Source organism: Nyctibius grandis, chromosome 17, assembly GCF_013368605.1.
Source record: "Nyctibius grandis isolate bNycGra1 chromosome 17, bNycGra1.pri, whole genome shotgun sequence".
NCBI lineage: Eukaryota > Metazoa > Chordata > Aves > Nyctibiiformes > Nyctibiidae > Nyctibius > Nyctibius grandis.
Window position 1 is genome coordinate 1,016,349 of NC_090674.1, and position 141,196 is coordinate 1,157,544.

General features: G+C 50.9%; 4 protein-coding genes across 4 annotated transcripts; all 4 read right to left on the reverse strand.

The window, feature by feature from the left end:
* Positions 1–35,913: 35,913 nt before the first annotated feature.
* LOC137671190 (coiled-coil domain-containing protein 30-like) lies at positions 35,914–38,661 on the reverse strand. Its single transcript, XM_068414605.1, has 4 exons — positions 38,549–38,661; positions 38,138–38,252; positions 37,075–37,142; positions 35,914–36,361 (listed from the first exon to the last, which is right to left on the reverse strand). The coding sequence occupies exons 1-4, from the start codon at positions 38,569–38,571 to the stop codon at positions 36,148–36,150; spliced, it is 420 nt and encodes a 139-aa protein (XP_068270706.1). The 5' UTR covers positions 38,572–38,661; the 3' UTR covers positions 35,914–36,147.
* A 90-nt stretch (positions 38,662–38,751) lies between these two features.
* Positions 38,752–78,651, reverse strand: LOC137671477 (coiled-coil domain-containing protein 30-like). The gene is made up of 22 exons (XM_068415076.1): positions 78,628–78,651; positions 78,341–78,486; positions 78,115–78,230; positions 71,416–71,606; positions 66,606–66,671; positions 65,684–65,789; positions 63,886–63,957; positions 62,752–62,867; positions 58,436–58,543; positions 57,883–57,989; positions 56,831–57,023; positions 52,313–52,411; positions 51,516–51,656; positions 48,472–48,629; positions 47,179–47,425; positions 44,549–44,722; positions 44,026–44,235; positions 43,200–43,357; positions 41,682–41,832; positions 40,966–41,087; positions 39,182–39,323; positions 38,752–38,850 (listed from the first exon to the last, which is right to left on the reverse strand). Exons 1-22 carry the CDS (start codon positions 78,649–78,651, stop codon positions 38,752–38,754), a joined length of 2,946 nt encoding a protein of 981 aa, XP_068271177.1.
* A 1,632-nt stretch (positions 78,652–80,283) lies between these two features.
* Positions 80,284–86,026, reverse strand: PPCS (phosphopantothenoylcysteine synthetase). The gene is given in 6 exon segments (XM_068415078.1): positions 80,284–81,406; positions 82,864–82,967; positions 83,640–84,219; positions 84,222–84,326; positions 85,610–85,679; positions 85,959–86,026. Coding segments are annotated over 6 exon segments (1,251 nt in total). The 3' UTR covers positions 80,284–81,082.
* A 15,405-nt stretch (positions 86,027–101,431) lies between these two features.
* Positions 101,432–114,343, reverse strand: LOC137671174 (solute carrier family 2, facilitated glucose transporter member 1). The gene is made up of 10 exons (XM_068414578.1): positions 114,240–114,343; positions 109,477–109,569; positions 105,520–105,680; positions 105,124–105,364; positions 104,640–104,802; positions 104,371–104,558; positions 104,152–104,256; positions 103,949–104,050; positions 103,447–103,650; positions 101,432–103,085 (listed from the first exon to the last, which is right to left on the reverse strand). The coding sequence occupies exons 1-10, from the start codon at positions 114,255–114,257 to the stop codon at positions 102,888–102,890; spliced, it is 1,473 nt and encodes a 490-aa protein (XP_068270679.1). The 5' UTR covers positions 114,258–114,343; the 3' UTR covers positions 101,432–102,887.
* Between the last annotated feature and the right edge of the window lie 26,853 nt (positions 114,344–141,196).

Sequence of the window (141,196 nt, forward strand, 5' to 3'; positions counted from 1 at the left end):
AACCACGATCGACATCCCCTGGCATTAATTATGCAGTGGGTGTCCGGAAAGGATCCCCTACATGTGCTGGAATGGATATTCTTACCGATGCAACCAAAACGTACCATTACTACGAAAGCAGAGGCCATAGCTCAACTTGTAATGAAAGGGAGACAGAGGGCTGAAGAGATGGCAGGCATCGAACCCGCTTTTTTAGTTGTACCACTGGTTGCGGAATATTTACAATGGGCTTTGCAAAATTCAATACAGTTACAGATTGCATTGTTGGACTATAAGGGTGAATTGAAGGTACACTTACCCCCTCATAAATACCTCTCTGCGGTGCAAATGGGACAATGGGAAGAAGTGCCAAAAAGATCAGAACGTCCAGTTAGTGGTGTTACTGTATTTATGGATGCAGGAGGAAAAGCTCAAAAGGCAGCATTAACATGGTTAGACAATGGACAATGGAAAGATGTCATTTTAACTGATACTCATGTTGTAGACACAACAATTGGAATTGAGAGCAGTGGTAGAGGTCTTCCGGCGATGGAAGACAGCGCCTGTCAATGTCGTTTGTGATTCCTTATATGTCGTTGGAATTATCCAGAGGATGGAACGTGTCTTGCTTAAAGAGATAGCTAACGAGCAGTTATATCAACTTTTTTTACAAACTATGGCTTTTGCTAGCAGAGCAACAGCATCCGTACTTCATCACACATATCCATAGTCACACGGGAATGCTGGAAGGCTTGGCAGAAGGAAACGATAGAGTAGACAAGCTCGTCGCACCTGCCTGGGCTGCACCGTCAGTTGATCGCCCCTTCTCCTGGCCCTTATGTTTCTCATCAGCTCGGCCCACCGCCGCTCCAGGTCACCGAGCTGGGCCTTGGTGCGGTGCAGCAGCTGCCAGGCCAGGCCCAGCTGCCCCTCGGCCGGGGCGGCGGGGTCGGCGCCCTTGGCCCGCAGCCAGCGGCGGATGGGCTCCACTGGTACCGGGGCCTCCGCCTGCGGGGGGAACCGAGAGGAGCCGTGAGGAGCCGTGAGCTGCTCTCCAACAGGTCTGTCCCCAGCTTGTACTCATACATGGGGTTGTTCTTGCCCAGGTGCAGGACTCTACACTTGCCCTTGTTATAGTTCATTACATTTCTCCCCGCCCAACTCTCCATATCCATACAGATATGCTTAGACACTATGCTAAGGAAGAACCAGTAACTTCTTAAACGCAAGGAACAGAACCACATACTAAAATTTTTAAATCCTCAAATGTGAATAAATTACATCCAAGAAAGTAAGTCTTCGATATTATTGTAAAGAAATATGCATGCTCTTCTCAGAGATACCTATATTAATTTAAAAATACTCATTTTAATCCAAGATACCTGCAAGACAGCTGCTGAGCTATCTGTGCTGGGATGGCATAGGTAATTATAGGCTGCTGGCAACTAATTATAGCCTGCTGAAGGACTGATATAAAGCATTTAAGAGTTAAGAACAGAAACAGAATTTGTGCCAAATAACACATTTTAATGGGAAACAGACTGTTACTTTCATTCACTACTGGGAATGTCAGTGAGGAACTATCTTGTTGATAAAGATTACTGCATTTAGAGAATCCTAAATTTACCGTGTCAAGCATTTGACTAATAGTAATCTAATACTAAGTAATTCACTTAGGAAAGCCCACACAAAATGCAAAGGATTAAGTTTATCTTCTACTGACAAGTCACATTAAAAAGCCAAAGGGGCTGAGAGGTATCAGAACATGAGCAAAAATTTAAATTGTTTTGAAAACAGCTAGTATTGGGTTTTAGACTAAACTTACTAAATAACACTCCCCAAGAAAAGGCAGAAATGTTGCTTATTCTATTTACCCACTTGATTTTGTGCAAACATTGGCTAGTAACAGAAAGTATCAAGCTGATCCTGTACTCTGGGCACAGGAAAACATGTATTTCAGGGCCCTACACTGCAAGCCCTAAAGCACATACTCAGTTTGAGCATGCACAGCCCCCTCTGTGTTCAGTGAAGCATCAAACCCTTCCTGCACCGAAGAATGCTACGCAGGGTGAATTTTTTCAGGGCTGCAGTAACAGCAGCTGCTTTAAAACACGCTTTGGATATTCTGCCCGTTTCCCAAATTTTGTTACTCCATGAGCCATGAAACAGCAGAACCGCAGCTCTGGAAAGACTCGCTATAGCACAGAGAGGGGAAAGAGAGAGGCAGGGCAGGTTAAGGAGTAGGGCTGAGTGTCAGGAGCCAGCCCAGGACTGTCACAGAATCACAGACTGGTTGGGGTTGGAAGGCACCTCTGGAGATCATTCAGTCCAAGCCTCTGCCAAAGCAGGGTCACCCAGAGCACGTTGCACAGGGTTGTATCCAGGTGGGTTTTGAATATCTCCAGAGAAGGAGACTCCACACCCTCCCTGGGAAGCCTGTGCCCAGGCTCTGGCACCCTCACAGTAAAGAAGTTTTTCCTCATATTCAGATGGAACTTCCCATGGTTCAGTTTGTGCCCGTTGACCCTTGTCCTGTCACTGGGCACCACTGAGAAGGGTCTGGCCCCATCCTCTTGACATCCGCCCCAAAGGTATTTGCAAGTATTGATAAGATCCCCCCTCAGTCTGCTCTTCTCCTGGCTGAACAGCCCCAGCTCCCTCAGCCTCTCCTCGTAGGAGAGATGCTCCAGCCCTCTGACCATCTCCGTACCCCTCCGCTGGACTCTCTCCAGTAGTTCCTTGTCTTTCTTGAACTGGGGGGCCCAGAACTGCACACAGTTACTCCAGGTGTGGCCTCACCAGGGCAGTGTAGAGGGGGAGGAGAACCTCCCTCGACCTGCTGGCCACACTCTTCCTCATGCACCCCAGGACACCATTGGCCTTCCTGGCCCCAAGGGCACATTGTTGGCTCATGGGAAACTTGGTGTCCACCAGAACTCCCAGATCCTTCTCCGCAGAGCTGCTTTCCAGCAGGTCAACCCCCAACTTGTACTGGTGCATGGGGTTATTCCTCCCAAGGTGCAGGACCCTACGCTTGCCTGTCGGCCGTGCAGAGGCTCGTTGGTGCCACAGCAGACCACGAGATCCAGCAGCAGGAGATGGATACTCACCCAATCAATTAATGCTTTTCTTTCCAAGTCGCGCGTTTGGACCCGTGCTCGCAGTGTCACGATTTCCTTATCCAGTCTGCTGTTTTGCTCCATGGCCTTCTGCAGCTCAGTCCTGTCTGTTCAGAACAGAAAAAAAAAATGGTCACCAACACCAGTTTGGACGTTGACCTCCACTAAGTTGTGAGTGGGGCTATCACATGAATAAGGTTTCTGAAATTGCATTGCCCTTAGGCACAGGTGTATGTGTGCAACAGCACAGAGGGGAATTCCCCAGATATCTGGGAACACGTTCTCTTACTCACATAGTAAAGGTCTATGTTTCTGGAGATGCCGGTTCAACAGCGGTGCTATGTTTATTACAGGAGCACGGCAGTCTCTCTGTAGTTATTCCAGGGACTCAGTTTACCTCTAGATCATGGAAAATGCCTCACCTCAGCTATTTAAGTGTGGCTCTTTCAAACAAGGACGTTGATACTGGATTTTCGGTTTTGTAATTTAAAATAAAAGGCAAGGAACACCTTCTACCAAAGTGTCCATTTCACCGAAAAGCCCCTTTACCACTACAGAAAGCCTTGATAAAATTCTGGATCTTCTCTGCTTGTAATTAGCATAACTTACCACTCTCTCTCCACTCGTTCACCCCTTCCTCCTGGCTTTCAGGCACTTGCAGGGCTGACCACGAGGCCGATTCTACAAGGATCACAAAGAGACAGTTTTCCTCTGACAGTCCATTTGCATGCTCCTGAACACAAAACTCAACAACATTTTTAATGCACTTTGTTAAATAGAGAGTTGAAGGAAAACTAAAGGAAAAAATTAAAGCAGCAGACAGCTAGGCACACAATTAAAATCTCTAACCACCATCACCAAAGACCCAATAACTGGGCTACAAACTGGCCAGGAGCAATCTTGTTGAACCAAAAATACACTGTTTAAGTGGAGTTCTACTAAAGATCAGAGATTTCATTTTAGGTTTTGATTAGAAAATCAATTTATTTATAGAACAGTTGGCTCTGAAGCTCGTCAGGAGGAGAAGGCATGCAGATATACATCATCAGGGAAGTCACTAAGATGTTGTAACACTAATTTTGCACACTAATGCTCACAGCATAATAAACCACACAGACATAACAAGCATTAAACCCTTACTCACAGTTTGGAAAGCTTTATGTTCATTTGATACGTAAGAAGATTATAAACCACCGATTTCCCCATGCAGGCTACTGAGAGGAGTCGCACGCTGCAGCCCGTCCGTGATCTGGAGAAGCAGTACTGTTCGGAGGCTGCAACACCCGCTCGCTCCATCCCCAGGGACGTGTGTGTAGCAATCGATACACAAAGCAGACACCGGCAGAGTGCTCATTCCCCTGCCTTTGATTAAAAGGCTGTAAACAATGGGTTTGGGGGCTGGCGAGAAGGTTTAGCTAGGTCTGAGTGTGGAGCGTGAGCTGCAAGGTCAGCATCAGGACCTGCGATTCAGACATAAACTCTACCCAGGTGGTACCAGTCTCCTTAAGGGAGTCAGTCTCTGCAAAGGCACATGGGGCAGGAACGTGTTACCTCATCACGTTTTGCTGTTCTCCATAAAAAATCTGTATATCGTATTTTAGCTACTCTGTTTCTGGACCAAGCTGTCATTTCCTCTCCATCCCCTCTTTGGGCATGAATTTCTCCCTGTATACGAGCCAGGGAGAGGAAGTCAGTCACGGCACTGCTGCTGTAATCACAGGTCACAGAACCCCATGTCTCAGCTTTCCCCACTCAGTATTAATTGATTTGTGACTGTTAATGACTGCATTCAGACCTCCTAGGTACCAGGCTAATATCTGACACCGATTTTTCCCCACAACAAGCAGAGAGGACACAGCACAGCCTGCCTGCAGCTCCTCTGGCTGACAAGTCCAAGGCTTACACTAAGCAGGGGTGGGCTAAGTGCAGGCCAGTAATTAGCAGTGGCCACAAAAGAAGTGCTTCCCTATTTCGCTCTGCTCCTTTCTTTGTGCATCCAGCTCACCTGTCAGCCTCCGGATCTCCTCCTGGGCCATCAGCGGCCTCTGTGCGGCCTCATCCAGACCTCGTTCAGCTCTTGCTTGTTCCCTCTCCAGCTCCTCCCTGTAGGACTGAAACACAAGGGCTAATGCTCCAACAGAAATGAGATAATCCTCACGGTGCTGTGACCAAGGCAGGTCCCCCCTCTGCACTACTCCTGACCTGCCAGAACAGGGGTGGCAACACAAACAGAAAGCAGGTGAGCTCAGGGAAGCCAATGCAGGGGCAGGAGACAGACACGCAGTGGATAACCCTCTTCACCACGGACACATGCAAAAACACAGGTGTTGAACAGCGTCGTGTGGCTGTTTCCCTACACAAGGCTCTGCTTTTCCCTCCTGGAGACAACATCGTTAATTACGATGCATTTTCAAACACGTAATATAAGAGGTTTTGCAAGCAGAGGGCTCCACCACACCCCATGAGAGTTTGCTGGAAGGACAAGTCAATTCTGCATGTTTGTGGTCCCACGGCCGTTGTGAGAGCCAGCCCCAGGCCAGCCTGGCACCACCAACCTCCTTGCACCACCAACCTCCTCTTGCAGTCTGCACTTGCTCCTAGAGTGCAGGAGCCAGAGGCTGCTCCCACTGACCTGTGATTCTGCAGAAAAGTCATTTCAGCTGATACAACAAGAGCTATTTCTCACTCCCTTGCCTTTGCTCCACTCATCTCCCATGACATTTCTTTGTGGCTACCATTATAGGTAGGTGAGTGCTTACAAGCCAGCCCTGACCCAAAGCTGCTGAGATGTTAACCCTGGCTCTCAGCAGAAGCAATTAACTCATGCATAGCTACCCCATCAGCTAAAAACAATAAAAAACCCTCACCGCATGCTTCAGAACAGACCCACTGCTTGAAGTCTCAACTATATGCCACGTCATCAGCAAGAAAATGTCCAAATTACCTTATTCATTGTCTCTCCAGTAAGCTGCACGGATTGGTGCCGTTGTTGGAGTTCATCTTCTAACGTCTGATGAACAAGGTCAAACTCATCCTTGCACAAAAAGAGGTTTTAATAAATCAACACCACCAGAACGCATGCTGCCATGTATCCCTTGACACCAGTGCGTAGGAGTTTCACTTTCAATATATCTTGATTAGAAGGGGTTTTGGAATCGTACCTTATATTTGAAGAGAACATTTCAACCAGAGTTACCCCAAATCCTTGTGAAAATCCCTCAGTTGTCTCAGCCAGTACTGGGAACTCCGTGGGTTCACTACTTTTTTAGTTTAAAAACCTGTGATCTCCTTGGCATCTTCCTTTTAGAGCCTGTGGGCTCAGCTTTGCCCAAAGAAATGTATTGGGGCTGAGCACGCTTGACTCATCAGAGTCACGCTGGGTTACTTCCCCATGTCCCCCCTCTCTTTTGAACCACTTCCCGAGTTAACAGATTCCTGCTACCCTGCAGCCTGAACACAGGAACCGGCATCGAGGATTTCCTAGCGCTCAGGAGGTTGGTTGTCATTAATATTTTGCACCTTGGCTCTAGAGAGGTGAGCATGCTTGTACACACCGTGCTTCTACCAGAGCTCCGACAGCACTCCCCACGTATAAGCGTGGCCAGCAGGTCGAGGGAGGGCATTCTGCAATGATGTTACTGGGCGCCCTGGGTTTACTGGGCGCCCTGGTGTTACTGGGAGATCAGGTGTTACTGGGAGCACTGGGGTTACTGGGCAGACTGGGAGAACTGGTGTTACTGGGCACGCTGGTGTTACTGGGCGCGCTGGAGTTGGCACCTGATGTTACTAGGAGATCTGTTGTTACCGGACGCAATGATGTTACTGGGCATCCTGGGTTTACTGGGCACCCTGGTGTTACTGGGAGCCCTGGGGTGACAGGGAGCACAGGTGTTAATGAGCAGACTGGGAGAACTGGTGTTACTGGGCGCGCTGGTTTTACTGTGTGCCTTGGTGTTACTGGGAGATCTGTTCTTACCGGACACAGTGAAGTCACTGGGCGCCCTGGTGTTACTTGGAGCCCTGGCATTACTGGGAGCACTGGGGTTACTGGGCAGAATGGGAGAAATCACGTTACTGGTCGCGCTGGAGTTACTGGGCGTCTGATGTTACTGGAAGATCATTTGTCAGTGGATGCAATAATGATATTTGGTGCCCTGGGGTTGCTGGGAGCACTGGGGTTACTGGGCAGACTGGGAGAACTGGTGTTACTGTGCGCGCTGGGTTTACTGGGTGCCCTGGTGTTACTGGGAGCGCTGTATTTACTGGGCGCCTGATGTTACTGGGAGGTCTGTTGTTACCAGACACAATGATGTTACTGGGCAAGCTGGAGTTACTGGGCACATAATGGAAGGATGGATCTGTGCTGTGCTGGGAGATTTCCTTGGCCTGGCTTTGACAGAGAAGCTTTGCCTGTTCAAAGGCAGACGATCCGGTGTTTTGGTCAGCAGGAATGCAGAAGCTGGTGGAAAACCTTGTGCTCCATAGAAGCCCTCTTTTGAACCTCCTAGGAAAATGGGGCCCTTGAAGGCAAAGAGCTCTCGGGGCTCTCAAGAGTAAGCAGGTGCCATTTGTGGGTTTAGCGTGAGTTTATTTGTTGTGCGCGGCCTCTGGAATTTCCTTCACGGCTTTAGAAAGCTCGTTGCCTGATCACAGAATCACAGAATCAACTAGCCTGGAAGAGACCTCTGGGATCATCCAGTCCAACCTTTGACCTAACACCACTGTGTCAACTAGACCATGGCACTAAGTGCCACATCTAGCCTTTTCTTAAATACCTCCAGAGATGGTGACTCCACAACCTCCCTGGGTAGCCCATTCCAATGCCTAATAACCCCTTCTGTGAAGAAATTTTTCCTGATGTCTAACCTGAACCTCCCCTGGTGCAGCTTGAGGCTATGCCCTCTAGTCCTGTTGCTAGTTGCCTGGGAGAAGAGGCCAACCCCCACCTCACTATGACCTCTTTCCGGGTAGTTGTAGAGAGCAATAAGGTCTCCCCTCAGCCTCCTTTTCTCCAGGCCAAACAATCCCAGTTCCCCCAGACGCTCCTCATAGGACATACCCTCCAGACCCTTCACCAGCTTTGTTGCCCTCCTCTGGACTCGCTCTAGCACCTCAGTGTCTTTCTTGAAGTGAGGGGCCCAGAACTGGACACAATACTCAAGGTGCAGCCTCACCAGTGCCGAGTACAGGGGGACAATTACTTCCCTAGTCCTGCTGCTCACACTGTTCCTGATACAAGCCAGGATGCTGTTGGCCTTCTTGGCTACCTGGGGACACTGCTGGCTCATGTTCAGCTGACTGTCCACCAATACCCCCAGGTCCTTTTCCACTGGGCTGCTTTCCAACCACTCTTCCCCCAGCCTGTAGCACTGTATGGGATTGTTGTGGCCAACACAGCACTTGGCCTTATTGAACTTCATGCCATTGGTCTCAGCCCATCTATCTAACCGGTTCAGATCCCTCTGCAGAGCCTTCCTACCCACAGGCAGAAAGAGCAAAGAGAGCGAAGGCAGCCATGGAGGCCTGTAGATAAAAGGGTTCTGCCAGAGGCGGAGATGAGAGAAGCCACCTCTCCAGGCATCGCTTTTGCACCTCAGCCACCCAGAGACCCCTTGCGGGTGAGCGGTCAGGAGGAACCCTGGAGCGCAGCCCTGTTGACCTTGCTCCCGCCACCCATTGGTGGAGTGGTCTCAAGTTCTGCACCCTTGAGGGAGCCTGACTACCACCCGTGGGTCTGCCCTGCTTGGTCCTTGTGGGCTGGGCCCTGAACCGTGAGGCCACCGGCTCTGCTGGCCATGTTATCGCGCTCCTCTCCCAGGCCAGAGGGAGACGCCGGTCCTCGCTGCTCCCCGACACTGGGTGGGAAACAGGGTGTAGCGTGCCCAGCTCCAAGGGTGGTCGATAGTATTACAAGGCTCAACTGGCAAAGGTCACATCTTTTGAGCGTCGATAGTGGCGCCAATACTGTTTAACATCTTTGTTAACCACTGGGATAATGGGGAGGAAACCACTCTTAGAGAGTTTTCTGATGACCCCAAATCGAGAGGGAGCTGCTGATCTGCTGCAGGGCAGGACTTGTGTACAGGGTCCTGTGGCTGCTGAAGGTGCTCAGGGAGTACGTGCAGCATGATGCAGACCACGACATGACCCCCTCTGCAGTCTCCCTTCCCCGTGTTCCCCGCTGGGTCCCCACTGCATCTCCCGGCAGGGAAGAGCCCTTGCGTGCATGCGTATGGCATTTAACGCTTTACCCCAGGGTGACTCCATCCGGGACCGTCTTTCATTTCCTGACTCCCAGCTCCCAGCCCATCCCCATCCTCTGTCTCCACCGGACCCTGACAACGGGGCCCCAAATCCACTCTTCAGACACTCCCTGAGGAGAGTCCTGAAAAATAACGAATGAGCCTGGAGGGCACCTGAGCGTGCCTGGAGGGGGACAGAGGGGACCTGAACTGGCACAGAGGGCCACGGTGGCGATACGAGCAGTCCCCAGTGGGAAGAGAGCAGATCTCCCAAGGGAGGGGACAGAGGGTCTCTGAGGAGAATTAAGAGGATCTGAGCACACAGTCTGAGTTGAGGTTTGTTCAAAACCTACTTGGCTCCAACCACAATGCCAAAAAAATTCCTTTTCCAATCTGCCGTGCTCTTTTGTATCCGTGATGAGATCCAGCATTAAAGATATTTGTGTGGAATTTGTCGTCTTGCTCTCCACTCAGGCGACTTTTTATACCCATCTCAAAACAATTTCAACCAACCTTTTCCCAAGGCATGTGGTCCCCTGAATCTAGAGGTTCTCCAATTGTGCGTCTTTTGAGCAAGGACTCCTGAAAGTGAAGTGATCTTTGAGTTTTTATTTTCAAGTTGTGTGAGTCCAGATTCACCAGAAGGGCACATCGAGGGTTTGGAGATGCCCTGAAACACGCACAGCGAGGGCTCTGAGGACGCACTCAAACGCACAACACGAAGCTTGGGGAGTGGGGAGAAGTCAAAAGGCGCATCGGGGGGTCTGTGACAGAAAATCTCATCGAGAGATGCCGTGTCCCCCAAAAGGCACATTGAGGCATGTAGGGAGACCCAACAGCCACACCAGGGCCCCAGAGTGTGCCGAAAAGCCCACTCAGGGGGGACTAGGCACACCAGATAGCAGGCCAAGGCATAAGGGCATCCTGAAAAGGGCAGCGGGGGCTTGATGTGCCCTCCAAGGGACACCCAGGGGTGCAGAGAGGGGCACACCGAGGGCTCCAGGGTGTCCCAAAATGCACACTGAGAGCCCAGGAAGCACAACAAGGCACACGGGGGTGTCCAGCCGCCATCCCTCATGCTCCCGTGTGTGCGCAGGGAGGTACTGAGCACGTGGGGATCCCCAGCCCCTCCGGCCTCTGCCCCCGGCCCCGTCCAGCCCCCAGCACTTTATGATGTCACCAAGACATTCTTGACGTCAGTACGTGCGTTCACTAGACCTGGGGCGCTGGCACAGGCCCTGCACACACAGTACCTGGTGGTGCTGCTGCTGGTGGTGCTGGTGCTGTGCAGTGGTGCTGGTGGTTCTGGTGCTCTGCCAGTGGTGCTGTGCTGGTGGTGCTGGTGGCGGCTCAGCCCGTCGGCAGATGCCTGGGCCCCACCGCTCCTCCGGGCTCGGCTCCTCAGCTCGACACAGCAACGCGGCAGTACCCGCCAAGTCCTGCCGGCCCCCACTCCCTGGGAAGAGGCGAGGTGGGGCAGAGCCCGTTCCTGCGGGGCCATGAAGAGGATCTGGAGATTCCTGCAGTGCAGGGGGGCGCAGGATGGGCCCGTGGCTTCCGGGAGCAACGGTGGCCATGTGCTCCAGCCAGAGGGCAGGGGTGAGCTGCGTCTAGAAGGCATCGGGGTGATCAAAAACTCTGGGGGAGAGGTATGTCAAAAGAAAGATTTTCATTTAGAGTCTTCGTTCTAGAATGATATCGCGCGCTAATGCGAAATAAGACTTTTCCACGAATAACGCCAAACGCAGAGTTGTTGAAAACTCTTTTATAATCTGCTGTCAAGTTGCTGTCAGTCCTCTTCTGGTTCTATGAAATGCTGCCGCTATCTCCTGTTTCGAGCTGATTTCCCAAGTTCTGTCAATTTTTATTCTTTAACTTTGAACAGGCAGGAAACATCAGAGCCCAAATACCAATGGCGGGGTCGGATTCATCCCCTTCCCACCTGGGCGCTGGCAGTCGTCAGCCATCAGAAAGCATCAATTTGGAGAGCGAAGCTGAGCAATGGCTTCGAGCGCCAGTAATGCTCAATGAGGACATGATTGCAATGCGAGAAACCAACGAGCGCTTCTCTCAGCAGATGAGCAAAGGCAAAAAACAAGCTGGCAGGCTGGGAAGGAAAGCGGAGCAACTGAAAAAGGCCCTCAGGAAAAAGTCATGGGATTTATCCATGGCAGAAAGAGAATTGTGTCAGACCCAGGGGGAGGCAGAGGAGCGGCATGCTCTACACCTCGAGAAAGATCAAGAGAGAGAAGATGCCATCGAGAAGGCAAAAGAGCTGCAGGAACAACTGGCCCAGCTCCAAAGGGAAAACCTTTCACTCCACCAGCAGCTGGAAGACGCGCAGAAGAAAAACGCCCAAGCACAAACGGTGAGTGACGCCTTTATGTGAGAGGGTGACAAGGTGGAAAAAAGGAGGTGAGGTGAGCACCGACCAGTTTTATGCTGGTTTTGTTGGAAGTGCAGAAGGTTCTGGCAAGCCTTGAGACATGCTTATACATCTATATGTGCCTGTATGTATCTACTGTCATCTACCTGGACTTGTGCAAAGCATTTCACAGAATCACAGAATGTCAGGGGTTGGAAGGGACCTCGAAAGATCATCTAGTCCAATCCCCCTGCCAGAGCAGGACCACCTAGATCATATCACACAGGAACATGTCCAGGCGGGTTTTGAATGTCTCCAGAGAAGGAGACTGTGTGAGCCGACACAGGCAGGACGCAGGAACAGCCACAAGATCACGGATAAAATGCAAAGAGCAAATTTATTCCCATTACCTCGCAAACCAGGGGACCTCCGAAGCAGCACCCGGGGCAAAGGCACACAAGCGGGGACGCAGGCACCGCGGAGCTCGGTTCCTGCTAGAGAGAGAGAGCGAGAGATTCCGGGCCTGCTGCTTTCGCCTGTAGATTAGGGGTTTCTTGCAGGTAGCAGTTTTCCACTGCGCTTTGATCTTTCTCACAGCAGGGCAGGAATCTCAGGCATGAACAATTAGGTGCCCCTGAGTCTTATCACAGGCCTATGTTGTCTGAATGCAGATGTTCTACTTGTCCAGCACACAAGACTAAACAACAGTTACTAGTATGATATATGTGTTTTTTGACACCCCAGGTGGAAGTCACTTGAGCGTGTTTACAATCGTCCTCGCCAATCTTCCGTTATATTCCCACAGAGGCTCCACAACCTCTCTGGGCAGCCTGTGCCAGTGTTCAGTTACCCTCACTGTAAAGAAGTTCCTCCTCATATTTATGTGGAACCTCCTGTGTTCCAACTTGCCCCCTTTGCCCCTTGTCCTGTCAATGGATGTCACTGAGAAGAGCCTGGCTCCATCCTCATGACACTTGCCCTTTACATATTTATAAACATTAATGAGGTCACCCCTCAGTCTCCTCCAAGATAAAGAGACCCAGCTCCCTCAGCCTCTCCTCAGAAGGGAGATGTTCCACTCCCTTAATCATCTTCGTGGCTCTGCGCTGGACTCTCTCTAGTAGTTCCCTGTCCTTCTTGAACTGAGGGGCCCAGAACTGGACACAATATTCCAGATGCGGCCTCACCAGGGCAGAGTAGAGGGGGAGCACAACCTCTCTTGACCTACTAACCACACCCCTTCTCATACACCCCAGGATGCCATTGGCCTTCTTGGCCATGAGGGCACATTGCTGGCTCATGGTCATCCTGCTGTCCACTAGGACCCCCAGGTCCCTTTCCCCTACACTGCTCTCCAACAGGTCTGTCCCCACCTTGTACTCATACATGGCGTTGTTCTTGCCCAGATGCAGGACTCTACACTTGCCCTTCTTATAGTTCATTACATTTCTCCCCGCCCAACTCTCCAGCCTGTCCAGGTCTCTCTGAATGGCAGCACAGCCTTCTGGGGTGTCAGTCACTCCTCCCAGTTTTGTGTCATTTGGTACCGTCCCGCACAACATCCTATTCTCTAAAATGGAGAGACATGGATTGGACGGGTGGACCACTGGGTGGATAAGGAATTGATTGGGTGGGCGCACTCAAAGAGCTGCGGTCAATGGCTCACAGAATCACAGAATGTCAGGAATTGGAAGGGACCTCGAAAGATCATCTAGTCCAATCCCCCTGCCGGAGCAGGATTGCCTAAACCATATCACACAGGAACGCGTTCAGGCGGGATTTGAATGTCTCCAGAGAAGGAGACTCCACAACCTCTCTTGGCAGCCTGTGCCAGTGTTCATTCACCCTCACCGTAAAGAAGTTTTTCCTCATATTTATGTGGAAACTCCTGTGTTCCAGCTTGCACCCATTGCCCCTTGTCCTGTCAAGGGAAGTCACTGAGAAGAGCCTGGCTCCATCTTCATGACACTTGCCCTTTACATAATTATAAACATTAATGAGGTCACCACTCAGTCTCCTCTTCTCCAAGATAAAGAGACCCAGTTCCCTCAGCCTCTCCTCATAAGGGAGATGTTCCACTCCCTTAATCATCTTCGTGGCTCTGCGCTGGACTCTCTCTAGCAGTTCCCTGTCCTTCTTGAACTGAGGGGCCCAGAACTGGACACAATACTCCAGATGCGGCCTCACCAGGGCAGAGTAGAGGGGGAGGAGAACCTCTCTCGACCTGCTAACCACACCCCTTCTCATACACCCCAGGATGCCATTGGCCTTCTTGGCCACGAGGGCACACTGCTGGCTCATGGTCATCCTGCTGTCCACTAGGACCCCCAGGTCCCTTTCCCCTATGCTGCTCTCCAACAGGTCTGTCCCCAACTTGTACTGGTACATGGGGTTGTTCTTGCCCAGATGCAGGACTCTACACTTGCCCTTGTTATATTTCATTACATTTCTCCCCGCCCAACTCTCCAGCCTGTCCAGGTCTCTCTGAATGGCTGTGCAGCCTTCTGGTGTGTCAGCCACTCCTCCCAGTTTTGTGTCATCAGCAAACTTGCTGACAGTGCACTCTATTCCCTCATCCAAGTCATTAATGAATATATTGAATAGTGCTGGTCCCAGTACCGACCCTTGAGGGACTCCGCTAGACACAGGCCTCCAACTGGACTCTGTCCCATTGACCATCACTCTCTGGCTTCTTTCCTTCAGCCAGTTCACAATCCACCTCACTACCCGATCATCCAGACCACACTTCCTCAGTTTAGCTGCGAGGATGCTGTGGGCGACCGTGTCAAACACTTTACTGAAGTCAAGATAGACCACATCCACAGCTTTACCATCATCTATCCACCGGGTTACGTCCTCATAAAAGGCTATCAAGTTGGTTAAGCATGACTTCCCCTTGGTGAAGCCATGCTGAGTGCCCCTAATGATCACCCTATCCTTGATGTGCCTAGAGACAGCACCAAGGACAAGTTGTTCCATCACCTTTCCAGGGATGGAGGTGAGGCTGACCGGTCTATAGTTACCCGGGTCCTCCTTCTTGCCCTTTTTGAAGACTGGAGTGACATTCGCTTTCCTCCAGTCCTCAGGCACCTCTCCCGTTGCCCACGACTTAGCAAAGATGATGGAGAGTGGCCTAGCAATGACTTCCGCCAGCTCCCTCAGCACCCGCGGATGCATCCCATCAGGGCCCATGGATTTATGGATGTCCAGATTGCTTAATTGGTCCCTGACCCAGCCCTCATCTACCAAGACAGATTCGTCCTCTATCCTGACTTCTTCTGGGGCCTCAGGGGTCCGGGGCTCCTCAGAACAGCCTCCAGCAGTATAGACAGAGGCAAAGAAGGCATTCAGTAACTCTGCCTTCTTTTTATCCTCTGTCTCCAGGGCCCCCACCTCATTCATCAGTGGGCCTACACTGCCTCTAGTGTTGGCTTTACCTGCAATGTATTTGAAGAAGCCCTTTCTGTTGTCCTTGACCTCTCTTGCAAGGTTTAATTCCAAGGAGGTCTTAGCTTTCCTAGTTGCCTCCCTACATCCTCTGACAACAGACTTATATTCCTCCCAAGTGGCCAGCCCCTCCTTCCATGATCTGTACACCCTCTTCTTCCACTTGAGTTTGCCCAGCAGTTCCCTGTTTAACCATGCAGGTCTCCTGGTACCCTTCCTTGACTACCTACCTGCTGGGATGCTCTGATCTTGAGCTCGGAAGAAGCAGTCCTTGAATGCAAACCAACTATCTTGGGCCCCCTTACCTTCTAGTACCCTGTCCCATGGGATTTCCCCTAGCAATTGCTTGAAAAGGCCAAAGTTGGCCCTCCTGAAGTCCAGGGTTGTGATTCTGCTAGCTATTCTGTTCCTGCCACATGAGATCCTGAACTCTACCATCTCATGGTCACTACAACCAAGGCTGCCCTCAACCTTCACCTCTTCAACCAGACCCTCCTTGTTAGTGAGGATAAGATCCAGCAGCGCTCCTCTCCTAGTTGGCTCATCCACCATTTGCATCAGAAAGTTATCATCAATGCACTGGAGGAACCTCCTGGACTGAGGATGGCTGGCTGAGTAGGCCTCCCAGCAAATATCAGGGTAGTTGAAATCCCCCATGACAACCAGGCCCTGTAATTGTGAGACTGCTCTCAGCTGCCTGTAGAAGGCCTCATCACCCTCCTCATCCTGATCCGGTGGCCTGTAACAGACACCCACAAGAGTATCACCCCTGCCAGCCTGCCCCTTAATTCGCACCCACAAACTCTCAACTCGCTCCTGATCCGCCCCTGGACAGAACTCAATACATTCTAGCTGCTCACTCACATAAAGAGCAACTCCACCACCTCTCCTTAGTGGCCTGTCTTTCCTGAACAAGACATGGCCATCCATGACAACATTCCAGTCATGCGAGGCGTCCCACCAAGTCTCTGTAATTGCCACTAGATCATAGCCCCCCGACCGAACACGGATTTCCAACTCCTCCTGTTTATTCCCCATGCTGCGGGCTCGATGTCTGGGTGAAGACCAGTGACGGGTGGTGTCCCACAGGGGTCCGTATTGGGACCGGTATTATTGAACATCTTTGTAGGGGACACGGACAGTAGGATTGAGGGCACCTGCAGCAAGTCAGCGGATGACACCAAGCTGACCGGTGCGGTTGGTGGTCTAGAGGGCAGGGATGCCATCCAGGGGGACCCTGACAGGCTAGAGAGGTGGGCCTGTGAGAACCCCGTGAGGTTCAACAAGGCCAAGTGCAAGGTCTTGCACGTGGGTCGTGGCAACCCCTGGTATCAATATAGGCTGGGGGATGAAGGGATAGAGAGCAGCCCTGCCGAGAAGGACTTGGGGGTGATGGGTGACGAGAAGCTCACCGTGAGCCGGCAATGTGTGCTCGCAGACCAGAGTCCCTCAAGCAAGAAAACTCCCGCTTCCAAGAGGAGTTGGACAAGGCTAAGGCCAAGGTATACAAAGTCCGTAAACATATGAATATATCTGAAGCCCTTCTTTTCCTTCAATGACCAGAGGGAAGAAAATATTCTGGGAACAGATACAGGAGAGATTTGTCTGAGGACATTGTGAGCTTCAACATCACTAACATTTGTTTTCCAGACTAGAGGGTGCTTTTAGCTCCTTTCTCCTCCTTGCCTCCTCCCCTCTCGCCTTGAAAAACTCAGCCGGCTCTTCAGGGAGCTCGTTTCCAGGCTGAGGGGCAAAGCAGTGCGTTGGGGCCAGCATGTGGGTGGGGAAGAACGAAGCAGCTGTGCTCTGTTGAGACTCGCTTCTGTTCCGACACCGTCCGAAAGGTGTGGCCGTGATATGGTACCGCAAGCCACGCGCTCCCAAATGTCTCTGGCCTTGGTTGCTTTCTCTGCAAGGTTTTTTTTCGCTCGGTCTCTGCACAAACACAGTGTCCGGTTCCCTGGTAGTGGTGTTTTTGGGGAAGGAAAGTACCCTTTTTTTTGCCCTCGTCCCGTAAGCCAGGCTTCACCCTCCCTCTAAGGAAAGCCTTGAACCTCTTATCTCTTCCCCCCACACTGTCCGCCCCAGGCATCAGCACAGGGGTGTGCATATGAGAAGGAACGGGGCAGAAAAGGAGTGCGGTGGAAGCAAAATGAAATGCAAAAGAGCATCTTCACAGGCACGGACGCTGTATGATGCTGTAGAAGGAGTCGAGTGTCCTTGCCATGGAAAGGCGGGGCGGATGGAAGCTGGAGCAGTCTTTTTGGCAAGGGCTTGAAAGGCAAATTTACTGTCAGAAATCCAAGCGGCTTTTCCCTGAGCTGAAATACAAACTCGGTGGATTAGAGCTATGATCTCGATCCGAGCATTTGACTGAGCTTCACAGAGCTGTTAGACCCCTCTGCTGGAGGCAGGTTGTTTTTTCCCCGCGTACAGGTGTGTGAACTCTCCACGCAGCTGCAGTTGGTGTCCCCAAACTCTCTGTGGCTCGAGGCTGTAAATCAAGAGCTTCAAGGGCTGGTGGCTCTTGGGCCACATCACCTGACGACTCCTGGCGTGGGTCATACCACCACAGCTGCAAAAGGCTGCACCAAAGTGCTTCTGTGTGTGTGCTGGGACCTGTGTGTGTGAAAAACATGCAGCCTTTTCCTCCTCCTCCTCCGTATAGCGGTGTAGGCTGTTTAATACTAGCTTTCGTATAAAAATGGCAGAAAGAGCAGGTTTTTTGAGAGGGGTGGGCATTGTCTTTTTTTCTTCCCATTTCTTGAAGTTGCATCTTCTGCTTTAGACACAGGCAGCTGCTCAAGCTGGAACAGAAGAATTCAACAGCACTGATGTCTCTGGGAGAACAGAGCTGGAGGAGAGAATTAGAGCTCTGGAATTGGAGCTGAAGAGAGAACGGTGCAAGGAGGAGGAGCACAGGTCTCGGCAACTGGCAATTGAGCAGGCAGAAATGAAAGACTTCATGGACCTTCAAAGGCTGGGCATGGAAATTAGTAGCAGCCTCACAGAGAGAACTGAAGCTCTGGAATTGGAGCTGAAGAGCGCACGGTGCAAGGAGAAGGAGCACAGGTCTCGGCAACTGGCATGTGAGCAGGAACATATGGAACACTGTGAGGAGCTTCATAGGATTGGCATGGAAATTAGAAGATGCCATACAGAGAGAATTGGAGCTCTGGAACTGGAGCTGAAGAGAGTACGGAGCATGCAGGAGAACCCATCTGTCACGACTTAAAGCTGGGCTGGCTATTAAACCTGTGGCAGATGCTCTCTGTTAACCCCCGGCAGAAAATAAATGCTCCCAAAAGCCTAGATGCCTCACAAAATCAGAAGAGTATGTCCAAACGTTTTCTTTTTTCCCCCACGTAACACATTATGACCCTTTTCATGGTGCCTTTTCCATCCCACTTCCCTTCCTTGGATCTGGTCCGCAGTGTGCGTGCACCTTCAAGGCAGCAAACTTCTCAAAAGACTACACCTGGGGCTCTCCCATGACGGAGGCCTCTTTTCCTTTCTCTTTACTGACCCTGGAGTAACACAACTAATCAATCAGGCCTGTCTGGAGGACGTTTTAGTTTGTTTCCTTTGAACAGTTTTCTGTAGCCAGCTCCTCCTGCTGCATGTGCAGTGGAAAAGAGGAGCTTCCTTTCTGCTGCTCTTCTCCTCCAGCTCAGGACACACTTGAAAAGGCAGAAAGGACAGAACAGGAGCCTGTGAGGCAAAAAGAATCGATTCAGCTGCCATTATGATGGCGCATCTTCAGCTTGAGTTTAGGGCCTTTAGGAAAGGCCCTACAAAGCCGTAACGCAGATTGCTTGGAAGCCTGAGGAGCAGGCTTGGGCGTCTGTATGCATGAGTCCAACAGTGTGGTGTCACACTTGGGGAACATCTTTGTGCCAATCTGAGCAACGGTCGTTCTTGCACACTCCTGCCTTTTTCACAGGGCTAATGAGATGCCAGCAGAAGGCAGTGCTAAGAGCCCTCAGGAGCGACGCAGACAGACCAGGGGACAGAGCGGAAACCCGTCAGGCTCAGGGAAGCAGCTCCAGGCTGGATTCTTCAGTGGTCACATGGGTTAGGATTACGGTTGGGTTTTGCCTGTGATACTGAAATAGCAGCAGTCTTTTCTGTAGAATTCCTGGTCACGTGCAACTAGGGGAAAGAAGTTACTTGCTTATCCTGGACAGCATAAAGCAGGTCCTCTGTGAGGTGGAAGCCCAAAACCCATAGCCAGTTCTCCAGAGAAGAATCGAACCTATACCGTGACAGTCGTTCCTCTGGAGTTCCGAGGTGCAATATCGCTGATTTGCTTTGGAGGCTTTGTCTGCATATGGCAGGTGTAGAAAGAGAGTGTTTGGGCAGGACAAGTTCTGACTGTGTCCAGCTGGGAAGGATGGATCTGTGCTGTGCTGGGAGATTTCCTTGGCCTGGCTTTGACAGAGAAGCTTTGCCTGTTCAAAGGCAGACGATCCGGTGTTTTGGTCAGCAGGAATGCAGAAGCTGGTGGAAAACCTTGTGCTTCATAGAAGCCCTCTTTTGAACCTCCTAGGAAAATGGGGCCCTTGAAGGCAAAGAGCTCTCGGGGCTCTCAAGAGTAAGCAGGTGCCATTTGTGGGTTTAGCGTGAGTTTATTTGTTGTGCGCGGCCTCTGGAATTTCCTTCACGGCTTTAGAAAGCTCGTTGCCTGATCACAGAATCACAGAATCAGCTAGCCTGGAAGAGACCTCTGGGATCATCCAGTCCAACCTTTGACCTAACACCACTGTGTCAACTAGGCCATGGCACTAAGTGCCACATCCAGCCTTTTCTTAAACACCTCCAGGGATGGTGACTCCACCACCTCCCTGGGTAGCCCATTCCAATGCCTAATAACCCTTTCTGTGAAGAAATTTTTCCTGATGTCTAACCTGAACCTCCCCTGGTGCAGCTTGAGGCTATGCCCTCTAGTCCTGTTGCTAGTTGCCTGGGAGAAGAGGCCAACCCCCACCTCATTACGACCTCCTTCCGGGTAGATGTAGAGAGCAATAAGGTCTCCCCTCAGCCTCCTTTTCTCCAGGCCAAACAATCCCAGTTCCCCCAGACGCTCCTCATAGGACATACCCTCCAGACCCTTCACCAGCTTTGTTGCCCTCCTCTGGACTCGCTCCAGCACCTCAATGTCTTTCTTGAAGTGAGGGGCCCAGAACTGGACACAATACTCGAGGTGCGGCCTCACCAGTGCCGAGTACAGGGGGACAATTACTTCCCTAGTCCTGCTGCTCACACTGTTCCTGATACAAGCCAGGATGCTGTTGGCCTTCTTGGCTACCTGGGGACACTGCTGGCTCATGTTCAGCCGACTGTCCACCAATACCCCCAGGTCCTTTTCCACTGGGCCGCTTTCCAACCACTCTTCCCCCAGCCTGTAGCACTGTATGGGCTTGTTGTGGCCAACACAGCACTTGGCCTTATTGAACTTCATGCCATTGGTCTCAGCCCATCTATCTAACCGGTTCAGATCCCTCTGCAGAGCCTTCCTACCCACAGGCAGAAAGAGCAAAGAGAGCGAAGGCAGCCATGGAGGCCTGTAGATAAAAGGGTTCTGCCAGAGGCGGAGATGAGAGAAGCCACCTCTCCAGGCATCGCTTTTGCACCTCAGCCGCCCAGAGACCCCTTGTGGGTGAGCGGTCAGGAGGAACCCCAGAGCGCAGCCCTGTTGACCTTGCTCCCGCCACCCATTGGTGGAGTGGTCTCAAGTTCTGCACCCTTGAGGGAGCCTGACTACCACCCGTGGGTCTGCCCTGCTTGCCCTGCTTGGTCCTTGTGGGCTGGGCCCTGAACCGTGAGGCCACCGGCTCTGCTGGCCATGTTATCGCGCTCCTCTCCCAGGCCAGAGGGAGATGCCGGTCCTCGCTGCCCCCCGACACTGGGTGGGAAACAGGGTGTAGCGTGCCCAGCTCCAAGGGTGGTCGATAGTATTACAAGGCTCAACTGGCAAAGGTCACATCTTTTGAGCGTCGATAGTGGCGCCAATACTGTTTAACATCTTTATTAACCACTGGGATAATGGGGAGGAAACCACTCTTAGAGAGTTTTCTGATGACCCCAAATCGAGGGGGAGCTGCTGATCTGCTGCAGGGCAGGACTTGTGTACAGGGTCCTGTGGCTGCTGAAGGTGCTCAGGGAGTACGTGCAGCATGATGCAGACCACGACATGACCCCCTCTGCAGTCTCCCTTCCCCGTGTGCCCCGCTGGGTCCCCACTGCATCTCCCGGCAGGGAAGAGCCTTTGCGTGCATGCGTATGGCATTTAACGCTTTACCCCAGGGTGACTCCATCCGGGACCGTCTTTCATTTCCTGAGTCCCGGCTCCCAGCCCATCCCCATCCTCTGTCTCCACCGGACCCTGACAACGGGGCCCCAAATACACACTTCAGCCTCTGACACTCCCTGAGGAGAGTCCTGAAAAATAACGAATGAGCCTGGAGGGCACCTGAGCGTGCCTGGAGGGGGACAGAGGGGACCTGAACTGGCACAGAGGGCCACGGTGGCGATACGAGCAGTCCCCAGTGGGAAGAGAGCAGATCTCCCAAGGGAGGGGACAGAGGGTCTCTGAGGAGAATTAAGAGGATCTGAGCACGCAGTCTGAGTTGAGGTTTGTTCAAAACCTACTTGGCTCCAACCACAATGCCAAAAAAATTCCTTTTCCAATCTGCCGTGCTCTTTTGTATCCGTGATGAGATCCAGCATTAAAGATATTTGCATGGAATTTGTCGTCTTGCTCTCCACTCAGGCGACTTTTTATACCCATCTCAAAACAATGTCAACCAACCTTTTCCCAAGGCATGTGGTCCCCTGCATCTAGAGGTTCTCCAATTGTGCGTCTTTTGAGCAAGGACTCCTGAAAGTGAAATGATCTTTGAGGTTTTTTATTTTCAAGTTGTGTGAGTCCAGATTCACCAGAAGGGCACATCGAGGGTTTGGAGATGCCCTGAAACACGCGCAGCGAGGGCTCTGAGGACGCACTCAAATGCACAACGTGAAGCTCGGGCAATGCTGATGTGCACCCTGTGGGGTGTGGGGAGGAGCCAAAAGGCACATCCATGGGTCTGTGACACACAGAAGATCACATCGAGAGATGCCGTGTCCCCCGAAAGGCACATTGAGGCGTGTAGGGAGACCCAACAGCCACACCAGGGGCCCAGGGTGCGCCGAAAGGCCCACTCAGGGGGACTGGGCACACCAGAAAGCAGGCCAAGGCGTAGGGGCATCCTGAAAAGGGCAGTGGGGGCTTGAGGTGCCCTCCAAGGGACACCCAGGGGTGCAGAGAGGGGCACACCGAGGGCTCCAGGGTGTCCCAAAATGCACACCGAGAGCCCAGGAAGCACAACAAGGCACATGGGGGTATCCAGCCGCCATCCCTTGTGCTCCCGTGTGTGCGCAGGGAGGTGCTGAGCAGCTGGGGACCCCCAGCCCCTCCGGCCTCTGCCCCCGGCCCCGTCCAACCCCCAGCACTTTATGATGTCACCGAGCCATTTATGACATCAGTACTCGCGTTCGCTAGACCTGGGGTGCTGGCACAGGCCCTGCACACACAGTACCTGGTGGGGCTGGTGCTACTGGTGCTGTGCCAGTGTTGCTGGTGCTGTGCCAGTAGTGCTGGTGCTGGTGGTTCTGGTGCTCTGCCGGTGGTGCTGTGCTGGTGGTGCCGGTGGTGGCTCAGCCCGTCGGCAGCTGCCCAGGCCCCGCTGCTCCTCTGGGCTCGGCTCCTCAGCTCGACACAGCAACCCGGCAGCGCCCGCCAAGTCCTGCCGGCCTCCACTCCCTGGGAAGAGGCGAGGTGGGGCAGAGCCCGTTCCTGCGGGGCCATGAAGAAGATCTGGCGGTTCCTGCGGGGCAGTGGGGCGCAGTATATGCCCCTGATGATGGAGGAGCTCCAGCCAGAGGGCAGGGGTGAGCTGCGTCTAGAAGGCATCAGGGTGATCAAAAACTTTGGGGGAGAGGTATGTAAAAAGATTTTCATTTAGAGTCTTCGTTCTAGAATGATATTGCGCGCTAATGCGAAATAAGACTTTTCCACGAATAACGCCAAACGCAGAGGTGTTGAAAACTCTTTTATAATCTGCCGTCAAGTTGCTGTCAGTCCTCTTCTGGTTCTATGAAATGCTGCTGCTATCTCCTGTTTCGAGCTGATTTCCCAATTCTGTCAATTTTTATTCTTTAACTTAACTTTGAACAGGCAGGAAACATCAGAGCCCAAATACCAATGGCGGGGTTGGATTCATCCCCTTCCCACCTGGGCGCTGGCAGTCGTCAGCCATCGGAAAGCATCAATTTGGAGAGCGAAGCTGAGCAATGGCTTCGAGTGAGAGTAATGCTCAATGAGGACATGATTGCAATGCAAGAAACCAACGAGCGCTTCTCTCAGTGGATGAGCAAAGGCAAAAAACAAGCTGGCAGGCTGAGAAGGAAAGTGGAGCAACTGAAAAAAGCCCTCAGGAAAAAGACACGGGCTTTAGCCATGGCAGAAAGAGAATTGCGTCAGACGCAGAGGGAGGCAAAGGAGCGGCATGCTCTACACCTCGAGAAAGATCAAGAGAGAAAAGATGCCATCGAGAAGGCAAAAGAGCTGCAGGAACAACTGGCCCAGCTCCAAATGGAAAACCTTTCACTCCACCAGCAGCTGGAAGACGCGCAGAAGAAAAACGCCCAAGCACAAACGGTGAGTGACGCCTTTATGTGAGAGGGTGACAAGGTGGAAAAAAGGAGGTGAGGTGAGCACCGACCAGTTTTATGCTGGTTTTGTTGGAAGTGCAGAAGGTTCTGGCAAGCCTTGAGACATGCTTATACATCTATATGTGCCTGTATGTATCTACTGTCATCTACCTGGACTTGTGCAAAGCACTTCACAGAATCACAGAATGTCAGGGGTTGGAAGGGACCTCGAAATATCATCTAGCCCAATCCCCCTGCCAGAGCAGGACCACCTAGATCATATCACACAGGAACACGTCCAGGCGGGTTTTGAATGTCTCCAGAGAAGGAGACTGTGTGAGCCGACACAGGCAGGACGCAGGAACAGCCACAAGACCACGGATAAAATGCAAAGAGCAAATTTATTCCCATTACCTCGCAAACCAGGGGACCTCCGAAGCAGCACCCGGGGCAAAGGCACACAAGCGGGGACGCAGGCACCGCGGAGCTCGGTTCCTGCTAGAGAGAGAGCGAGAGATTCCGGGCCTGCTGCTTTCGCCTGTAGATTAGGGGTTACTTGCAGGCAGCAGTTTTCCACTGCGCTTTGATCTTTCTCACAGCAGGGCAGGAACCTCAGGTATGAACAATTAGGTGCCCCTGAGTCTTATCACAGGCCTATGTTATCTGAATGCAGATGTTCTACTTGTCCAGCACACAAGACTAAACAACAGTTACTAGTATGATATATGTGGTTTTTGACACCCCAGGTGCAAGTCACTTGAGCATGTTTACAATCCTCCTCGCCAATCTTCCGTTATATTCCCACAGAGGCTCCACAACCTCTCTGGGCAGCCTGTGCCAGTGTTCAGTTACCCTCACTGTAAAGAAGTTCCTCCTCATATTTATGTGGAACCTCCTGTGTTCCAGCTTGCACCCGTTGCCCCTTGTCCTGTCAAGGGAAGTCACTGAGAAGAGCCTGGCTCCATCCTCATGACACTTGCCCTTTACATATTTATAAACATTAATGAGGTCACCCCTCAGCCTCTTCTCCAAGCTAAAGAGACCCAGCTCCCTCAGCCTCTCCTCAGAAGGGAGATGTTCCACTCCCTTAAACATCTTCGTGGCTCTGCGCTGGACTCTCTCTAGCAGTTCCCTGTCCTTCTTGAACTGAGAGGCCCAGAACTGGACACAATATTCCAGATGCGGCCTCACCAGGGCAGAGTAGAGGGGGAGCACAACCTCTCTTGACCTACTAAGCACACCCCTTCTCATACACCCCAGGATGCCATTGGCCTTCTTGGCCACGAGGGCACACTGCTGGCTCATGGTCATCCTGCTGTCCACTAGGACCCCCAGGTTCCTTTCCCCTACGCTGCTCTCCAACAGGTCTGTCCCCAGCTTGTACTCATACATGGCGTTGTTCTTGCCCAGGTGCAGGACTCTACACTTGCCCTTCTTATAGTTCATTACATTTCTCCCCGCCCAACTCTCCAGCCTGTCCAGGTCTCTCTGAATGGCAGCACAGCCTTCTGGGGTGTCAGTCACTCCTCCCAGATTTGTGTCATTTGGTACCGACCCGCACAACACCCTAGTCTCTAAGATGGAGAGACATAGATTGGATGGGTGGACCACCATGTGGATAAGGAATTGGCTGTGTGGGCTCACTCAAAGAGCTACAGTCAATGGCTCGATGTCTGGGTGGAGACCAGTGACGGGTGGTGTCCCACAGGGGTCCGTATTGGGACCGGTATTATTGAACATCTTTGTAGAGGACACGGACAGTAGGATTGAGGGCACCTGCAGCAAGTCGGCGGATGACACCAAGCTGAGCGGTGCGGTTGGTGGTCTAGAGGGCAGGGATGCCATCCAGGGGGACCCTGACAGGCTAGAGAGGTGGGCCTGTGAGAACCCCATGAAGTTCAACAAGGCCAAGTGCAAGGTCTTGCACGTGGGTCTCGGCAACCCCTGGTATCAATATAGGCTGGGGGATGAAGGGATAGAGAGCAGCCCTGCCGAGAAGGACTTGGGGGTGATGGGTGACGAGAAGCTCACCATGAGCCGACAATGTGTGCTTGCAGAGCAGAGTCCCTCAAGCAAGAAAACTCCCGCTTCCTAGAGGACTTGGACAAGGCTAAGGCCAAGGTATACAAAGTCCGTAAACATGTGAATATATCTGAAGCCCTTCTTTTCCTTCAATGACCAGAGAGAAGAAAATACTCTGGGAACAGATACAGGAGAGATTTGTCTGAGGACATTGCGAGCTTCAACATCATTAACATTTGTTTTCCAGACTAGAGGGTGCTTTTAGCTTCTTTCTCCTCCTTGCCTCCTCCCCTCTCGCCTTGAAAAACTCAGCCGGCTCTTCAGGGAGCTCGTTTCCAGGCTGAGGGGCAAAGCAGTGCGTTGGGGCCAGCATGTGGGTGGGGAAGAACGAAGCAGCTGTGCTCTGTTGAGACTCGCTTCTGTTCCGACACCGTCCGAAAGGTGTGGCCGTGATATGGTACCGCAAGCCACGCGCTCCCAAATGTCTCTGGCCTTGGTTGCTTTCTCTGCAAGGTTTTTTTTCGCTCGGTCTCTGCACAAACACAGTGTCCGGTTCCCTGGTAGTGGTGTTTTTGGGGAAGGAAAGTACCCTTTTTTTTGCCCTCGTCCCGTAAGCCAGGCTTCACCCTCCCTCTAAGGAAAGCCTTGAACCTCTTATCTCTTCCCCCCACACTGTCCGCCCCAGGCATCAGCACAGGGGTGTGCATATGAGAAGGAACGGGGCAGAAAAGGAGTGCGGTGGAAGCAAAATGAAATGCAAAAGAGCATCTTCACAGGCACGGACGCTGTATGATGCTGTAGAAGGAGTCGAGTGTCCTTGCCATGGAAAGGCGGGGCGGATGGAAGCTGGAGCAGTCTTTTTGGCAAGGGCTTGAAAGGCAAATTTACTGTCAGAAATCCAAGTGGCTTTTCCCTGGGCTGAAATACAAACTCGGTGGATTAGAGCTATGATCTCGATCCGAGCATTTGACTGAGCTTCACAGAGCTGTTAGACCCCTCTGCTGGAGGCAGGTTGTTTTTTCCCCGCATACAGGTGTGCGAACTCTCCGCGCAGCTGCAGTTGGTGTCCCCAAACTCTCTGTGGCTCGAGGCTGTAAATCAAGAGCTTCAAGGGCTGGTGGCTCTTGGGCCACATCACCTGACGACTCCTGGCGTGGGTCATACCACCACAGCTGCAAAAGGCTGCACCAAAGTGCTTCTGTGTGTGTGTGTGCAGGGACCTGTATGTGTGAAAAACATGAGCCTTTTCCTCCTCCTCCTCTGTATAGCGGTGTAGGCTGTTTAATACTAGCTTTCATATAAAAATGGCAGAAAGAGCAGGTTTTTTGAGAGGGGTGGGCATTGTCTTTTTTTCTTCCCATTTCTTGAAGTTGCATCTTCTGCTTTAGACACAGGCAGCTGCTCAAGCTGGAACAGAAGAATTCAACAGCACTGATGCCTCTGGGAGAACAGAGCTGGAGGAGAGAATTAGAGCTCTGGAATTGGAGCTGAAGAGAGAATGGTGCAAGGAGGAGGAGCACAGGTCTCATCAACTGGCATTTGAGCAGGCAGAAATGAAAGGCTTCATGGAGCTTCAAAAGCTGGGCATGGAAATTAGTAGCAGCCTCACAGAGAGAACTGAAGCTCTGGAACTGGAGCTGAAGAGAGCACGGAGCAAGGAGGAGGAGCACAGGTCTCAGCAGCTGGCAATTGAGCAGGAAAATATGGAACACTGTGAGGAGCTTCATAGGATGGGCATGAAAATTAGAGGAAGCCTCACAGAGTCAACTAAAGCTCTGGAATTGGAGCTGAAGAGCGCACGGTGCAAGGAGGAGGAGCACAGGTCTCGGCAACTGGCATGTGAGCAGGAACATATGGAACGCTGGGAGGAGCTTCATAGGATGGGCATGGAAATTAGAAGACGCCACACAGAGAGAATTGTAACTCTGGAACTGGAGCTTATGAGAGCACAGAGCATGCAGGAGAACCCATCTGTCATGGTTTAAAGCTGGGTGGGATATGAAACCTGTGGCAGATGCTCTCTGTTAACCCCCGGCAGAAATAAAAAGCTCCCAAAAGCCTAGATGCCTCACAAAGAAATCAGAAGAGTATGTCCAAACGTTTTCTTTTTTCCCCCACGTAACACATTATGACCCTTTTCATGGTGCCTTTTCCATCCCACTTCCCTTCCTTGGATCTGGTCCGCAGTGTGCGTGCACCTTCAAGGCAGCAAACTTCTCAAAAGACTACACCTGGGGCTCTCCCATGACGGAGGCCTTTTTTCCTTTCTCTTTACTGACCCTGGAGTAACACAACTAATCAATCAGGCCTGTCTGGAGGATGTTTTAGTTTGTTTCCTTTGAACAGTTTTCTGTAGCCAGCTTCTCTTTCTGCATGTGTGGTGGAAAAGAGGAGCTTCCTTTCTGCTGCTCTTCTCCTCCAGCTCAGGACACACTTGAAAAGGCAGAAAGGACAGAACAGGAGCCTGTGAGGCAAAAAGAATCGATTCAGCTGCCATTATGATAGTGCATCTTCAGCTTGAGTTTAGGGCCTTTAGGAAAGGCCCTACAAAGCCGTAACGCAGATTGCTCGGAAGCCTGAGGAGCAGGCTTGGGCGTCTGTATGCATGAGTCCAACAGTGTGGTGTCACACTTGGGGAACACCTTTGTGCCAATCTGAGCAACGGTCGTTCTTGCACACTCCTGCCTTTTTCACAGGGCTAATGAGATGCCAGCAGAAGGCAGTGCTAAGAGCCCTCAGGAGCGACGCAGACAGACCAGGGGACAGAGCGGAAACCCGTCAGGCTCAGGGAAGCAGCTCCAGGCTGGATTCTTCAATGGTCACATGGGTTAGGATTACGGTTGGGTTTTGCCTGTGATACTGAAATAGCAGCAGTCTCTTCTGTAGAATTCCTGGTCACGTGCAACTAGGGGAAAGAAGTTACTTGCTTATCCTGCACAGCATAAAGCAGGTCCTCTGTGAGGTGGAAGCCCAAAACCCGTAGCCAGTTCTCCAGAGAAGAATCGAACCTATACCGTGACAGTCGTTCCTCTGGAGTTCCAAGGTGCAATATCGCTGATTTGCTTTGGAGGCTTTGTCTGCATATGGCAGGTGTAGAAAGAGAGTGTTTGGGCAGGACAAGTTCTGACTGTGTCCAGCTGGGAAGGATGGATCTGTGCTGTGCTGGGAGATTTCCTTGGCCTGGCTTTGACAGAGAAGCTTTGCCTGTTCAAAGGCAGACGATCCGGTGTTTTGGTCAGCAGGAATGCAGAAGCTGGTGGAAAACCTTGTGCTCCATAGAAGCCCTCTTTTGAACTTCCTAGGAAAATGGGGCCCTTGAAGGCAAAGAGCTCTCGGGGCTCTCAAGAGTAAGCAGGTGCCATTTGTGGGTTTAGCGTGAGTTTATTTGTTGTGCGCGGCCTCTGGAATTTCCTTCACGGCTTTAGAAAGCTCGTTGCCTGATCACAGAATCACAGAATCAGCTAGCCTGGAAGAGACCTCTGGGATCATCCAGTCCAACCTTTGACCTAACACCACTGTGTCAACTAGACCATGGCACTAAGTGCCACATCCAGCCTTTTCTTAAACACCTCCAGGGATGGTGACTCCACCACCTCCCTGGGTAGCCCATTCCAATGCCTAATAACCCTTTCTGTGAAGAAATTTTTCCTGATGTCTAACCTGAACCTCCCCTGGTACAGCTTGAGGCTATGCCCTCTAGTCCTGTTGCTAGTTGCCTGGGAGAAGAGGCCAACCCCCACCTCATTACGACTTCCTTCCGGGTAGATGTAGAGAGCAATAAGGTCTCCCCTCAGCCTCCTTTTCTCCAGGCCAAACAATCCCAGTTCCCCCAGACGCTCCTCATAGGACATACCCTCCAGACCCTTCACCAGCTTTGTTGCCCTCCTCTGGACTCGCTCCAGCACCTCAATGTCTTTCTTGAAGTGAGGGGCCCAGAACTGGACACAATACTCAAGGTGCGGCCTCACCAGTGCCAAGTACAGGGGGACAATTACTTCCCTAGTCCTGCTGCTCACACTGTTCCTGATACAAGCCAGGATGCTGTTGGCCTTCTTGGCTACCTGGGGACACTGCTGGCTCATGTTCAGCCGGCTGTCCAACAATACCCCCAGGTCCTTTTCTACTGGGCTGCTTTCCAACCACTCAGGTAAGGCCAGGTAAGATCAGGTAAGGTCAGGCAGGACCTGCCTTTCCTAAACCCATGCTGACTAGGCCTCATCCCCTGGTTGTCCTCTAGGTGCTGTGTAATAGCACTCAAGATGATCTGTTCCATGACCTTGCCAGGCACCGAGGTCAGGCTGACAGGCCTGGAGTTCCTGGGATCCTCCTTCCAGCCCTTCTTCTGGATGGGCGTTACATTGGCCAGCCTCCAGTCATCTGGGACCTCCCCGGTTAGCCAGGACTGATAATAAATAACGGAGAGCGGCTTAGCAAGCTCTTCCGCCAGCTCCCTCAGTGCCCTTAGGTGGACACCATCCAGTCCCATAGACTTGTGAGCGTCCAAGTGGCACAGCAAGTCGCTAACTACTTCCTCCTGAATTACAGGGGGTCTATTCTGCTCCCCATCCCTGTCTACTGGCTCAGGGGGGCAGTTGCCCTGAGGATAACTGGTCTTACTGTGAAAGACTGAGGCAAAAAAGGTATTAAGCACCTCAGCCTCTTCCTCATCCCTGGTCACAATGTTCCCCCCCCGCATTCAATAAGGAATGGAGACGTTCCCTTGATCTCCTTTTGTTGTTTACGCATTTATAAAAACACTTGGTATTATCTCTTACTGCAGTGGCTACATTGAGTTCTAGTTGAGCTTTCGCCTTACTAATTTTCCTTCTACGCGACCTAACAACATCCTTGTACTCTTCCTGAGTTGCCTGCCCCTTTTTCCAAAGAACATACACCTTTTTTTCCCTAAGCTCCTGTGAAAGCTCCCTGTTCAATCAAGCAGGAATTCTTCCCCCACGGCTCGTCTTTCGGCTCATGGGGATGGCCTGATCCTGTGCCTGTCAGATTTCTTTCTTAAAATATGTCCAGCTTTCCTGGACCCCTTTGTTATCAGGAACTATTGCCCATGGGACTCTCCGAACCAGTGTCCTAAATAGGCCAAAGTGCGCCCTCCGGAAGTCCAAGGTAGAGGTTTTGTTGGACCCCTTCCTTCTTACCCCAAGAATCAAAAACTCTTATCATTTTGTGGTCGCTGTGCCCAAGACAGCCTCCAACCACCACATCTCCCACCAGACCTTCTCTGTTTGTAAACAGCAGGTCTAGCGGGGCACCTCCCCTTGTGGGCTCACTAACCAGGTGTGCTAGGAAGTTATCTTCCACACGCTCCAAGAACCTCCTAGACTGCCTCCTTTTCGCTGAGTTGAGTTTCCAGCAGACATCCGGCAAATTAAAGTCTCCTACTAGAACAAGGGCTAGCCAGCTTGAAACATCAGCCAGCTGCTTGTAGAAGAGCTCATCTGCCTCTTCATCCTGGTTGGGTGGTCTATAACAGACTTCCACCAGGATATCTGCCTTGCTGGCCTTCCCCCTGATTCTTACCCATAGGCACTCAACCTTATCATCACTATCCTTAAGCTCTACACAATCGAAACACTCTCTAATGTAAAGAGCCACCCCACCGCCTCTCCTTCCTCTCCTGTCCCTTCTGAAAAGCTTGTAGCTGCCCATTACAGCACTCCAGTCATGCAAGTCATGCCACCACGTTTCCGTGATGGCGACTACGTCCTATCTTTCCTGCTGCACAATGACCTCCGCTCCTCCTGTTTGTTTCCCATGCTGCGTGCGCTGCTGTAGATGCACTTCAGCTGGGCTATTGGTTTCTCCCCCAACTCTGGCATTCCACCCCTAGGCTCATTTCCAGCAAGCCTGGTCTTATCCCCCTCCCCCTTCAAGCCTAGTTTAAAGCCCTCTCAATCAGCCCTGCCAACTTACAGCCTAGAATCCCTTTGCCCCTATTAGACAGGTGAACCCCATTCGTCTCAAGCAGGCCTGGTGCCGTACAACCCACCCCCATGATCGAAAAAGCCAAAATTCCACTGATGGCATCAGTCTTTAAGCCACGTGCTGATCAGGTGGGTTCTCCTGTCCCTTTCGCCATTCTTGCCTGCTACAAGAGGAATTGAGGAAAACACTACCTGTGCTCCTGACCCTTCAACCAGTCACCCCAGTGCTTTGAAATCCTTCTTGATTGCCCTAAGGGCTTCTCTCATCAACCTCATCACTGCCAACCTGAACAACCAGCAATGGGTAATAATCAGATGGTTGAATTAGTCAAGGGATCCTCCTGCCACCCGGGCCCCAGGGAGGCAGCAGACCTCCCTGTGAGATGGGTCTGGTCGGCATACGGGGCCCTCAGTTCCCCTCAGAATAGAGTCCCCCACTACAATCACCCTTCTTTCTTTTTTAACACCCGTAGTTCTGATCCGTCTGGTTGACTGACTTATTCTAGGCAAGCCCCCAGGTGCTTCTTCTTCTTCACTAACATCTGCCTGACCTTCAAGTTCCAGAGCCTTATACCTATTCTGTAAGGGCACTTGGGAAGGTGAGGGGGTCCAGGGGGGGATTTTCCTATCCCCCGAGAAGGGACCTGTTTCCACTCACCCTCACCCTTTGGGTCCCCTCCTTCCTGATGACGAGAGGATCGGGGCTCCTCTGACTCTTGCTGAGTTTCCATCTGCTGCATTTCTCTCAGGGATGGAAGGGTGTGACTGCACCAGTCAATTTCTCTTTCGTACTCCCCGATACGCCCCAGCCTCTCTACTTCTTCTTTAAGCTCTGCCACCATCTGTTCACACCGCACACAGGTGTCATCTCTGCTGTCTCTTGATACTAATGCCAGGTTCGAGCACTCCCTGCAGCTGCAGACCTGGACAGCTGTATGCTGTTTAGGGAGTTCCGTCTGGGTTGCCACAATCCTGCTAGCCACGGCTTTCAGCCTTGTAGAGACCATCACTGGATCTCTTCCAAATCGGACAGGCGAAGCCACCAAGTGTGCTCACCCCAGGAGTCAGGAGGGTGGCTGCGCCCTGCCTGCTTGCCCTGTCCACACTAACTGCCACGCCCGTCCTGTTTGCCAGTCCTGGTCACTGCGCTCTTGGTCGCTCGCGCTCCCTCAGTCGTCGCTGCCGCTGCCACCTGACTGTTTGTTTTGATCTTTCCGCGTTTAAATCTCCTGCGGTTGCTCCTGGCAGTGCCCCCTCCTCGCCTGACTGGCTGGCGAGGGCTTGCGGGTCATGGTCAGACACAGAAAATCTGATTTCTCCCTTTGCGCGTGTCCCTTTCATCCTTTGTTTCCTCTGGTGGGCTTCAGTCTCTCCAGGTCTTTACAGTCTCCTGTCACAGTTGAGAGCTGTCCACGGACTTCCTGGGTGTGCCTTTCTGCGATCCCCAGACTGCTGGATGTGCCTTTTGGGGCACCCCAGGCCCACAGTGTGTCTTTCAGTGCCCCCCAGTGCAATCTGCGTGCTCCCCACGAGTGCCCGGATCCTTCGTCTTCCTCCGCCGGCACTCAGACACCCTCGGTTCCCCTCCGAGGGCGCTGCCGTGCACTTTGTTCCCCTCTGCGAGCACTCGGCGCCCCTCCATTCCCCATGGTGTCCCTTCACATCTCCTCCATGACCCTGGCTGCAGGCTCTGAGCCTCCTCTTTCCCCTCAGTCCACGCGCACTTCCCCTTCAGCCCCATCCCCGGCATTCAGGTGCCCTCCCTTCCCCTCCTGGGAGGCTCAGGGTCCCTTCTTTCCCTCCAGGCACAGTTCCATCTCCTGCTCAATTCCCATCCCCGGGCGCTCAGATGCCCCTCGTCCACCTTGCTGGGCGCTGCCCTCCCCTCCTCTCCTGTTCCTGCACACCCCCATCTCCTCTCCTCCCCTCCATGCTCCAACTTTGGGCAAGTCTGAGCTGAGCTGTGTGTGCACAGTCACTCCGAGGGGTGCCGGGGACCGGAGGCACTGTGCACGCAGGCTGCTTTTGTGTGAGGATGGGCCAGCGCACGGGATCGTTCACTGCCCGTCCTTTCCAAAGCCATGCCGGTGAATGTCCTGCCAGGCACAGGCTGGTGACCACACCTGGGAGCAGGCCCCCAGCATCCTTATTTGGCATCTCCGGGAGGAGCACAGCATTTGGAAAGGTCCCGCTCTGCTAAGGGCTCTGCTGCTGCAGAGGAGGCAGCGCTGCAGCAAGGGTGGGAGCTCCTGCACCAACACGCCTGCGCTCGGCCCTGACGCGTCCAACCTTGGGGCTTCACTGGGACCCTCAGGCTTTGCTCCTCAGTGCCGGGGTGCAGGTCTGCATAGTGGAAGTTGGCTATGCTGTGCACACGTCCCACGCGCTGCCGGACTGGCCTCGTGTTTTTCTCTGGGGTCGTGGAACTCTGTTGTCTTTGCAACGCTAGAAGGTGTTCAGTTAGAGGTACAGGGAGGAGGGCAGAGACCTCCTGCCCACCAGGTCTGGTCCTGGAGGCCTTCTGTGGTCTCTGAGACACCCCCGCTCCCCAGGGCCAGGCCCATCGACTCAGGGCTGAGACCTGGGAGAGGACAGGTACGGCACTGCGGGCAAGGTGTCTGGGTGCAGATGCCCTGGCAGAGGAGGGACAGTCTCTGTGGGGTGGAAAGGCAGAGCCAAACCCCAGAGCAACCCACCCCGTCCCCATCTGCCCCCGTTCTGCCTGCAGACATCTCCCTGGGGCTGGGGCAGGTCTGACTGAGGGGCACAGCCTCAGGAGCCCACTGCTCTCCTGCCACCCGGCTGTCAGTGCAGACAGTCTCGCCCAGGCACTGCTGCCAAGCAAGGGAGGAAGGTGCCACAGTGGGAAAATGCCGCCCGTGCTTGGAGATACTTACCAGAGCAACTGCTTGGGGACTGTTGCCCACAGCCTGTTGAGCTCCACAGTCCTCCTCCACTTCTCCTGGTGGGATCTGTACAGCTCCAGGTCTGTCAGGACCTGCCTTGCTTGTGGTGACCAGACGCTGCAACGACAGGGACAAATTCCCTCTCACATCCTGCGCTGGCGCCTGTGCCCAGGCTGGGGCTGCCCAGAGACACCGGCCATCGGGGCTAACCCCGGGCATGCTCGTGGTGGGGGAAATTGGGCCCCTGACCCCACAGATCGGCAGTCTCTACCACTTGACTCTCCCCGGCCGTGCCGGGAGCTGCCTCACACTTACTCCGGCCGTGGTGTCCCCAGCTGAGGGGACGGTGTTTTCACGGATACAAAAGAGAACGGCAGAGTGGGAAAAAGATTCTTTCGGGGGAATTGTGGTTGGAGCCAAGTAGGTTTTGAACAACCTCAACTCAGACTGTGTGCTCAGATCCTCTTAATTCTCCCCACAGACCCTCTGTCCCCTCCCTTGGGAGATCTGCTCTCTTCCCACTGGGGACTGCTCGTATCCCCACCGTGGCCCTTTCTGCCAGTTCAGGTCCCCTCCATCCCCCTCCAGGCACGCTCAGGTGCCCTCCAGGCTCATTCATTATTTTTGAGGACCTCTCCTCTTCCTCTGCCAAGCACTCAGATTTCCATTGTTCCCCCTAGTGCAAAGTGTGATTCCATTTCATCCCACGTCCTCCCGACTACGCACACATCTCTTCCATTCCCACTCACGTGCGTTTACACCCCTTCTCCTTCCCACACATCACACTCTGATTCTTTCTGCTTCCCTCTTGGCATACACAGATCCCCTCTACACCCCTGTTCTGCATGAGCTCATTCCTTCTACTCCCACCCAAGCATCCTCAGAGGCCCTCCATCACTCTTAGTAAGCATTCAAGATCAGTAGATCTTGAATTTCTTCTTTTCTCTTTCCTTCTCTGGATGTTCAGATCCCCTCCTTCTCCACGCACGCTCCTGGCCCATTTCTCCCCTCCATCTCCCTTCATGTGCACAGACCGAGGGGAACAGAGAAAAGTGGGCACGTGGTAGGGAGTGGTGGGGATCAGAGAGTGCCAAGGGAACTTCTCCGAGTTTTATTTACAAAGCTTGGAGGTTTTGACTGGACAAGGAATTAGGGTTCAGGGGAAGATATGCTTCACCCCACCCCTCTTCCACTTCACTGACTTTATCTACAAATGCCAAGCCTCCAGGTGGATCTGGGATGACACACAAACACACATTTACAGTTGGGTATGTTGAAAAAAAGCTGTTGAATAATTTGCTTAAAATATATCACAGAAATCACCAGGTCAGTCCACTTGGCAATTCTCCCCTTGCAGTTCTTGTCATCCCACTGCAACAGGAGCCCAAAACCTTGCAGTCCAGCTACTATTTTACAACGAGCTTTCCTCATTTAGAAGTTCTCGGAGCTGATGCTCTGACTCTCCTCCTGCAGCTGGGAGGCTGTGGTGTCTCCAGGCGAAGCTACATTTAAGTACCCGATCTCAGAAGGTTGAGAGGGGGATATGCAAAAGGATGAGTCTTGGCTTTCAGCTTCTCCTTCAGGCTTCGTGTCTTGCGTGGCCTTCGGGGTGCTGAGAGAGTCTGGTGGTTCTCGTGATGGGAAGCTGAAAACAAATTTCCTCTCTTAAGGCATTCTGCAAACTCAATCTGACCCTCTGCCACCTGCACAGTCCCAACGCTCCTCCCAGTATCTCTGCGAGGCACCACAGGGGTCAATGCCTTTCACTTGGACTAAGGCTCTGGTACTCTTCCTCCAGCTAAGCAGCTGACAGCCCTCATCTACCCCAGAACCTACTCAGACTGTCTGTCACCCTCACTAGCACGCAAAGGCTGGAAACAAGCCCGCTGTGCTGGGTCTCCAGCAGCAGAGACCAGAGTTCCGGGGTCTCTCTGCCTTCCGCTTGCCCATTCTGGCACATGTTGTGGTGCTACTGGTTACACCAGTGGCGAAATAGCTCCAGCTCCCTCCTGCCCGGTAGCCAGGGATGGGGGTCATACAGCTCCAGGCAGTAGTGGTCCTCTAAGCCTCATAACCTCTTGTGTAAAGACACTCCTCCAAAACCACAGGGCACCAGGCTGATTTCTCAATCCCACAGCATTCCCCAACGTATTTAGAAAATTTGACTTCTCCATCCCATTACTTTCAGAGTCTTTTTAATACCAGTTTCCCTATAATTTGACCAGGGGAAAAAAAAAAAAAAAAGAAAAAAAAGACCCTTGGAGGTGGAAGCAGAAGGTGGAGCAGCCAAAATGCTCAACTTCTCCCTCACCACATGCAGACAGGCATTCTCTGCCTCCTCCTTTTACCCCACAGTACCTGGTACGGGGAGATGTCAACACCTTATTCTGTAGTTGGCGCTGGGAGAAGTTAACACTCTTCGAGTCCTGGAAGGAGGAACAGAGACTTTCGAAAGAGGACCTGCATGTCAGACCCCAAATTTCCACCTACAGTCTTGCTCTTCAAAGTGCCCCCAGCTCCACTGCCTGTTCTCCCCAATAACTCCAGCGTCACAGAGGTACTAATCACAGATTTGTCTTTGGGGTCTGAATTTAAACTAAAAAAAAAAAAAAAACCCAACTAGCCGAGGTGAAATAAACGGGAAGAAATAAAACACAATGGAACACACAAACAGCTTTTTCTGCCCAGCCCCAAACAGCACTTTCACCCTTAACAGCTCATTTCCAACCAAACTGGGTTCCCTCCAAAGTTCAAAATGTACCAATAAACTTCCAAATCCACCTCTTCTGTTTGAAGAGTTGTTGAAACACCATCTTTGACTTTCTGGGATTTTTCTCCGTTTCTCCCCTCAAAGTTCTTCACTAACTTGGTCAATGCAAAACTGAGTTTGTAGGGAAGGCATATCTTCATTCAGTTCAATGGAGTTGATGTTATCGGTCAGCTTAGTCTGAGGTTTTTTGGCTTACAGGAGTAACATTCCCAACCACACTGCTCTGGGTTATTTCTCCTAATTTTAGAGCAGCTTGGGGATGGGGCTGGTGTGGCAAGTGTTTGAGCTTTCAGCTCCCCACAAAGTCCCTCCTCACCGACAAAGCCGTTGCAACCTACTGTGTGTTTGGTGCCCCTTTCCATCCAAACCAAAGGATGGATTCAGCTCTTCTCCAGCACCCTCAGCTGCATCTATAAACACCAACCTTCATTCAAGAGTTCAAGGAGCATCTGGATCTCAGTCATATGGTTTAAGTTTTAGGAAGTCCTGTGAGGAGCAGGGAGTTGGACTTGATGATCCTTATGAAGGATCATTATTGCAGGATCCTAAGACCCTTCCAACTTGACATATTCTATGATTCTGTGATTCATTCACAAGAGACATCACCTCCTGCAACCCGCCTGCTGAGACCAAGCCCTCTCAGAGTCTCACCTGCGTGTTGGGAGCACGGATGCTCCTTGGCACACACTGCAAGGTGGGCACGTGGACGGAGAGCTGGAGTTTGCTCTCATGCAGCCGTACGTTCTCCTCGTCCAGGATCTTCACTCTGAGCACATCACACATACAAGGCACAAGTTATTTTCCTTCCGGCCACGCTACGTTTTCAAAGAGGCATTTTCTTTTCCAAACTCAGACCCTTTGGCTTCCACAGCCTTCAGTTGTATGCCAAAGGCTTCGATGGGGAAAGGAGCCAACTACATCCCACAGCAATTAACAGGCACAGCACTAGGGACTGGGGCACAGTTCAGGCTTTCCTCTGGACTTAAGAGCAATAGGCATAAAACCAGAGAAGCGCTGAGGAGAGGCAGGCTCCCAGAGGTACGGACATCATTAAGTGCTTACCTGCTCTGCAGGGTGGCAATCATAGAGCGGTTGCTCCAAAGGGTCTCCTCTTGGTCAGTTACCTTCTGGAGGAGCCGTCTTCTTTCCTGGAGTAATTTCTCACTCTCAGCAGTGATCTGTGCAATCAGCATCTCCCCCTGAGTGGTGTTGCAGAAAGAAATAACAACCAGCGGTTACGCTTCGCTCTTTGTCCTCTGTAAACCTTAGAGCGCTTTACCAAAGGGGTCGCCATCAAGCACGTTCACTCCAAGAAGTGATACTACCAGCAGCAATATTTCTGAGGCAAAAGAAGATGGCAGTTTCTGAATGGGATTTGAGGACATGGGTTCCCCCAAGGGCAAACCTGAGCCAGGAATTTCCTTTTGGCTTTTTGTTCCTACAAGGGCGGGCTGGAGCCCCTTGGCACTGCCAGCTCTTTCCCACGAGCAGCACATCAGGCAGCGCTCTCCGTGCTCCGGCTGCCTGGTTGGTTAACAGCGCAATCCCATTGCCTGCAAACCAGCTGTTCCTAAATCTCATTTCCTTTTTTCCTAAACTGCATTTGGTTTTGGAAGAAGGGATGTTCCTGCAGATGCGCTGTAGGCTGCTCCCCTGCCTTCCCTCGCGGGACAAACCCTTGATACATTCTCTCACCTTTTCCATTTGGAGCTTTGTCTTGCTCAGCTCATTTTCAAGCTGCTTAATTCTGCTGTCCCTTTGTTTCACCTCGTGGATAAAGATCTCCTTGGCTCTGCGGATCTTCTCTTTGTGGTGGAGCTGCGTTTCGCTATATTTCCTGAGGAGGCAGAGAGACAAACACCAGGCTGTGAAATGCTTTTGTGTTCTGGGTCAAGAGCAAGGCAGATATCCTGTATCTATTCAGGCTCTTCAAAGCCTCAACTGGGAGCCTCCGCCATCTGCCCAGCTCCTTTTGGGTGTGCAGCTAACAGCAGAATGCGCACACTGACTTTCCAGACTACGTCTTTTTGCTGATTAGTTTGGGGTTTGTTTTTTTTTTGTTGCAAAGGTTATGTTGTTAAGTGTCAACCAAATGGAAATTGATTGAGGGAAAGGGACCCAAAGCATTCCCAAAACTGACTCCCAGCTTTACAAATCCTTGTGCTCGCCCCTCTCAGCTCTTTATACCAAACAGGGGTATAAAGTCACCAAAACTGGAAGTAACTGGGAAAGAGTAAGTTGTTTATTTGGGTGGGGGATGTGGGTGGTTAAGGGGAAGTCGGCACTGGTGAGGCCACACCTTGAATCCTGGGTGCAGTTTTGGGCCCCTCACTACAAGAAAAACCTTGAGGTGCTGGAGCAAGTCCAGAGAAGGGCAACGGAGCTGGTGAAGGGTCTGGAGGGTATGTCCTATGAGGAGCGTCTGGGGGAACTGGGATTGTTTAGCCTGGAGAAAAGGAGGCTCAGGGGAGACCTTATTGCTCTCTACATCTACCCGGAAGGAAGTTGTAGCGAGGCAGGTGGTGGTCTCTTCTCCCAAGTAACAAGCAAAAGGACAAGAGGAAACGGCCTCAAGTTGTGCCAGGGGAGGTTTAGATTGGAGATCAGGAACAATTTCTTCACCAAAAGGGCTGTCAAGCAGTGGAACAGGCTGCCCAGGGAAGTGGTGGAGTCCCCATCCCTGGAGGAATTTAAAAGACAAGTAGATGTGGTGCTGAGGGACATGGGTTAGTGGTGGTCTTGGGAGTGTGAGGTTAATGGTTGGACTTGATGATCTTAAACGTTCTTCCCAACCAAAATGATTCTGTGATTCTGTGTACTTGTGTATGGGGGAAAAAGGCAGACAAAGAAGAATCCTAAACAACAAGGATCAGGCAAACAGGCTGCAGAAAGAGCTACTTCAGTGGGTGCTCCTTAGAGCTGTGACGCTGGGGTTAAATATTTGTCTCTACTGAGACTTGTGATTGTTGCACTTGCCCTCAAACATCTCCCATTTAGGCAGTGTTCTTGTTTGTTTTTATCTAGTTGGGATAGAAGGGAAAAGAATGTCAAAAAAAAAGATAAAACTCTACAATATAAGGGATATTGCCCACGTTTGCTCAAAACTCATGACAAAAAGGCTACTGTGCTTCAAATTAGATCAAAAGTGCTCCGGGGAGAAAGGAGCGGCTCCATGGAGCATCTCTGCCGATGCCAAACCTAACCAGCAGCACCCACAGCCCTCCCTAGGCACCCCCTCATTTTCTGTGCTGCCTTCAGCTGCCAAGGAGAACGTGACAGCGGACACGTGATGCATAAGATAACGGCATGCAGGGGTGTCAGGTTAAGGCAGATCTCTCCGTGCTAAAAGCTTTGAACAGGAGAGACAAGAAAGGTTACAGAATGGTGAAATCCAGTGTCACTGCCAGGCACATAAAAAGCAATTCATGGGTAGGTGTTTCTGTGTCTACACATCCCCTGCCTGCTGCTTCAGTCATTACCTGACATACAGATCCTTCTGGTCCAGGAGACGGACTCCTTCCTCGTAAAGGGCTTTGTTTTCCTCCTTCAGCAGTGAAAGTTGCTCTGAAAGCTTCTGGTTCTCCTTCTGACACTGCAAGTGCTGGAAAACATCTAGTTTTTATTTGTGTGTGTGTCCTCAGCTGCAGGGGCCCCTCTGCCTCCTTTCAGCCTGGTCTCCAAAGCTTCTGTCATAAATCCCAGTGGTTCCCACTACAGATAATATCCTCCCATTCTGCCCCACAAGGCCACTGCCTCCTCCCCTTAAAAAAGGGGGAGTGTGGATTTCTGTGCTGCTGGAGGAGCTGTAGGCTTCAACAGGGCAGAGAGAGGTAATGCATCCTCCCAGACAGCGGACTCTGCCAAAATTTTCCCACAAAAAGCTCCATGCTCTGCAAGAAAAGGGGACGGCCTCTTCCCCCCTCCCTTCAAGTCCAGCTCCTCTGCCCTCAGAGCTGCATCCCCAGGAAACCTATGTGAGATGGGATGGTGCTTCTCCTCCAGCTCCTGTTTAAATCAGTGGGATCTGCAAGGGCTCAGCACCTGGCTGGATTTGACCCTATTTCAGCAGTTCCCAGGTACACTTTTCACACTGGGATGGTCTTGTTGACCCCTAGAGCTCAGCGGTCTGATCTGGAGTCAGACACCACCACAGCATCCCCTTGGGTGATGAGGACCCATCCGTGCTGCAGCTCACCTCGCTCGAGTCAGTTTTCCTCTTATCTTCTAGGACGTGCAGAGTCTTGGCCTGCAGCTCCATGTGCATCTTGGCCAGCGATGCCTCTGTCTCCCGCGAATGCCGGAGCTGCTGCTGCCGCAGCTCCTCCACCTGCTGCTCCATCAGCTTCCTAAAAGCACGTTGGTATGACTGAGACACTGAGGTGGAGGCCAGCCCGTGATGTGGCACCATGAATTCAAGGCTGGCTATGATCTAAAAGCAACATCACACTGCTCTGCACCTGCCCTGGGCAACATTGAGGGTAGAAAGGTCCCTCTGCCATCCAGAGGGACCTTCACAGGCTTGAGAGGTGGGCCCGTGAGAACCCCATGAAGTTCAACAAGGCCAAGTGCAAGGTCCTGCACGTGGGTCAGGGCAATCCCTGGTATTAATATAGGCTGGGTGATGAAGGGATAGAGAGCAGCCCTGCTGAGAAGGACTTGGGGGTGATGGTTGACGAGAAGCTCATCACGAGCCGGCAATGTGCGCTTGCACCCCAGAAAGCCAACCGTGTCCTGGGCTGCATCCCCAGCAGCGTGGCCAGCAGGGCAAGGGAGGGGATTCTGCCCCTCTGCTCCGCTCTCGTGAGACCCCCCCTGCAGTGCTGCGTCCAGCTCTGGGGTCCCCAACAGAAGGACATGGAGCTGTTGGAGCGGGTCCAGAGCAGGCCACGAAGATGCTCAGAGGGCTGGAGCCCCTCTGCTGTGGAGACAGGCTGAGAGAGTTCGGGCTGTTCAGCCTGGAGAAGAGAAGGCTCCGGGGAGACCTTCTAGCACCTTCCAGTACCTGAAGGGCTACAGGAAAGCTGGAGAGGGACTTTTGACAAGGGCATGGAGTGACAGGACGAGGGGGAATGGTTTTAAACTGAAAGAGGGGAGATTGAGATGAGATATTAGGAAGAAATTCTATACTGTGAGGGTGGTGAGACACTGGCCCAGGTTGCCCAGAGAAGCTGTGGCTGCCCCCTCCCTGGCAGTGTTCAAGGCCAGGTTGGATGGGGCTGGAAGCAACCTGGTCTCATGGAAGGTGTCCCTGCCCGTGGCAGGGGGGTTGGAACTGGGTGCTCTTTAAGGTCCCTTCCAACCCAAACCATTCTGTGATTCTATGAAATCAGTACGTCCTGGTTGTCCCCATGTCCCAGTGGCCCGGGAAAGGGTGCATGATGTATCTGGGATCATCAATCCCAGCTGCACAAGAAAAGGGACTGCTGGCATCTAGAGGGTAAACCAAATCGCTGGGCTGGCAGGAAGGGCCACACACCTTCTGAGGCAGCCGAAGCCTCCAAATATCTTTTAAATCTCATAAAGAGGGGATCCTATGGAGCTCTGGCAGGTCAAAAGGAGACATGGGAGGTAAAACCAGTGGTGCAGTGACCGCTCAAGCCTGCCTAGGGCCAGCCATGGAGCTGCAGGAGGTAACTGCAGGCTGGTACAGCAGCACTTGCTGGCACACACCTCCCCTCTGCACGCAGCACAGGCCTTACCCAGCTCCAGGTACCTTTTCAGCTGCTCCTCGTGAAGTTCTTGCTGCACACGAGCTTCATTTTCTTGGGCCTCCTTCAATCCCTGCTCCAGGAGTTTCTTGTCTGAAACACAGGCCTCTGCCAGCAGGAGCTGGTGTTGTGAATCTTCCAGCTTTTGTTGGAGTTTTGAAATCTCGGATTAAAAATTGGACACGGATTAAACTTTCTGAATTTATCAGCCAGTATCTGAACCCAAGGGATTCAGACCCCTTTGATCCCTCAGTATCTGAGTCATGGGAATGAAAGATTTGCTTGCTTCTACTCCAAAGTACTTCTGCCTGTCTTTGTGTCAAGGTCCATTACGAACAAAACCTTTCCAACAGCCACTAGATTTTGGATCAGACACTATGTCATGAATTAGCAACAATCCTTTCTGCACCTAATTTGATCCCGCACGTTTCAAAACCGAATCCAACGATTAGTGCAGGAACATGGCAGAATCGGTGCAATGCAAAACACAAGCTTTTGCAGTTCACCAGACTGCAAACAGCAGCAAATCTCCTCGGCAAGAAGTGGTCTGGGCTCCTGTGCCTGCCAGCCCTACTACCAGTATTTTCAGAGATTTGAGCTTTAGAGGCAGGAGTTGAGCCATCAGATTTGGCTTGTGTTGCCTTGATTATGCTCCCACTAACAAGATATTTTTCCTAAAATATTTGGCCAAGTGATCTCAAAACGGACTAGCAATATGGGCTTCAGGGAACCAATTCATGAGCTCCTAGTGCTTCTTTCTTTCTGAACTACAGTTGCACAAAACTGCTCAAAACCTACCTCCTGTTAACTTAACTCACGCTGACGAGTTACCTTTTTTTGTGCCTCGCATACTTTGGATTTCTCCTGTGCAAGTTTCTCTTGCAGACTGCTCTGCAGTTTACCAGCCTGGGAGCACTTCAAGAGCTCTTCTTCGAGTTCTTTGACCTTCTGCTGGCTTTTTTCCCACTGCGCTGAGAGAGAGGAGCATGTTTCAGTTGTGTCTGAGAGTTTTGCCCGGGCTTGCTTCAGCTCAGCTTTGACCTGAGTTTCAAAAGAAGAAATCAAGTTTGCACTTCAACATGTATCGTCTGAAATATCTTGATTAGGAAAGGGGCAACAGGATTACCAGAGAGTGAACGAGAATAAAAGAGAAATAGGGGGAGAAGTAGAGCACACACAAAGCTTTATTTGGAGGCGGTGCAATTTCCACGAAGCTGAGCCAGAGCACGCTTGAGAGCCCCAGGTACTGTACAGTCACACGTAAATGAGGTCCGGTCTGTTGAAATCAGCACCTCAGACCTCCCATAGCTTGTAAAATGATGTCTTCAAACAGTTCTCCCTGCCCTGTTCCTACCTTGGTGCATTCCTGTTGGAGCAAGAGGTTTTGCTTTTGTAAGTCGACGTTCTTCTCCCTTTCGTATCTCAGCTCCCTCTCGGCCGAGCTGCACAAGTTCTGAACACGACGCAAGTCCTGCCGCAATTGCTGCACTTTTTCCTCCTGCTGCTGGAATCTCTCGTCAGACAGACTCTGCAGGAACAGTAAAACGACAAAGGTTATATGGAAATTAAATGCAAGGAAAGATAAAGACTGGTAATTAAGAAAGGTAGAGGTATGCCAGTAGGATTTAAGGGCATTTAAGTAGGAAGATGGGTAAAGCCAGGCAAGCTTTTCTTCTGCCCCCACACTATGTCCTGCTCCCTACCCTATCCATCCCCTCAGAGAAGCCAATACAGCTCTTGAGGTTGAGGGAGAAGATGCAATAACCTGGATGAGGGAACAAATCCCTGTTAAGACTAACCTGTCAAACAAAAGCAAAACCACCCAGGTTGCTCTTAACTCTTGTGCCAGAGTCTTGCTAAGGCAACTCATCAGGAGTGGCACATCCAGCCACAACTCCCAGAGGCAGCAGCAGGAACAAGGCAAGTCCTGGCAGAGGCACAGGAACAGAAACACTGGCACAACAGGACAGCAGCCTGGACACCATGAGGTGGTCATCGAGGTCTATGATGGCTTTCAGAAGATAACTGAGCTCTGTGGTTCACCCATCTTCTTGCAAGTGCCTTGTACACAGATTAAAAGCTCTTCCCACGTTTGGTGTACCAAAACCCTTCATCACTTTCAGCCATCTGCTGATCTGCATTCCCGCTTTGCATCTTCACCCTCTGTTCTTAGGACCAGACAAAATCCACTGAAGATCAAGCTTCCCTTCTCAGATAAATCCCCAGACAAATTCCCAAGCTGGGAAGTCTTGATCCAGCACTGTGGGATCTGGCAATGTCATTTGTCCTTAAGATCAGTGAGGTTTTGTGGGTTTTTTTCCCCATCTGCTTCTATCGGGATCCTTTTCAGCATCCCCTCTACACCTTCTATCTTGCTTTGGTCTGCCCTAACCATACAGATTTGCTGCTTCTTGGTATCAGGACGACTCTGATCCTCTCCTTTCCACTCCCACTGCTGCCTACAGGCCACCTTCTCTCGTCTCGTCTCGTCTCCGTCTCTGTCTCCTCTCTGTCTCCCCTTCCTCCCCTCTTCCAAACCCTTCCATATAATCCTTGCTCCTCCTCAGACTCCCCATCCTGGGTACCTTCATCATTTCTTCCCCTTGTAGCAGGGCTAGATGCTCTTCCCTTTATTTTTCAGGTCACACGGTAAGAAGGGTGAACGAATTGCATTTATAACACAGCTAAACCTAGTGATAAATATGGGTCTTGCCTGCCAGCTGGCAGAGCAATTGGAGAGCAGGAACTGAGACAGGGCCACAGGGCTGCAGCAAAACTCAGCTCCTTGTGAGCTGTCGATGTGGGGCAGCAGTTACGGGATGAGTTCAAGCATTGGAGTGTAAAAGCAGAAAATCGCAAAGAGGAGTGGGGAAGAGGAACAGCTTCTGCCTACAGCAAGAGCAAGACCATTTTGGGAATGGCAAGCCAGATCCATTGCTCATATTCCAACAAGGAACTGAGAAAACACTCCAAAAGGTTTCAAACATCATCTATGGACTGTTTAACTTATTTCTTACATGTGCACTAAGGGGGCCATTCAGTTTATCCAAGTTCCCACTACGTCCAAAAATAGAACAGAAGGGAAGCATAGAATCACAGACTGGTTTGGGTTGGAAGGGACCTTAAAGACCATCCACAGTTCCAACCCCCTGCCACAGGCAGGGACACCTTCCACCAGACCAGGTTGCTCCAAGCCCCATCCAACCTGGCCTTGAACACTGCCAGGGAGGGGGCAGCCACAGCTTCTCTGGGCAACATGGGCCAGTGTCTCACCACCCTCACAGCAAAGAATTTCTTCCTAAAATCTCATCTAAATCTCCCTCTTTCAGTTTAAAACTGTTCCCCCTCATCCTGTCACTCCATGTCCTTGTAAAAAATTCCTCTCCAGCTTTCCTGTAGCCCCTTCAGGCACTGGAAGGTGCTAGAAGGTCTCCCTGGAGCCTTCTCCAGGATGAACAGTCCCAGCTCTCTCAGCCTGTCTCCACAGCAGAGGGGCTCCAGCCCTCTGAGCATCTCCGTAGCCTCCTCTGGACTCGCCCCAACAGCTCCGTGTCCTTCTTCTGTTGGGGACCCCAGAGCTGGACACAGTACACCAGATGGGTTCTCACGAGAGCAGAGCAGAGGGGCAGAATCCCCTCCCTCGCCCTGCTGGCCACGCTGCTGGGGATGCAGCCCAGGACACGGTTGGCTTTCTGGGCTGCCAGCGCACGTTGCCGGCTCACGGTGAGCTTCTCGTCAACCATCACCCCCAAGTCCTTCTCCTCAGGGCTGCTCTCAATCCATTCTCCGCCCAGCCTGTGTTCGTGCTTAGGATTGCCCTGACCCACATTCATCCTTTCCAAACACTTTCCCCAAGGAAATCAGTCAGCCTCATCTCCCCACTGCATGCTAACACTACAGAACTGGCTTCCAGTCCACTTTAATTAGGTTTTGCCACTAAATTAGTGAAAAAAAGTACAGTGCAGAAGGCAAAGCTGCCCATACCTGTTTAACGCTCACATCTAAACTGCCTGCAGAGCTCTGCGACACAAGAAACCTGTTCTCTCTATGCGCCATGCCTTGATTCATCCTCAAAGCCTCTTCAAGCATGCTGTCGCCCTGCTCCCAGGTAGTCAGGCTATCTTCTTTTAGCTGGGCAATTTCTTCCAGTAACAACAGTTTTTCTTCATTGCTCTCTTTCAGCTGGTTTTCTAGCTCCTCCCTCTTCTTGTTGCTTTCTAGTAATTCAGAACTTGAAGGAGAAATAGCAAAGGAGAGAGATAACTATACACATCCAAGGGAAACCATCCTCTGAAGGGGAAAAACTTGGGATACAAGAGTCCAGTGAAATGCTCAAGGCAATGCTCAAGTGTCTCTGGAGGCTCCAAGCTGGATTTCATCCTGGGTCTAGCAGTTCTGGGCAAGGGTCAGTCTCCCCTGGACACTGATCCACAAAATAATGTGTGACCAAAGGGTCAGCTCTCAGTCATTTGCGAGTAGGTTAACTGCTGGCTAAACAAACACTCGCATGGGGCCACGTGAGCTGGTCTGCGCTCACAAGCAGCACGGAAGCACTTGCACAATGCCTTGCTGTATGGAAGTACAGGCTCAGGTCTCACGATCAAGCTGTCTCACTTATCTCAATCCAAACGATACGTCCCTATAAGCTCACCCACCTGTCTTATCCCGGTTTTACTTTCTCTCAGTACCTACTTATCCAGGTAATTGAGCTGACTCTAACTATACTGGCTTCAATCCAAGCTTTTACTTACTAATGAGAGCCTGAGCATGGATGCTCCAACTCCAAATTTGTATTGCTCTTCTGAAAAAGGGGAGTCAGGGGACCTATAAGAGCTTTACTTACAAGCCCGATGCCTGCTGACAACTGCCCTCCAAGGACGGGTGAAATCCACAGCAGGATGTATATCATCAGCTGCTGGCAGCAGTTAGCCCCAAGGAGCCCAAGCCCATGACAGGAGCTCTTTGGGACCATGTTAGTCCAAATACTACCTCGCTCTAAGAGAAGAAGCCTTCTTCCCTAAGGACAGCTCTCACTTATGCCGTTCAGAATCTGGAATAGCTGCAGAAAAAAAGGTTTACTCCTGACTGACCATGATGTCACTAAGGGAATCGCTTCACCAAAATCTCTACGGGGAGCCGAGGACACAATAAGGAAGACACAAAGCTGCCGTGCCCATTTTTGCCACAAGCAGCACTACGGAGACTTTTGAAAGACTAAAAAAAACTAGTCAGCAAAGATAAGGAGCAGAAAGTACCACAGGCCTTGTTAAGGTTTACCAGAGCAGTTCTTGTTCATCCCTCAAGTTTTTGATCTGTTCTTCCAAAAATACTACTTTAGCCATCTGTTCTTCATATGTCTTTTCATCTGTACATAGATCTTCACGTTTCTGCTTGAGTTTGTTAATCTGTTCTCTTTCTTGTAGGAGTTCAGAGACCTGTAAGGTCAGAAAACACCGCGACTTTGATTTTCTTTGGTCTCACGCAAACCTTTTGAGCAGTATAAGGCAACCTGGGGACTCCATCAAGACATGGCTTGTGATTCTGTAGCTAAATTATTGTAGTTCTTCACCCTTGAAGATACACATGCAAGTCCTTTTTTCTGCAGGGGAAGTAGCTGCCTGTAAACTATCATCAAATCACATTTCTTTATTTGATTTCATCCATCTGTTGCCCATCTGTAGTTCTCAGGGCTTTATATCACGTGCCATATTTCTTTACAAAACTAGCAATTCTTGGAAAAACGGGAAGAGTATGAGGTATGTGTTCAGCTGTCTCACACAGAGAGCATCCTCCATCCAAGTCAACCCGAAACAACTTTCTATGCACAGCTGCTCTCCACTCTCAACATGACTTAATGCCTTAATGCCTGGCAACGGCAGATCCAAAACCCGAGACATGGAGAGAGGATGCCAAGAAAATAAAAGGGGCAAGAAAGGAAGGCATGAGGAGTGCATAAAGGACACAGGAACTCCCAGACTGGATTGGAACCAGAATCTGCCTAGCCTAACATCCCTGCTAGGCAGTGCTGAACCCAAATCCTTCAAAGAAAAATGCTATTAAGTCCACTAAATCCTAGCAATGACTTTGATTCCTAAAACTTTTTAATCAATAGCTCTTCCCGAGTGTATGCTAGCACTAATATTTCAATTGCAAGTCTTCTTATCTACACCAAGATAAATTTGTTTATATTTGAGCAATATACACTAGCAGTTTCTGTCTGCATCACACACCAGAACAACAGGCATTTCTTTACATTTCTCACCTCTAACTTTCTATCTAACAAAGCATTATCTTTTTGTAGCTTCTCATGGGATACATTAATGAGATTTCTGCTTGCTGACGTTCTTTGGAGGCTCAGGAAGTTATTATAATGGTTTGTAAACTCTGATTTTGAGTCAGGCAACCCCTGGTGAGGAAACAACAGGAGTTAGTGGATGTAATACTCCCATAACTACAAGCTCAGAAAAAGCTTTCTTCTCTCAAATGTCCAAAAACCTCTTAAAAACAAGAAGAGCGTTCCAAACAAATGCAAAGAGCTCTCTGCATAGCATCCGTTCATAGCACGTCATTAAAATTCACAAGGAAAAAAATACCATCCAATTTACTCGCCCATTCTATGTGTTGGACATCCTGACAAACACAACAATGAACAGCCTCAGATCTTGACTTCCAGGTGTGTATCACCCACGAGAACCCGATGATCTCATGCCAAGCTAACTTCCAGCACTCTGTTGGTAAATGATTTATAGAATCATAGAATCGTTTTGGTTGGAAAGGACCTTTAAGATCATTGAGTCCAACCAATATTTGTCCTAATACAGCTGCTCTGGCAAAAGGGAATGTACCCATTTGTGAAGTCAGGAATCCCACCAAACACATGTAAAGTCCTCTATTTTAAAGACTGTTACAGTCTAACGCAGGCCACTGGATTTCATCTCATGATACCTTTGATGGAAAAACAGTCCTCTCCTTAGGCAAAACCACCAGCCAGCTGGTGGCTGAATTACAACCAAATTTATAGGGATGTATGACTTGGATTAAAAGGTCTCTGGATTATAAGTAGACTGAATTATTGGGATGCAAAGGTTACAGAGAGTGACTCTTCCCGTTTTCCCCATTATCCCCCAAATCAGACAAATCCCTTCTCATGTGCATATTCACAGACTGACCTAGCCCCTTCCTAAACCGCTCTTCAGCACGGCTTGGTCTGCATCCCGAGCTTTCCCCATGTGAATTTGTTGCCTAACAGCACTGCAAAAGTCCTGTCCTCTAGATGCCACTGTTTCTCCAGTAAGACTCTTGTGCATGTGCAGTTGCGCCAACAGTTCAGGACTTTCATTGGTTTTTGCTTACGTTCAAGGAAGTGATACAACTCACAGCCGGTTTAAGGCCTCTCAGAGTGCTAAAAAATAGGTTTTGCAATAGATGTACACCTCCTCTTTGCCAGTCTCCCTCAGGTCCCCCTTGTCTGCCTGATCCAGGCCACAGATCTGCAGCTCTCCTAAACTTTTCCTCTATTTTCAGCCCCTATCCTGCCTATGCCTGTGCCGGCCCTTGTGCAATTTTGCTGGCATCACATGCTCTCTCTCCTCTATGGCTCAACTGGAAGACGAGAGCACCAGCAGCTCTCCCAGCTGAGATAAACCCACCAGAAGCCAACGTAGCAGTTAAATGGCTTCACACAAAGTGTATTAAGATCATTAGGGCATGTAACAAAACGCAGCACTGGGAGCCCAGCAAGCTGTTCATGTAGACTTCTGTGACTCTTGGGTGTTCTGGCTTCTTATCACCCCATATTCTGGTTAAGAAAGATACTATTAACATTAAAGAGGACCCACGTTAAACAGATTCAGAATTGGCCAGTTGATTGACCTCAGAAAAGCAGTCATTGCTAACGGGTAACCGTGATGTTGCTCTGTGGGGAGGTCTTGGCTCAAATTTACAAGTACCCTGCCATGTTGTGACATGGAGAGATGAAGGCTCATGATCATGAGCCTTATGGTCACAAATAACTCTGCAATAAATACCTAAGTTTGAAAACTTCCACTCTGCCCTCTAGAGAAAGGGGCTTTGGCTACAAACTTTGAATTACTGGGGGTTTTTATTAGACTCACTGAAAGGAAAAATAAATTACAGAGTTAGTTTCATTAAAGCAGATGGCTTTAAAACCATCTACCAAAGAAGCTTTGAAACTGGCTGGACTAGAGAAATGCATCAAGAGAAGTCAAGGAACACACTTGGGGAGCAACTGGGGATGTTTTATGGAGTCACAAAAGGCAACTGCCTCCTTCAGGGAATCCCACTGTAGGAGCTCTATGTACCTGGCTGCCCAATACCTTCTCCTCAGCCTTCAGATCTTCTCGTAACAGTTCAAGCTCAGGTGCAAGTAGCTTTCTCCATTCTCTCTGCTCTCCCAGCTGACTTCCTAACTTCTCCACTGTTTCCTGACAGCTTTCCAGCATCTGGAAGAAGCAAAATTAAGAGTCAATTCTACAGCATCATTTATTCTAGCAAAAGAGAAACAAATTGCAGAAAATGTGTCTTCTAGAAAACAAGGACAGGAAAAACAGTTCTCAAAAGTTGCCAGCAGGATTCCTGCACCTCATACCCAGGGATGGCAGGACATCTCTGAAGGCCTGAACCCTCCACCTGACCCAAGATACCTTGGGAAGGTCCTTTCCCACATGTAATAAGCTCTGTCTGGCTTATACATCTGGCAGATCCAATTGGCTGGCTGGCAAGTAACAAATCAACAGCAAAGCCAGCCCAAAACCATCTGGGAAACAGTGTTGTAAATGTACCTACACGCTACCTAGGTTTCACTAAACCCTAAACAAGAGTCAAGCACCTTTATACGTGTAAACCCTTCACTCTCACCAGGGAGTCAACAAACTCCTCAGCTTGCAGTGCTGAAGGCAAGACAATCTCATAAGAGAGATGAGTTCTCATGGAGATCATATTGGCATGTTAGCTGCTTTCCCCTAAAGACATCCATCTGTCCTGCATGAGCTGATGGGCTACAAATTCTCAGAAGATGGTGACAAAGAGCATTCACAGGAGATGCTCATTTAATAAGTTTCTAAACAGAACATTTTCTTTCCCAAGGAAAACCTCTTACCTCTTGCATCTCTTGTGCTCCAGACGACGCCTGCTCTTCCCCACTCATCTCAGTTGTATTCTTCTCTACTTCGAGTAACTCTGTTTCTAAACTTGCGATCTTAACATAGACAAACTACAAGTTAAAACCAAACCAGTACTCACAACTGGTACTAAAGGCACAACTACTAGTAAAGTGCTTCTTGTGCCGCTATTACAGAACAAGCCTCGTGTTTGGAAACAAGGAGTAGGAGGGGACGTGAACAGCCACCAGCATGGGCTAGCTCCAGCTCACATCTTTCATCCTGCTGCTTCAAAGGGTAAAAGAGCTGTCCAAGGCCAAGTCAGAAAATGAAAGAACCCTGTTCCACAAAAAGCAGAGAAATGACCAAGACGTGTGGTTAAAATTCAAGGTCTCTACAGCTTGTGGGCTTTCTGTGTGCTGCTCTCTCAACATGGAAGACTGCACGAGACCTTGATTTATATCGTGGGCCATCCTCCTTTCCCATGCTGTTGCAGTGCCCACTCCCCTGCAGCTGATCTCATCCAAGCAGATGTAGGACCTGGTCCACCAGGACTTGTCCTGGTCCCTCCACCGCCCAAAGGAGGTTGTAACTGCCTCCTGCACGGCTCCGAGGACTCTTGAGCCAGCAAAACGCTGACCTCTGTGCTTGTCCTGGCAGGCAAGAGTTGTCTGGACAAGCGCTCACTCCGCATTTGCACCACCCCCACCGAGGAGTCTACCCTTGTGGAGGATCTCGTGGGAATGATTATTAGTCCTGCAGTTTTAAAGGGCTTAAAGGACCTAGGAGCAGGCCAGCTTCTCCTCCCAATTACAGTTCCTGCAGACCCTTTTGCAAAATCCAAGTCTTGGCACTCACAGCCACTCTGCTCCGCTGCCAGCCAGCACGGCATTCAGCAGCCTTTCCCTCCAGCTCCTTACGCTCAGAAGAAAGTTTGTGCTGGTTTTCTTATTTCAAAACCACCAAGGTGGCTTCCCCTCTGCCCGAGCTGGGCTTTCACTGCATGAGGCGGCAGAGCAAGTGGGGACACTCGAAGGAGATGAAGTCCAGCTGCAGATGAAGTCCAGCTTCACCCGTACCCAGCATACCCCGTACCCACACAAGCAACTTCCATCGCCCCGCTCGTACAGCTGAGTGCATGGTGAAGCAGATCAGATGCCTTATGCCTTTCTCACCCTCCTTTCTTTGCACTTATTTGGAGATTATTTTCACTCCTTTCCAAACGGGAAGCCAAAGCCCAAGAAGTGCCAAGTCTCTGCCAATCCCAGGCCATTTAAAGCGGTTAAAAGCAGCACGTCAAAGCCCAGGAGCTTTGCTTTCGCTGACAGGCTTCGGGCACAAGAAGCTCCCAGCAGGGAACTCTCTCTCATAGAGGAAAGCTGCTGTGATACTGTTTTTTGAGACAGTTGATGTTGCCCAACCTAGGCGTTAAAAGCAAACTGGTGGGGTGAAACACCCCCAGCCTCTTACAGAAAAGCTAGAGGGCATGACTAGATGATCATTTGGAGTTCAACAAGACTTTGGAGCTCTTGAAGGGATCTCAAAAGCAAAACACACCTACCCTCCCCACCTCCCAGCCAACCTTTGGTCATGAAGTTGATACCCAGCTATGCATTTCCATCATTTTGCTTATTCTTCCTCCAAGCTGCCAACTTTTAAGCATTTAAGTTGCACACATAAGACCCGTGCCAACGGCAGAACAATACTCACACTGTATCCTGGTGCCCGCGTTCTGAGTCAGTGGCCTAATCAGCCAAGATTTTTGTAGGCGTGCCAAACCAGAAAACACTTCCAAGTCCTTCTCACATGGGGCAGGCTGGCAAACACCCAGCAGTGCTGCTTTGTCCAGGCTCCAGTGCACCTGCCTTCGTGCAGTCCTTCCCTCATTACCTCCAAGGCACCCAAAAGCCCCTTGGAGATGAAGGGTGCAGCTCTGCAGCCCTCCATGGGAGCAGATGCTGCATCTAACCAAGAGTTAACCCACCTCCTCTTCCATCCCGCAATCTGCCCGTCTCTCCTCCACTGCCCTGCATGCCTCAATCCTGTCTCTTTTTCAGCTGTAGCCGCTGCCAAGCTCATGCCAGCCGAAATGCCTTGCATCTCCTCGGCTACTCGGTGCTCCCTGCTGCGTTCACCCTGCGTCCCCCAAAGCAGCGTTCCCAGGGATCTGTTTAACAACGCACTGAGAGAAGAAGGGGTTTCTCCAAACTGGAAACGCATCTTGTTTGATTTGTGAAGGGTTGTTTTTATTCTGCTTCAGTGAGAAAGAGGGAAACGTTTTAGTGTGTGTGCTGAACAAACCCTGATTTAAACAAAAGCACAGTCATGGTGAACAGACCGTTTGCCATTCCCGTCAGAGAGCCTGCCCTTGGCTCCTCAGCTACACACCTAGAAACATGATGTCTGCTGGCATCCTTCATTAAGAGATCTGAACATGCCTTCAGTCTGCATTTAGGGACTTTTCCCTCACAGCCAGAGGCTACTGACAACTAATTCATCTTTTCTTCCTTGAAACTATTCATCTTGCAGACGTGTGGCTACTTCAGCAGCCACAGGGGATATGCCTTCACACTAGTACTATCTCCTACACCATGTTTTAACACAACAGCAACTGTATGGACATGTCCAAGCACCCTCACTCCTGACTGAAAACCTCGGTGTGCCCTTCCTTCTCACCTCAGAAACCAAAGGTCCTCGACCGACTGGTCCTGCTGCCTGGCAATCCAGGAGCATGACCACTGCAGAGAGCATCTCTTAACCACAGACGGAGGGGAGAGGGCACCTCAGCCCAAGGAAGGAAGAGCTTTTGGCCAAGCAGCAGGGCTTCAGCCAAAGGAAAAGACCTCTTCCGCTAGCCTTTTTGGGGAGAAGCCCACCTACCCATCCAGCAAGACCAACTTCCAGCTTCCTCTGTTATAAATTCTTCAGCTGCCCTCTCTTGTAAGGCATCACACACCCTGGTAGTGATGCTGCACAAATGCTGCAAGCGGTATTTTCCCTGGGGGCAAGCAGTCACAAACCAGTCCGTAAGCGCAGATGCACCTCACGGATCTACCTGAAGTTAAGCTTCAGCAATAACTTAATCCTTGCTCAAAATGCAGACAGAGATGGCTCTGCAGGTGTTGCAAGGAGACCTCTAATATTGCCACGGTTCTGGTAAACCAGATAGTCAACATAGTGCTTGCTCACCTCCACAATTCCCCCGAGGTTCCCTGTCACATATAAATGAGTGGAAACAACAAAGACTTTCTATCAACCTCCTAAAGTCAAAGGATGATCTTAGTGGACTCGTCCTATTAACAGGAAAAGATCCAGATTGCCCTGGGATGAGGGTGCCCAAAATCAAGTAGGACATGGGTTAAGAAGAGACCAGTGAGGTCACATCTCGATCAAGATTGAGCAGAGCTTCTCCAGATGGATCAGCTATCACAGCTCTTCAAAAAGACGTGTCCAGCCAGGCCTGCCATTCAACAGCAGATGCTGCACCAAGAGATAGCAGGTGATGAGAGAAACTCTCTGTCCCCTCAAATGCGGTATTCTCAGCAGGGATGTTCCCAGGCAGGGCAGATCCTGGCCCCCCACACCCAGAAGTGCCTCAGTATTTGCCACACGAGCTGACAGGTCACCAAGACTCAGTGCTTGGGGAAAAGCCAAAAGTGCCATCTTTTGTCACCAGCATGATTAACTGGTGACCTTTCCTGGGATCAAGGAACATCAGTCTTCCACACTGACCATTTTCATCTGTTGGACAGGTCTGGAGAGGGGTTAGTGATTCAAGTCAAAGCCTGGACTTGTGCCATGGGTGCCAGGTTAAGGGACAACTCATGGGCTTCAGAAAAAACTCTTGCCTCTCTTCTGAGCCTCAAAAGGACTTGGGGCTTCCTGGAACTTGCTCTTCAGCAGGAACTGCAGGCAGAAGAGACAACCACCCAACACGGAAAAGCAGTTCCTGCAGGAGACCAACGCTGAAGTCCGTCAGGAGCACTGATGCCATCTAGAACAGTCTCTCAGGGGAAATCAGAGCTTCTAAGCTACAAAAGTTTCAGAAGAAATAGCTCCAGAGAAAAAGATGCAACTTGAATTTCAAACAAAAAGGCTTTGCTTCAGCTCAGCCAAGAAACTGCAGGGTGCACAACCCACATGTACAGAAAGGCTGTACAGGAAGGGAGTGTTGCCTGATCTCACTCCTGTGGACGCAGGAGGTACGTTAGCTAGTTAACTCTGCTTGTCCAAGCACCAAGGAGGGGGGATAGGAGCTGGAAACGAAAATGCTGCTGTGACACTGGAGGAATCTGCACCTCCAAGCAAGCGTCATTTACTCACTGATGGAATTTTTTTCCTTCTTTTCCCCTTTTTCTGAAACCGGCAGGTTTTGCTAGTTGCACTTCTTGTCAAACTAAACAAAGCAGCATGCAGGTTTAGGTCAAACATCATTTTATTTTACCAATCAATACGCAGAGAGAAAAGCAGCTAGAATTAAACAAAACCAAACGGTATTTCTTCCATTTCTTACTTACTTTCCGGTGAAGTCCCTCCACCTCGCTCTCAAACTGTTCCTTCTCCTGCTTGGTTTGGATCTGTGTCTCTCCCAGAATTGATTCCAGCTCTTCCTTGCATTCTACCAAATCCTCTTGCTCCTGCTCCAGTTTTTGCAGCTTGTGAAGGAGCTGTGAATTCCTGCCCTCGATGTTTTCAATCACCTCTCGGCACCTACGCACCAAAGACCAACATCACCAAGGCTAGCACTGCTATGTAAAGACATTGACACACATCCAAATTGCTTATCACGGGGAGGAAGAGACAATGTGTTTTTCACCATAGAATATTTCTGTCCTGCTAATTTCAAGCCTCGCATCCAGCACGACCTGTGCCTGCTCTTATTTACATGGCGATGCATGGGAATTACTGGTGACAGGCTCTACACAAGTCATGCTGAAGGTCTGCGGAGAAAACCGGTCAGGCACGAGGATGCTAACAGCAGAGAGGCAATGGCAAATTCAGCTGCTTGAGGTGGAGGAACAGACTTTAGCATTTGAAGGGGGGAAAAGAAAAAGTGACAGAGGGATGGGCTCAGACCCCCCTTTCTCCTTGAACCTGCCAGAAGAGGCTCAGCAGCAGCTTCCTGAGCAGTCCACAGGACAATGAAGCTTTGACTTCCCTTAAAAATCCCAGTTTATATTTATAAGTCTGAAAGCCAAGTGTTTTGGTACACCCCGGACAGCAACCAAATCCAGAGGAAATCTTCCTAGCAACAAAACAATTTTGAAAACACCACTTTCGTCTGCAGAGAGCCACAAAAGCCCAAACCTGTTCTTTTAGGAAAGCAACAAACTGAAGGAAGTGCCGGAAAACAGCCCATGTTCTTGATACCAAAGGCTACAGACCCACTCAGGACTGCATTACCTCCAAACTTTCTGCTTTGGGAGCAGAGGAACAAAGCCGGTACCCAAGAGTATTCTAAATAACCCAATACTTAAATGCACTCTGCAAGACAGAATACCAGCAACCAGAGCGCCAGATAACCACCGTGAAAATGCAACAGGTGAAGGAGGATTTCTACGTTGCTCACCTTTTATGAAGTGTTTCACTACTCTGATATCTGTCATCTTGATCTGAGCCAGCTTTGCCTGAAACGTGGTCTCCTTCAACCCTCCCCTCATCCTTTGTGCCCTGTGACTGAAGAGAAAACAAAAAATTGGCACATAATGAAGGCTGAAATCTTAGCACGATGCGATTCCAAAGCTACCTGAGTCTCTCATAAATACACAAGAGAACCAGAAAACATGAGCTATATCTGCTACTCTATCTGCATTAGATAATCCACCAGCCATAGGAGAAACACCTACCCCCTGCCCAGGACCCATAACAATTATGAAGGCACTAGTGGGTATTAGCTTATGCCAACAGACATGCTCTACACATTAGTGTATTCGTCATGCCCAGCATAAATCCTACGTCGCACCTGCACAGGATGCACTCACGCATACGTACAAAGGAAACCACAAGCATTTCTGCACTACAAGCCCTGCCTCTTCATTTATGGCATGGGGCTGAAACGCAGAGGGAGGCCCGTTCGCTCAGTTTGCTTCCTAGAATGGCAACCAAAAAGCCATTGAAAATACCTGCAGCAAGCACGCTACGACTTCTTCGGTCTCGGCTGGCGCAGGCAATGGAGGTCCTTGCTTCTCGCTCTTCTGAGACTCGCAGATCTCCTCTTTGAGCTGTTCAACCTTCAAAAGGAAAACGCTTTTATTTTTGGTGAATGGTCATCTTGCTGTCTTAGACAATCAAGATTCCCCTTAAATTTGCTGTAGATAAACTGCAGATTTATTAATATGAACCCCTCAGCTTGAGGGAGCGGTTGAGAACATGTGGCTGCTCCAACTGGGCGGCCTCGGACCATTTTGAGAGGTAAAGGGCAGTAAAAGGGGGAATGCCGCGCTGCGTTAAAGGGTAAGCGATTTTTCTTCATTTATTTCAATTACTGATCACACACACGTTGTACATTCCCTTTCACTGAACGGGACTGAGTGCAGAGGGGTAGACAGATGACAGCCACTATTTCTGAGGACACCTTTCAGTCTTTGCTGTTATCGATAGGATCAATATAACATTATTATTGTTAGCAGGTAACTGTGCACACCGCACAGTCACTTACCCACTCGCACACTCACTCTTGGCTACCACTTGGAGCAATAGTTGGGAGGCCAACCCCAGCCCTTTGCTCGGAAGCGCAGGGTCACACCGCGGTGGCTTCTGGACGGGTGTTCATGAAGCCCTGCAGCCAGTGCTCACCTTCATCAGGTGCAGACATAATCCTGTACTCTTCAAGGGTGCCCGACAGCACACATGGATGCCATCGGAGCCTCACGCAGTCGATGCCAGGGACCTCGCACGGGTTCAGCAGACCACTGGTGTCCCAGGTTTACCATTTTTGGCAGATTTAACAGCGCTGCTAGTCCCTGGAGCTATCAGCCCCTGCAAAGCTTTCACACACCACCTTCTCAGCATGCACTTTTCCTTTCTTCAGCCTCCATCCACACCCACAGGCACCTGCAGAGCCCACTCACACGGACCCACTCACACCACACAGACACTGGATCCTGCACAGTCAAGGCTCAATACTCTGCCTTGTCCTTGGCAGGGACGAGGTCAGTGTCCCACAGGCCACCAAACCAGAGCCAACTGGCCAGCCTGCTCCTCACCCTGCATCCATAACTAACAGGCAGAAAAAAAAAAGACTTCAGGATGTAGAACTCCTGTGGCTCGTAGTAAAGTACTCCTTCAGCTTGTACAATGAAAAATCGGGGGGTTCTAACTTTTATTCCAACAGTTAAACCTCATTCCTAAGGAATAAAGGCAACTTGCTTTTAGCTTAACAACATGGTTGATTGGAAGTGATCTCAGTCTGGCTACATGTGTTTTCTGTACAGAGAAGACAATACCTTACATGTATCTGTATATTTTTTGTGTATATGTATTTCTTTTTTAATATATATTAAAAAAAATATACATACACACAGAGACATATGTATACATAGCGACTGAAAGAAGCAATGTCCTAAAGCAAAGAAAATGTTATTTGGAATAAAAAAAAAAGGTAAACTGAGGAATATGAACTAAACAGTATTTTTTTTCAGACCCAGAAACAGACTGTCCTCTAAATACAAGGTTTGAGATTACACAGAATCACAGAATCACAGAATGTCATGGACTGGAAGGGACCTCGAAAGATCATCCAGTCCAATCCCCCTGCCGGAGCAGGATTGCCTAGACCATATCACACAGGAACGCGTCCAGGCGGGTTTTGAATGTCTCCAGAGAAGGAGACTCCACACCCTCTCTGGGCAGCCTGTGCCAGTGTTCAGTTACCCTCACTGTAAAGAAGTTTTTCCTCATATTTATGTGGAACCTCCTGTGTTCCAGCTTGCACCCGTTGCCCCTTGTCCTGTCAAGGGAAGTCACTGAGAAGAGCCTGGCTCCATCCTCATGACACTTGCCCTTTACATATTTATAAACATTAATGAGGTCACCCCTCAGTCTCCTCCAAGCTAAAGAGACCCAGTTCCCTCAGCCTCTCCTCATAAGGGAGATGTTCCACTCCCTTAATCATCTTCGTGGCTCTGCGCTGGACTCTCTCTAGCAGTTCCCTGTCCTTCTTGAACTGAGGGGCCCAGAACTGGACACAATATTCCAGATGCAGCCTCACCAGGGCAGAGTAGAGGGGGAGCACAACCTCTCTTGCCCTACTAACCACACCCCTTCTCATACACCCCAGGATGCCATTGGCCTTCTTGGCCACGAGGGCACATTGCTGGCTCATGGTCATCCTGTTGTCCACTAGGACCCCCAGGTCCCTTTCCCCTACGCTGCTCTCCAACAGGTCTGTCCCCAGCTTGTACTCATACACGGGGTTGTTCTTGCCCAGGTGCAGGACTCTACACTTGCCGTTGTTATAGTTCATTACATTTCTCCCCGCCCAGCTCTCCATATCCATACAGATATGCTTAGACACTATGCTAAGGAAGAACCAGCAACTTCTTTAAACGCAAGGAACAGAACCACATACTAAAATTTTTAAATCCTCAAATGTGAATAAATTACATCCAAGAAAGTAAGTCACATTATTGTAAAGAAATATGCATGCTATTCTCAGAGATACCTATATTAATTTAAAAATACTCATTTTAATCCAAGATACCTGCAAGACAGCTGCTGAGCTATCTGTGCTGGGATGGCATAAGTAATTATAGGCTGCTGGCAACTAATTGTAGCCTGCTGAAGGACTGATATGAAGAACTTAAGAGTTAAGAACAGAAACAGAATTTGTGCCAAATAACACGTTTTAATGGGAAACAGACTGTTACATTCATTCACTACTGGCAATCTCAGTGAGGAACTATCTTGTTGATAAAGATTACTGCATTTAGAGAATCCTAAATTTATCATGTCAAGCATTTGACTAATAGTAATCTAATACTAAGTAATTCACTTAGGAAAGCCCACACAAAATGAAAAGGAGTAAGTTTATCTTCTACTGAGCAAGTCAATGTAGTCACATTAAAAAGCCAAAGAGGCTGAGAGGTATCAAAACATGAGCAAAAATTTAAATTGTTTTGAAAACAGCTAGTATTGGGTTTTAGACTAAACTTACTAAATAACACTCCCCAAGAAAAGGTAGAAATGTTGCGTATTCTGTTAACCCACTTGATTTTGTGCAAACATTGGCTAGTAACAGAAAGTATCAAGCTGATCCTGTACGCTGGGCACAGGAAAACATGTATTTCAGGGCCCTACGCTGCAAGCCCTAAAGCACATACTCAGTTTGAGCATGCACAGCCCCCTCTGTGTTCAGTGAAGCATCAAACCCTTCCTGCACTGAAGGATGCTACGCAGGGTGAATTTTTTCAGGGCTGCAGTAACAGCAGCTGCTTTAAAACACGCTTTGGATATTTATTCTGCCCATTTCCCAAATTTTGTTACTCCATGAGCCATGAAACAGCAGAACCGCAGCTCTGGAAAGACTCGCTATAGCACAGAGAGGGGAAAGAGAGAGGCAGGGCAGGTCAAGGAGTAGGGCTGAGTGTCAGGAGCCAGCCCAGGACTGTCACAGAATCACAGACTGGTTGGGGTTGGAAGGCACCTCTGGAGATCATCCAGTCCAACCTCCTGCCAAAGCAGGGTCACCCACAGCACATTGCACAGGGTCGTGTCCAGGTGGGTTTTGAATATCTCCAGAGAAGGAGACTCCCCACCCTCCCTGGGCAGCCTGTGCCCGGGCTCTGGCACCCTCACAGGAAAGAAGTTTTTCCTCATATTCAGATGGAACTTCCCATGGTTCAGTTTGTGCCCGTTGACCCTTATCCTGTCATTGGGCACCACTGAGAAGGGTCTGGCCCCATCCTCTTGACATCCGCCCCGAAGGTATTTGTGAGCATTGATAAGATCCCCCCTCGCTCTTCTCCGAGCTGAACAGCCCCAGCTCCCTCAGCCTCTCCTCGTAGGAGAGATGCTCCAGCCCTCTGACCATCTCCGTACCCCTCCGCTGGACTCTCTCCAGTAGTTCCTTGTCTTTCTTGAACTGGGGGGCCCAGAACTGCACACAGTTACTCCAGGTGTGGCCTCACCAGGGCAGTGTAGAGGGGGAGGATAACCTCCCTTGACCTGCTGGCCACAGTCTTCCTCACGCACTCCAGGACACCATTGGCCTTCCTGGCCCCAAGGGCACATTGTTGGCTCATGGGAAACTTGGTGTCCACCAGAACTCCCAGGTCCTTCTCCGCAGAGCTGCTTTCCAGCAGGTCAACCCCCAACTTGTACTGGTGCATGGGGTTATTCCTCCCAAGGTGCCGGACCCTACGCTTGCCTGTCGGCCATGCAGAGGCTCGTTGGTGCCACAGCAGACCACGAGATCCAGCAGCAGGAGATGGATACTCACCCAATCAATTAATGCTTTTCTTTCCAAGTCGCGCGTTTGGACCCGTGCTCGCAGTGCCAGAATTTCCTTATCCAGTCTGCTGTTGTGCTCCATGGCCTTCTGCAGCTCAGTCCTGTCTGTTCAGAACAGAAAAAAAAAAATGGTCACCAACACCAGTTTGGACCTTGACCTCCACCAAGTTGTGAGTGGGGCTATCACATGAATAAGGTTTCTGAAATTGCATTGCCCTTAGGCACAGGTGTATGTGTGCAACAGCACAGAGGGGAATTCCCCAGATATCTGGGAACACGTTCTCTTACTCACATAGTAAAGGTCCATGTTTCTGGAGATGCCGGTTCAACAGCAGTGCTACGTTTATTACAGGAGCACGGCAGTCTCTCTGTAGTTATTCCAGAGACTCAGTTTACCTCTAGATCATGGAAAATGCCTCACCTCAGCTATTTAAGTATGGCTTTCACAAACAGCTAGGGTAAGGTTTGAAAAACCCAAACAGTCATATTTCTTATTTACATCCTAAAATGCCTAATTTGCTGCAGGCAGAAACACAACCACAGTGTTAACACATCAACGTTGTGCTAGCATTGATATTTAGGTAACGGCCAGTGCAGTAAAAATTACGGTTGTACACCAACCCTTCACGCCTGAATCAATAAACATAGGCAACCATCACACCGATTAATGCAGACTATCTAGCACTTCAAGTGCAAGAAATAGGAAAAGATGTTTGTATTGGGAGCACACTGACAGAAATGTGTCCATGTATACGCTGGTATCCTAATCCTAAGTAAAACTAGTGAGAAGACAGTTTTCCTTACAGAAAAGTTGAACAAAGATTTTTCCCTTTACAGCTTAACGCCGAGCACAGGAAATTTCAGCTTAAATTTGACTTTGATTCAGGCAAAAATAAAAACACACCTTCTTTCTTGGTTTCCATCTGGCAAAAAAAAAAACCACAATCCCAAACCCCCCTTTCAAACAGGGACGTTGATACTGGATTTTCAGTTTTGTAATTTAAAATAAAAGGCAAGGAACACCTTCTACGAAAGTGTCTATCTCACCGAAAAGCCCCTTTACCACTACAGAAAGCCTTGATAAAATTCTGGATCTTCTCTGCTTGTAATTAGCATAACTTACCACTCTCTCTCCACTCGTTCACCCCTTCCTCCTGGCTTTCAGGCACTTGCAGGGCTGACCACGAGGTCGATTCTACAAGGATCAGAAAGAGACAGTTTTCCTCTGACAGTCCATTTGTATGCTCCTGAACACAAAACTCAACAACATTTTTAATGCACTTTGTTAAACACAGAGTTGAAGGAAAACTAAAGAAAAAAATTAAAGCAGCAGACAGCTAGGCACACAATTAAAATCTCTAACCACCATCACCAAAGACCCAATAACTGGGCTACAAACTGGCCAGGAGCAATCTTGTTGAACCAAAAATACACTGTTTAAGTGGAGTTCTACTAAAGATCAGAGATTTCATTTTAGGTTTTGATTAGAAAATCAATTTATTTATAGAACATTGGCTCTGAAGCTCGTCAGGAGGAGAAGGCATGCAGATATACATCATCAGGGAAGTCACTAAGATGTTGTAACACTAATTTTGCACACTAATGCTCACAGCATAATAAACCACACAGACATAACAAGCATTAAACCCTTACTCACAGTTTGGAAAGCCTTATGTTCATTTGATACGTAAGAAGATTATAAACCACCGATTTCCCCATGCAGGCTACTGAGAGGAGTCGCACGCTGCAGCCCGTCCGTGATCTGGAGAAGCAGTACTGTTCGGAGGCTGCAACACCCGCTCGCTCCATCCCCAGGGACGCGTGTGTAGCAATCGATACACAAAGCAGACACCGGCAGAGAGCTCATTCCCCTGCCTTTGATTAAAAGGCTGTAAACAATGGGTTTGGGGGCTGGCGAGAAGGTTTAGCTAGGTCTGAGTGTGGAGCGTGAGCCACAAGGTCAGCATCAGGACCTGCGATTCAGACATAAACCCTACCCAGGTGGTACCAGTCTCCTTAAGGGAGTCAGTCTCTGCAAGGGCACATGGGGCAGGAACGTGTTATCTCATCACGTTTTCCTGTTCTCCATAGAAAATCTGCATCACAGAATTTGGGACAATGTAAGTAACCCAGAGAAAAAGCATCCAGAAACCAGTGCTTTGCTCAGGAAATCTCCTCTACGAGGTACCAGTGAAGCATCTGGCTTTAGGGACCACTCCAATAGGACCTTTATCAAGTAGTTTGATTTCCCCCTAGAAAACTCTTTATTTTTACAATCAGTATTTTTAAAAAAATGTAATACTTAAGGGCTGGTCAACAACAGTTATTTCAATAAGGAGGTTAAGCAAATATTAGCAGTGATAAGAATCTGATCAGTCACTTCAAGACTGCTGAGAAGCTCCAGTTATGAGCACTTACTAACGGCTCCTAAGGAGGCAGCATCCCAAACACAGCACCTGAAGAACCTAGAGATGAGTGGTCCAGCTGTGCTACCACTGTGTATATCGTATTTTAGCTACTCTGTTTCTGGACCAAGCTGTCATTTCCTCTCCATCCCCTCCTTGGGCATGAATTTCTCCCTGTATACGAGCCTGGGAGAGGAAGTCAGTCACGGCACTGCTGCTGTAATCACGGGTCACAGAACCCCATGTCTCAGCTTTCCCCACTCAGTATTAATTGATTTGTGACTGTTAATGACTGCATTCAGACCTCCTAGGTACCAGGCATCAGTATCTGACACCGATTTTTCCCCACGACAAGCAGAGAGGACACAGGACAGCCTGCCTGCAGCTCCTCTGGCTGACAAGTCCAAGGCTTACACTAAGCAGGGGTGGGCTAAGTGCAGGCCAGTAATTAGCAGTGGCCACAAAAGAAGTGCTTCCCTGTTTCACTCTGCTCCTTTCTTTGTGCATCCAGCTCACCTGTCAGCCTCCGGATCTCTTCCTGGGCCATCAGCAGCCTCTGTGCGGCCTCATCCAGACCTCGTTCAGCTCTTGCTTGTTCCCTCTCCAGCTCCTCCCTGTAGGACTGAAACACAAGGGCTAATGCTCCAACAGAAATGAGATAATCCTCACGGTGCTGTGACCAAGGCAGGTCCCCCCTCTGCACTACTCCTGACCTGCCAGAACAGGGGTGGCAACACAAACAGAAAGCAGGTGAGCTCAGGGAAGCCAATGCAGGGGCCGGAGACAGACACGCAGTGGATAACCCTCTTCACCACGGACACATGCAAAAACACAGGTGTTGAACAGCGTCGTGTGGCTGTTTCCCTACACAAGGCTCTGTTTTTCCCTCCTGGAGACAACATCGTTAATTATGATGCATTTTCAAACACGTCATATAAGAGGTTTTGCAAGCAGAGGGCTCCACCACACCCCATGAGAGTTTGCTGGAAGGACAAGTCAATTCTGCATGTTTGTGGTCCCATGGTCCTTGTGAGAGCCAGCCCCAGGCCAGCCTGGCACCACCAACCTCCTCTTGCAGTCTGCACTTGCTCCTAGAGTGCAGGAGCCAGAGGCTGCTCCCACTGACCTGTGATTCTGCAGAAAAGTCATTTCAGCTGATACAACAAGAGCTATTTCTCACTCCCTTGCCTTTGCTCCACTCATCTCCCATGACATTTCTTTGTGGCTACCATTATAGGTAGGTGAGTGCTTACAAGCCAGCCCTGACCCAAAGCTGCTGAGATGTTAACCCTGGCTCTCAGCAGAAGCAATTAACTCATGCATAGCTACCCCATCAGCTAAAAACAATAAAAAACCCTCACCGCGTGCTTCAGAACAGACCCACTGCTTGAAGTCTCAACTATGTGCCACGTCATCAGCAAGAAAATGTCCAAATTACCTTATTCATTGTCTCTCCAGTAAGCTGCATGGATTGGTGCTGTTGTTGGAGTTCATCTTCTAACGTCTGATGAACAAGACCAAACTCATCCTTGCACAAAAAGACGTTTTAATAAATCAACACCACCAGAACGCATGCTGCCATGTATCCCTTGACACCAGTGCGTAGGAGTTTCACTTTCAACATATCTTGATTAGAAGGGGTTTTGGAATCGTACCTTATATTTGAAGAGAACGTTTCAACCAGAGTTACCCCAAATCCTTGTGAAAATCCCTCAGTTGTCTCAGCCAGTACTGGGAACTCCGTGGGTTCACTACTTTTTTAGTTTAAAAACCTGTGATCTCCTTGGCATCTTCCTCTTAGAGCCTGTGGGCTCAGCTTTGCCCAAAGAAATGTATTGGGGCTGAGCACGCTTGACTCATCAGAGTCACGCTGGGTTACTTCCCCATGTCCCCCCTCTCTTTTGAACCACTTCCCGAGTTAACAGATTCCTGCTACCCTGCAGCCTGAACACAGGAACCAGCATCAAGGATTTCCTAGTGCTCAGGAGGTTGGTTGTCATTAATATTTTGCACCTTGGCTCTAGAGAGGTGAGCATGCTTGTACACACCGTGCTTCTACCAGAGCTCCGACAGCACTCTCCACGTATAAGCGTGGCCAGCAGGGCGAGGGAGGGCATTCTGCCCCTCTGCTCCGCTCTCGGGAGACCCCCCCTGCAGTGCTGCGTCCAGCTCTGGGGCCCCAACATAAGAAGGGCACAGAGCTGTTGGAGCGAGTCCAGAGGAGGCCACAGAGATGCTCAGAGGGCTGGAGCCCCTCTGCTCTGGAGACAGGCTGGGAGAATTGGGGCTGTTCAGCCTGGAGAAGAGATGGCTCCAGGGAGACCTTCTAGCACCTTCCAGTGCCTGAAGGGGCTACAGGAAAGCTGGAGAGGGACTTTTGACAAGGGCATGGAGTGACAGGATGAGGGGCGACGGTTTTAAACTGAAAGTGGGGAGATTTAGATGAGATATTAGGAAGAAATTCTATACTGTGAGGGTGGTGAGACCCTGGCCCAGGCTGCCCAGAGAAGCTGTGGCTGCCCCCTCCCTGGCAGTGTTCAAGGCCAGGTTGGAGGGGGCTTGGAGCAACCTGGTCTGGTGGAAGGTGTCCCTGCCCGTGGCAGGGGGGTTGGAACTAGATGGTCTTCAAGGACCCTTCCAACCCAAACCATCCTGTGATGATTGTATGATATTAGAGATGACTACACAAAGATGCACGTTTGTACCCTGGTGTTTTGCATTAGCGAGGATACATCAAAAAAAACAATTATGCCTGAGCAGTCTAGCTAAAAGCTGCATTCATTTCTCTAACAGACAGGAACACATCTGGACCTCCGGTCTAAGAATGAAACAAGTACATAACAGGTCATTTGAGAATAACAAAGGCTACACTTTCCAGTAAGCAGAGTTAACAACAGCAATTAACCTCTTAACCTGTAACACTGCTGTGACTCTAAAGATTCTGTAACACAAGTGTGATGCTACCCCAAACAATGGGGTGCTTAATCAACAGTTTCTGGTTGACAAGCATGGACAGCAATGACATCATCTGAGGAGACTGCTTTAGAGAAACTGTTTTCCTGGAAAACAGATCTCCAGTACATTTCTCACCTTGTTTTAAAAACACAGAAAAAAAGGTGCCCAGTATGCAAACTGCAGAGAAGTTGTGTTTAATTAGAAATGAGAAGCATTAAGCTTTTAATGTGTTTTGATCATGCAAGAATACATTTTCCTTTAATAAGTCTCATTCCTCTAAACAGCTGTGTGAAAAGTGGGTAAAAATCAGGTATTTACAGCCCTGTCTTCCTACTAGGGGACTCTGGTGCCGTGTACCAGGAGGAATTCAAGTAAACTCTGCATTGTTCACACACACACACACACAGAGCCTATATTATCTTCACGTACAAGACACAGCCTTGGCTCTGTCTTTCACCCAGCCCAGCTGCAACAACACTCTCTCCACCTTTCTTCAGTAGTCAAGACCAGTCTCGTAATGAACGTGTTTCTGTAACAAGATCATTAGAAAGAACAGTCCTGAGAGGGGACTGCTAGAAGTCAGCTGCATCCTCAGAAGGACGAGCTCCATGCAAGAAGGTTTGGATTCCACACCAGACCTGCAGGCATCTGCGTCCTTCATTTGCCCTGGCCCCGCTTCCCTTACTCAGCCGTGGCACTGAAGGAAGAGCAAATCCAATCCCACCTGGTAAATGCTCGGTAGCAGAATGGGTTAACTGGCATTTCGGTGGAAGGTTACAGCTCTGCTGCCCCTTTTTAACTACCGTGGGGCTTTCATCACAATGTGTCTGCAGCAAGCATTTGTATCAAGTGACAGGCATTCACAGGCAGGTTATTCAGGATTTGCAGAGAGGCGTTTTCTATCCAAGAGCGGGAGACAGCGCATCAGGGAAGTTTCTCTCCCTCACTGCAAACAGATTATTTGATTCGGAGGAAGATATTTACATCTGAAGGTGTTATTGTACCACGGATGAATCCTGAATGACACCCAACCGCACAATAGCTAGGCAGACTAGGACTCTCCAGCCAGAAAAGGATGCTCTTGAGGCCAGTAAAATCCCAAGTGGCACAGACCAGGCAGATAAAAAGGCAATTGTTCACTGCCTCTTAATACAAGAGCTGCAGAGCATCAAACGAAGCCAGGAGATGGTAGGTTGAAACAAAGGAACTTCATGTGACAGCAGCTGAATAGCGAAATTGCAAAAGCAGTCCTGAATTGCGAGGATATTCAGAAAATTGCATGGGTTGAACAAGCAACCAAATTCATGGGAGATAAAAATTAATCAAGGACTATTAGACACAAGATAGCATCTCCAGTTCAGACACTGCACACCACTGGGGGCAAGGGGAGCAGTTCTGATGAACTGTCACGACATATTTGCCCTCCTGTGACGCTGTCCTCTGAGGTTTTGCATTTGGCTTTTGGTCAGACAGTGCAACACAGCCCAAACCAAGCTGAGCATCGCAGCGGGTCTGCCGAGCCTCCCTCCTTCAGCGAGCTCACCCAAAAAAGGCCAAGAAGCTTTTCAACTCCAAAACAGTTTAATCAGAATGAAAAACTAGAAACATAAAACTGTAGAAAGTTCAAGGTAGTGACAGAAGATGAGACAGCCATTAAATGGTCTGTCTGCAAGTCACAGAATCACAGACTCACAGACTGGTTGGGGTTGGAAGGCACCTCTGGAGATCATCCAGTCCAACCTCCTGCCAAAGCAGGGTCACCCAGAGCACGTTGCACAGGGTTGTGTCCAGGTGGGTTTTGAATATCTCCAGAGAAGGAGACTCCCCACCCTCCCTGGGCAGCCTGTGCCAGGGCTCTGGCACTCTCAGAGTAAAGAAGTCTTTCCTCATATTGAGATGGAACATCCCATGTTTCAGTTTGTGCCCGTTGCCCCTTGTCCTGTCACTGGGCACCACTGAGAAGAGTCTGGCCCCATCCCCTTGACACCTGCCCCTAAGGTATTTGTAAGCATTGATAAGATCCCCCCTCAGTCTCTCTTCTGCAGGCTGAACAGCCCCAGCTCCCTCAGCCTCTCCTCGTAGGAGAGATGCTCCAGTCCTCTGATCATCTTCGTAGCCCTCCACTGGACTCTCTCCAGTAGTTCCTTATCTCTCCTCCACCTGCTTGTGCCCCAGCCAGCTCCAACCTGGAGGTCACCAAAACCTGCCGGTCCCCTCTGTCCCCAGGAGGGCTTTCCTATGAATCCTGGCTGTCTGTTTTTGCAGGGGCTGCAGCCCCTGGCCCTCTCGTGTGCCCCTTGCAGCCTGCAGCCTTCTCCCTTAAGCTCACCCCCTGGGTCCCCAGGCAGGAGCAACTCCAGAGGGGCAACCTGGCTGGGCCACTTCTGAAGTGGCAGAAGGAAATTAGGAAGAAGAAGAAAAACTTAACGTCCTGTATCACAAATACCACAGGGCTCAACAGGCTCTAGGCCTGGCCCAGTGCAGCAATTTTTATGCTCCTGTACTTCCGACAGCCATTGCTGTCAGCACTAAGTTATGGGTGAGGCCAGCAAGCACGGCAATGCAGGAGAAACAGCTACGAGAGCCAGCAGCTCCCGGGCCCCAGTTCTGTGAAATGGCCATACTGAGGAGTAGATGGAAGTCGGTGGCCTTGGCGGGAGGGAGATCTCCCTAACTGAGGCGATCAGTCACAAACTGTCACTCCAACATGCGGTGGCTGCTGCTCCTCCACCATTTCTCAGCGTTCTTCAGCTCAACCTCAGAAAGCAAAAAATCAAGAGACAGATGGTCCTCTCTAACCTGCCAATCATCAAGTCATGCTGCGAAATTTATTTACTGAACTCTGTAGCAGAAGTTTGCTTAACTTCCATCCTCGAGCTCAGCAGCTAGAAGACAAGAGTTTTAACCTCACCTTAAGTATAGGGAAGGTTTTTTCTTAAATTAGTGATTTTCAGGGGAACTCAGTCATCTGAAATTAAATACTGGATCATCAGGAAATCTGGATTAGTAGAAAGTCATTATTACCCAGTGAAGAGCTGCAGACCAGCTATATCACAAACTCTTCAACATCCTCTCTGTTAAAATTAATCCTATTCACTATCCCTATGCAAGATGTGGGAGCAATCAAGTGTAAATATACAAGTGTGAAAACTAACAAAGACATCAGCTTCGGCGTTAAGAATCCACAGTGGCCTCATAGGTAGGAGAAATATTTTTACTTAAAAAAATATCTCAAAGACAACCTTTTCCCCAGCGTGCTTTCAGTCAGCCCGAGCACCTAAAGCAGCAGGTACCTGAAGCTGTGCTGCACACAGCCTGTCTGTGCAGCTGGGTGAATTCAACTTCTCATCTGTGATCTCCGGTTTCTCCAGCAGTGTCGTTCTTTCCACCACTAAATAAGCAATCTGTTCGCTGGCATTACTGGGAGCTATTTCGGACAAGCCTTCCTCTTCCAGCATCTCCTCGGCCTCCTTCAGCTGGGCTTCTGCAAGACAAGGCTTTCTGTGAACAGAGGAACAAATGAAGCCCGATTCCTTCTCCATCTGCATCCTAGCTCCTCTAAACACTCCCCACCACAACAGCCCTGCAGCTCACCAACAGCTCATAGAACATTTAGTCTCTTCTCCTGCTTCCCACCTCCCTTTCCACCTCCTATACCCTTGTCTCATCTCAGCCCTGTTCCCACTGTCCCAGTGTTTCTGATCTGTCCCAACATTTCTGCTCACATCACTACCCTGCCTGCCAAGTGAGTTCTCCTGCCTTGCTTTCAGTGGCAGTTATGATGACCATTTCCCTCTACCCAGCGGCTAAGTTTCACCAACCTGGTTATCCCCAACCCTTTAACCCCTTAATACAGTTTGGTGGAAATTAAACAACAGATTAAAAAGGCATTGAAGGGAACCAGGTGGACAGGCAATCACATAAACATTTTTTTTGCAAGAAGAAACTGCATCACTCATAAGCAGAACATCATTATTTTCCTAAGGACTGTCTGGTAGGGAGGAGGAGCTGAATATCTGATTTTTCCCCACGCACAGCAGTGATGCACAGCAGCACCTGGTGTATTGTGCGAAGCCATGGTAGAGATCAGGGTGCCAGATCCCATGTGATATGGAAGGAAAGCACGGCGAGGAACCAACAGGGGCCTGAAGCAGAGTCAGAGAATCAGCACTCCAGAGGCACAAAGGGACTTGGAGTCCTTGTTAAAACATGACTTTAGAAATCACTCCCTGAACAGCGTTCCTGACCCATTCCTCCAAAACCAGCTATAAACCTGCTTCTGGTAACACAGACCTGTTGTTTGAAGGTCTCCTGGAGGATTAAAGGAACAAAAAATCCTTTTAGAATTAAACTGTCAATTCTTCACTGTTTATCCCAAACTTATAGCTAGGAAGACTCTATACTGGCCTCCAAGGCAAAGAGGTGATAAGGACATTTGCAAGAGAAGTTGGTTTGTGCTTAGGCACTGTTGTGTTTGTGCAACACACATTTGTTATAAAGATCCCCGTTTGCACGGTTGGAAAATTGCCTGCCAGGGGAATCTTCGGTCTCCTGCGTGGTCAGGGCAGCAATGCCTGCACTGGATCCAACAGCTGGTTAAGCTAAGGAAGGGTTTTTCAAAGCCTCCCTCTGTAATTCATACTAAAAAGAAAACCAACAAACCTCGCTCCCAATTTCTAGCCCAAACCAGATTATAAAGGTTTCCAAGTGCTGTAGGATGGGAACTGGGGAGAGTTGTAGGTTTTGTATGGAGGAAGGAGGGATATTCACACTCTTTCACTGCTTAGGGAGCCAGAGTTAGACATCAGAAGTTAAGCAGAGCAAATATTCCTCATACTCTTGCACAGGATACATACATAGCTGTGGACAAGTCTGTTCCTCACTTCCATACACTGGATTTAACAGGGGACGGGGTGCAATCACATCCTAAGCCTCAAATCAATCGCATGTTTCCACTCTGCATTTTGCAGCCAGCTCTGTCCAGCCCGATGGATGGAAAACACCCTGCGGTTTCCCATTCGCCTTCCCCTGTGGTTATAAATTACAGCTGATTCAATGAAGAGGTCAGACATGGCTGACTTGTAGCTTTCCTGCGTGAAGTAGAGCAAAATATTGTGTTTTGCAGTTTAAAAATAGCCGGCCGCTTGCTCCATGTGCATTATGAAGAGCCCACAGCTCATACTCAACTGAAAAATCCCCCCTTGCCTTCAACTTGCCTTGCAGTTTCCTCCCAGTTTTGCCAAATCCCATCCAAAATAAGCTGAAAGCTGCTCTGCTTTATGGACACAAACAGGACGACCATCTCCCTTCAGACCCAATGCTCTGATCTCATAAGGTGCCTCCTACACTGACAGTTTCACTTGTGGGTCCTTCCCCTACACCTATGCAGTATAATTTGGGGTAACAAGACCTAGAAATTTTCCACAGGCTGAAGAGGAAAAGGATCTGGGAGGACGAGGGGAGTCTGCCATGCGCAGCACAGATCACCTGCTTGTAAAAGCCCACTGATTTCTTACAAGTACCTCAAACCCCTTCCCTACCACATCCAACACGTCCTACTTGAGAAGGGCAAACACCTCGTACAAGCGATGTTATACCACTGCACTGATGTGTTCCCACCAGCACGTATCTCCTGCACCGCCTCTGCACTCGCTTCTTTGGAAGCCAGTTTTATATTTGCAGACATCTCACCCCACGAAGCTTCTCAGAAATCAGCAGTTCACCAGTATCCTCACACCCAGCACAGAAGCTGCACCCTCTCGTCCATGCTGGGTAGGTTTGAGCAGTACAGCTGTTACAATAAACAAGCTCAGGCCACGACTATTTCTTCTTTTTGTTTCACTTTTTAAACAAATCGAGGCAAGCCCTTAACAGCGTTGTGTTTTACTGCCATTACATTTGGTTTTCAGAAAGGCTTTTGGTGATGCAGCACATCAGTTATCGATCTGCCCTCCATAAACACCGAGGCGTGTTCGACAAGAACCATCAGAAAGGGATTACGAACTGCCCCGAGGAAAGGCAAAATTTCACTCTGGGCAGAGGTACCAAATGAGGTAAAGCTCAGATCTACAGCCCAACCTAAAACCAGCAGTGGCTGCTCTCCCTAGTAACCCTTCGAGCCCATTCCAGGCAAGAAGTAAATGTGTAAGCAGCAACTTACCTTTTATCATCAGAAAAAGCTTTTCACAGAATCCCAGCCTGGCTGGGGTTGGAAGGGACCTCTGTGGATCATCCAGTCCAACCCCTGCCCAAGCAGGGTCACCCAGAGCATGCTGCACAGGGTCGTGTCCAGGCAGGTTTTGAATATCTCCAGAGAAGGAGACTCCCCCCCTCCCTGGGCAGCCTGTGCCCGGGCTCTGGCACTCTCAGAGTAAAGAAGTTTTTCCTCATATTCAGATGGAACTTCCCACGGTTCAGTTTGTGCCCGTTGCCCCTTGTCCTGTCGCTGGGCACCACTGAGAAGATTAAATTGCTCCCAGTGATCCTCAGACCCAGCAGAGCTGCTGACCTGTTTGGCTGCTTTTGGAAGAGGGATCACGCTCAGCCCCAAGAGCCCACCCAAGCCATCTCCTGCATTACCCGAGTCCTGGTCCCTTCCCTTCCCGATCTCTCAGCTCCCCAAAACTGGAACTCCCAGGCATCACTACAAGCAAAATCAGGACAGATCCTGCCCGCTTGCACATCACCATTCACAGGTTCAGGGCCCTCCTTTGTACCACAGGCTTGAACCAGCCTCTCTCCTCCACTGCCCCTTCCCATCTGAACTCGTCATCACTCCAAGCCTCCCAAAAGCTTCCTACCACCATCCTCTGTTCTTGCCTTGCCCACATTTTTGTTTAACAATCCCAGCAGACCCGGGTCTGCCTTTCCACAAGGCCCTTCTCCAGCCTGATCTGCAGTATCATCTTGTCCCTGCTAAAGACAACCAGCTGCCCTGCAAAAATAAGAGGGGGAGTAAGACCCAGACGATGACCAACTTCTAGTTCAAGACCTTCAGCCTGCCCTACACCCTACAGGGCTCAGGAGGCATCTCTGGGTCGGTTTGCACAAACTCTGATGAACGGCAGAGGCCCAGGGAATAGAAACAGCGATGCGGCATCGAACCCTGCAGCAGAGGTAACATTAGAGACCCGGAGCAGGCAAAGGCCTGACAGAAGTGCAGCAGCTAAAGCACAAGCACGTCTAACCGCTCTGTGCCAGAGGGGGCCAGTGGGGTTATTTGTGAAAAGGCTGACCTGCGAAGCAAAAGTCCAGTCCCTCAAGAAAACGATCTACAAGCATCCCAGAACACCCCAGGGCTGGCATCCCTCACTGCAGAGGACAGAAGGCAGCGCTTCATCCACTGCCCAGATCGCTAACCCACCCATGTATATCACAGGACCGCAGGCAATGCCATCAGTAAGGTAATAACGAGTCTTAAAAACCAAAGTCTGACAGCGATATCCCAAAGCAAACTCCTCCAGAAAGCTGCACACAAACACCGTATGGCACCAAAACACCACAGAACCACAAAAACCCCGTGGGGACAGCTTGCTCGCAATTAGCAACCCGCCAGGGTAATAGGCATGGGCCTCTGTTTCCATTCGAGTGTTAATCATTGCTCAACAGTGTCCTGGTTTGGACTAAAACAGAACCAATTTTCCTTTCAGTGATTTTTACTTTCAGCTAAGTCTCTTCTAAGTAACTGCACTTTCTGAAACTTCCCGCATGTTTTGCAGACAGTGTCTGCTTCTAGGACTGATGATAACGCTCGAAGTTTGTAGCTATCACTGAGGCACGGGTAGGGATGTTATGCAGAAAGGCTCCTGCTGTCCTTATTCTTAGAGAAACCAAGGTCGCTGCTAAATTCCTCACTGCTTACGAGTGAAGAGCCGCAGGGGGGGTCGCACCTGCAGGGGGGAGCAGACAGGTGACCCAAAAATGACCAACACAGGTATTCCATCCCATACACGTCATTCTCAGTATAAAGCGGGGGGATCACGAGGGTCTCACTCTCTTTCTCGCCCTTCTGCTCTGGCCGGTGTCCAAAGAGGACTCTGTCTGTTTTCCTGCTGCCCCCGATCCCGATCCGTGCATCCCTGAATCCAGCTCCCGTCCGTCGCTAGGCCCAGCCTGGGCCTTCCCGGAGCCTGCCCTGCAGTGCCGGTGGGGACGTGACCGATATCGGGGGAGCTCGATCTTGGTTTTGTATATATTTGTATACATTTAATTATTTCCATTATTATTATTACACTCTTTTATATTGTAACAGTTCATTAAAACTGTTTTAACTTTCCAACCCGTAAGTCTCTCTCCCTTCTCTCTTTTCCTTCCCCTTCCGGGGCAGGGGGGGGCGTTAATAGAGAGCCTCTGCCACCGGTTTAATAGCCAGCCCAGCTTTAAACCGTGCCAAACAGCCACAAGAATCCTTAAAAAAAGTGGGAAAAAGTCCAAAGGAGCAGAGCCACTACGAAGAAACCAAGGCAAAGCCAGCTTTGGGACATTTGTGTCATTCGCCTGCCACCTCGTGGGCAAGAGAAGAACCAGGAATAAAGTTTTCTGCCACAGTCATGCTCCCAAGGCTCATCAGTCATTTAAACCCTTACCTACCAGCATTTTCAACAGCAAACGATGGTTTTACGTGCCCAGAAGAATCAGATTTTCAGGCAGTGCTTAAGCACGCCCATCTTTGAAAAGTCTCTACAACAGACGTGCTCCCTGAAACCCACAGGCTGGCCAAAACTGAACAGAGACTCCAAACTGCAATCAGTTTCCTAAACCTCCTCTATTTGCTGCCCCAAATAAAGCAGGCGTAACAAAGAAATTGTTCAAGCTGCTCTACCATCCCAAGTTTTACCTTGGGCCCAGGATAACACACACCACAAAAGGAGTTAATGACAATGGTGTGCTATTGGCAGTACTCAAAGCACAACAGAAGACTAGGAAGATGGAAGAAAATCAAGACCTAAACCCAGCGAAATATATTTGCCCTTACTGGAAGTGATTCCAGGGTTTGAGAGGAAAGCAAATTATTCGAAGTGAAATACAAGTGAAATAATTTGTTTTAAACAAAATGACTAAGCAAAAATAAGCACACAGGACAAGTTTTGAATCACCATCACAAACGTACCACAGTCCTTCAAAGCTGTTTTAAAATAATTTAGAGCTGGAAAACAAACAGCACCATCAATTCGGTTCTTCAAACAGCCTCTGGCAGATGCTTAGTGCAAACACGGAGCCACACGAAGTGAGAAACTGTCCAATTCGCTGAATAAAGGCAGTAAAATCAGACAAGAATCTTTAAGTCAATCACAAATCAGTTCTAGTATTTCATTAACACTTCTGCCAACCTCCCAAACAACACACCACACACGCTGGTCTAGCAGAACTCAAAACTGAATCCTGTGTTCAGTTTTGGGCCCCTCACTACAAGAGGTGCTGGAGCAAGTCCAGAGAAGGGCAACGAAGCTGGTGAAGGGTCTGGAGCACAAGTCTGATGGTGCTAAACACTGGAGGTGTTTAGTCTGGAGAAAAGGAGGCTCAGGGGAGACCTTCTCGCTCTCTACAACTGCCTGAAAGGAAGTTGTAGCGAGGAGGATGTTAGACTCTTCTCCCAGGTAACAAGTGATAGGACGAGAGGAAACGGCCTCAAGTTGCCCCAGGGGAGGTTTAGATTAGAGATCAGGGAACATGTCTTCACTGAAAGGGTTGTCAAGCTCTGGAACAGGCTGCCCAGGGCAGTGGTGGAGTCCCCATCCCTGGAGGGATTTAAAAGACGAGCAGATGTGGTGCTGAGGGACATGGTTTAGTGGTGGGCTTGGTAGTGTGAGGTTAATGGTTGGACTCCACGATCTTAAAGGTCCTTTCCAACCAAAACGATTCTATGATTCTAACTCACTGAGAAACATTGCTCTGCTCTCAAAGCAGCTTTAAAGCAGCGCTGCTGAAAGACCCCGTACGCCGCTACCTCTTAACGCATCTCCTTGGCCCGTGTTTGGGAGGGAAAGGATTACCCTGCTGCAGCTGCAGCCGCGTCAGCTCGAGCCTGAGCTGTTCGTTTTCTTTTTCAGGAGCTCTCGAGGACAAGAGGAAAAGCAGCTTTTGGCTGTGACCACCCATGAACCTGCTGCTGCAAAACGAGGGGGAAACCGGCGTGTTTGGGCCCGGACGGGTTAAAAACCGAAGAGGGAACTCTGGCCCCTTCTCCTGGCCCTTACGTTTCTCATCTCCTCAGCCCACCGCCGCTCCAGGTCACCGAGCTGGGCCTCGGTGCGGTGCAGCAGCCGCCAGGCCAGGCCCAGCTGCTCCTCGGCCGGGGCGGCGGGGTCGGCACCCTCGGCCCGCAGCGAGCGGCGGATGGTCTCCACCAGTACCGGGGCCTCCGCCTGCGGGGGGAACCGAGAGGAGCCGTGAGGAGCCGTGAGCGACGGGGCCCGGCGGACACACACAGACACAGACACAGACACACACACACACACACACACACACACACACACACACCAACCCCCATCGTCCCGGGCACCCACCGGGGCGGCGGCAGCAGCCTCCATGCGGCGCAGGCCTGGGCCGCCCCCCGGCCCCCCCCGCTCCCGGCTCCATGGCAACGGGGGCACCAGCGCCCCGCCCTTCCGGCCGGGAGGCCACGCCCCCCCGCCTTGGCCACGCCCCCTCCTCGGGACACGCCCCCTCGCCGGCAGCGCAGCACCGCGGACATGGCGGCTCCTCTCCCGGCGACCGAGGCAGGAGGAACGTCCCGCTCCCGGCCGTCAAACCCCGCTGGCGGCCGGTCACCAGTGGTGCTCCCCAGGGCTCAGTTCTCTTTAATATCTTCATCAACGATCCGGACGAGGGGATCGAGGGCACCCTCAGTCCGTTCGCAGATGACACCGAGTTGGGTGGGAGTGTTGATCTGCCGCAGGGCAGGAGGCTCTGCAGAGGGGTCTGACGACAACAGAAACCCCTAAACCAGCAGGGCCCGACGCTCACATCGATTACATACCGGAAGATGAAGGCGGGCAGCTCTCAGAGCTCACGAGTGCACTGAAGACGTGCAGGACATTCCATCTTCTCCTTCCCCATCTGCACATCTCCGACAGGCACTTCCCACGTCTATGGACAGTCTCCACTTCAGTTCTCTCTCCACTTTCTGCAAGTATCAGTCCTGGCCATGTAGAAGTTGTTCATTTTTCTCCTGACTCAGTTCCTAGCTGGACCTCAGCACTCCTGACTAATCCAGACTGTTTCTCCCATCACTAAACATATCCTGCCCACACACCGTAACAGTCCTTGAGCATTCAATGCTCCCTCCAGACCCGCCGAGCCCACCCTCATGCTCTTGCTCTCCTGGCTTTCTTTTCCTCATTTTATGAGCACACCTAATTTTCAGGTGATCAGAGTCATTACAAAAGCACTCTTACCTTCTTGAACGCTCGGTGGTTTTAAATAGAGCCCAGTCTCACCTCTGGAGAGGCTTCAAGGGTGAGAACTGCGTTCTTGTGCGTTACTGTCTTTCTTCACAGACTTCCAGTGAATTTATTTCAAGGAAAGCAGGTAAACAGACACACAACAGACAGCGGCAGAGCTGCAGTTCAGGTTTTTTTGCCCCCACAGAATTGCACACTCTGCTTCTTGTAACTGTGAGGAATGTATGCTTAGAAGCTGCAAATCCTTTAGAGAAAACCAGAAACATCCCAGTTCTCCTCCCAAGGCTGAGCACCGCTACCCCATCCGCTTTCACCTCCCCACCCTCACTGCCTACTCCTCCGCCAACCTCTTGTCCCCAAGCCACGCTCAGAGACGACCGCTTGTGCTCTGTGCCACAGGTCTCCTTGCCTTCATCCCCCCCCAGCAACCTACAAACACCCACCACGGAAGGAAAACCGTTGTGAAACAGCTGCTTTAGGGACACTGCTACAGTATCTATTTTTTAAACTGTTTCTGAGCAGAGTTCTTGAAGAGTAGGTCCCCTGGATCTCCCCTGGAGCCACAGATGCTCTCTCCAAAGCTGTTACCACCTCATCCTCCTTCACCTTTTGCCACACTTGTTTCACCCTCCACTTTCAATACCAGCTGATCACCAGCTCTGTCGCTCCACTCCAGTCATAAAACCAGAACCTCTTATTTGTCTGCAAAGCACCATTCCTTCCGCCCAATAATTCAAAAACAAACTTTGAAGAGGCAGATTCAATAAAATCTTTTATATACAGACATATTTACTATTTACAGGGAACTGCTAGAGAGAGTCCAGCGCAGAGCCACGAAGATGATTAAGGGGGTGGAACATCTCCCTTCTGAGGAGAGGCTGAGGGAGCTGGGTTTCTTTAGCTTGGAGAAGAGGAGACTGAGGGGTGACCTCATTAATGTTTATAAATATGTAAAGGGCAAGTGTCATGATGGAACCAGGCTCTTCTCAGTGACATCCATTGACAGGACAAGGGGCAATGGGTGCAAGCTGGAACACAGGAGGTTCCACACAAACATGAGGAGGAACTTCTTTACAGTGAGGGTAACTGAACACTGGCACAGGCTGCCCAGAGAGGTTGTGGAGTCTCCTTCTCTGGAAACATTCAAAACCCGCCTGGACGCGTTCCTGTGTGATATGGTCTAGGCAATCCTGCTCCGGCAGGGGATTGGACTAGATGATCTTTCGAGGTCCCTTCTAATCCCTAACATTCTGTGATTCTGTGATTTCTCCACTTCCCGGTTCTCCCAGCCCATGGGGCAGAAATAAAGCAATAGATCCTTTCCTTCATTAGACACCAGAACAAGCATCATCCTTTGGAATGTTTTCACTTCAGTGTGTTTTCCTTTTTCAAAGCAAACAACAACCATTCCCAAGCTGTAGAAAAGTTACACAGTTTTGGACGGCAGCCTTTCCCACAGTGTTTCACTGAGGCTTGTTTTATTTACCTGGGAGAGAGAATCACTCCAGTTCCGCTCCCTCTCTAGTACAATTTCACTCGTTTCATTCAGAGCCGGTCCTCAGACTTTCTTCTCTATAAATGCAGTGTGTTGGCCCTGAAGATAGCTCACTATCTTTTCCTCTATTTCCATGCCTTGAGCTATTTCATCATCAGAAAGAGATAACGGAGTCTGTGAGTCTTTGGTGACGATAATAACAGAGGTTCTCCGTGACTCCAGGATATTTGCTACCACCACCTGGTGACGGTATTTCTCCAGAGCCTGCCGGGATTTATCGATTAAGATCGAGGGATCCGTCTCCAGTTTAAAGGAAATAACAAAAGCCTCTGGGGCCCATTCTTTGACGAGAGGAGACAGCATTTTTGGCACCATCTTCATTGTGATCTACAACGGGGAAAGACAGCAGAGAAAAGTTTCAGGAAAAATATTACCATGCATTTTAAGAAGAGATTGGGGGGGACGTGCTAGGGAAATTCCAGCTTCACGTCATGTTGTATTTACACTGGGAAGTTCTCCAAGGCAGTATTTGGTCAGATCTCACCAAACAAGGTCAAAATGCCACTGGCACGTACTGTAAAGTTAAATTATCAGTCTGCTGTTAACACTAAGCAACGAAGGGTGTTCTTAAGCGATGAAGCAGGCCCACAGTAACTGCATAAACATTTTGTTATTTAAGAGCTAAAACCCACTCTGGGAAAATAAACATAAGCAGAGGAAGATAAAAAATTAATTACAACCGCACAAGTCTGAGTTTTCAGCTCTCCAAAATCCAGGCACCTTGTCAGATCTTAACCCTTCCTTCTAGCAACTCTTTAAAGCACATGAAGCATAAATATGCCAAAGCATGGGAAAAAAGTAGGAGTCTGTTCTCCAGCTTCTTAACCTCTGGGTCTGCCACTGGGAGTCGGGCAGGGTCTCCAAGGATAAAAAATTAAGCCCAGCAACTTATTAAAAGCTGATCAGAGAATCCCAGCGTGGCTGGGGTTGGAAGGCACCTCTGGAGATCATCCAGTCCAACCCCTGCCCAAGCAGGGTCACCCACAGCACGTTGCACAGGGTCGTGTCCAGGTGGGTTTTGAATATCTCCAGAGAAGGAGACTCCCCACCCTCCCTGGGCAGCCTGTGCCAGGGCTCTGGCACCCTCACAGTAAAGAAGTTTTTCCTCATATTGAGATGGAACATCCCATGTTTCAGTTTGTGCCCGTTGCCCCTTGTCCTGTCACTGGGCACCACTGAGAAGAGTCTGGCCCCATCCCCTTGACACCCGCCCCGAAGGTATCTGTGAGCATTGATAAGATCCCCCCTCAGTCTGCTCTCCTCCAGCTAAACAGCCCCAGCCCCCTCAGCCTCTCCTCGTAAGAGATGCTCCGGCCCTCTGATCAACCAAATAAAACCAAACCAATTTGGTGTTTGTTACATACAGAGCTCTAGATCCACCTGCTCCCACAGCTGACAGGGATCTGGGCATGAGACGGGGGCTATACGTTTGGGCTGTTGTCAGTGTTAAGCAGAAAGAAGGCAACACAAGTACTCCAGAGGCAACACAAGTACTCCAGAGGCAACTACTCTTCAGCTGCCTGAGCCCCACCATCTACTCATCTCCATGGTGTGAGCACGCACAGCCTTAAAGGGATATTTCCGTGGGATTCTGCTCCCACAGAAACGCACCCTCCCATTCCCAGACAAAACACACGATTTTTTGGTCAGTGAGCCGTCGCTTTGCAGCCTTTCCCAGGTCTTATTCACAGCCAGTCCCCAGGGAGCTGTGACACCAGCAGGACGCTGGGACAATCAGGATGGGAGGATGGGAGGAGGGATGGCCGTGCCCAGGGGTGCCTCACCTGCAGGGGCCCCTCCGAGGACTGGATCTTGTGCTCGGGCATCTCCGAGGCGGGGATGTAGAAATCCGACACGGCGGCCGCCAGGTAAAACATGACGCTGGAGCCTGCGAGAAACAACTGCAGTCAGGCACGGCCGCTGGCACGTACGGAGCAGCCCGGCCCTCTCACCCCAGGGACCCCGGGACGGACCGGAGCTGGCTGGGCTCAACCCCCCCCCACACCAACCAGAGGAGCCCTCAGAGACCCCCATCACCTACCAGCACCGCCCTGAGCAGGGCAGTGCTGACCCCACGCACTGGGGTCCCCTCAGACACACTGTCACCCACCAGGGCTGCCTCGTCCCCTCACATCAAGCCCCCACAGCCCCCAGGGACAACCCAGACCCTCATACTGGGGTGCTGGAGCCACCATGGGCCCCCTTAGCCCCTCACACCAGAGCCCCACAGTTACTGGGGCCACCTTGACCCCCTCACACCAGGGACCCCCTCGGGGGCTGCCCTGTCCCCTCACACCCAAGATCCCCACAGGCTGCCCCCGTCCGCTCTCACCTTGGACCACACGGTGCCTGGGCCCGGGGGCCACCTCGTTCCCTCATGCCCCAGCTCCCCCCGGTGCCACCCTGTCCCCTCGTGCCCAGGATCCCCCGGGGCCACCCTGGCCCCTCACACCAGGGACCCCCCACAAGCTGCCACGTCCCCTCTCGCCTTGATCCCCACGGCCCCCGGGGCCGCCCCGTCCCCCGCACGCCCGGGCTCCCCCCGGTCCCCTCCCCGTACCGAAAGGTGCCAGGGCGCGGGCGGCGGCCCGCAGCAGCGCCAGGTACTCGGCGAGCCCGGTGAACTCGATGGCCAGCAGCGCCCCGGCCTCGGTAGCGCGGCGGTAGTCACGGAGGGCGGGCAGCAAAGCGGGGAGAGCGGCGGGGTCGGCGGCCACGCCGGGCGGCGGCCCGGGGGTGAGGCGGAGAGCGTCGAGCAGGGCGGGCCCGGGCGGCGGGAGGGCCCTGGCCCAGGGGAAAGCGGAGCGGGCCCGGTGCAGGAAGCAGACGCCGTAACCGGCCGCCACCAGCCGCTCGGCGGAGGCGGCGCCGCGCCTCCCGCTGCTGAAGTTCTCCAGGAAGCGGACGGCGCGCGCCTCCAGCGGCACCTGCGTCCCGCCTGACGTCACCAGCGCCACCCGCCGCCCGCGCGCCGCCTGCCCCGCCGCCCACGCCCGCACGCGCGCCTCCGCCGCCGCCTCCTCCGCGCCGCCGCCGGCCGCCGCCGCCGCCGCCGCCATGCCCGCCCCGCCCCTTCCGCCGGAAGTGCGCCGGCTCGCCCCGCCCTCCCTTACCGGAAGTGTCGCCTTGGCAACGCTTGGCGGGACGGACGCTGGCGGGGCTCCGGCGGTGCGAGTTGTGCGGGGCGGTGGCGCGGCTCCGCTGCCCTCGCTGCGGCCTCGTGTCCTACTGGTGAGAGCCCCGCCGGCTGCGGGGGACGGGGGCAGGCTGGGGGGAGGGCCGGGGCGCAGCCCGGGAGGAAGGCCGGGGGGCAGGGACGAGTCTGAGGGTGCAGGGAGGAGGCCCGGGATGAGGCCCAGGGGGCAGGAATAGGCCCGGGACAGGGCAAGAGGCAGGGACTAGCCCGGGACAAGGCTCAGGATACACAGAGGAGGGGCAGGGGGCAGGAACAGGCCCAGCACAAGGCTCAGGGCACAGGGAGGAGGCCTAGGGCAAGGCCCAGGGGGCAGGAACAGGCTCAGGATTGGGCAAGAGGCAGGGACTGGCCCCGGGACAAGGCCCAGAGCACAGGGAGGAGGCCCAGGGTAAGGTCCAGGCGGCAGGAACAGGCCCAGGACAAGGCTCAGGACACACAGAGGAGGCCCAGGAGGCAGGAACAGGCCCAGGACAGGGCAAGAGGCAGGGACTAGCCCTGGAACACGGCTCAGGACACACAGAGGAGGCCCAGGAGGGGCAGGAAGCAGAAACAGGTCCAGGACAAGGCTCAGGGCACAGGGAGAAGGCTCAAGACAAGGCCCAGGAAGCAGTGCCAGGCCTAGGACAATGGACAGGCCTAGGGCAAGGGCTGAGAGGGTCAAAGCCTGGGATGTGGTCTGGGACAGAGGGACAGGGCAAAAGGCAGGGACTACCCCCGGGATGAGGCTCAGGACACAGGGACAAGCCCCAGGACAAGGCTTAGGACACAGGGATGAGGCCTAGGAGGAAGCCCGGGTGTCAGGGACAAAGCTTAGCCGGCAGGGTAGCGGGAACTGGAGCAGGCACGCTCAGCAATCGCTCAGCTGGAGCATTCCTCCTCGCTTCCAACAGTGCCCACAACAAACAGAGAGCAGCGCAGTGAGCTTTCTAGATGTTGGCACAAATATCTATCAATCAGTGGTGCCACGCATTAACTATATATGTCATTGATTTCACAATGACTTGGAGTTTGTTTGGCTTTGGGGGTTTTTTGTGTTGAAAGCCAGGCATTTGCTCAAACCTAACTGTATTGGGAATTTTGTGAGTGATTTAAATAAGGTTTTAACATACAGAGTCATGGTGACTTGGCAGGACAGCACTGTGTTCCTGCTTGGGAATAACAAGTATGTCTTAGGTGCTCTGTGAGCAGACAAGGGCTGGTGGCTGTTGTGAGTAATTCTTGGGGTGAAAGTCTAGAAGACACAACAGGCAATAATCTTCCCTTACATCATTTCCAAGCAACTAAAAATATCGTTCTTCCCTTTTGTTAGTGATGTAGATCATCAAAACGCTGACTGGGTTAGTATCCACGAGCAAATATGCCAGCTGCTGATTCCGATCCGTACGCCCCTCCCTTTTCTCCTTTCTGAAAGAGAAAGAAAACATGGCACGGAGCAGCTGGTGAAGAGGCAGGTATGTACAAGAAACACGAATACCACTTCAAAGTGCTGCCAGTGAAATTCAATTAGATCTCTTCTTCCTATATTTTGATGTACGTAGTGTCAGGAGGGCACCTCGCTGCTTGATCCGTACTTAGTTGCAGAGCTTTAATTTCTTTTTTTTACACAAAAAAGATTATAATAAGGGGAGAGGGGGCATCCTCTCTTCGATTCTGTGAGCCTCCTGCCTTTTTCGCAGTCCTTACTCAAAGTTCTGATCTTCCTCAGCCAGCGGCAATCCTGGATCTCCCGCCTTGCCAGGCAGGTAGTCCATCTCCCCGGTTAGTCCAAGGTCCAGCTGAGTTTTGCTTCTTACAGGCTGTCCTCATCCTTTGCTGATGAGAGGGATTCCCCCTCCTCAAAGCAGGGGGGCAAAGAAATAAAATCCCCACCCTTTGTTTACCTGGCCAGTTTGAAATGCCCTTTCCCACTAAATAAGGTCTTTTATCTCTGGTTTTTTGGCCTCGTGGGTGGTGCAGATGTGCAGCTCCTTCCCAGCCCAAGTGGTTTTCAACTCTGTTTGTTTGTTTGTTTGTTTTTGGAGTGGCAGGATCTGCTTTTCCACAATGTTGATAAAATAAAATAACCCACCCAAATACATCTGCTACTTGAAATGATCTTGCCTGTAAAAATTAATTACCCTTCTAGCGTTGCATAACTCCTAATCGCAGAATAATAGGACAATAGAACAGCTGAAAGTGAGCTGGTAACAATCAAACTGAGAAGAACATCATTAATCTTCTGGATTTTACGTCACGTGTCATTTTTAAGGTTGTTTCTGGCCAACGAGTGATTTGGTGACTGGCTCGTTGCTGTGGTCTTTCTTGGGAGCATCCAGAAAGAGAAATTCTAAAAGGGCTGGAACCTGCGTAGGCAAAAGTCCTGCTTGGTGAAAGCTTGTGACAGGCTTTAGGCAGCAGATTCCTTTAGGCTTTGTAGGAATTGGGCACTGACAGCCCCGTTTGGTTTTGAAAACCCCATCTGTTTGTTTGAAAATCACAGGCAAGGTTGTTGGCCAAAGTCTGAAGAAGGTGTGTTACAACAGGATGTCCCAGAAGCGGCAGGAAAAATGCAAAAGCTCTTTTGTTCCAGGTTACGTTTAAGTTGATCCTTTATAAAGTCTGCAAAGAAAAAAAGGTAAAACTGGTCTGATTGGGGGTGGTGGCAGGGTTTTTTGCATCCTTAACTGCTTAAAGCCTTTCCAAGAAACTTCAGCTACATTTTGAACGCTGACGTTGAAAGCAGCTGTTATTACATCACTGAATTTATAGCGACTGAAATTACGCTATACACATTACAAACCACGTGACCGCCAGACCAAGGAAGCACTCCTCGATTAGCTGGAAGGTAATCGTCTGGTTTTTATTGGGTTCCAGGGAAAGACAGCAGGAAGACGGGGCTGGTGGAGAAGGGAGAGTCGCACACCGAGGTTAGCAGATGGCAGCTGCAAACGTGCAGCTCGAGCCGAGGCTTGCGATGACTTCATGGGAAACGTCACAGAGAGCAGACTCCCATTTTTTCTCTGAAGCAGAGATTTTTATAGGACCTTTAACAACCCTATTACATTTGTTCTTTGACCTTTGTCTCCAGACTATTTAAATATAAAATACATTCTGGGAACGGTATGTGCAGGGACACTTTGTCTTCCTTCTCTCCTAAGAAAGGAGTGAAAGAGCGGAAACACCTTGTTATCTGCTTGCTTTCACAGCAAGACCGCAGCTGCTAGCCCCCAAATGAAGTCTGCCTTTACATACAGCAAGGTATAGGGTAGACAACGTTGGGCCTAGACAGGCTGACAAGCGTTGGAAGAGCGGTGTGGAGAGGGCGAGATTATTTACTGCCCCATCTTGGTGGCTTCATCACATTCCTATTCACAGAGCCAACAAAAGTGCTTTAAAGGCCTTTGGAGCTCAAGGAAAAGCTACGTGGTCTCGTGATGGTCAGAGAGAAAACCTTCTGCTCAAAGCCTGCCCAAAGGTTTATTATTTTTTTGGACATTTCTTCTGTACTTCACAAACTCACACGAGGTGTTTGTTTAGAAAACACACAGCTCGAGCCTCAGGCAGAAGGCAGGAAAGTTTGTGCGCATCGAAATGCCCCGTGGCCTGAGGGAAGGTGCATGAAGCTGAGAGCCAGGAGGTTATGAGTTTCATACCTCGTCTGTACTCCAAAGCTTTGTTGATAGAAATCTGCTTTTGTCGACATAGCCGGGGGGGAGGCCCTGCAAACGGTACCTCCACACTGACAAAACTCCAAGTTTCTGTTTGTAGAATAGCCTCACCTGCCTGCGTGATGTCAGCTTACCGCAGCCCCTCGGCTACGGGAAAAGGTCCACGCCTCAGCCAGCTACAGCAGTTCTCCAGCACCGACGCTAGCCCCGCCGACTGCAGGTTTCAACTCACACTGACTGGAAGCCTGCCTTCCTCTTTAAATCGTCCTTTCTCCAAGCGCGCTTCCATTGTTTTTGGTGCCTGTGAGCGAGTCAATGAATGTGGCACCGTGCCCCAGGTGTGTTTCCAACCCCCCTGTGCCCACCTGGAGCAGAGCTGGGGTCCTCAGCCTCCTCAAACCCCAACTGGGAGAAAACTGCGTGGGGGCATCTTCAGAGAAACCTCTGTAATTGCAGCACACATGAAAAGAGCCCGAAGCGTGCAGTTCCGGGGGCACGGGGCTACATGCAAGATGAAAAACGGTGCAGGGCCAAAGCTAACGATGCCCCAAGGCTTGTAACTGCGCAGTCTTAAATATTCAGCGCTGCAGGGCTTCTGTTGTCTCCTGCCCTTTCTTCTCCTCCTGGGAGCTGTGCAAGAGTCTAACCCTCAGCTTAGCTTCACTGCAGATGTTTTAAGATAGCTTACTTCATGGGAAGCAGCAATGATCCCACTGACAAGGAGTAAAAAAAAGAATGGTCCTGGTCTCCAGCACCTCCCCAGATGACAATCTGCTTGATACCCACGCACCAAAGCCAGTGCCAGTTGTGACAGAGAGTGGCACGGACAGAAGAGGCAGCCTGATAAATAATGGCTTTTATTGCTCCTTGCCCTGAGCATGTGCTGACTTTCTCCTGGGCACCGCGTGCTCCCCTAACACAGCTTGGTTTTGGTGCGTGCCTGTTGCACTCTCTATATGCTGGTAGCTCAGGGGCTGGAGAGGGGATGACCACTGTGTTTTCTAGCTCTTGGCTCTCCTTGCTGTAGCAGGGTGCTATCGCTCTGGGGTGTGTTCTTCGAAGCTCTCGTTTATCCAGGAAGGATGTCCCTTTATTTCAGCCAGCATCTCCAGGAAGCACTCACAGGCTGTCCTTGAGGTTCTCTGTCCCTGAGCTGTTCCTTCACCCGTGGTGTGACTCTCTGCCTCTCTCTAAGCACTTAAAGCTCAGCCTGGCCTCCAAAAGCACTGGGATTTGTTTTTTCTGCCCTCTGCTCAGCCACAGCTGGAAAACAGAAGGCAATAAAGAGGTAAAATGGTATTTTCTGCCGGCGCTCGCTGCACAGGCCTGCCCGTGCCTCCTAGCAAGAGAAGAGCGAATGCCTTGCTGACTTATCACGGCAGCACTGCTAGGCACACCAGCAACAAGATTTCTTTCCGGGCAGCTTTCCTGCTGCACCACTTGTGTGAAAAGCCGGCACAGAAGTGTTGGGAGTTGGCAACAATTACGCTGAAAGCAAAGAGAAATAGATAAATAAGCCTCCTGGCTCTTTTGTGCTGGCATCCCTCAGCACGTTGTAAGGGCACAGCATCTACAGTTGCCGCAGAGCTCTTGGCAACGAACAGGCGTTCAAACGGAGAGATGTTTATGGAGCTGGTGACGAGATCAGATGCTGCGAAGGGTGAAAAGACCAAATGCGGTGTGGGCTGCTAGAAGCAGCAAAAGGCAGGAAGGATCCATACGTATGGGAAACATTATGGATTCTGACAACAAACAGCAATGCTGCAGAAGCTGCTTGACCACTGAACGCGGCGTGGGTGGTGGATATACAGGAGCGTGATGCAGTGCATGAGGGTGTTCTGATTTTGACCAGCTTTCCAGACCCCGAGCCCAAAATACCAGGCCCATAACTAGCCAGGAGAGGCTGGGAGGAAGCTGTGGCACCGTGTGAGGAGTTCTCTCCTCGCTTCCAGCCGATGTCTCCTGCAGCTGGAGGTGTGCCATGCTGGCACCAGCTTGGCAAACCATGCGCTCCGCTGCCTGCTATGAGTCACCGTTATTACCGTCAGCAAAACCCCGCCGTAGCCCCTTTGTCTAATCTTTTCTGTGGTCTTGTGATGATCATTTTCTGTGCTTCACAGCTTTTATTGCTGCAGCCTTATTAGCCCTTTTTTGTAGGCTTCAGGGATTCGTCGTCTCATAAGACACCACATGACCTAAGAGGGTGTCCAAAGCTGTTCCTGCTAGAAGTAGGAATGAAAGCCAGGCTCTAATATGACAGCTTTAATTTCCATCCATTAATTACAGACACAAAGAACATTACAATCACTCTTTTACAGTTTGCAAACTTGAATGTAAAAAGAGACCATGCATTTTATTTCTCCTTCTTTGCTCACTCTGTCCCGTTACTACATTTCCCTGCAGAAATACGTCATCGATCTCGCGTACAGCAGAGCCCAGGAGTTTGTTCTGGATGGGAAGCATAAAGAAGCAATACCTGCAGCCCTGCAAGCGTTGCGTTTCAGTACTGAAGTGTACGGCTCAAATTCCGTGCAATTGGTGCCTGCTTATCTCCTCTTGGCTGAGGCCTTCACTAGTAAGTATTGTCTAAATAGTAACGTTGGCAAGGGCAAGACCTCCCTTGGGTCAGGTTTCTGGTTTCCTCTTACCATTTATCAGGGAAGGACCAGCTCTGCGTTTCAACATTGTGCCATGTCTCTACCCTGCCCTGCCTCAAGGGCATTTCAGAGAGATTTGAGAAGTCGCGCACACACACCCCCCTTTTCTGTGTGGGTCTGGGGAAAAGAATCACTCATCGGTGATGAGAGATCAACGAAAGCAAATGAAATGTTTTCTCCATCTCTACCGATTCCCACAAGAGAAGCGGTATGAAAATCTATTCTTTACCTCTGTGGCTTTGTATGACTCTCAAAAGCATTAAATTCCCCGGGGTGGTTGGTTGCGCTCTTATCTCAGAGAACCAGCAAACATTTCTGTGGCTGATGCATCAGAGGAGTGCCTCAGTTCATTCACAAAAGCGAGCTCTGCCTGAAGCAGAGCTTTTTCTCCTGGACTGTGTGCTATATAAAAAATGTCAAATGAGGATCCTGCACGTGGAGAACTGCTCTCCTCAGCTGCAGACGTAAAGGGCCGTAAATCCTTGCCGTTACAGGAGTACACACAATGCTCTGCTGGAACAATTGTGCTGTCTCAAGGATTGTCGTAAATGAGGTGGCAAGAGAAGGGGAAAAAAGCTCCCATGAGTAATTCTAGTGTGATAACACATGAGTCATTAGTGGCTGCCTGTAGCTAACCTGTTTTGAACACGTGTTCCAGAGATACTGAATGCAATACACAGTTTCTGGCTTCTCTTGTAGCTCTAGACACTCAGCCTGTCTGTAGATTCTGAAACCTGCTCGCCTAAGGAGCACTCAGGAGAGAAGTGGGGAATCCACAAACTAGGTGTCTGTATCAAACTCCTGCGAAGGAGCAAACGGGCAGTACTTGCTAATTTTCTAAATAAAAGCACGCTCTTTATCCTGCTTATTTCTACATGTTATTTCAGGTGTTGGCTGTTTTCGGGAGGCATCTAAGTATCTCTCCCAAGCTCAGTGGATCGTTCTCAGAACTCCAGACTGCAGTGTTGCTGTTCAGTGTGAAGTACATCGTAGCCTGGGGCTTCTCTGTGCTGCTGAAGGAAACTTTGAACAGGCTTTGTATCACCTGGCGAATGATGTAAGGCAACTCAAATACAGAAATGCTTCAATGTTTCTTCCTTCCCTAGCACTTCCAGATCGATATGAAAACCCCAGCAGACAGATTTGTAATCCTGATTTTAGGTACGCAGAGGATACATTTTAGGAATGCCTGAACTAGATCTAAGACACCTGGCTATCCATGTGTCACCAAAGTTGTGTCTTACCAGTTATCCTTATTCCCTTGAAGTGACATATACCTTGTTTTTCCTGCATCTGCTTATAAATTTATCTATCAGCAGCTTGGTTACAGTTCTGAGATGAACAGACAGTCCTATCTCAAACTGGTATAGTTGCCTTTTATTCCACAGATAAGTTACTTTATATTTTGGCTGTCATTTTCCTCCATTCTTTTCTGTTAGACAACAGTTCTCTGTCAGCCATTATTTAACGAGTGCCTTATTTAACTCTTCAAATGTCTGGTTCAACAGCGTTTTCCTCAATTCAGTCTTTTTAGCCACAAGAGCCGTTTGTCAGAGTTGAAGTGGCTGTTGCCAGCTGTGTTCCTGAGGATGCTTTGCCTGTCATTTGATCCCCCAAAGGCAGATGAACTCTGCAACATCCTATTTATGTCCCCTGTAGCCTAAATTTATCCAGTGCAGAGTGATGTATACCGACTACTGTTGAACTTGATAGTAGCTTTGTGTGGGCGTCAAGGATGACATACGGTTGAGGAGGATTAGATCCTTTCCATTATAATATGTATAACCTTGTCTTTGCTTTGTCTGTAAACTTTTTGAGAGAGATTCCCCGCTGTGCCATTGGGTTTTTAGGTACCTTAAATCCGGTGCCTGAAAGGGCGTCAGGTAATAGGATTTTTTTGCTATTAGCAAGTAGCTGGTCTACGTCAGAGCAGCCCAAGACCTGCCTGGACTTTGGCTGCGTGCCTGAGATCTGCTGAGAGTCACAGGCCAGCTCAGAATAGCTGGAATGCACCACTGCCTTCCCACTGCCCTGGCTTTGGCTGGGGCTTCGGGGGGAGAAACAGGCGCCGCGGGCAGGACTGGAGAGATGAAAAGCGGCAGCAGGTTGTGCGTTTGAAGCCATGAGACATACAGGTTGCAGAGCAAGAGGAGGAGATGTGGGAAACCTGCCCCATGCTTCAGTGGGGTAACATGCTGGGATAAGGTTCCTCTGCCCCAGCGAGCAGGGGGTTTGGGGACATTGCATTCCTTTGTGTAAAACCCAAACTACAGCTTTTTTAGTACCGCATTTGAGAGTCATAATCAGGTATAACTAACACTACAGTTACACAGCAAAAAAAGGAATGCTTGCAATATCCATAAGTGAACAATTTAATTTATTTTAAAAATAAAATTTAATTTATTTTAAAAATAAATCCATAGTGAACAATTTCCCAGGTTTGATATGAACGTTAAACTTCTGCTTTTTTTTTTTTAATATTAATTTCAGATTTACCTTGCTAGTTCTACATTTGGACTAAAATCCATTGAGACCTCCAGAGGGTATTTCCACATGGCTAATGTTTTCTTTCAGCAGAACAAAATGGACATAGCAAACTCACTCTATGCTGAGGTTGGTAAAACCAAAGCTCATCCTCTGTATTTTTCTCATTTTTTTTCTGTGCTCTGCCCAATGTTTTTCCTGTTTCTCATTGCCTTTACTATGGTGGTGACCATATTGTCAGTGTTGCCTTTTAGGATCAATCTCAGAAACCCTTTTCATACTTAAATATTTCTCTGAGTTAAAACCAGGAGAGAGAAATTCTGTACATGGTAAAAAATGGTGCTGCAAGTTGTCTTCAATTTGGACAGCCAAACCTTGTTAAAAAATAGCTTTGCTGCCGAATACCCTGCGCCAGAGGTTAAAGAGAGTGCCACAAGTAGAGAAGGTCACCAAGGAGTTTCCATGGCCGGGGAAGAGTTGCTGAGCAGCAGCGGGATACAAAGGAGCCACGTAAAATTTACGCTGAGAATCAATGAAGAGTCACGCTGCTCGAAGATTGTCAGAACGGAGGGATCAAGCAAGGGAAGTAGCAATGATCGGATCGCTTTAATAACTGAAAATTTGCTTTTGGTTAACAATTTAGTGAGATTTGGTCAAGTTTGCTGAAAAGGAATAGTCAGATGGAGAAGTGAGCTTCCCACTGAGGCTGCCACTGGCAGAAGAGGGGTCAGATCTCTCCGTGAAACATCCAGCTTGGCAGCAGGCAGCTCACTAACCAGCAGGCACTCCGGTTAGTGCGGTAGGGACACGTATTGCAGGACACGTTGTTTGTAGAACAACTAGTTGCTAAATACCCTGTATTCATACAAGTGAAATAATTCATGTGCTTCCTGATAGGTAACCGACATCTGGCATGCCTTTCTCATGAAGTCAGTTCAAGCACAGGAGCAAATTCTCGCGTCACGACTGGAAACGGCTCCGTTCACTGAGGACAAGGAAGTCAGCAAAGACCGTATGCGTAAGCACCGCTACTGCACAGAACCGTTTGGAAGACGGGATTTTAGAGTCCTACACCCCACTGTTCATACGGATGGCGCTGGGGTTTGCGTGGCGTTTCTGTAGACCAAATTTAATCGGAGTCACGGGTATTTCTATATATCCAGCTCAGTGGATTGTGCTGGATGAAACAAACGAGGCCACTTTAGGAATGAGGGTGTTCAAGTGGAAGCACGGCTTTGCCCGTTTTGTTTACGTGCGCCTTTTCGCGGCGCCCCTGGCAGTGACTGTAACAGCACAAGGATTCGATTCCACTTCAACATTCTCACTTCTTTGCAGCTGTTTTGTCTCCATTTAATTACATGAAAGCGATGTTTCATCTCACTTAGGCAGGTTTACAACTCTGTCTTCTGAAGCAGTAGGACGCGATGGGACAGCGTGTGCTGATAGTTGGCTGTGTTAATCCAGAGAATGCTCTCAGGAGAGAAGCTGGGGAATCTCTCACTAGGACGTAAAGGTGCATAACGCATTAGGACATGTGCTAGTGTACATGGTACTACCCTACGCTCCACTGAAGTCAGGCTGAACTCTCGTCCTTCTCTTCTTTCTGCCATCTATGCTAATAAGAGTATTGTCAGAGAAGAGAAACACTCCTGTATATCCCATTACCTGGCATTGTCTCCCTCCAGTAGGAACCACACCAAGACAGGGCCACGCGATACCATCTTCGGTTATGACGGGAGTATGAATGTTGCTCTTTTCATGCAGCTGTTATGACTCTGCATCCTTACTAAAGGCTAATCAACACAATTACTGACTGGATAAAAAGAGATCTGTTAATGGGTATGGAATTTGCATGGAGCTGGGATACCGCGTTGATGCTTGTAGTAGAAATGCTTTGATGTCTAGAAGAGATAATTGGACAGTTTTGAATACATTATCTTGCATGCCTACATACATCTAACGAGATTCTTTCATTCCTGATGCAGCTGAAGCCCAGCAAACAGAAGCAATCCGAGTACTGAATGCGGTATTAGATATCAGAGAACAGGCACCAAAGCAGCAACCGGGGGAAACTGCCAGAGTTTTGCACGCTCTTGCCATGCTTTATTACCTGATCATGGATTTACCAAAGGTAAGTTTTGTCTGGTGAAAGGCTCCAGGAGGGTTGCCTTACTCTGTCTTGGTGCTCTCCCCATCTCGTGAAGCCAGTTCATAGACTCACAGACTGGTTTGGGTTCGAAGGGACCTTAAAGCCCATCCAGTTCCAACCCCCCTGCCACAGGCAGGGACACCTTCCACTAGACCAGGTTGCTCCAAGCCCCATCCAATCTGGCCTTGAACACTACCAGGGAGGGGGCAGCCACAGCTGCTCTGGGCAACCTGGGCCAGGGTCTCACCACCCTCACAGCGAAGAATTTCTTCCTAATATCCCATCTAAATCTCCCCTCTTTCAGTTTAAAACCATCCCCCCTCGTCCTGTCACTCCATGTCCTTGTAAAAAGCCCCTCTCCAGCTTTCCTGTAGCCCCTTCAGGTACTGGAAGGTGCTAGAAGGTCTCTCCGGAGCCTTCTCTTCTCCAGGCTGAACAGCCCCAGCTCTCTCAGCCTGTCTGCATAGCAGAGGGGCTCCAGCCCTCTGATCATCTCCGTGGCCTCCTCTGGACTCGCTCCAACAGCTCCGTGTCCTTCTTCTGTTGGGGACCCCAGAGCTGGACGCAGCACTGCAGGGGGGGTCTCATGAGAGCCGAGCAGAGGGGCAGAATCCCCTCCTTTGACCTGCTGGCCACACTGCTTGGGATGCAGCCCAGTTGCCTGTGTTCAGCTGGCACCTCTCCCAAGTCCACAACAGCCTTGCAGCACTGGGTGACCGAGGACAAAGCTGCCTCAGTAGCAGCTCTGCATGAAGCCAGCTCACGATCTGCACTCTGTCAAGGCTAACAAAGCCCCCTGGAGCCATTCTGGTCTCTGCCAGGCCATCCACAGCAGATCCTGTAGTTACCCACATTTTCTGGGTTCATCCTTTATCTGGGGTATCCTGACGGAGTAGCTGCCTGTCACAAGCCGCATCTAGACATCAGGCCGGACCTTCTGCAGTGAGCAAGACGTGGGCCTCGTGTCTCTGCTTGAGCCAGACTCCCTGTAGTTACCATGATGTTAATGTAGGTTTGTGCTGTTGGACCCTGTAATTCCGTTTTGTGTTTGCACCCCAGTATTTTTATGGCTAAAAAATCCAGATGCAGCTGTGAACTTCAGCCTGCCCAATTCTCTGCCTTAACAATCATTGATGTTGAGGAAGTGCTGGGCAGTAACCCCCTGGAACTCAGGCCTCTGTTTGGGCTAAGCGCTCAAAAGCCCCAGTTTCCAAAACAGCCTGTGTTTTGGAAGGTGAAAATACAGATTACTGATGGTCTCTTCCTTGTATCAGAGAAAGCCAGACTGATGTGAGTCAGTGTGTGGAAGACACAAAGAAACAAATTCAGATTAAAAAAAAAAAAGGCAAAGCTTTATACTGGTGAGAATGTCTAATCCCTGGAAGAGCTACCAAGGGAAATGAGGGATTTAGTTCAGACTGAGTCAATACAGCTGTTTGTGGAGGTGGAGAAGGAGAAGGAGAAGGAGAAGGAGAAGGAGAAGGAGAAGGAGAAGGAGAAGGAGAAGGAGAAGGAGAAGGAGAAGGAGAAGGAGAAGGAGAAGGAGAAGGAGAAGGAGCCCCAGCCATCCTCACCAGCTTTCCCATTTGTAGTGACCCTGACGTTAATGTTATAGAACACACCTGTGGGCCAGCCTGGGGCAGCTGCCCTGGCTTGCTGCTAATGGCCTCCACAAACTAAACCAAAATGTAACAGCAAATTGATTCTATAATTTCATCCCCACGAAACCAGGACAGGAATGTTTAGGTGAGCTGCTGTGTTGGATGGGAGGTAATGATCTCCAGCGCGAGGGGGCTGGGGTTAGTGATCTCTTCCACCACTGGATCCTAAATACGATATCTGTTGGCAGCTTTACGCTCTCCTGTAAAGCAGCTTGTGCAGGTCACCCTCTGAGGCAGGCGGCTGAGTGGCTGGAGCCTGGATCTGCTCCAGTGCAGCTATTCCATTGAGCCTCTGCAAGTATTTTAACTACCCCTTGAGAAAAGCCAAATTCCTGGCAATTACCTCGTCTTTTCCGCTTCATTCCAGGCTCGTGAGATGGGGACCAAAGCCTTTGACGTGGTGAAACAACTGCCCCAGCAAGAGTCTCTAGAAACCATTGGTCATTTGTTGAAGTTGATTAACTCCAAGCCTTTCTACACAAAATAAAGAACTCTTTCTCCCAGAGCCAGGTGTTGGGCTAGGTTATCTGTTTAACTCGGTTGCTGAAAAGAAAAGGCGTTACAAGCCGTAGGTCCTTTCTGCTGCTGCCACCTTTCCAGTTGTGCCCCTTTCCCTATCGAGGTGTTTGAAAGTTAAACGTTTTGGTATGAGTTAATTTTCACGTGCTGCTCAACCTCTGTAGCCTCTTACAGAATAACAGCGTGAGGGGAGGAAACAAAAGCGCCACCAACACGCGATGTATAAATCATTATCTAATCATTATCTAATGATTTATGCATAAGCAAACAGCCTCTTACGTCCTCGCATTGTCTGTCCGGAAGCTAAGACCAGCTGAGGTGTGTTTGTTACCAGTTTCCTCAATTTGCCTTTCTGCTTGATGAGGGACATCACAGGGAGGGACACGGGGAAGGTCTTCACTGCATACCTAACTCGGGTGGTTGACACCTGCTCCCCAGGACCTGGCTGGGCTTGATCAGGCATTGCACCTCTCTGCAGTGCCCCTCCATCTCCCCAAATCCACAGTCTCTCTTTTTGTAGTGCTTTAGAGGAGTCTCATAGCTCAGGGCACAGACGGACTCACTTGTTGCGCTCGTGGAAGAACTTCCATCCAGGAGGGACCACGAGAACAGCATGAGGGACTATAAGCAGTCTTGAGGGAGCAATGATGTGTCACATCTCCCCTCCTTCCTTCCCCCCCAAAAAAATTGCTTCACTGAAACATTATTTGTGAGGTACTAAAGGAAATATGTACCTACGGTGGTAGGGAAGTCAGGTGCCTGAGAGACAAACAGCAAAGTTACACCTGACAGTTGGACTTGGCAGTGCTGGGTTAATGGTTGGACTTGATGATCTTGAAGGTCCTTTCCAACCAAAATGATTCTATGATTAAAAGGCCAGCTAGCTCCTATCAGAGCTTCCAACCCCAAGGAGACGTGGTTTCCTCATGGCTGAGGGCTCGCCAGCGCACAAGCATCCCGTTAACTCTGACGCCAAGCTCAAGAGGAGGAAGTCCCTTGTGTCACCATGAGCTTCTGCCCACAGACCTCCACCGAGCCGGCTCCCAACCTGCAGCTCTCGCGGGCTTCTGCCCTGGAGAGCAGAGGGAAGACGGGCAGGGCAGAGGGTACGTGTGACCCTCGGTGTGGAGTTAGAAGGACATTAGAGAAAGGCTAGAGGAGAGCGAGACGGGACGTGGTCTGTGCGGTGAGCTCGGTTCAGACGCCGAAGCATGTGACAGCCTCGCGCAGCTGGGAATGAGGTTAAGGGAAACTTGCCCTGCTGCTAAGGTCTGAATTCAGCTGAGCTTTAAGCCTACGATTAAGTCTCATTTACTTCAGGAGGATTTATGAGTGCATTTAATTGCCTTGCTGAATTGGGATGGAGTCAAGTACGCTTTTGAAATGCTTCGTCAAGCTGGGACCTGAGCAATTAGAAGGGATTGATGCTGCTGGTAAAGGGAAAGCCTCCGCTTCAGCCCACGTTCATTCCACGGGGTGGGATGGCGCTGGTCGGGGTGCAAGAGGGGCCCCAGGGCAGATGGGTGGGAGACCTCCGAGCACTCCCATGGGAGATGCTGGTGGATGCATCCGCCCTCAGCGGGTCTCACCACGGCCAGACCGACCACCTCCGTGGGCGGGGGGACACTGGCGGGGGCCTGCGCGTGCTGGCATGGTGCCTCGGGGCGCGGAGGATTTGGGTCACCGTGGCTGGGGATTTGGAGCTGCGAGGTAATCCCTCGGGGCGCTCTGCAGCCAGGCTGAGCCTGCGTGAGTGCCAGGCCAGCGGCTCGGTGTCACTGCTCCTGGCTGTTTAACACCAGAAAAGATGGCGTGAAAATTAACTTTGCATAGGGCTGAGCATCTCCAGGAGTGGTGACAGGCAAGGGCTGGGAATGGAAACGTTAGTGCGGGTGATGAGAAGAGCCCTGGGCAAATACAGAACATTTTTGGGAGCTTTGAAAAGATTTTACAAGAGCTATTTCCTACGACACGCTGCAACAGCCATTTCCAGTGCGTGCACTTCAGGGCAAAGAGACACTGCAATAAATAGAAAAAAGCCTGAAGTGACCAAGATCAGCGTTTCTTTGCCCGAAAGTGTTCAGACTTGCAGCTCTTGGCACCTTGTCAGTTCAAGGGGAAAGGAAAAAAAAAATCTGCCAAGAAGCAGCAACCTCCCTCCCTGCCTCGCTCAGGTGCTCGCAGCAAGAGGCAAGAGCTCCGTCCCAAAGCAGACAGGCAGGTTTGGGGTCCGGCAAGGGGCAGGTCAAGGCTCCAGCGAGGTACCCCCATGGCACCAGCAGTGGGTCCCAGCTGGGGCTGCGCAGGGCAATTAACACCCAGTTGTAGACCCAGGATGCGGTGATGGAGGGGGGCTGCGGCGCTTGTTGCGTCGAGGCCATCTGATGCACAAGTCCATGGGACCTGAGGAAGGTGCACAAGTCCATGGGACCTGATGAGGTGCATGCACAGGTCCCGGCAGATGAAGTTGCTGAGTCACTGTCCATCATATTTGAGAAGTCGTGGCAGTCTGGTGAAGTTCCTACTGACTGGAAAAGGGGAAACGTAGCCCTCATCTTCAAAAAGGGAAAAAAAGAAGCCCCAGGGAGCTCCAGGCCGTCAGTCTCACCTCTGTGTCTGGCAAGATCGTGGAGCAGATCGTCCTGGAAACTGTACTGAGGCACATGGAAATCAAGGAGGTGATTGGTGACAGCCAGCATGGCTTCACTAAGAGCAAATCGTGCCTGACAAATCTGGTGGCCTACGACGGGGTTACAGCACCGGTGGATAGGGGAAGAGTGACTGATGTCATCTACCGGGACTTGTGCAAAGCATTTGACACTGTCCCGCACGACATCCTTGTCTCTAAATTGGAGAGACACGGACTTGACGGGTGGACCATTTGGTGGATAAAGAATTGGCTGGATGGTCACACTCAAAGAGTTACGGTCAACGGCTCAATGTCCAAGTGGACACCAGTGACGAGTGGCGTTCCTCAGGGGTCAGGATTGGGACTGGGGCTGTTTAACATCTTTGTCAGCGACACGGACAGTGGGATTGAGTGCACCCTCAGCGAGTTTGCCGACGACCCCAAGCTGTGTGGTGTGGTCGACATGCTGGAGGGAAGGGATGCCATCCAGAGGGACCTGGACAGGCTGGAGAGCTGGGCCTGTGCGAACCGCATGGAGTTCAACAAGGCCAAGTGCAAGGTCCTGCATGTGGGTCGGGGCAATCCCAAGCACAAATCCAGGCTGGGCGGAGAATGGATCGAGAGCAGCCCTGAGGAGGACTTGGGGGTGATGGGTGACGAGAAGCTCACCATGAGCCAGCAACGTGCACTCGCAGCCCAGAAAGCCAACGGTGTCCTGGGCTGCATCCCCAGCAGCGTGGCCAGCAGGGCGAGGGAGGGGATTCTGCCCCTCTGCTCCGCTCTCGTGAGACCCCCCCTGCAGTGCTGCGTCCAGCTCTGCGGCCCAACACAAGAAGGACACGGAGCTGTTGGAGCGAGTCCAGAGGAGGCCACGGAGATGCTCAGAGGGCTGGAGCCCCTCTGCTGTGGAGACAGGCTGAGAGAGCTGGGGCTGTTCAGCCTGGAGAAGAGAAGGCTCCGGGGAGACCTTCTAGCACCTTCCAGCACCTGAAGGGGCTACAGGAAAGCGGGAGAGGGGCTTTTGACAAGGGCATGGAGTGACAGGACGAGGGGGGATGGTTTTAAACTGCAAGAGGGGAGATTGAGATGAGATCTGAGGAAGAAATTTTTCCCTGTGAGGGTGGTGAGACCCTGGCCCAGGTTGCCCAGAGCAGCTGTGGCTGCCCCCTCCCTGGCAGTGTTCAAGGCCAGGTTGGATGGGGCTTGGAGCAGCCTGGTCTGGTGGAAGGTGTCCCTGCCCGTGGCAGGGGGTTGGAACTGGATGGGCTTTAAGGTCCCTCCCAACCCAAACCAGTCTGTGATTCTATGAAAAGCCAGGACCAGGCAGGAAACATCCCCCCACACGCCCCTGGACGAAAGCGAAGGGTAAAGCCTGGCTGAGCCGAAATAAAGGCACAGGACGCGGCTGGCTGGGTCGCTGCACACATTCTCGTTTATTGTTAGCACACCACACACCTCTCTCCTTCCTCTTGGCACTTATTTTTATGGATTTGTGTTAAAAAAAAAGAACAAACACGCAGGCGCCGTGGGTGCCGTGCTGCGCAGAGACGCGGCGAGTTTATCACGGGGTATTTTTATATTTTTTTTTTTTTCCCCCTCCCCTTACTTTTATTTTCTTTCAAGTGTGGTCAAGTGTAATCACTTCCAAACCAGACAAATAAATTAAAAAAAAAAAAAATTACTATTTAAAAAACCTGCCTGCGGCTTTGGGAATGTGCCAACAGCTCCCCCAGCAGCAGCACGCGGGGAGAAGGGATGCTTTGTTGTGACTGAAGGGGGGATTTTTTTGTTCAGTTTTGTTTGAAAAGGACAATATTTCTCCTTTTTTTTGTTGTTTTAATCTACGACAGCGTGAAAGTCAGTGCAATAGATGCGACTACAGTGCAGGTCCTGAACTATACAAGTCACCCTAACCGTGTAACACGCCTCGGTCTTGTTTTTAGCCGCTATAGAAACTCTACCTTTGCGTCTGTACCTTTTTTTTGTGTGTACATTATACAGTGTGAATATACTCCAAGAATATTTACAGTACTTTTTGCTCGTCGAATCGGAACCGCTATAACTTAAAACGTCTACTATTAACAACCATCGAACAAAAATATATATAATATAAATATCTTCCAGTCTATACACAGAGCGGGAAATGGATGGAGCCGCGTGATGATGGATTTGGGGGAGGCCGGGACTGGGGTGAAGCGATGGTGGGGGGGGGTTTGCCGTAGCGCGTGGCCGCCGGCGCTTCACCGTCAGGCAAATATTGCCAAGATTAAACCCCCCCCAAAGAAAAAAAACAGAGAGAAAAACCCCCATCTGCAACCCCCCCACCCCAGGGCTTGAAATCAATGCGAGTGCTTTAAAAAATAACTCGGTTTGGTTTGTTTTTAAAAAGCGTTGGTTTCGATTTAGTCGAGTGACGTGATTTGTCTACGATTAGAACGTTAAAAAAAATAATAGTTTCCAGCTTTAAAAACTCGCGCTACGGTGATTTCTCGTTAAATAACCTATCGCGTCATTAAAAAAAACCACGTGGGAGCCGCCCTCCCGCTGGCGGAGGCTGCGCGGTCGGTTTTTAAAAGATCTGTTGGCTTTGAAATCCTGGACGCGAAACCAGCTAAAAAAAAAAACAAAAAAAAACCAACAAAAAATAAAATAAAATCGTTCCTAGCAGAAAAAAATAATAATAATAATAATAATGATAATAAAATAGGTCAGTCTGTCCTCGATCGACCAGCGGGGGGAGCCTGGAGAAGGGGGGTACGCGCCCGAGGCGACCCCCCGCTCCCTCCTTGCTGGTTCCTGTACAAAGCGTTTTAAAAAAGAAACCCCAGCGAACGCGGGCGAGAAGGTGGGTGGAGCCGCGGGCGGGTTAGACCTGGGAGTCGGCGCCCAAGCTGTGAAATTCATCCGGGGTTTTGTCGCTTTGGCTCGTTCCCCCCTGACGGAAACCCGAGGCGATCTCGTCGAAGGTCCGACCCTTCGTCTCCGGCACCTTGAAGTAGGTGAAGATGAAGAAGAGGACTAGCAGCACCGTGAAGATGATGAAGACGTAGGAGCCGCAGAGTTGCTGGGAAGGAGAAAAGAGGAGGATGGAGATGGTGTTCCATCAGCGGTCCCAGGAGCGGAGTGAGGGACCACAGCTGAAGGACCATCCAGTGACCACCCCGCCAGGATGGCCCAAGACTTGGCTCCTCCCTCCCTTTCAGAGGGTACCTCGAGTTGGAAGGGACCCGTAAGGACCATCAAGTCCACCTCCCTGCTCCCTCTCTAGATCCTGGCCCCGTCCCTCTTCCCTCGGGGCGTCCACCCAACCAAACCATCTCAGCGCAGGTTTTAGGGTTCAAGAGAAGTCACACCACCCAAGCGGTGCGAGGCAAGGCTTGGCGCCCCCAACCCCGTTCCCACCCAGAGCATCAGGAGATGATTACCGCGATGTACTGGAAGCCCATGCCCACGATGAAGTTCGAGGTCCAGTTGGACAACCCGGCAACAGCGAAGGCAGCAGGACGAGGGCCTTGGCTGAACAGTTCTGCCACAATAAACCATGGGATGGGGCCTGGACCAATCTCAAAGAAGGCCACGAACCCGAAGATGGCCACGATGCTGAGGTAGGACATCCAGGGCATTTGGTCCTAGTCCAAGGAAGAGAGAGAAGGTCAGTTCAGGGAAGTGGGACAGAGCATCTGGCCATCCCAGCTGATGAGACTCAAGCAAGCGTGGTGCTGGCAGAGAAGCCATGGAGGTTCCTCCAGATCGGAGACTGGATTTCTGGGACCTCAGGAAAGATGTGGGCACCAGGGACCCGCTCAGCCACCACCTCTAGGAGGACAAGCCCTTCCTCCTCTCCAACAAGACATCCTCCTCCAAGCCACCACAGTGAGGGCAGGACCTCCTCCCAGCCCACCCATCCCCTCAATGCCCATCACTCACCAGCAGCGTCAGGGCAATGGTCATGAGCACCGCACAGCCCGCCATCCCCGCCAGGCCGATGAGGTGGAGGGTCCTGCGTCCGGCTCGTTCCACCACGAAGAGCTGTTGGATGGAGACAGGCATCCATGAGCCCACCTCCAGTCTGGAGGAAAGCCCTCTTCTCTCCACCTTTCCTGGTTAGACCTTGGCGGGGCAAAACTCACCGAAACGACTGTGAAAGCCGTGTTCACCACGCCGGAGCCGATGGTGGCATAGACAGGCTGCTCCACACCCGACTTCTCGAAGATGCTGGTGGAGTAATAGAAGACCTACAAAGGGCAGGGATGTGCCATGAGGAAAAGAGCCAGGTCTTGGAGCCAGCACAATGCAAGTTCTGGGTGAACCAAGCTGACCCACGGCATCTGGGTCCCCCCAAAACTCACCGCGTTGATCCCCGAGAGCTGCTGGGACAGCTGCAGGACGATGGCGATGAGGATGGGCTGGCGATACATGGGGGAACGGAAGAGCTCCATTATGGTCACCTTCTTCTCCCTCATCATTTGCCGGCTCTCTTCCTTCATCTCCTGGAGGTCGCTGCTGACATCCGTCGTGCCCCGCAGCTTCTTGAGGACTAAGGGGAAGAGGCTGGAGTCAGGAGCAGCTGAGGACCTTCCTGCGTGGTGGGACGAGCTCAGGGATGGGGGTCACTCACCGCTCTTGGCTTTGTTCTCCTCGTTGCGGTTGATGAGGAGGAAGCGGGGGCTCTCAGGGGCGAAGGGCAGGATGGCGCATTGCAGCAGGGCTGGGACGAAGATGAACCCCAGGAGCAGCGGCCAGAGCGATTCGTTTCCCATGATCAAGTCCAAACCGAACACCTGAGGATGAGAGGGGTTGAGCCACCCACCTCAACTTGGACCCAACTCTGCTACTCATGGGTGCACTACAGGTTTGGACACCCATCAGAGGGACATGTGTTGCTTCCAGGTGGCCAACGGATGTCATATAATGATGCTGCCCATCCCAAACCCTACGATCTCCCAGCATCCCTGCTCCTGCTGAGCTCCAGGTCCATCCCTCCAACCCCAGCTCCATCTGAAGGGCCGTGCAAATCCACAGCACGGGCAACACAGACCCTGATCAACATCAGCATCAAAGATGGGGGAACCACCCCCCCCAGATGGTTCTCCAGCACTTACTTGCGCAATGAGGATGCCCAGGACGATGCCAAGCTGGTGGAAGGTCCCCAACGCGCCCCGCAGTGCAGTGGGCGACACCTCGCCCACGTACATGGGCACGAAACCAGTGGTGAGGCCGGAGTAGAGGCCGATGATGAAGCGGCCAAGGATGAGCATCTCGAAGGACAAAGCCATCTTGGAGAAACCCATGAGGATGGCGGAGAGGAAGGCAAGAACGTTGGACATCAGCATGGAGTTGCGCCTGGGGAAGAAAGGGAGGAGGGTGAGGGGGTGTTGGGAGAACCCAAACATCAGCTCTGGGCAGGAGGGAGGTACCCCTGGGATGCCAGGATGAGGTGATGCTCCATGACCCCCCATCGGGGTCCACCACAGGGTCCCACCACGCTCAGCACTCACCGTCCAAAGCGATTGACGAAGAGCCCCACGGAAAAGGATCCGATCATGCCTCCGACGGAGAAGATGGCGACGGAGAGGGACCAGAGCGTGGTGAGGGTGGGAGGGCTGATGGGCTCCTCGTATCGGTACAGCCAGGTACGGTTGTAGAAGTCCTCAATCACCTGCAAAAGAGGGGGGAGAAACAAAGCCATGGGTTAAAACCATCCCGTTCTGTCTGTGCCACCGGTGTAACGAATTGCCCGGCCTCAGCCCAGCCACCCTCGGCCGGTGAGCGCGGCTCACAAGACGATGCGTCACGGAGCCACCACCCAGCCGCCGGGCCGGTGGCTTGGCCCCAACCCAAGGGAGGAAACCTGATGGGATGCGCGAGGGAAATGCAGCCGGACGGGTTCTGGTCTCGCCCTGCCCGGAGAGGCTCGGCGTTGCCAAAACACCTCTTTCTCCTCGCCAGGCAGCCATGGGGAGGTCACGCTCCTCCCCGGGGCACGGCAGGCGGGGACGGACGCCTCCATCACCGGAGGAGAAGCAACAGGGCCGGGTGGAGATGGCAGAGATGGTGGAGGAAGGTGAGGAAGACAGCAGGGTCACCCGGGCGGCTGATCAATTCCCACTGCACAAACAGGAGCCCCTGGCAGAGGCAGCGCAAGAAAACACCCCCCGTCCTTTGCTAGAAATTTCCATAATGTCATTTTTTTTTTAAGTTGCTCTTTTTACAAAGCCCCTAAACCATCCGGATTTTAAGTGATTTCGTTTGTCTCTCCTTTCCCCTGGAGGTTTTGATGCTTTGGGGGCTTTTCTCCCCTTTTTCTAACAAAACAAATAATTGTTATTATTATTATTATTATTTGGAGAACCCAGGACTGGCTGAGGCTCTTGGTGGGGGTAAGCAGGTCTCTGCACACACCCCACCAAACCTTGCAGCACACTAAATTCACAGACTCACAGACTGGTTGGGGTTGGGAGGCACCTCTGGAGATCATCCAGCCCAACCCCTGCCCAAGCAGGGTCACCCACAGCACGTTGCACAGGGTCGTGTCCAGGTGGGTTTGAATATGTCCAGAGGAGACTCCCCACCCTCCCTGGGCAGCCTGTGCCAGGGCTCTGGCACCCTCACAGTAAAGAAGTTCTTCCTCATATTCAGGTGGAACTTCCCATTTCCTCCCTGCTTTCCCAAAAGCCTCCAGCTCTCTCCCCTTGAAGCAGAAAAAAACTAATCCAAGCGACAGCAGATGCCCCAGCACTGGGCTGTGCTTTGGCTTCTCAGAAAACACCCACCTACCCCACTCCTGGCTCCCTTTCCTCCTGACAAAAAAAAAGGATCCATGGAAAAACCCACCATGAGCCAGTTGTTGGGAGAGGAGGAGATGAAAAATTCTGAGTTTAAAGCGAGAAGCATGAAAAAAAATAATTTAATTTCCCCAAAGTTGGTGGCTTTTTTTCCCCCATCTCTCGCCCTCATCTCATTTCAGCTGTTTTCTACCAGCCCTCACCCAGTTTTGGTGGGTCCCCTCCCTACATCGCGTCTGCAAACACCCCACAAGCACCACGCCGCTGGTTCAGCAGCGGGGAGGGCTACACAAAGAGGACCCCAAGACCGGGGCTCAGCCCTGCGCGGCAGAGAGGAGCCTGCCAGCGGGGCCGCGGGGGCTGCTGCCAGCAAAACCTGCTGCACGTGCGTCCCTGAAGCCGGGGGAATGATGCATCCCAGTCCCGCACCCCCCTGGCACCCCCATCCTAATCCTTTGCCCCGATGCAACCCAATCCCAATGCATCCCCATCCCCATCCTGCATCCCAATGCATCCCCGTCCTGCATCCCAACCCTAATCCTGTACCCCAATTTATCCCAATGCATCCTCATCCTGCACCCAATGCCTCCCCAATCCTGCACCCCAATGCATCCCGACCCCAGTCCTGCACCCCAATGTGTCCCCAATCCCATGCCCCAATGCGTCCCCATCCCAATCCTGCACCCTAATGCATCCCCAAACCCATACCCCAATGCATCCCCACCCCAATCCTGCACCCCAACGTGTCCCCAATCCCGTGCCCCAATGCATCCCCACCCCAGTTCTGCACCCCAATGTGTCCCAATTCTGTGCCCCAATGCATCCCCACCCTCATCCTGCACCCCAATGTGTCCCCATCCCAATCCTACACCCCAATGCATCCCCAGTCCAGGGCCCCAATGCATCCCCACCCCAATCCTGCACCCCAATGCATCCCCAGTCCCATGCCCCAATGTGTCCCCACCCCAATCCCGCACCCCAATGCGTCCCCACCCTCAAAGGTGGGATGAAGCCCCGTGCCCAGGGCATCCTGCTAGCCAGGACAACACTCCTCCTACTTCATGTCCCCAACACAGAGCACCCCAAATCCTTTCCCCCCGTCAGTTCTGCACCCTGAACACAGCGTCGCTCGCTGGGTGACTCGCCCCTAAAATACACAGCCCATCTCTGGCCTGAGCCCCAAGGGTTTAATCCTAAAATGCACGAGGGAAACTGAGGCAGCACCCATCTTGGTGGGCCTTGCTTTGCTGGGGGTCTGTAGGAAGCGGAGCACAGTCCTGAGGGAAGAGCTCCAGCTCAGACGTGGTCCCTGCCCGCAGCACCCACAGCAGCATCAGGGGAGGATGGAGAAAAGTCCTTCGGCTGCAGGAAACGTTGCGCGTCCTCGGGATGCGGGGGCCGGGCTGTGAGGCCGTAACCACAGAGCGCCCGCTGCCCGCGGCGCCGCAGCCGGGGGAAAAACGAGGGCAGGGGCCAGCGAGCGGCTCCTCAGCGCGTTTCCAGGGATTTCCCAGCTCGACGCCGCTTCCATCGCTGCACCCGTCGCGCGGCTCCGCAGGAGGATGCTCGGACCGGTCCAGGGGAAGGCGAGGAGGTTTTTTTGGCAGGGCGATGCTCTCAGCAGATGGCTGCGTGCCCCGTGGGCGCGAGCACCGAGGGTGCTGGATGGGAGTCGCAGCCTCCAGCCGCGTGAAATCCTGCTCAGGCCACTCACCGCCATTAAACACAATTTAACTCAACAGCTCAAATCGAGGCAATTTGCGTCTTTTTTGCTCTTTCCACGCTGACGGGGGTCGGGGAAGTTTTTGCACGGGGTCTTCTCTCCCAACAAGGAGTTTTTCTCGGCGCTCGAGGGGAGATTTTGCAGCCCGTTCGCTGGTGATGGGATGAATAATCTCACGGCGTGAATCCTGCCTCGGTGGATTTCAGGATTCGGGATGGAGCAGCAGAGGCCGTGACGACGCTCGGGGACAGGCTCTGCTCTCGCGCAGCAGCAGCCGGACCCCGCTCTGTCCTTCCACACCTCACCCTGGCAGCTGACCTTTACCCAGGGCACGTTGCAAGCACCATGTGGGATTTCTGAGCTAACATTTCCAAGCCTTTAACACCTCAAAAAGCGACATAATTTGGGGAAAGCCACGTTTTTCAAGGCTCCCACGTACCTACCAGTGGCTGGAGGGTCCTGGCGCTGCGCTAAGGGAAGGAGCAAACACCTCCTGCGCTCCAGCTCCCTTCGCACGCAGCCCGGCCTAGCCAACCCCCCTCTCCTCCCGGGGACGTCCTGGCCCCACGGATGCTCCGGGAAGCAAAGCTCCCATCAGAACAGTCATATTTTCCCCCCGTGCTTCGAGATGACTCAAACTCTAATTAACTCCCAGCCCTTCGCTAAAAGCCGAGGTTAAAAGTTACGCGGGTCCCAGCCGGAGAGCACCCTGCGACACGTTCCGGGGATTTTTCCCGGCAAAAAAAACGTTACACGAGGAGGAAATTAATTCTCCTGGGAAGGCAGAAGCGAAATAACTCCCTCGCAAATCCCATTACAGGCAGTAAGCTGCCTAGCGGGATGTACTATTTTAGCCGGGCTGGCAGCGGATGCCGGTTTGTTTTCAGGCACGGGGGTTGGCGGGGGGTGGAATTTTGCGACACGGGGGTTGTTCGGCGCCCGCTCACCTTTTGCGGGGCGTTGATGACGCCGGTGTTGTAGCCGAATTGTAAGGAACCCAGCACCGCTCCTCCCACGGCGAGCATCAGGCGGGCCGTCATCTGCAGGGGGAAGGAAACAAACCAAGAGGGGTTAAATTGGGGTCCCAGCTATGCCCCCGCTCCGCCCCGCATCGGAAGGGTCCCCCAGCGCTTCTCCCCGGGCAGCAGCAAGAGGAGGAGGGATGCTCTGAGGGCTGTGAGCAGGAGAAAAGAGAAAACTCGCTTTTTTTACAGCATCCCCATGGGCTTGGGGGAAAAAGTAATTTAAAAAATACTGGTTTGGGTTTAAAAAATTGTTGTTTGGGGATTCCAGGAATATTTTGCCTCTGGACTAGGGCGGGAGGTTTTATCTGGGCTCGCAAGGTGCCATCCGAGGGCTCCGCATGACACCCGGGCGGCACGCCAGCACGAGATGCTTTTGGGGACGCCGCGGTGACGCCGTCAGCCAGCCGAGCATCGTCTCAGCGTCGGCACGAGGATGCCCCGGACAGCCACAGCTAATGAAGTTTTTGCATGGGGAGCCTAATTAACAGTCGCTAAGCAAAATCCCGGCTATTTGGCAAACCCTTCGCCCGCCTCCTCTTCCTCTCGCTTAAGCCGAAGCGACAATCAGAGCCTTGTTTGGGAGAGGGGTCAGGGCAGGCCAGCGCTTGGGCCACCTTCGTTAACAGCCCAATTATCCCAGGCAGGAGATTTTTCCCAGCGCTCAGCTCCGAGAACCAGGATCCGACATTCCCGGTTAATCAGCTTTGGGATGATCCACGTGAAAATTTATAAGCCCTTTAATTTGGGGGGGGGGGAGGCTGGGCTCTCTCCGGGTATCCGGGTACCGGCGCATCACCCCAACCCAGGGATGCTCCCACGGCATCTCGGATTAATACTCCCAAGGGATTGGTGCGGGTCAGACCCCACCTAAACGCAACCCCTAAATCAGGAGGACAAAGCAAAAAAAATATATATGTTCTTATTTAAGCAGCATTTTCTTATTTATATGTATATATATTATTTATATTAAAAAAATAAGCGCTGCTCGCTGACCTCGTCTCTCCGGCCAAGCCGCCTCCCCCTGCCTTAAAGTTTGCAGGGAAAAAAAAGGCTACAGGGAATAAAGCCAGCCCCGTTAATGAAAGCTCATTAATTAGGCTTGGCCCAAACACAACTCATCAGGGAGGTTTTGGCACTTGGTTTTGTCCGGTGCTTGTGAATAAACCCACCCCGAGAAGAAAACGTCCCGCTTGGGAGGGCAAAAACAGGCTGGGAAGTTGTCGGCATCCCAGAAAAACAAGGCAAAAGCCTCAAAAAAAGAGTGAAATCCTGACTCCAGCCTCCTCGTTGCGCCTGTCGCTCCGCAAAACTGCGACAGGCGACACCGGGAACGCTGACAGCAACCTGTGCTTGAGTAAAAGTTGTTAAAAAAATGGGGATTTGGGGATTTTTTTTGTTGTTTATGGGGTTTTGGGTGATTTATTTGTTGCAGCAATCTTCATTTCGCATCGCTAAAGGCCGGCTTGGCCGCCCCGGGAAAGCCGACGGGCGATCCCCCACGTAGGGCGAGTGAGTCAGGGCGGCCCCGGGGATGGGGATGCACCAACCACGGCCTGAACTTTGCTCCGGGAAGGCGGCGGGGAGCAACACCTCTTCGCTCTGACACCAGCCACTACCCCACGGAGAATTAAATAATAAAATTACTTTGGCAATTTTAAGCTCTAAGCCAAAAAACTTTGTATTTTTAACCTGTAGAAAAAAAAAAAACCACTTAAATTTTTAACCTCTAGCAAGAAAACTTTGTATTTTTAACCTCTGGCAAAAAAGAAAACTTATATTTTTAACCTTTAGCAAAAAAACTTTATATTTTTATTAAACTCCCGCAGCTCGAAGAGGTGAAGGGACAGAGTTTTTGGAGGCTCTCCCCAAGCAGGGTCACCGTGAGTCAGCTCCTCCCGCTCGCTCCAGGCTTCCCAGCTCCAAACACGCTGCCCAGCCCGGTCCGGGGCCTTTCGGCTTTAACCTCGCCATTAAAGGAAAGGCTTAAGATGGCGAGTTAAGAGGGGAAAAAAAAAAAATAAATAAAAAAAGTTGATTTTTAAGGGCAGCCTTGCATGGGAAACTCCTGCAAAACCACGTGCGGGCTCTGTTTGGTTTTTTTTTAAGTGCTTGCAGAGAACAGCAGCTTTATTTGGAGTTTAGGGGGTGAAAAAATAAAACCCAACATACTTTCCCTTCTTGCTTTTGTGCAATAAACCGACTGACAGCCTGTAGCCAGCCCACACCCATGGGTTTGTTTCCCTACTAACTACCTTATAGAAAGGTGAGCGCAGCACTTGTGATTTTAATAAATTCACTTTTTTTTTTTTGCTGCTTCCTGCATCGCTCGAACACGGAAGCGGGGACGCTCGGAGGAGATATCGACCCGTGCGGTGACAGCAGCCCCGCAGCCGGCTGCTGTTTGGCTTTCTAACTTTATAACTCTTTTTTTTTTTAACCCTCTTTTTTTTTTTCCCTCCACTGCAGAAGGATTTCAGGATGCTGCCTGCCTCATGGAACGAGGAAATGAATAATTCCTCTTAAAAAAAAAAAAAAATAATATTTTTAAAAGTGTCCCAGGAGGGAATTTCAGGAAAATCCACATTGAAAAGGAGCCTGTAAAAATTAGCTACGAGGCTTTAATGAGCATCCCAGGGGCTGATTCAAGAGGTCCCATGGGATAGACACGGGGGTGGTCGTAGGGAGGGGGTGCAGCATCTCGCACGCTTGCACACTTGCTTGCACGCTTGCCGGAGCGCCGATAACCGGATCCGGGCACTGCCCGGGACAGCGCGGCTGCAACGCTGGCTCCCGGCCCAGGAAAAACTTACGCACCCGCCGAGGGCCGGGTAAAACCTGCTCCTAAAGCCCCGGCATGTGCCCCAGCGCCGGCATTTCCCGACAGGGGTGGGTTTCTTGGCAGCTGAAGAAGAAGGGGGTAACACCGGCACCGTGTGGATCAGCTGAGATTTGGGGGGGGTGTGAAAACCTCGCAGCGAGGGGGAGCGGAGCGCGAGCGGCGGCGTTTTCTTTATTTATTATTTTCTTAAAGGTCAGCTGGGGACGGCGACACGATCCCTCCGAGTTTTGCAACCGCAAGAGCGTCTGCGACGAGCCCGGGAGATGTTTTCACATGCAAAGAGCCGGAGCAGCACGGCTCCGTGGGCAGAAAAGCATTTAATAATATTAAATATTCAATTTAAAGGCGGAAGGGTGAGCTCGTCCCCCACCTCCCAGCATCCCTACCGCCGCCTGCTCCTAAAAATCCCCCTTTTTCCCCCTTTCAAAACACTCTGGATTTAAGCATCGCCCATCGGAGCGCAGCAAATCGCTCCTGCAATTAATTACCTTCCCAAAAAATTAATCGTTTCTAACCTAAATTTATCTAATGGGGTAGTTATGAAGATGGGAGAGCAGAGGGAGCGCGGCTCTGGCTTCGGGAGCCAGGAGCGAAGCCCGGGCCGGCAGCGCATCGGATTTCTTCGTTACGAGAGCAAATTTCTTTTTAATTCCTGCCCCCATCGACGCGCTGCCGGCCGTCACGTTCCCAGCAACCACCCCCAAACCCGCACCTCGCCCAGAAAACCCAGCGCTGGGGTCGAGCCAGCTTTAAATACAATAATCCAAAAAATAGAATCGCTATAAAAATAGGAATTTAAATTAAAAAAAATAAATAAATAGTAGTCCCAATGCTTCAAAGCTGGGGGGAGGGGGAAGAGGGGTCATTTGTTAGGGGGGAAAAATAAGGGGAGGCTTTAATTGTAATAAAATTATTATATTGGGTTTTAATTATGCGTTGCCACCGGAACGGAGTGAATTTTTTATTACTTTCTCTGGAAAATGTATATAAAAAAAAATACATACTTGAGTATATCCCAAAACACTCCCAGGAGGGAATATTTTGGGGGCGGCATCCCCGGGGGACGTTGGGACCAGCAAAGCCCGGGATCTAACGTTAACGACCCCGCCGCAATTAACTCACCTTTCCTCATTTAGGGCCTGACGTCGCGTGGCTTTAACCCACCTTTATGATTATAAATCGATATATTCGAGGCAGGTCGAGGCGCTGGGAGGACGCGGCCGCTGCCGACGGGCCGGGGGAGTTTGTGTTATTTAATAATTCAGGGGTTTTTTGGGGGTGAATTGATGGGAATTGGGTCAAACCGGTGTGACGGGACCCAGCCGTACCCCAGCACCACCGGGGGGGTGTCCCCATGCCCCCCCTCAGCGCCACCCCAACCTTACACCCCCCAAAGAGCAAACTCAGCACTTCTGGGGGGGTTGTTGCCTTTTCCTCACCCCCCCCAATGGGGCCAAAAGTGCCTTTTTTGGCTCTTTTGGGGTTTTTCCCCTCAAAAGTGGGGGGGGGGGGGTTACCCCAAAACTCCCAGCGCTGAGGCGGCGGGGGCGGGGGGGTGTTTCGGGGTGTTTCAGCTTGTTTCTGAGGTAAAATTTTGGGGGGAAAAAATAAAAAACGCTTATTTTTGCGCGGCGGCTCCCACGCGTGTCCGCGGGCTGCGCCCAGCGGCTCCTCACGCCTTGAGGAGGCTCAAGCGCAGCCCGGTAACCCTCCCGCCGCCCCTTCACCCCAAACCGGCTCCCCCGGGGCCGATCGCTGTTTCCCGGGTTGTGTAACGCGGGGGGGGGGGGGGGGGGGTGGGGTGAGGGGGGCGGGGATGGGGCCGGCGGGGCTCCGCGGCGCTCACCTTGCTGCCGGTGTCCATGGCGGCCCCGGGGCGCTGAGGGGGCGGCGGCGGGAAGGGCCCGGAGCCGAGGGGGGGCGGCGGAGCGGCGCGCGGCGGAGCGGAGCGGTGGCGCGCGGCCGCGGCGGGGGCATTGAAGCGGCTTAAGAGCGGGCGGGCGGGCGGGGGGCGCGCGGCGGCGCGGGGCGGCGGCGCCCATTGGGCGGCGAGGGGCGAGGGGGCGGGGCCGGGGCGGGGCGAGGGGGGGCGGGAGCGGGGGTGTGGGGGGGGCGCGCGGGGGGCGGGGCGGCGGCGGGCGCGTGCGGGGCTGCACGTGGGCGTGGGGGCGGGGCGGGGGCGCGGGCGGGCGGCGGGGGGCGTGCGCGTGAGTGAGCGTGAGTGCGAGGGGGGGTGCGTGAGTGTGAGCGTGAGTGCAGGGGGGGTGCGCTTGAGTGTGAGTGCGGGGGGGGTGCGCGTGAGCTGCGTGCGAGGGGGCGCGGGCACGGGAGTGCGCGCGTGCGAGGGGTGTGCGCGCGTGTGTGCAAGGGGGTGCGCGCCTGTGAGTGCGTGTGCGTGTGCGCGTGTGAGTGCACGTGAGTGTGCAAGGGGGGGTCGCGTGTGCGCGAGTGTTCAAGGGGGTGTCGCATGTGAGTGCACACACGTGAGTGTGCAAGGGGGGTGTGTGCGTGGGGGTGCGCGTGTTTGTGCACGCGTGTGCACAAAGGGGCGTGAGCGTGCGAGAGGGTTGCGCGTGTGTTCAAGGGGGTGCGTGCATGTGTGCAAGGGGGTGTGCGCGTGAGTGCGCGTGAGTGTGCAAGGGGAGGTTCGCGTGAGTGCATGTGCGTGGGCAAGGGGGTGTCGCGCGTGCACGTGCGTGCAAGGGGGTGCGCGTGTGTGAGTGCACACGCATGAGTGTGCAAGGGGGGAGTGTGCGTGGGGGGTGCGCGTGTGTGTGCATGCTTGTGTGCAAAGGGGTGTGAGCATGTGAGGGGGTGTGCGCGTGTGTGCAGGGGGGTGCACACGTGTGAGTGCACACGTGTGTGCATCGGGGTGTGTGCATGTGCATGCCTGAGTGTGCAAGGGGGTGTGTGCATGTTTGCATGCATGAGTGTGCAAGGGGGTGTGTATGAGCATGTGCGTGTGCATGGGAGTGTGTGCATGCGCATGCATGGCAGTGCAAGGGGGTGTGCGTGTGTGTGCACGCGTTTGTGCATGGGGGTTTGCGCGTGTGTGCGTGGCAAGGGTGTGCACATCTGCACATGCGAATGTGCAAGTCTGTGTCTGTGTTATCACACACGTGAGTGTGCAAGTGTGTGAAGACGAGAGTTTGCGAGTGTGCGTGCACCTGTGTGTGCGCACGTGTGAGTGTGTAAGGCTGTGTGCGCGTGTGGGCATGTGTGTGCACATGGGCACAGGCGCGTCTGCCAGTGGGGTGTCTGTGTTTGCACACGTGTGCATGCGCAGGTGTGTGTGCGTGCAAGTGTGTGTGCATAAGCACACACATGAGTGTGCAAGTGTGTGTATGTGTGTGTGCAGGCAAGTGTGAGTGTGCACGCATGTGAGTGTGCAAGTGTGTGCCTGTGTGTGCACATGTGAGTGTGCAAGTGTGTGCGTGTGCACACGCGAGTCTGCGAGCGTGTGTCTCTATGCACACGTGCGCGCAAGTGTGTGTGCGCGTGTGCACACATGTGAGTGTGCAAGTGTCTGTGTGCAGGTGAGTGTGCAAGTGTATGTGCACCTCTGTGTGTGCCCATGTGGGTGTGCAAGTGTGTGTGCTTGTACACGTGTGCTTGTATGTGTGCACACATGTGCATGTGTGTGCCTATATGCGTGTGTGTGCACATGTGTGTGCCTGTGTGTGTGCCTGCACACGTGTGTGTGCCTGTACATGTATGTGCGCTTGTGCAAGCACTTTGCTGCAGGCCTTTGAGCTGTGTTCGCGTGTGCACACCCGTGTGTCTGTGTACACGTGTGTGCACGCCTGCGTGTCTTTCTGTGCACGGGCACGCACACGTGTGTGTGTGTGCACCTGTATGCGTGTGCGTGTAGATGTGTGCGTGCACCTGCGTGTGTGCGAGGCATCGGGGTGCGGGTGAACGCGTCTGTGCACGCGTGTTCTCACCTGTGCGTGTGCACGCAACCGCCTGTACACGCGTGTGTGCGTGTACACGGGCGCGTGTGTGCAAGAGCTTCCCCGCAGAGCCCTGCCGAGCGCACACGCGTGTGCGACAGTCCGCGTGAGGCCGCCGGGCGTGCGGTGCCCCCTTGCACCGGCCCCTCTGCACCCCGGGGGGGGTCCCGGGGTCGGCGCTGGGGCACGGGGGGGCGGCGGGTGCCAGCGGGGCAAAACCCCGCACCTTGTGCAGCGCCCCACACCCGGAGCAAAACCCCAGGCCCAAGGCAAGACCCCGCACCCGCTGCTAAACCCCACAAGTAGTGTAAAACCCCGTGCAAAACCCTACAGCGGGGCAAAATCCTGCGCGCGGTGCTCAACCCCGCACCCAGTGCAACACCCCACACCCGCCCCAGCCGAGACCCCCTCGCCCCTTTGCCGGGGGTTTTGGGGTGGGGGCAGCGCGTGGGGTGGGGGGTTGTGGGGCTGTGGGGTGGTTGTGGGGGGGTTATGGGGTTGTGGGGTGGGTGTGGGGTTGTGGGGTGGTTGTAGGGTGGTTGTGGGGTTGTGGGGGGGTTGTGGGGTGGGTATGGGGTGGTTGTGGGGTGTTGTGAGGTGGCTGTGGGGTTGTGGGGTGGGTGTGGGAGGGTTGTGGGGTTATGGGGTGGTTGTAGGGTGGTTGTGGGGGTGTTGTGGGGTGGGTGTGGGGTGGGTGTGGGGGGGTTGTGGGGAGGCTGTGGGGTGGTTGTGGGGTGTTGTGGGGTTGTGAGGTGGGTGTGGGGTTGTGGGGGGGTTGTGGGGGGGTGTGGGGTTGTGGGGTGGGTGTGGGGTGGGTGTGGGGTGGTGGGGTAGTTGTAGGGTGGTTGTGGGGGGGTTGTGGGGTGGGTATGGGGTGGGTGTAGGGGGGTTGTGGGGTTGTGGGGTGGTTGTGGGGTTGTGGGGGGGGGTGTGGGGTGGGTGTAGGGGGGTTGGGGGGTTGTGGGGTTGTGGGGTGGGTGTGGGGGGGTTGTGGGGGGGTTGTGGGGTTGTGGGGTGGACGTGCCGGCGCGCACGTCCGCCAGCTCCTCCCCGCCCCACACAGGGTCACGCCGGGGGTCCCACGCCGGCCGCGCCTGCAGCCCTTTGTCCACCCGCGGGCCCCAAAATCTTCCTTTTTCCCCCCAAAACCACTGAAAAAAATATTGAAAATCGTTAAAATCAGTCACAATCGTTCGACAAATTCAATTCCCGGCGTTTTTTTCTTCAGCCAAAAAATGCAAGTAAAATGCTGAAGAAAAATGAAAAAAGGCAAAAAAATTTAAAAAAGGCAAAAAAAAAAGGAAAAAATGGGGCAAAGGGGAAAATGCAAAAAAAAGGAAAAAAATGGGAGAAAAAGGAAAAAATGAAAAAAAAAGCCAAAAAATGCAAAAAAGGCAAAAAAAGAAACAAAAGAGCAAAAAAATACAAAAAAGCAAAAAATTGCAAAAAGGCAAAAAAGGCAAAAAATGCAAATAAAAGGCAAAAAGGGAAAAAAATGCAAAAACAAGGCAAAAAAAAGCAGAAATAAAAAAGGCAAAAAATTGAAAAAAAAAAGAAAAAAAATGAAAAAAAACAAAAAAGGCAAAAATGGGAATAAAATACAGAAAAGGTAAAAAAGGCAAAAATGGCAAAAAAATGAAAAAAGCAAAAATGACGAAAAATGTGAATAAAAGGAAAAAAGGCAAAAAATTGCAAAAAAATTAAAAAACGAGGCAAAAAATATTTTAAAAAGGCAAAAAATTGTGAAAAAGGCAAAAAAGCCAAAAAAAAAGGCAGAAAATTACAAAAATAAAAGGTAAAAAAGGCAAAAAAAAAAGAAAAAAAAGCAAAAAAGGCAAAAGATGCAAAAAAAATGCAAAAAAAAGGGCAAAAAAGGCAAAAAAATGCAGAAAAAAAAGGCAGAAAATTACAAAAAAAGGTAAAAAGGGGAAAAAAAAGGCAAAAAAGGCAAAAAAAATGCCAAAAAAACCCAAATAAAAGCAAAAGCAGAAACTGGGCACAAATTCCGAACGATCCAAGTCAGCGATTAATTTTCTTTCCCTGAACCTGCCGAATTTTGCCCCAAATTTGGCCGTTTCGGGCCAATTCACGCCTCCCAGCTCCACCGATCGAACTTTTCACCATCCCAGCCCCTTTTTTCATTTTCTCCCCGTTTTTGCTGATCCCGGGTGCAATCGGGGCCTTTTTCCTGCCGCGTCGGCGCTGGGCCCGGAGTGCTGACGCGGGGCCGGCGGCGCCGTAATCCCGGCGGGGCCGCTGAGCCGGGGGATTTAGGGGGGATTTGGAGCGGGCCGGCCCGGGCGGGGGGGAAAGGGTTAAATAATACCCCGGGGGGGGGGGGGATTGGGGGGTGTTTTTGAAGGGGAGGTTGGAGGCCACGGGGATGGGCTCAGGGAGTCAGTTTGTGGGGAGGCCAGAGGCCACGGTGATGGGCGCAAGGATCTGAGTTGTGGTGGACGTCAGATGTCACAGTGATGGGCTCAGCTGCTCCAAGGGATTCAAATGATGGTGGAGGACGGAGGCCACGAGGATGGGCTCAGCGCTTTGAGTTTGTTGGGAGGCCAGAGGCCACAGGGATGGGCTCAGTGTCTCCAAGGAATTTGAGCCATGGTGGAGGCTGGAGGCCACAGGAATGGGTGCAGGGATTCAGTTTGTGGGGAGGACAGAGGCCACGGGGATGGGCTCAAGGATTCAAGTGATGGTGGAGGATGGAGGCCACGGGGATGGGCTCAGGGATTTGAGTTTGTTGGGAGGCCAGAGGCCGTGGGGATGGGCTCAGCCTCTCCAAAGGATTCAAGTGACGGTGGATGATGGAGGCCACAGGGATGGGCTCAGGGTTTCAAGTGGTGGTGGTGGCCAGAGGCCACGGAGTTGGGCTCAGGGAGTCAGTTTGTGGGGAGGCCAGAGGCCACGGTGATGGGCTCAAGGATTTGAGTTGTGGCGGACGCCAGAGGCCACGAGGATGGGCTCAGCCTCTCCAAAGGATTCAAGGGGTGAGAAAGACGGAGGCCACGGGGATGGGCTCAAGGATTCGGTTTGTGGGGAGGCCAGAGGCCACAGGGATGGGCTCGGGGATTTGAGTTGTGTCAAGGACAGAGGCCACGGGGATGGGCTCAGCCTCTCCAAGGGATTCGAGTTGTGGGGAGGACGGAAGCCACAGGGACGGGCTCAGGGATTTGTGCGGTGGGGACACCAGAGGCCACAGGGTTGGGCTCAAGTATTCGAGCCATGGGGAGGACAGAGGCCACGGTGATGGGCTCAGCCTCTCCATCCTCGCCCTCTTGCCCTTCACAGATTTCAGCTCTGCCTCACCAGCATGGCACCCCCGCACCCCCACACCCACCACACGGCCGGCAGGATTTCTGCTGAAAAATTCCCGGCAGACGAGGAAATCCGGTCTCGTTTATATCCCTGCCCTGTGCCACATCACGCTGTCATCTAACGAGGTCGGTACTTCGCAGCCTCTCCCATCCCTACCCGTGTCCCCAACCTTGGGGACACGAGAGTCCCGGTGACACACAGGATTTGGGGGGCTTTTTTGGGCAGTGGCTCCTATTTTTTCCAGCAGGATCCAGGCTGGGATAAACTTTCCAGGGCTGGTTTTTGTGTAATAAAATCAGCATCGCCAGACAGCACAGGGGAGGGAATTTGGCTTTGCTGGGACTTGACACCATTGGCATCTCCACAGCCAAAAATCCTAGATTATCCCTAAAAACTTGAGGGAAAAAGTTCGCACTTGACCTCCAACTCTGAGCATCCTCGGGGGGAATTTACGTTAATATTTCCAGCGTCCTTCGATGCGTTTGAGCCTCGAGGAGCTTTAAAATAAGCCCCTGAGCCAAAAAGGTTCTTTTTTCCCTTTTAAAATCCAGCCAAAAATCCCCCAAAATGGGATTTCCAGAGACGAACCATCACAATTTCTCCCCATCCCGAAAAAAATCACAGGAAAATAAAAAAAAAAACCCACGGGAGCTTGTAATTCCTATTGCTGCTTGCACAACAGCCCTGGCCCGGAACAGCTGGAAGCAGCTGCCAACATCTGGCTGTCACCGCACCCCAGTGACCCCATTGCCGTGCCGGCGTTCGGCAAATTGGGTCAAACCGCCATGGTTTTGGCGCCGTGAGGCTCTTTGAAGGTGTGGATTGAGACAGAATAGGGCCAGGAAGCTGGAAAATATCCACGCGGGTGATGAAATTTGGGGCAAAGTCCAGAAGGAAATTGGGATTGGTCATAAAATGGGGCTGGGCGATGGTGGCACAACCTTCCATGGGGATTTCAGTCCTAAAATATCTTGGGTTGACTTTGCCATCGGGATTTTGTGGTGTTCCCAGAAGGGTTTTGGCTCCATCCTTATCCAAGGGGATGGTCCTGCTGCATCCCAGCACCGCTCGGTCCAGCTCGAGGGATGCGGTGAAGCACCAGCCCCGTCACCCCAACCTTGGTGACCCCAAAGCTCTTTAATATCCATCAGGTTTGGATTTAACAGCCGTAATCTCTTGAATTTCACTTTTTGGCTTTAAACCAGGACTAGTTAAACCCTTCCCCTTGTTAGGCTGGGATTAAAGTGCATTAAACCCTCCAGTCCTTGGGTTAGAGTGAGACGGATGCTCGGCATCCGAGAAAACAAGAACGCTGAACCCAATAAAAGCAATTATTATCATTTAATTTATCCCAATTAATAAGCAGTGAGCCTTGTTTAAGGTTTCCCAGGTTAGGCAGCGACTTTGTAGTCCTAAACTGCGCTGATTTCGGTGGCTTTTCACCCTTTAAAGATGGAAAGGATTAGGAAAAAAAAGGGAATTTCTAATTTATCCATTAAAGGGGAAAATTATCCCCTAACCCCGGACCTTACAAAGGTTGATTTTGCATTTCAGCCCTTATTTTGCATTTTTAGGGCAACCCGACGTGCGTGGAAACACGGGGAGCAAAAAAGGCCGGGGCTAAAAATAACCGGGTGAGTCACGGGCGGTGCTGGGAGGTGTCGTGCCGACGGAGCCGGAGCCAAAATCCATGGGAAGGGGCAAAAAAAAATCCATTTTCTCTTTGGCTTTGCACATTTGTGCGAGCGGATTCCTCTTCCTCCTCCAAGCAGAAAGAAAAAGGGAGAGAGAGATATATATATATATATTTTTAAAATATATATATATACATGCACACACATATATATGTATATAAACACACATATATGTATATAATAATGATTTTCCCTCTCCATAAAAACTTGCACTTCACAAACGACCCTCCCACAGCCAAAATTGCAGAAAAAGGGGAATTTTTTTCCCCCCTTTCCCCATAACTTTGAGCTAAAATAATTCATCAGTTTTCTTCCCTTCGGGAGCTTTTTCTGCAGCCAAATGTGAGCGGCTGTTAACGATAATAATTAATCATTAATGATAATAAGTGGATAACGGCCACTCCCACGTGTTAATTTGCAGGGATGCTCCTTTTTGTTTGATTTTTGATTAATTTTGTCATTTTTTTCACCCTTTTCCCATAGCGTGGATGATGCTACGAGGTAATATGGGGGGGTTTGGGAGGTTTTTGGGGTTCAACCACCAGAATTTTCTCTGCCTGGGGAGAAAAAGGGTGGAAAAGGGACATTTTTTGCCTGTTTGCTGGCCCGAGGCCGGGCGGCCGGCGCGGCCCCAAGGCCACTGACCTTGGCTCAAGGTCGTCGCGATAAGGGATGTGCGAGCGAGCGTCGCGACGGCGGCGCCCCGAAAACCACCACCCTGCACCCCATCACCCTGCAAACAGCACCCTCCCCTCCCCAGAGTCACCATCCCGGTGGGAATCCACCCAAAATTCCTCCGGATTTGGGAATTCTCCAGGTTTTTGGGGGCATTTTTTGCAGCGGCCGGATCCTGCCCGGCGCTGAGCATCCCACGGCGCCCGGAGAAATTGTGGGTTTGCTCCCGGAGCGATGGCTTTCGTTGCAGGCAAATTTTGGTCTGCCCATCCCATGATCCCTGCCAGGCTTCTCGAAGCCAAAAAAAGCTGGTTTTTCACCCCAAATAACCCAATTTTTGCTAATTTAAGGCATCCCGCAAGCATGGAGGGAGCATCCTTCTGCCCATCAGCATCCCTGAAATGGGTTTTCTGTGGCCGGTCATTCATGGGGAGCCTGGAAAGGGGCTGGAGGAGGATTTTTGGGGTGATTTTCAGGGTTTGGGGTTGCCTAAATGTGGTTTTAGAGACTGGGAGCGTCGTCGCTGTTGCAATATTAGACGCGAGGGTGGGTCAGGCACTGGCGAGCATCTCCCCGGTGGGGATGTAGGGTGAGATGCTCCATGCATCCCACTTCAGATGGAGAAGGAAGATCTAAAGAGCTTTAGGGACACGATTCCATATTTAATTAATTAATTTAATTAATAATTTTCCCCCCGTCCTGGAGCTGGGCAGGTTTTTCCCCTCTCCGCACCCACGGGGAGCACGGCAGACACTGGGCACAGGCGGCATTGGCATCCCAAGCTCTGCAACACCAAAAAAGGAAATAAAAAGCTCAAAAATCTTCATATTTTGCATTAAAAATCCCTCCAATTACGAGCAAAACGGGCTTTACCCTCTCTATCCCCTTCCCAGACTGGGAAGCGCCCAGTTTCTGGACTGGGAATACGTCGGAGCAAGCTCGCACCAGCAATTACCACCCCGCAGGAAAACGGATTAATCCCCATTACCTAATTAACTCGCTGAATAATAATTAGTCAGGTATTTCTTTGCTCTTCAGTCATAAAAACTCTTTTGCAGGGGCATGTTTTAAAGCCGGGCCCGGACATCAAACGCGTTTCTGCTTACTCAGAAGTGAAAAAAAACCCCCATCACGCTTGCCCCGGGGTGCTGAGCATCACCCTGCTGCCCCTGCCCGCCCGCTCCGGCAGCGCTGGGCTGGGGTTTGGGGGGGCTCAGCCACCCGGGGTGATGGAATTTGATTTTTGGGGGGCTCAGCATCCTACTGAGATGATGCAATTTAATTTTTTGGGAGTCCTCATTCTCCCAGGATGATGCAATTTCATTTTTGGGGGGCTGTTATCCTCCCAGGATGATGTAATTTGATTTTGGGGGGGGTCAGCATCCTCCTAGGATAATGATATTTGCTTTTTTCGGGGGTCAGTAACCTCCCAAGATGATGCAATTTGATTTTTTGGGGCTCCTCATTCTCCCAGGATGAAGCAATTTGATTTTTTGGGGGGTTCCTCATCCTCCGAGGATAATGCAGTTTGATTTTTGGGGTGTCCTCTTTTTCTGAGGATGATGCAATTTGATTTTTTGGGGGGTCCTCATTCTCCCAGGATGATGCAATTTCATTTTTGGGGGGGTCAGCATCCTCCTAGGATAATGATATTTGCTTTTTGGGGGGATCAGTAACCTCCCAGGATGATGCAACTTGATTTTTTGGGGCTCCTCATTCTCCTAGGATGATGCAATTTCATTTTTGGGGGGCCGTTATCCTCCCAGGATGATGCAATTTCATTTTTGGGGGGTCCTCATCCTCCCAGGATGACGCAATTTCATTTTTGGGGGGCCGTTATCCTCCCAGGATGATGTAATTTGATTTTTAGGGGGTCAACAGCCTCCCAGGATGATGCAATTTGATTTTTTCAGGGTGCTCCCAGCATCCCCCCATCTCACAGCCACTCCTCCGCCCTCTCCATAACCCCGTTCCCCAAAACTCCTGACTCAGCATCTCCCAAAAAAAATCCAGGAGGCGGATTGTGAAACTCAGGACTTGACCCGTTCCTTCCCAAGACAAGCCGCGCCGCCGGCTCGCCTCCAAAACTAAACCCAAAACCTCCCCAAAAACCGTCTCCGTCAGCTTTGGGATTTATTCAAATTTTTATTTAGGGCTTTATAAATAATGAAGAATCAAAAGGTTGGCTAGAAATTATCTTTATTATTATTATTATTATTTTAGCTGCGTCAGGTTGGGCGAGGTGAAGAGTCAGCAAACGCACGCCCTGGGCGTCGATGGGCGAGATAAAACAGAGCTCGCAACCCTTTTGCTCAGGGGATTTGGGGATATTCTGCCTATTTTTGGGGTTGACGTAAAGCCGTCGGCTAAAATTGGTGGAAAATTAACCAAAAAAAAAAAAAAAAATCCCTTTATTTGATTTTCTTGCAGCGCCGGGTCGCCGGCCCCTTTGCTTCGCCCAATTAAAAGAATTAAAGAAAGGAAATTGGAAACGCGGCCCCCGCTGCACCTCGGCTGGAGTAATTAAAGCTCAAGGTTTTAATGAGCAGCTGATTAAATACAAAAGCAGAAGAGAAATTCACCGCTCGTTAGAAAAAAAAAGCGGAGGCGGCGGAACGGGGGCGGGTGGGGACACCCCAAAGATGGGGGGTGACATATAGGGCCCCGCTGCGGCCGTGGGGAGGGGGGATTTATACCATCAAATCCCAAAATTCAGGGGAATTTCCTGGGTGGGTTTGGCCAGAGGGGACGGTGAGAGGCTTTTGGCACCTTATCTGGGCCGTTTGTAGGATTTAATGGGTTTAAACCCAATTTCGAAGCTCTGATGGAGCCTCAAAGTCCCCGACGGCCAAACTGGCTCCGGTATCTTCCAGGCTGGATCTTCCCTCCCCGTTCCCAGGGCTGGAACGTGACGGGAGCGGTTCAAAGCCCCGAAGATTTGCCCAAGGGCTGCAATAGGGTCTGAGTCCGTCCCAAAGTGCACGGGTGCAAAATATCCCCCGGCGGCGTCATCCCGCATCCCCCGACAGCCTTCACGCACCTGCGGAAGCGGCTCTTGGCTGGATTTCAGGCTTCGCTTCCCACGGAGTCATCCCATCAATCCCACACAATCCCATACGATCCCATGCAATCCAATGCAATCATCCCATGCAATCCCATGAAATCCCATACAATCCCATGCTATCCCATACAATCGCATGCAATCCCACGCAATCACCCCATGGAATCCCATACAATCCCATACAAACCCATGTAATCCCACAGAATTTCATACAATCCCATGGAATCCCATGCAATCCTGTGCCATCCTATGCAATCCTGTGGAATCCCATAGAATCCCATGCAATTCCCATGCAATCCCATGCAATCCTGTACAATCCCATGTGATCCCATGCAATCAACCCATTCAATCCCAAGCAATCCCATGGAATCCCATACAATCCCATGCAATCCAATGCAATCATCCTATGCAATCCCATGGAATCCCATACAATCCTGTGCAATCCTATGCAATCCCATGCAATTATCCCATGGAATCCCATGCAAACCCTTATAATCCCATGCAATCCCACACAATCACATGTTTTCATCCCATGATATCATCCCATACAATCCCATGCAATCACCCCATGGAATCCTATAGAATCCCATACAATCCCATGCTATCCCATACAATCGCATGCAATCCCATGCAATCCCATGCAATCACTCCATACAAACCCATACAAATCCATGCAATCCCATGGAATTTCATGCAATCCCATGGAATCCCATGCAATCTTGTGCAATCCTATGCAATCCCGTGGAATCCCATGCAATTCCCATGCTATCCCATAAAATCCCATCCAATCCCATGCTATACCATACAATCCCATGCAATCCCATGGAATCCTATAGAATCCCATGCAATTCCCATGCAATCCCATTCAATCCCATGCAATCCCATGAAATCATCCCATACAATCCCAGGCAATCATCCCATGGAGTTCTCATGCAATCCCTTGCAATCCCGTGCAATTCTTGTGTAATCCCCACGCAATCCCACGCAACCATCCCATGTAATCCCACGCAATCCCACGTAACCCCAAAAGCCAGACCCTACGGGCAGCATCACCGCCGCATCCCGCAGCGCGGGTGGGGTCGAGCCGGAGCAAAGCCCCCGGCACCAAGGAAGCAGAGCGAGGGAAACGCCGGGAGAGCGCGTGCTGCCCGGCACGTCCCGGCACGCTGGAACCCGGCCCCGCCGCCGGCCCGCCGGTGCGCTTGGGGGTGCTCAGAGCACCCAAAAACCTCATGGCCAAAAATACCCCCCGCGTTGGGGTCCTTCAGGTGCTTCAAGGCCCAGTTTGGGGAGAAGGGGGGTCAGCCAAGCGCAGTGGGACGGTGAGTGATGGCGGTTTGGGGGGTGTCAGCGCCAGGTCGCCTCCGGGTCCTGCCGGGGCTTGCGGGGTTCCCACGCAGCCGCTTTGATCCCTCCTCACGTCTGAGCCTCCGAAATTCTTGTGGCTTTTGAATTACACCCGGATTTATTTTTACCTCCTTCCCACATTCCTCAGCTTGTTGGGGGGGGGGTGTCAATATTTTAGGGGTTCCCTCACCCCATTGCCCAGGGACCCCCCAAAATATTCTGCTCGGTTTTTGCAAGGGGAGCAAAAAAACTCCCTCGCTTCCCAAAACCGAGGTCATATCCTGGCAACACCCACCCGAGAATGATCCATCCCGGAGCTGCAGGGACCTGTCTGTCCACGGGAACCCCAAAATTTGGGGGTGGGGGGTGTCAGGCCGAGGCTTGTTGCCTCCTGTTGCAATAATTGGGGCCCGTTGGTGGCTGGCAGTTGGGGAGGGCAGCGGCACTTTGCTCCGGCACATCGGGCTCCTGGAGGCTGAGTCCTGGGAGGCTCGTGACACCGATGGGCGCCATTTCTGGATGGGCTTGGTGGGGTTCCATGGGGGGATGAAGGACATCGGTGAGGTGAAGGACATCCATGGAGTGAAGAACATCTGTGGGGTGAAGGACATCCATGGGGTAAAGGACACCCATGGGGTAAAGGACACCAATGGGGTGAAGAACATCCATAGGCTGAAGGACATCCATGGGGTGAAGGACATCCATGGGGTGAAGGACACCTGTGGGGTGAAGGACATCTGTGCAGTGAAGAACATCTGCAGGCTGAAGGACACCCATGGGTTGAAGGACACCCGTGGGGTAAAGGACACCAATGGGGTGAAGGACATCCATGGGCCGAAGGACACCCATGGGGTGAAGGACACCTGTGGGGTGAAGGACACCCATAGGGTGAAGGACATCTGTGTGGTGAAGAACATTTGCAGGGTGAAGGATATCCATGGGATGAAGAGCATCTGTGGGGTGAAGGACATCCATGGGGTGAAGAACACCCGCGGGGTGAAGAACACCTGCAGGCTGAAGGACACCCATGGGGTGAAGAACATCCGTGGGGTGAAGAACATCTGTGGGGTGAAGGACATCTGTGGGGTGAAGGACATCCATGGGGTGACCACCACCAGATACTTTGGAGCACCTCTTGAGCAGAGACCCCCTGCTGAGAGGGACCACGGTGGGGATACGCACAGGTCGCTATAGGGTGGGGGTTGGATTTTGGGGTGACGCCCCAGCCAGCCTCCAGCACCCCTTCCAGCATGTGGGGAGGAGGAGGAGGAGGAGGAGAAGTTTCTTCCTCATACCAAGCTCTTGCACAAGAGCGGAGGGCAGCGGGGTTGGGCGTGTGGCGGCCTGATGCCGCGGTGATGGGCACCGTCTTGCCCGCGAGCAGGCGGCTGCCTCCTCCCCGCCTCCCCCGCGCTCTTCATCGTCCCAGTTCCCATCTGGGGGGATCCTCCGGAGCTGGGTTTATCCTCCGGGGTGGAGACATCCCCCCAGGGTGGGGGACCAGCACCATGACCCCCCTTTTCCCGGTGTCACGGTCACCGCGGGGTGGGGGGCACTCGTGTGTCCTCCCAGGGTCACACGCTTTCCATCTGCTTATTCATGAGCCAAATTTAGGCAATTTGCACCCAAAATGCTCCTAAAAAGGGCTATTTCCAACCCTGGGAGATGGGGGTGCCAACGCTGGGTGCTCGCGGCTTGGGGTTTTTTTATTAATCTCTTTTTTTTAAAGTTTATTTGCTAAAAGGTGAGGGGAAAATAAAGAGAAATTAAATTCTAAAAATTAAATCTGAATATAAAATCTAAAAATTAAATCTAAAAATTAAATGTAAGTATTAAATGTAAATATTAAATATAAAAATTTAATCTAAAAATTTAAACTCAACATTAAATCTAAATATTAAATCTAAAAATTAAATCTAAAAATTAAATCTCAATATTAAATCTCAAAATTAAATCTAAAAATTAAAGCTAAAAATTAAATCTAAATATTGAATCTAAATATTAAATCTCACCCGCCGGTGACCCGGTGCCCAGGGAAGCGGGCAGGAGCTGCCGGCGCGGGTCAGGGTCAGGGTCAGGGCGGCGGGTCGGGCCCTGCAAAGCCGGGGGCTGCTGGCGGCGCACACTTGCGTGTCCCTGTACACACGTGTCCCTTTGCACGCTCGCTCCCCTTGCACACTTTGCACACTCACTCCCATGCACACTCACTCCTTCGCAGCTCGCTCCCCTCACAGACTTGCCCCCTCTGCACACTCAGTCCCTTTGCAAGCTTGTTCCCCTGCCATGCCTGCTCCCCTTGCACATTTGCTCCCCTTGCACACTTGCTCCCCTTGCACACTTGCTTCCCCTGCACACTTGCTCCCCCTGCACACTTGCTTCCATTCAAGCTTGTTCCCCTTCCACACTTGCTCCCCTTGTACGCTTTGTGTGCTCAGTCCCCTTGCACGCTTTCTCTTTTCAAGTTTACTCCCCTTGCATGCTTTCCTTTTGCACGCTTGCTCCCCTTGCACACTTTGCACACTTGCTCCCCTTGCACGCTTGCTCCTTTACAGCTCGGTCCCCTTGCACACTCACTCCTCTTTCACATTCACTGTCTTTGCAGCTTGCTCCCCTTGCACACTTGCACCCCTTGCACACTTGCCCCCTTGCACACTCGCTCCTTTGCAGCTTGGTCCCCTTGCACACTCACTCCTCTTACACGCTTGCTCTCTGCAGCTTGCTACCCTGCACACTTGTTCCCCTTGCACACTTGCTTCAATTTCAAGCTTGCTCCCCTTCCATACTTGCTGCCCTTACACGCTCGCTCCCCTTGCACACTTTGCATGCTCGATCCCCTTGCATGCTCGCTCTCTTTTTAAACCTTGATCCCCTTGCACACTTCCTCCCTTTGCACACTTGATCCTCTTTCACGCTCACTCTCTTTGCAGCTTGCTGCCCTTGCACACTTGTTCCCCTTGCACACTCAGTCCCTTTGCACGATTGCTCCCCTTGCACGCTCACTGCCTTTGCAAGCTTGTTCCCCTGCCATGCCTTCTCCCCTTGTACACTTGCTCCCCTTGCACACTTGTTCCCATTTCAAGCTTGTTCCCCTGCCATGTCTTCTCCCTTTGCACGCTTGCTCCCCTTGCACACTCACTTCTCTTTCACATTCCCTGCCTTTGCACACTTGCTCCCTTTACACGCTTGCTCCCCCCGCTCCCTTTCTCCCCTCGCACACTTGCTCCTTGCGAAATACGAGGCTGAATAAACCCAGGGAAGCAGAAATCACCCCTTTGCCCCCCAACATGCCCCCCCACCCAAAACACAGGTGCCGGGGGGGGGCGGGTGTGACAAACCCCAGTGACACCGACAAAGAGCGCGGCCGCTCGCGGGAAACACGCTTCGCCCCGTCACCATCCCACCGCGGCCACGGAGCCCAAATCTGGGGGGTTTGGGGGCGCGGAAGCCGCTCGCCCCCTTTCCCACGGCCCCGGCCCCTCCCGGGGGTTATTTTCGCCGCCCCCCACGGCGCGAGCTTTCTCTCTCCCTTCCCTTCCCCTGCCCAAGGTTTCCTCCCAGCTTCCTGGCCCGCCTGTTTGTTCCCGCGCCCGAATCCCCGATTTCTTTGTTCGCCCGACGGTAATTTTCCATCGAGGTTCCACATCCGACGCGACGCCGCAAAGTCCTGCGTGGCCGTGCCGAAAAATTAATGTCCCAGCAAAAAAAAAATCAAATTTATGATCTTTATAGACACAAACTGCTCGTTTATTTTCCCATCAAATGGCTGAAATTAATTTCTGAAGGAGGTTGGAAAGGTGTGAAAATAAATTTGGGAGAAAGGAGAAAAATAAAAGGATAATAAATCTAATTCTGCGTGGAAGATTTTGCCCCCAAATATCAAATTTTTGAAAATTTTGGGAGAATTGTAGTTTTGCGTCCATCAAAAATGAATTAACAGCTGGATCTGGGGTGGCAGGGAGCATCTGGAAGGGTTTTGTTCCTGGGTCATGGATAGATGCACTCGGGTGGTGGCAAACCCTGAGGATGCTGGTTTGGGATGAGCCGAGGGCTGGTACCCAGCCGGGATGCTGGGACGTGGGGGCTGAGCCGGGTGGGGATGCTCAGACAGAAAATTCCTCATGGATTTTATATATATATATACAAAATATAGAGGATTCCAGAGTCTTCTTTGCACTAGAAAGCTGCAAAATTATATATGTAAATATATATATGGGAGTTTCAGGGTCTTTTTTGCACTAGGAAGCCAAAAAATTATATATAAAAATATACATAGGCGAGGTGCAAGGTCTTTTTTGCACTAGGAAGCGGCAAAATTTTAGATATAAATATATATATGGGGGGATTGGGATCTTTTTTATGCTAGAAAGCTGCAAAATTATATATATAAGTATATATATGGGGGGTTTCAGCGTCTTTTTTGCACTAGAAAGCTTACAAAATTTTATATGTTATTATATATAGGGGGGTTCGGGGTCTTTTTTGCACTAGGAAGCTGCAAAACTATATATAAAAATATATGTATAGAGGTGTTCCGGGTCTCTTTGCACTAGAAAGCTGCAAAATTATATATATAAATGTATATATGGGGGTTTGGGGTCTTTTTTTCACTATGAGGCTGTAAAAACATTATATAAATATATACATAAGGGGGTTCAGGGTCTTTTTTGTACTAGAAAGCTTACAAAATTTTATATATAAATATATATGTGGGGTGTTCAGGGTCTTTTTTGGACTAAAAAGCTGCAAAATTATATATATAAATATATATATAAGGGCTTCAGGATCTTTTTTGCACTAGAAAGCTGCAAAAGTATATATAAAAAGATATATATGGGGGCTCAGGGTATTTTTTGCACTAGAAATCTTATGAAATTTTATATGAAAATATATATATGGAAGATTCAGGGGGGTTTTTGCACTAGGATGCTGCAAATTTTTATATATACACATCCTTAATATAGTCTATGAATATAATATTAATGTATTAATATAATTATATGTAATGTAATGTGTTATATTATAAATATACAATAATATACTATCATACACTATGCTATACTATAATAATATCATATAGGGTAGTATAATATAGTATAATAGAATAATTATATATAATTATATATTAATATAATACAATGCCATATAACTATGTCTAAAATAAATCTAATGAAGAAATATCCTAAATAAATACTAGAACTAAATAAATAACTGGAAATTTTAATCTTTCAAATCCTTCTTGTGGAAAACCACTTTTTTTTTTTCAGTCCCTTTTTTTCGAAGGAGCAAAAAATCCCCCAGCGAAGGGACCCTGGGCCGAGGCCGTGGGAACTCTTGACCCTCGTGGCACCGGCCACGAGCCCTTGGAGCATCATTTAAATCCCATGGAAGGGGTGATTTTTTGGGGAGGGTTTTTCCAAACTCGAGGCGAGTTCGATCCATGGATTAAGGAGTTTTTTTGCGATGTCCCCCCGCCTTCAGCATCCCGCTTGCGGTGGGTACCAAAGCCCACACCAGCGTCCCGCGGATGCAGGAGCCGCAGCATCCTCCCGCATCCCAGCAAAGGCCTTTTCTAACGAACTTTAATCCACCGTGGATTTTTTTTTATCCAGACATTAACATTTTTTGGATATTATTCTCCGCCATCACCTGACGTTCGAGGAGGTTTTGGGTTTTTCTTTGGTTTTGATGCCTGCGCGGTTTGTTTTCCTCTTCCCGGAACAGTCGGAGAACAAAATAAAAAGAAAAAAAATAATAAAATAAAGCACAAACAGGGGCATCGGCAGGGTCAGGAAAATTCCAGAAAGGTGGGAAAAAAAACGTGTTTATTTAATTCAGGAAACCCCCCAAAAAAATCAAAATAAACCCCGTCCTGGTGCTATTGAAGGCGGGATGTGCATTGTGCCTGTCCCGCACTGGGGGGAACAAAGCGGCTGGGAACCCCCCGCAGGGTGGGATGGAGGAGGAGGAGGAGGAAGAGGAGGAGGAGGAGGAGGAGGTGTGAGCACTCCTCATCCGCTCCAGCACAAAGTCATTCCCACCCCGAGTCGGTGTTCCCGGCAGAGCGACGTCACGGGAGCACGTGGAGGGCGGGGAAGAGTGAAATAATAAATGTTATTAGTTTTATTATTGTCTTATTTTTATTTTTGCATCCTTTAATTTTTGTATTCTTTAATTTTTGTATTATTTAATTTTTGTACTCTTTTATTTTTGCATTCTTTAATTTTTATATTATTTTACGTTCACGTTCTTTGTTTTCATTTATTTCGCTATTTTCGTTTTTGCATTTTTATTTGCACTTTTTTTATCATCACATTATTTTCACTTTCATTTGGTCTTGTATTATCTCATTGTTTTATCACTTCTTTTACTATTTTTATTTTTGCATTAGTTTTCTTCTTTGCAGTATTTTTACATTCATGTGGGTTTTTATTATTAATTTGACCAGTTTTATTTTTGCGTTACTTTACATTTCTATTGTTTATCTTATTCTTTCCATTTTTGTGCTCTCTCGTTCATTCCTTTTTGCATCATCGATTTTCTTCTTTGCACTTTTGCCTTCGTTTAGTTTTGCACTATTTCTCTTTTGCACCGTTTTACTTTCCTACCGTTTCATTTTCATCTTACTCATGATTTTCTTTGTCTATTACTCTTCCAGCAAAACAACAAATGTTGCCCGTTTTCAGCCCTTTTTCCAGGCATCCAGCTTTCGCGGGGCGTTTTCTATCTGTGCAGGCACATCCACCCCCAGCAGCTGATGTTCACCCTCCAACCTTGCATGTTTCATCTCAGAAGTATATTAAAAAATGAGGATATATCCATTTGAAAACCCTATTTAAAAGCATTTCAATGAATCATTTCATTTCTCGAATGCAATAATTAAAATTAATATCTTCTTCTCCTCCTCCTCTTCTCCTTCTCCTTTTCCTTCTTCTTCTTCTTCTTCTTCTTCTTCTCCTTCTTCTTCTTCTCTTCTCCTTCTTCTTCCCCTTCTACTTCTCCTTCTACTTCTCTTTCTTCTTCTCTTCTCCTTCTTCTTCTTCTTCTCCTTCTTCTCCTTCTTCTCCTCTCCTTCTCCTTCTCCTTCTCCTTCTTCTTCTTCTCCTTCTTCTTCTTCTCCTCTCCTTCTCCTTCTCCTTCTCCTTCTTCTTCTTCTTCTCTTCTTCTTCTCTTCTCTTTCTTCTTCTCTTCTCCTTCTTCTCTTCTCCTTCTTCTCCTTCTCCTTCTACTTCTTCTCCTGCTTCTTCTTCTCCTCTCCTTCTCCTTCTTCTCTTTCTTCTCCTCTCCTTCTCCTCCTTCTTCTTCTTCTCCTCTCCTTCTTCTTCTTCTTCACCTTCTTCTACTTCTTCTCCTTCGTCTTCTCCTTCTCCTTCTTCTTCTCTCCTTCTTCTTCCTCTTCTTCTTTTTCTCCTTCTCCTTCTTCTTCTTCTTCCTGTTCTTCTTTTTCTTCTTCTTTTCTTCTTCTCTTCTCCTTCTCCTTCTCCTTCTCCTTCTCCTTCTCCTTCTCCTTCTCCTTCTTCTCCTTCTTTTTCTTTATTGTTATCATTATCATCGTCATCATCATCATCATCATTATTATTATTGTTGTTGTTGTTGTTGTTGTTGTTGTTGTTGTTGTTGTTGTTGTTGCAGCAGGGTCCTGGGCAACAGGAGATGGAAAGAAAAGGGAGTTTGTGGTACACATGAAGGGGTTGCACGCTCTAGGCTGGGTTTATCTTCAGGCCAGTTTATCTTTCAGCCGGCGCCAACTGCAAAAATGTCCCTCTCAGGAGGCCCCAGGCTGCAGAAAATAGCTGGGGGGGAGAGTGTGTGTGTGCCTGCGCTGCAGAAATGCAGCTCCCGGGGGGTCAGCACGGACAAGAGCTTCTGGGATTCCCTGGGGACACACAGACACACACACCCACACCCCCACTGAAAAAATGGGTCTCTTGGGGGACCCCATAATGCAAAAATGGGTCTATTAGGGGATATCATGCTGGAAAAATGAGGTTTTTGGGTACCCCATGGTGCAAAAATGGGTCTCTTGGGAGACACCAAAAAAAATAATTGTGGGAGACCCCAATGCTGCAAAAACAGGATTGTTGGGGGACCCCGTACTGCTAAAATGGGTCTCTTGGAGGATCCCATACCTCAAAAATAGGTTTATTGGGCGATCTCAATGCTGCCAAATGGGTGTTTTGGGGGTGTCCATGCTGCCAAAAAAAAAAGGGCCTCGTGTTGCAAAAATCAGTTTCTTGGGGGACCCTGTGCTGCAAACCTGGGTCTCTGGTGGATCTGGAAAAAGGAGTTTATTGGGGGACCCCACGCTACAAAATTGGGGGATCCCCCACTCCAATTTGGGGGATCAGGTGGGTTTTGGGGTGCAACCGGCCCCGGCAAAGACTTTTTGGCTCCAAATGGGGATTTTTGGTGCTTTTTTCGCACTATTTTTGCTGAAATAACAGCACAGGGATTAAGTAATTAGCAGATTAGCTGGGGAAAAAAAAAATCACACAGGGATAAAAAATCGCCCTTGAGCCACACAACGAGGAGCTGCTGCCAATTAACTCATTTCCCGAAAGCAGGATTTCTTTTTTTTTTATTTTTAATACCTATTTGGGACGAGGTGGGAAATGGACCCGCTGCTCGATGCAAACCTGGGACCTCTTTTAGCAATCCTGGGGTGCCTTTTCCTAAACCTGGGGTGACTTTTCTTAAGCCTGGGACCCCTTTTTGCCAACCTGAGGCTCTGTTACCTCTTCCCCTTTGACCACGCATCATTTTGCAAAGCACTTTTGCTTCCCTTGTGAAAAGCAGGAGGGTTGCAAAATTAATGCCCTTCAAGTCCTCATGGTCTGCAGGACGTCTCGTCATCTTCAGCACCAAATATCTTCCCTGCGAGGGTCACATCCGACCCCAGAGAGGGATGCTTGCACCTCCCTCGCCTTCCTGGCCATAAAAGAGGGTTTGGGGCATCTTAAAAGCAAAAAACAGGCGTCAATTTATGTATGATGCATCGCTTAAAAATAAAAAGGCCGGCACTTCTCATTGCTTGTCTCTAGGAGCTCTTATTTATCTTGAAAAATTAAAATTTTCCTGGATTTCTAGCATCCACTCCTATTCTCAGGCATGCTTTCCCATTTCCAGGCAGGGAAAAAGACCCTTATTTCACCTTAAAAACCATAAAACCGAGCCTAAAAGCTGCAGGAGAATGTTTGAGGGCAGCGTTATGGATCGAGATTAAGCTAAACCTGGGCTAAGCGGCAAACCTGGTCGTGGGATTTAGGGGCACATGCCCCAGAAGGAAAGATTTTCGAGCATCTGTAGTTTTATTTTGCTGTTTAATGAATAACGGGTCTATTCTTCCTGCACCCGCTGCTACGTGAGATGCCGGGATGTTAATCCGAGCTGTATCGTCTCTGGGAAAACTCTGCCGGGAAGGATTTTTAGTGGGGAAAAAAACCCCTCAGCTGAGATGTTTGCGCTGGATTTTCATGCCAAGGGCTTCGTCGGAGCTGGACGGATGCGGAGGCGGGCGATGGGCTTTGCTACGACTCATATTGCAGTTGGACACGCGGCGTTTGCGGCTGCTCAATAGGGTCGGCCAGGATGGATGTGGTTTTTTTTTTTTATTTACATTAAATTTCTGGTGCAAAGGGCTGGAAAATAGAAAGCGACAGCTCCGCCAGCGTCTTGGCCTCCTTCCGACCTGTTGAGCTGAAATAATTTGCAGGGGTTTTTGTTCGAGGTTACCCAGTCTCGTTGCGGGTTCATTGCTACCGAGTTATAAAATGCAAAGGAGAGGGGAATGAGGGTTGAAGCCCGAGGGGTTTCTGTGTCTCCAGGGCTTGCGTTGCCCCGCGTTATGGAGATGGTGTGATGGAGCATGTTGGAATTGAGGTTATTTTAAGGTAAATTTGGATTTTCAGGCAGGTTTGGTACCATCCTTTTTAGGAACACCCTCCAAGTCACTGTGGTTGTGGTTACATCCTCCCCCTTACCCTCCTCATCATCAGCATCCCCCAGCCCAGCTCCTCCATGTCTCCCAACGTGCATTGACCGAGGCATCTTGGTGAACCCACGTTGATCCTTTTCTGCTTTCTCTTGACCTAGGGGTCCCCAAACTGGTCACATTATCCCTCCCAAGAATGTGGCACCAACCCAAGGGGCAAATGTCTTGACTGGCCACACTCCTAATAACAAGAGCATGCTGGAAATATCGTCTTGCTCCTCAAGAAAAGAGATGTCACCTTCCCTGGTCGTGGGGCTGTGACTTTTCCTGGCCAGAGGAGAAAGCCTGGTTGACTTCTCGACTTCATCTCTCTTGTCCTTCTCCATGGACCAGCGTGGTTCATCCAACTCTACGTTATTCACGTCTTTGCCAGGAGAGTGCAGGACCTCCAGGCTGACTCAAAAGGAAACAAAACCTCTGTTTCAAAGGATAGGAAAAGGAAGAAACCAAGTGCTAGACAAATAATCATGGCCAAAAGAGCAAAGCAGGAGGATACAACCCCCATGGAAACAGTGGTGGGAATGGGGTTGATTCTCTCCTGGGACTGTGTATCCAACCCACGGCACTCTTGGTGTAAGCAAGAGATGAAGTTCTTGGTATGAGTAAGAGATGAAGTCCTTGGTGTGAGCAAGAGATTAAGATCTTGATGTAAACAAGAGATGAACATCTTGATGTAAACAAGAGATGAAGTCCTTGGTGTGAGCAAGAGATTAAGCTCTTGGTGTGAGCAACAAGGGAAGGTCTTGGTGTGAGCAAGAGATGCAACGAGCGTGGACTGGAGAACCAGAGCAGTGGAAAGGAGGAGCTGGAGCTAACGTTGGAGATAAGACCAAGTCAGAGATCTCAATTATTTTGGGTGGACCAAGCTGCATGCAAAGCCAGGAGGAGCTTTGCATTGGGAGCTCTACAACTTTGCATGCTCCAGGTTCTCATTTGCATGCAACTCAGCGTGGTGCAATGAGGCTTTGTGGCCCATATGGTTTTAGTATCAGCCAGAAACTGAAGCTGGAGGAGAAACTCAACCGGCAACAGCTTGGCACCACAAGGTGAAGCAAGGAAGAAGCATTGCACCCCCAAGTGCTCCCTGTTGCTCCCAGAGGTTACCAAGGCAGCTTTTGGCCCCCTAATACACTAATAGAGCAACAAGGAGGACTTGGGCTGGTGGACGACTTTGTGTCAATGACCTCAAGGTGGCTAAAAAACCATCTGTCTGGAGCGGAGCCGAGCAGGGATGGATGGAGCTGCCTGGTTCCATCCCACGCTGGAGGAGATAAGGGAAGACCATCAGAGCATCATCCATGAAGATCTTACAGGGGAGAGCTTAAACCTTGAGTCAGTTTGGGGTCAGATGTGTGTGATGCATCCGAGTAAAGCAGCTGGAGGTGATATCACACTTATTTTGCCCTAAAATTGCATTATGTGCCCCAAAAGCAACAGGAAATCAGGCTGGATGCAACTGTCGGATATGGTCACCCACTCATAGACTCATATACTCAATATAGACAAGAGACGTATTTCCAGTTAATCATACCCTCACCATGCCGATACCAGGCTTAACGACCAAGCCCCTCCCACCTAAGCCCGCCTTATGTCCCAAATCCACTGTTTATGTTCTGTAATTCAGATAAGAGCCCGAATCTGGAACCGTTCCCACCAGCCCAGGTGATGTTGAGCCTGGCTTGCTGCCACACTAAATAACCCAGGAAGAGCTCCCCATGTTTATTTTTCCTCACCAGCGTTCCCAAGATCCAAGCAGATCACTTCCGATGGGTGGTGAGGCCATCCAGGAGGCAGCTGGAGGAGAAATTCACGGTCATGAGCAACTATACGGGGCTTGTAGCATCCTTATTAGAGCCAGGGTCTTGGCATGCAAAGATTTTGGAGGTGATTGCAGCCAAATTATGGATGGATGGACTCGGGGGACAGGGGTTTTGCAGCTCTCCAATGCCATCCAACAGCGGGATGGCCAAGCAAAGTCATGGTGTGCTTCAAAATGTGCCCCAATCCTCTATTAATTAGCAGTAACACTTCATCTCTGCTCTAGAAAATGTGTTTTATTCGCAAATTTGGGTGGTTTCTCCAGCAAAACATCTCCCTGGGAGATGCCCAGGAGCTGGGCGAGGGGTTGTGAAGCATCTCCAGCAGCTCTGGAGCATCACCGTGCATCCCCGGCCATGGTGAGGAGCACAGGGAAGACATCGAATTGCTGCTCGCTGCATGCATGGTGGGATGAACACCCCGTATCTGCAGGAAAAATCACATCTCCATTTGCTCCACCAAGCAATTGAGGGGGTTTTAGCTTTATGCCCGCATCGCAACGCGCGTTCAGCGTTGGTGTAGGTTTTTCCCTGATGTTATAAATAATTCGAGGAGTATTTTTCTGAGGGGGGAGGGTGTCTATTTTTCCTGCGTTATCTCCTCCTTTGTTTGATTTGGCAGGTGTTTCTGCCTTGGAGGAAAGCGAATCTGGATGAGTTCACCAGGATCTACCAGCGATAATGTCTTTGCTCCTCCAAGGAAAAATCAAAATACCAGGAGCAGGTTCGCCAGGAGGTTTCTCAAAGGGTAAAAATCCACGCGGGAGGTTCCCACGCGCCCATGGGTGACTGTACCCACGCAACCGGTTGTGGGGCTGGGTGAATCACTGCATTTCAACGTGGGTGAAAACCCTCCGACCCGAGCTCCTCTGCCTTTATTTTGGATATCAGGGATGAAAACAAGCGGTTGGGATGGGCTGGGAACCTCTCAGACCAGTTGTGCCGTGTCTTCTCCAACTCCATCCCAAAATGACCCCTCCTCGGTGCTTTCATCTCTGCATCTTGCTCCGGCAGTCAGGATTTCGGATGGCAAATAAGATAGCTGGGGAAATTTCCAGCAAAAGGCATTTTCATCCTCAATCCGTTGCAATTCAGACCTTGATATCTGTAATTTTTTCAGGGGGTGATGCTGAACATTCCCCACGGTGCGAAAAAGGCACTCAAAGTGCCATCAGATCCCACTGGAAATAGGGAAAAGCTCGAAAGGAAAGTGAAATCCCACGGGTAGAGGAGCCTCATTAAGAGAAACCAATCAGAAATATACAATATAGAGAGAGAAATGTAGGATTTATTATAAAATAAGTTGCATTTTGTCCTCAATTTGGGGCAAAATGATGGGGAACGGAGGTTCAGCATCACAGGCAGGTTGGTGATACCCAACGTAATACGGCATCACAAGGTGGAAAAGCCATAAATTAGGGCCAAGAATAAGGCAATAAATCCTTATTTAAGGGAAAACGGATTATTATTTTCCCTTTTCCCAAAGGAAAGCCCTGGGAAAAGCAGGGGGACAACGAGGACGCTTGGATTTGGGTTGGGTCAATGGCCGAGTTGGCCCCAAAGAGGGGATGCTGCAGAGCTGGGAGATGGTTTGGAGCTCTCCCACCCAAATCCATGTTAATTTGTTTAATTTATGTAGGATTGCTCATCAAACAAGCGCCACGGGGGGATTTCATTGGCTTTTACATTGGAGTAAATGCCTGGAGTGAAGGAATTTTTGCAATTGGCAGGGCTGGTTTCCTCTCTCTGCAACACAAATCTATAACAGGGGCTGAAAGTAGCGTCAAATTCCTTCCAAAATGGTAAAAATGCAAAGAATTCCCCCAATTTATGGGCATATTTAGGTCTTCTTTCAAAATTAAAAATAAAATATGTTCTTACTAATTCCATGATTAATGTTTCCTGGTTAAAAACAAGGAGGAATTGAAGCAAAGCGATGCCTGGTGGTGGGTGAGAGCGAGCCCAGCGTGGCCCAAGCAGGACAAGAGCGTCATTTTCCAGCCTTTCCCAAAAACTCCCAACCTCAGGCGAAGCTGTGGGAGAAGCGGAGATGGAGCTGCGGAGTCATTGCTGGTGGCTGTTGTAGATCTGCAAACCCATTTTTTGGGCTTCACCTCATAGAATCATAGAATTGTTTTGGTTGGAAAGGACCTTTAAGAACATCGAGTCCAACCCTTAACCCAGCACTGCCCAGCCCACCACTAACCCATGTCCCTCAGCACCACATCTACACGGCTTTTAAATTCCTCCAGGGATGGGGACTCCACCACTGCCCTGGGGAGCCTGTGCCAGCGCTTGACGACCCTTTTGGTGAAGAAATTGTCCCTGATCTCCAATCTAAACCTCCCCTGGCACAACCTGAGGCCGTTTCCTCTTGTCCTATCACTTGTTACCTGGGAGAAGAGACCGACCCCCCCCTTGCTACACCCTCCTTTCAGGCAGTTGTAGAGAGCAATAAGGTCTCCCCTCAGCCTCCTTTTCTCCAGACTAAACACCCCCAGGTCCCTCAGCCGCTCCTCATCACACTTGTGCTCCAGACCCTTCACCACCTTCGTTGCCCTTCTCTGGACTCACTCCAGCACCTCAAGGTCTTTCTCATAGTGAGGGGCCCAAACCTGACCCCAGGATTCGAGGTGCGGCCTCACCAGTTCGAGTACAGGGGGATGATCCCTGCCCTAGTCCTGCTGGCCACACTAGTGCTGGTAAAAGCCAGGATGCTGGTGGCCTTCTTGGCCACCTGGGCACACTGCTGGCTCACGTCCAGCCGCCATCGACCAACACCCCCAAGTCCTTTCCCACCAGGCACTTTCCAGCCACTCTTCCCCCAGCCTGTAGCGCTGCGGGGGGTTGTTGTGCCCCAGGTGCAGGGACCCGACACTTGGCCTTGTTGAACTTCATGCCATTGGTCTCGGCCCATCTATCGAAGCAGTTCAGACCCCTCTGCAGA

What these genes read in the sequence shown, in the direction of transcription:
- LOC137671190 (XM_068414605.1), bottom strand. Translation starts at nt 38,571, where the DNA reads ATGATTGCCACCCTGCAGAGCAG. An exon ending in ATTGCCACCCTGCAGAGCAG is followed by an intron (nt 38,253 to 38,548) that starts GTAAGCACTTAA and finishes TGATGTGCTCAG; the next exon opens with AGTGAAGATCCTGGACGAGG. An exon ending in TCCGTGCTCCCAACACGCAG is followed by an intron (nt 37,143 to 38,137) that starts GTGAGACTCTGA and finishes TCCTCCTTCCAG; the next exon opens with GACTCGAAGAGTGTTAACTT.
- LOC137671477 (XM_068415076.1), bottom strand. Translation starts at nt 78,651, where the DNA reads ATGGAGGCTGCTGCCGCCGCCCCG. An exon ending in CTCGGTGACCTGGAGCGGCG is followed by an intron (nt 78,231 to 78,340) that starts GTGGGCTGAGGA and finishes CTCGTTTTGCAG; the next exon opens with CAGCAGGTTCATGGGTGGTC. An exon ending in TGTGTGCAGCACAGCTTCAG is followed by an intron (nt 66,672 to 71,415) that starts GTACCTGCTGCT and finishes CTTGTTCATCAG; the next exon opens with ACGTTAGAAGATGAACTCCA.
- LOC137671174 (XM_068414578.1), bottom strand. An exon ending in TTCGTCAATCGCTTTGGACG is followed by an intron (nt 105,365 to 105,519) that starts GTGAGTGCTGAG and finishes TTTCTTCCCCAG; the next exon opens with GCGCAACTCCATGCTGATGT. An exon ending in TGGGCTTCCAGTACATCGCG is followed by an intron (nt 103,086 to 103,446) that starts GTAATCATCTCC and finishes TCTCCTTCCCAG; the next exon opens with CAACTCTGCGGCTCCTACGT.